Source organism: Schistocerca serialis, chromosome 4 (genome assembly GCF_023864345.2).
Source record: "Schistocerca serialis cubense isolate TAMUIC-IGC-003099 chromosome 4, iqSchSeri2.2, whole genome shotgun sequence".
Taxonomy (NCBI): Eukaryota; Metazoa; Arthropoda; class Insecta; order Orthoptera; family Acrididae; genus Schistocerca; species Schistocerca serialis.
Genome location: NC_064641.1, coordinates 251,062,984 through 251,207,162, shown reverse-complemented (window position 1 = coordinate 251,207,162; position 144,179 = coordinate 251,062,984). Strand labels below are relative to the sequence as shown.

At 40.8% G+C, this 144,179-nt stretch overlaps 2 protein-coding genes across 3 annotated transcripts in view; one reads left to right on the top strand and one right to left on the bottom strand.

The window, feature by feature from the left end:
* Window positions 1-49,475: 49,475 nt before the first annotated feature.
* On the top strand, window positions 49,476-107,244 carry LOC126473655 (ATP-dependent RNA helicase p62-like). Of its 2 annotated transcripts, none has more exons than XM_050100881.1 (14): window positions 49,476-49,554; window positions 49,705-49,795; window positions 68,917-69,102; window positions 69,237-69,362; window positions 81,606-81,717; window positions 82,589-82,777; window positions 82,863-83,042; window positions 91,353-91,525; window positions 91,804-91,914; window positions 92,044-92,105; window positions 102,676-102,735; window positions 106,262-106,489; window positions 106,728-106,812; window positions 106,893-107,244. In XM_050100881.1, coding segments are annotated over exons 2-13 (1,512 nt in total). In that variant the 5' UTR covers window positions 49,476-49,554; window positions 49,705-49,793; the 3' UTR covers window positions 106,811-106,812; window positions 106,893-107,244. The 2 variants fall into 2 exon arrangements, with proteins under 2 accessions (XP_049956838.1, XP_049956837.1); XM_050100880.1 differs by having other exon boundaries at window positions 49,540-49,586.
* A 25,970-nt stretch (window positions 107,245-133,214) lies between these two features.
* LOC126473839 (uncharacterized) overlaps window positions 133,215-144,179 on the bottom strand; it is a 189,643-nt gene continuing 178,678 nt past the window's right edge. The window contains exon 5 of the mRNA XM_050101166.1: window positions 133,215-135,570. Coding sequence (XP_049957123.1) covers window positions 135,027-135,570 — 544 coding nt within the window. The 3' untranslated portion in view covers window positions 133,215-135,026. The remainder of the gene's footprint in view (window positions 135,571-144,179) is intronic.

The window sequence follows — 144,179 nt, the reverse complement described above, 5'->3', positions numbered from 1 at the left end:
GTCACGTGAATTTTGCAAACCGGTTGTGTTAAGCTGGGCACCGCTCATTGCAACAGAACGCCCCGCGTCATCAATTGTCATCAAATTAACACAGGACACAATTGAATTCGTCTGTTCATCACTAAGATCAAAATCATTATTAGTGGTCGGTACGTATTGATTGTCAGTAAACGGAGGATTGTCATCATTACACTGCGCATCGCAAGTACTATCGGTCAAGTTGTTTAAGTCGACCATTTCACTCATTATACCTCGCGATGCACTCTTAACAGTCTTTCGCGGCATTTTTACACTAGTCACAATTATTCACAAATGAGACAAAGACAATGCAAAATCCAACAAATACAAATACAACAAAGAGCAACGAATTGCCGATGATCTGTTAGAGAAAGTCACAAAATTAGTAAAAGCGTTGCGCCAAATGCTAATTATATTTAGTAAATAAGAGCAGATATCTGACTACTTATCAGAAGATTCTCGAAGAAATATGATCCTTGTCCGGATGTCCCCAAGTGTAACCTCCCCGTGAAAAATTAGAAATAAATGTCAATGAGAATGAAAATGTGCCAAGTGTTGTCTTCTTACAAAATTTAATAATAAAAATGAGTCAAGCGTAACCTCCTTGCAAAATTACAGAATAATAATTGCCCAAAAATGTAAACTCCACACAAAAGTTAAAGAATGAAGATTTCTCATTAAACCCACAATAATATTAATTAAATAATGAAGCATCAACTGAATGTAACATGTGAACAGCAATAATTTAACCTGATAAATCTTATAAGGGCAGCAACGCTGACCTTCGGCCTTGTGAAATAATTAAACCTGAATAGAGAAACCAAAATTCTTACCTCAGTAAAACTGCCTCTATATCTGCTCTTATTTTTTGGCACAGCTCCGTGCAATGCTGGCCCATGTTTAATTTTGATTCTAGGAGGGAATGCGTAGGAAATATGATTTAACTTGAAATGAATCTTTTGTTTAAAACAGTTACTTTATAAGAAAATTATTATTGGGGCAATTCTTGAACAAATTAATTACAATTAACATATGTTATTAGCTGAGTGCAATGCTGCTTCATTACCTTCTAAAACAATGTACCTTGTCCCGAACCATGACCAGAGATACAAAAGGAGCATGCCGCCGACCCATGCCGACGCCCGCTCAGTACAACCATCCACTCGCTATAACTACTGCCGACAGAGTGCAACTCGCAATTGAACCACTCTCTCTGCCCACTCGCCTCACACTACTGAACTCTCGCGCAGTCAAGCGCAGACTAGCAACGATAAATAACTCTCTGGTCAGAGATTCTGTCATGCCTCACCATCGCTGGTACTGAATACATATGAAACGTACGCGTTTCACTGGGTCTCAGTTGCCTATCACCTCCATATGAAATTCTCTTTTCCTCATGCTCGAAATCTGAATACCCCTTTTTATCCATGAACCCTTCTTAGGTGTGTCAGTTTTTATAGTTATAAAAGGAAGGCAATCACTGAACACCATCAAGAAGGTCTCCAGAAAGTTACAGAAATTTTCATTTACTTAGGACTTAGCAGTGAGGCTGATTTTATTGATGAACATTTCTATATTTTCTTTTCTAAAATTTCTAATTTTCTTATATGTGTGCTTTGTGCTAACACAGGGTGCTTTGTGCTAACACAGGGTAATGGCACTAATAGAGCACTGTGGTCTGAGATTCCTAAGCTTACTATACATTTTTCTGTTACTTAAGTGGGGTGAAAAAGAGGTGGAAACAATGGCAGAATTGATTAGAGTGTTGAAAAAAAGAAACTGTGTAAATGACAACCTGGAAAATGTTCTTTAGCAAAGTTTTAGTGGCTTTGCTTCAAACTTTAGAGTTACCCCATTGAACTCCTCCAACATTGGTGCAAAGAAGCAGTCCTGGCGATACAACAGCTAACCAAACAATTTTCCCCCACTCTACATTTCTATGCTCCTAGGGCATTTAGATTTGTACATTCCTTGTTTCTTTTGCCTCATCCCAGTATTCATCATGGCTGGGTGTCATCACTAAATTCTGAACCTGAACAAGAGGTTTCTGTGTATCTAAGACATAATACCAGTGACAAACGGTATCTTAAAAATTCTGCACCTATTTTTGATAGTATGTTAATTAGGAAGCAGTTTATGTGCAACAACAACAAAAATGTGTATGCAGGTGTTGTTGATATGGACAACAATGCGAATATAGATGCAGAAGAACTGGCTACTGAAGCTTTAATTTTTCAGATAGTGTCATATATCGAAAAGTTTAAGTGCCCAATTGTATATTTGTTTGTGAATAAACTGTCATCAGACGTAATGACTGAAATTGTCAGAGTTATTATACCGAAACTGTTTTCTGTTGGTGTTCTTGTGAGGTCAGTAACATGTGATGGTGCTGCTTTCAACATTTGCACACTGAAAAATCTTGGGTGCACACTGTAATATGGAAAATTTTGCATGTTACTTCAAGCATCCTGCAAATGACAGTAATGTCATGCAATTCTTGATCCATGCCATATGCTGAAATTACTTTGTAATACTTTAGCTGTAAAGAAAATTATTAACTGTGAAGCTGGAGATGTGAATTGGAACTTTATTTAGAATTTACAATCTCTGTAAGAGTGTGAATCTTTTAAATTTACCAATTCATCCCTTGGTTCACATGTGAATTTCTATAATAGGAAGATGAACGTCTCTTTAGCAGCCCAGACAATGAGCTCCAGTATTGCTGATGCTATTGAATTTCTAGGCATTTCCCAGCACCCAGATTTTCAGGACACCTCTGCCACTGTAGAATTAATCAGAAATATTGATAAACTGTTTGATCTGTGCAACTCTAGGACTGTTCATTCTAAGGGCTTTATACAATCATTGAGAGCTGAAAATGTAAATTATTGGACTGTATTTCTTTGTTCTGCAGAAAACTTCCTTCAAACGTTAAGGATTGATGGTGTATGCGCATTAGTACATGCACGAAAATAATTTGTGCTGGGATCTTTGATGTGCATACATTATGTTAGAAAACTCTCTCAGGAGTTTCAGTTTCAGATACTGAACCTCAAAGTATTTTTTAACATACGAACTCTCACAAGATCGTACACAATTCTTTTTTCCTTGAATCAGACGTGGGTTTGGTTGGAACAATAATCCCACCACATTACAGTTCCACTCTGCTCTGAGAACAATGTTGCTCAAGAACAATGTTAGTGCAAGCGACGAGAGTAAAGTAGACGACATTGAGAAAGTGTGCTCTTTCACTGTTCATGAATTCATGTGACATAAGAAGCAAAGTGATAAGTTCACTGATGATAGTGCAGCTACTGCTTACTTCGAGGCTCTTGATACAGTACTACTGAATGAATACCAGGGTAATATCATTTATTCGACATCGGGATATGTTGTGAAAAAGATTATGCAAATGTTAAGATGTACTCAGTGCAACGAACTTATTACTGTTCCTTACATGTGCCCAAATGATCACACTTAATGTAAGACTCGTTTGGCAAATCCAGCTGCCTTTACTATAAAGATTGAGAGAGGTGGTTTACTTCACCCATCTGTAGCAGTGTTTAAAGTAGTGCAGCATACAGAAAAATGCTTTCGTTTTGCTCTAGTGAGATTTACCTTAAACTCAAACCACTTTTATTACGGGCTTATTGATTCTGTTTGTTTTTCTTTGGCGAACAAGCCAATGTATTCGGCAGAGTGCATTTGCTAATCCCTGCCATTGACTGTGAAGCCATGCAGGAGTCGCAGGTAATACAACGTACTGCTACTGTGTACATTCAGATTACATTAAACATTCACACAAAAATGCAGCAGCTACTACACAGGGTAACTATTCCGGCATGAGGCAGAGGCTGGGGAATCTAATTACATTTGCCATGTATGATGTGTGAATATACGTGTTGGTTATAATTAAACTTTCTGTATTTGACATGTCATAACATGGAAACTAATTACCAATTATTACCAACCTTGGTAGTACTAGTGTCCAGAGTATGGGGTGCATGATTTCCAAGCATCACAGTGGCACTGTCCAGTTCCAACTATGGCCACCAGGTTCTGTGATCAGTCTTCATGATTCATAGTCTCTCAAACCTGACCAGTCATAGTGTGTGTTGATGTGTCAACATGGGCTTGGGCAAAAGGAAGCTTTATCATCAAAACATCAGTCATGCTACAACTGCACTTCAAGAATATTGCTGGCTGAAAGGATTACAGAAGGGTCCTCTTTCTGCACCTGCTGTGCGGACCATGATGAAATTCAAATGAACTGGAGAACTGGGCGTTGTTCCAGACAGAGGACGACGACCAGCTGCACCATAGGTGGATGATGGAATCGCTGTTGCTATGGCAGACAATGCTGCGTGCAATTCCTGACTGTCAGGCATAGCGCATGCTGTGTTATGACAGCTGAATGTGGTCCACCATATGGAAGGTGCTTCAAACCATTCTCAAATGGTATCCGTACAAGATCCATATCGTACAGCAGCACACATCACAGGCTTCACAACAATGTGTTGACTTCACTCTCCACTTTCTCGCAAGGGTTGAAGTTGATGAAGGCTGGTCCCAGACAATCCTATAGGCAGATTAATCCCATTTTTCACTGACTGGTGAGGTGAACACACAGAATTGTGGAGTATGGGGGACCTTCACCTCCAGTCACAGTGCATGAAGTTCTTCTGTATGGTGAACATGTCATTGAATGGTGTGGCTTCCTGGATAAATTCATCATTAGCCCATTCTTTTTTGAAAAGGTTGGCGCTCAAGGCCCAAAAATGTGCAGTGTGACTGGTCAGCATTACTGTGATATGCTTCGCCAGTATGTCATATGTGTCCTATGGAAGAGAGATGCATTGAACTCTAAATTTTTCATCCAAGATGGGCCCCACAGCACGTTGCTGGTGAAGTTCACCTCCTTCTCCGGAACATATTTGGAAACGATCGAATCATCATCAACTGATTATTTCCAAATGCTTGGATGGCACAATCACCTGATCTCACTCCCTGTGATTTCTGGGTCTACCTGAAGGACAGGGTTTACCAGGAGAACATTCACACATGAGCTGATCTGAAGCGCAGCACATCAAGAGAGATAGCCAGCATACCCATGGACATACTTCATTCCATTATGCAGAATGCAATCCTGTGCTTTCAGGCTCTTATGGACTCTGATGGGCACCATACTGAACCCCCTTTGTAGCAGTAATGGTTCCAGTATGAAATAGTATGATGTACAGAAGTAACACATTAAAAGCATTTAAGTTGAATTGATTCTACATTATTTCTCTTCCCCATGTCCTTGACATTAATGCTACCAAGATTTGGTACTCGTACAGTAATTAGTTTCTGTGTTATAATGTGTTAACTAGGAAAAGTTTAGTTATTACCACCCAGTGTACTAAGTGCAGCAAAACAATAAATAAAAAGTAAAATCTGGTGCTTACATTTTACTAATTTAACCACTTGCTTCCTTTCCCAAAATTCATAGTTGTTAGAGTAACAAGCAGTTAAGTGATTTGTGTTAACATTAAAGATGTTAGCAGCTGAAGATGACAGCCCGTGTAAAAGTCTATCGTGTATCTCGTCAAAAAAGTGTCAATTTTGCTGGTAAAAAGTAAGTGTCTGCACAATATAAAGCTGAAATATGGAAACTAAATCGTGTTTCTAAATTACAACTCATGATCAGTGAACTGAAAGTGGATATTAGTAAACTTACATTAGAAAAACGTGAGCTACTGTTAAAGCAGGAAACAACAAAATAAAACTCGACTTATTCGCATAAGTTGACAAAAGATATGTGCATAAACAGTTCACAGAGTGTCGGAAATCAAGAAAAGTGTGGAAACAGCGTAAATTTAGTTCACAACAACAGCCGTGATATCTTATCTACGATAAATTACGAAAATTCCAAAAGTAAACAAACTGCTCTTGCATTGTCCAGAAGTAGTGTGTTTAGTAACTCCTGTAAAATAAATAACGACAGCTACAAGAAAGTTTTAAATACTGGAAAGATTTTGTTTTCTATCTTATAGTCATGGACGACACTGCCCTGGTATATTAAATCAGACACTTCCACCAAGATATTTTGCGACGTCCTTTATCAAACCAAACGCACAATTGAAATATTATGTTAATAACATTGAAGAAAAGGTAAAGGACATCAGTAAATTTGACTGTGTTATTGTTCTGGTTGGAACAAATGATGTAGAATCAGATCTCTACTCACAAAATCTACGAACACTAAAGTTATTCTGTGTACAGTACCCTATAGACAGGGCAGACTAGAACGACAAAATATACAAAATGAACACGTTCTTGATGGAATATGTTGCCCAGTACAGTCATGCTAATGTACTGGATGTAAATCTGTTTTTAAGGAGGACTAATTATACAAAGCATGGGCTAAATTTGGTGCTGAAAGCGAAGGAAAAACTATGCAGAAACCTTCATTATTTAGTCATGATTGAGACCACCACACCGTCACTCATCTGTGTTAACTACTTGCAACAGGCACATCAGTCACTCAACGAAACTGTATGCTTACAATATGGGAAAATAACAGAAGTCGAATTCAAAAAATTAACAATAAATATGTATGCTATGGAACGAACAAGCGACAAGGAAGCAGTACAGAAGACAGTATCACTACAGTATACGAAAATAACAGAAGAAGAAACCAAAAAGTTAACAGTAAATATGCCTTCAGTGGAACGAACAAATGGCAGGGAACCAGCACAGAAATCAATATCACCATGTAAAGAGACACGAGGAGGAAACTGTACCAGAATGCACAGAAGTTAAAAACAGATCACGTTGAAGCACGAGGCAAAAGTTAGCATAAAAAAAACACTGCAAAAGAAAACAACCAAGAAGAAATCCATGATCCCCAGGAGGTGAAAATCAGGTCAGAATCGAAAAGAACTCTTCAAAGAACTAACCAGGCAAGAAACATACCTCTCATAGAACTGAATAATTCTTTAACTCTCGTATATCATAATGTACAGGGCTTAACCAATAAGCTATATGGGCTAGAGGTTATTTGAATGGTTCATTGAAGGATATTTCTATCCTGTGTATGACTGAACTCTGGCTGCAAGAAATACAAAAATGAGCAGTTAGGATTTCAGTCTTCCAGTTGATCAGCAGCTTTTGCAGGGAAACATACAGAGAGGGAGGAACATGTATATATGTAAGAACAGGTATTAAATCAAAGGAAATTAGGTTTGAAAATGTCTGCTGCATTGAAAAAGATTTTGAATATTGTTCACATGAACTAACAGATAGTAAAATTGTAATTCCATGTATATATAGATCCCCATCTGGCAATTTTGAAATGTTCTCTGAAAATTTGGAAAATCTTCTAAATTATCTAAATAGTCAGTCAAAATACATAACTGTGCTTGGGGATTTCAATATTAATTTCAAAGACGACTGTAAAAAAGGCAAAAACTTGTTAATCTACTAAAAAAACACAATATGGACATTTGTGTAGGAGATACTACCAGACACAGCAGATAAAGTGAAAGTACTATAAACCTTACATTCATTGAAAAATCAAAATGTGGCTTTAAATCTGAGGTATTGGATACAGGTTTCTCTGATCATCAAGCAGTTAAATTCACTTTAGATAAATCTCATAAGAAAAGTGACAACAGGAGATATATTGAGAGAAGATTAATAATTGATGACAGCATTAGGATCTTTAATCTAATGTTAAAAAATGTAAACTGGTACATGGAAAGCAATAGTTCTGTAGATATGAAATTCAACAAGTTCCTGTCAAATTATAAATACTGCTAGGTATTTCATTCCCTCTGAACAGAATGAAAATAAACAAAAATCAAATTCATGGATAACAAGTGAAATCAAAGAGTCATCAGAAAGTCTGAGAATGATATATAAGTCTGCAAAGCAAAATACTATCTTGAAACTATATGTCAAGTGTTATAGGAAAAAGCACAGGGAAGCTATAGTTGCTGCCAAAAGGAAATATAATGATTCATATATCAGAACAACAAATGAAATCTATGTGGAAAGTTATTCATAATCATACAGCAGAACATGAAAATGCAGTTATAAAATCACCATAAAACACAGAAATGAAATTGTTGATGATCCACTTCTAATAGTTAATATGTTTAATGACCTTTATATTAATGTAGCCAAAAAGCTGATCACCACTAAATATAAACCAAAGACAAAGATAACAAGTCCAATAAATGAAAGGACAATATACCTATATCCTGTAACATCCAAAGAATTACAAACGCCTATCAGCAAATTTAAAAGTAAAATGACCTGCGGATTTGATGGTACCCTGACAAAATTATTAAATATAATATTGATAATGTTGTCTCTCAACTTGTGGACATAATCAATGACTCCTTTGAAACTGGTGTGTTTCCAAGTAAACTTAAGCAGTCAACAGTAACATCAGTTTATAAAAGTGGTGACAAGTTTGACATTAAAAATTTCAGACCACTATCATTATTATATGCATTTTCGAAAATAATTGAGAGAATAATGTATAACAGATTGCTAGACATCCTAAACAAAAATAAATTTTTTGTAAATGCACAGAATGGTTTCAGAATAAACAAATCCACACAAACAGCTCTCTTCAGTTTCTAAACTTATTTACAAAGCTATTGAGGACAAGTAACTGATCTGTGGGTTGTTTTTGGACTTTTCCAAAGCGTTTGATCTTATAAATCATAATCTACAGCTATTAAAACTGTATAATTATGGTGTCCATAGTATTTCCTACGAGTGAATCAAGTCATATTTAACTGATAGGAAACAAAGGGTACAAATTTCTCAAGATAGAAATGTGTACCATTCTGAATATAAAAAAGTTAATTATGGGGTGACCCAGGGCTTGGTAATGGGACTACTGTTATTCTTGATTTTTATTAATGACCTACCTCAACAGTTTTCAACAGATGATACCATATTATCTGTTGATGATACCAGCTTCATTATAAAAGGGAAGAATGATTATGAGATGCAGCCAAAAAATCGTCAAAACAGCAGAAGTGGCAGAAAAATGGTTTAGTTTTCAATGACAAGAAAACTGTATGGATGAACTTCAACCATATAGGGTATAAAAATAGGACCACTGTAATATTGACGCTATTGAATAGCCGAATTCAGCAAAAGAATCACATAAAATGTTTAGGATTATGAGTAGATGAGCATCTAAGATGGGGAAAACATGTAGAAATGCTTAACAAAAAATTAAACAAGTACTGTTACATATTAAGGGTGCTTAAAAATTGCTGCAATACAGAAACAGTTAAGTGCTTATCACACATACATGCATAGTCTACTGAAGTATGGAATTGTGTTATGGGGAAATACCTCTTTTGCAAAGCAGTCTTTTAAGCTCCAAAAGAGAGCTGTAACATTAATAAAGTGATGTTGCTTACAGAGCACCATGTAGAGGTGTCTTTAAGGAATTAAAAATGATGAATTTACCAGCTATATTTATATTTGAAAGCATATGCTTCATTAAAAAGCCATCAAGTTTCAGCTTTGAATAGTGAGACAACAATTATCAAGCAAGGAACAGGGACAACTATCACAGAAATGTGCACAGAAAATCAATATATCAGGAAAGTGCTGTTTACAAACCAAAATTTCTATACAGTGAATTGCCAGATGGCATAAAAAAATACCAAACAGTAATACATTCAAAAAAGAACTAAAAAGCCTAGTAATAAACAACAGCTTCTGCAGCATTAACGAAAACCTGGAATTTTGCTCAAATCTGTAGGTCTGCTTCATAACTCTCTAAACAAAAATTCATAATTATCAACCATTCCTAGATGAAACCAAACTTCTTTCATCCATTTATATATGTAATTATGCACCTAACTTTTGTGCTGTTATGTTACTATGCCTAGTTAACTAATGTACTGGTCTTTAACAGTTTTAGTAAAATCCACCTATGGGTTTTGCAAGCTTTTATTCTGTCTGCATCTATCCAAGCAGAATAATGTTTCGTACTGTTCTGTACTTGACAACTCCAATATCATGAACGTCATAATATAGGCACTAAATAACTAAATAAATAAATCAGTAACAAAGCAATCGTTTAGCAGTTTTTTACCTAAAGATGGGTGCAGAACTTTTCTCGTTCCACGCAGAGAGAAATTCACTTTGCTGCACGTGTTATTGTGTGAAATTTCGCTTCATATCTGATGAAGTAGCTACAACACGAAATTTTTCGTATCAATATTTTGGTCATTTTATATCACTATGTAGTCTCGTCGCTCAGGAAATAGAATGCAAAGAGCGAAAGTAAAATATCTTTTGCATAGAGGGAAGATTTTTGAGAGGTATAATTTGTCAGCAGCTTTAACGGCGCTACGGAAATTACGTATGTAAACACAGCACAATAATTTCGACTTTGATCTTCCACGGAAGGGATAGAATGTAGAAAGCAACAGCAACAGGGAACTACAAAATAAACACATACAGCGTCATATAGTGTACATAAATGGTAATAGTATTTTTTCTATGTAGCAGAACAATGTGCAACCTTGCCTCGTCTTAACATGGCAACTGTGGCATCATGCGTCACTGCTTTGCTTCGTGTGGTAGTCTCTCCAGTTTAGTACTGAGCTCACAGTGTACTCCTTACAAACACATGTGCTCGCTGTATTTGATACGTCAAAGAAATAAATACTGTGCTTGTTAGACATGCCTGTGGCAAAGTAATCTTTTCTCTCTGTTACCTCTGTTAGAGTGAAGTGAAGATCAAAGTAAACATAATTCACCTACACATACATGATGTAACATTAAAACGATTCAAATGTCGAAGATATTCATTTATACATTGGGTACACACCCACCCACCCACCCATCCACACACACAATCTCTGTATTTCATACATCAAATTCTGTACATCCTATGTACAGTCTTAGACATAAAAACTGCCCGCCGGCCGGCCGCCACAGAGACTAAGTCCGAGTCGTTCGCTTAAGGTGGCCAATAAAACCGACCGCCCCTGAGAATACTAAGACCGTCCATCTGCACGATCTGGCAACACTGCTAGATGCGGAAGTGTCAGGAGGAAGTGTTGTCTACTTCCGAGATGTAATTAAGTTGGGTGAGCCTGTGGTCCAGTGGTGCCGGCACGGTAGCTCAGCATGCTCGGTCAGAGGGTTAGCTACCCTCTGTAATAAAAACCTGAGTGAATGGATCAACAAAGAACGTGAACGGGTGTCATCGGACGCCTGCGCTGAACAAATTCACCGAACAATGTAGAACAAAATAAGATAAAAAAACTGGTAGTCGTCGCGACTTTTAAACTTATAGTTGCGTTCGCGTCCAACTGTAATTTTTTTTTTTTTTTTGTTACCACATTTCGGCCCTTGTCTAATGTTATGAGTCTGATTGAACATCAAAGACAATTCGCTTCACATTCTATCCACCAACAATAAGAAGTACATCCAGAAGCAATTCCACAGGACAACACGTGGCTGCGTCGCGATCAGAAAAGCTAACGCTGGAGCGTTTCCTCACGCTGCAGCGGCTACCGGGCACCGGCCAGACGCCACCCGCCGCTTTAAATCCGGCACCGCCCAGGTGAACGTGGCGCGACGCTGCCAGTGTATGTATCAACTGTCATTTTCGAATTCGAAGTTCTAGTTAGCACCTTGCAGTTAAGCACTGGATTTTGCATACTTGAAAATCATGATTTACAGTTAAACGTTGCAAAATTGAGTCGCATGTGGAAAAAGGTGTAACATCTGCAACACAAAATTTACTTTTGCTATAAGAGAGGGGTTAATGAAGAGGAGGCAGCTAGAAAGATTTGAGCTGTGTGTGTTGTGAGTGCTTTTGGGAAAAATACGCCAAAAAAAGATATTCTTGTTTCAACAAAGATCGTTCTGGCATGAATGATTTTCCACATTAAGGAAGTCTCGACTACTGATATATGTGATGGATTACCGTTTAACCACCATGCGACATTGCATTCAACAGGGAAAGTTCAGAAGTCTGGTGTAGGAGTACTGCATGCTCTTTCGAACAGAGTGACTATTATTTAACGTCATCACGTCGATGATTGAGCATTCCTGTGCAGTACTGTTACTGGTGATGAGTTATGATGCCCTTATCGTTAACTTCCTAAGAAGAAATGAAAGGCTGAGCCCACCAAAGGACGTAAACTTGAGCAAAGAGTATTGTGAACATAATATTTTACATCTGATAGCTCCAAAAGTGTGTTTTGCGCTACGAATTCTGCCCCAAGGTGTGTGCATCACTGCTGGAATTTGTTGCCAACAACTGAGACACCTTTCGGTCGCAGTGTAAGAAAATAGGCCGACGAAACTACATCATGTGTGGTAAGGCACTCTTGATTTGATAAACAAAACTGTCCAGGAGATTGATAGGAAAGTCATCTCTCAGGCACTTGTATTGATAGGGAAGTCCTCTCTCAATCAATTGTCCCTCTCATCATATACTCGTAAAATTTTACCTTTCCCACTCTTGATCGATCAACTGTCAAGGCAGTTCATTTCTAGACGAAAATACTCTTGAAACTATACTGGTTTAATGACATCGTCAGGATCAGTAGATTTCTACAGGCATAGAATTTGTAAACTACTTTAGCATTGTCAGATTGTTTTAGATATTGTGAAAGAAAATCCTGCTGCTGATTAATTTCTCTTTGATTATCACTGTTCCGTTCAGTAAACTAATGGAAAACGCAGTAAAAATATTCACTGTAATAATACAAATTAAATTCATCTTACTACAGAAACATCACGGCAGCAGTCTATCTTAATAAAGCATTAAGTATCTGTAAGACAACTAACCCTGTTTTAAGACGAATTAGTAGGATATTACCGTCCTTTGACTTCGAAAATTTCTGTATTTACTTCATATCCTGTATCATTCACAAGTATTATGAATATGTGGCAGTTCAAAGATAAAATTATGTATTCACAACAACAACAAATATGTCGGAAGGATACAAAAGTGACATTCTGAATTTTGCAGTACTGTAAGGTTTTCGTTCTGACACTAAGGGGTACTAAAATTAGCAAGACGAATTTTGCTCGAGCGTTGTCTTACGACTCCCTTATTGAGTTTGTATCTACCTGGGTGTAGCTCTGCTACTAAAGAATTATAAATCTGCGTTTCTGCGATTCTCGAAAGGCGAACGAAAGCAGCTTGCACCTGGTAGCCAAGCATGTTACCTGGGAACTGGTTTTTTCCTGAAGTGGGTAGACATAATTTTGAGGTTGAATTGTTGGCAAATGTCAGTCAGACATGTGCTGTTGGTGTAAGTGTTTTGGTGTGATGAATTTGTGCCAGTGATTTATCTATAGGTCTTTTCTGTCCCAAATAGAGAGTTGACGTCTCCCATTAGTATTTTCACGTCATCTTGATGAATTTGGCTCATGGTTTTTTCGAGTGTGTTCCAGAATTTTTCAACATTTTCGGTGTTTTTCATATTATTGATGTTGGTGGGGGAATGTGCATTGATGAATGTATATTTTTTAATAGGGCTCCGAATAAGCATACTCATAAGTCGATTGTTGTTGGGTGTGATTTCTTTGACAGAGTTGATGATAGATTTGTGTTCGAGAAATGCCATGCCGAAGATTGGTGCGCCTTTACCTATCTTTGGTTGTGTTTTGCTCTTGAAGCTGCGATACTTTCCGTAATGCAAGGTTTCACTGTCACTTAGTCTTGGTTCTTGAAGAACAAGGATGAGAATTTTTTGTCAGTCGATTTCTTATGTGAGATTATTTAGTTTTCGTTATGGAAAATGTATCGATGTTTGGTTTTCAAATGCATGTTTTCTGTTTGTAGGGAAATTTACCAGAGATCTCCGATATTCTCTGCTGTGCTAGCCTGGACTCCCCAGAATCCGAAAATCTAGCTGCCACCTGTCGACGGGCAGGTTGTGTACCACCTGTGGTAAAGTCGACTTGCTTGCACAGGTCATATTTCCTTGTGTTTCATTGGTTTGGCCTCTGTGATACCAGGACCGGACAGGACCAGAAGCCAGCCGAAGTGGCCGTGCGGTTAAAGGCGCTGCAGTCTGGAACCGCAAGACCGCTACGGTCGCAGGTTCGAATCCTACCTCGGGCATGGATGTTTGCGATGTCCTTAGGTTAGTTAGGTTTAACTAGTTCTAAGTTCTAGGGGACTAATGACCTCAGCAGTTGAGTCCCATAGTGCTCAGAGTCATTTGAACCATTTGAACAGGACCAGAGGGTGTTGAATCCTTTGGAAGCAAATATTTTCAGCCGAGCTCTTTGAGCTAACAGACGGTGACCAGGGTACCAGTGATTTTCACTCAGACTTGTCTGGATTTTGGGTTCAACAGGTTGAGTAGCGGTTCAGGATTGTGTTAGTATTTGGCTTACCCCAAGTATTTGATTTCATCAATAGCACCCATATGTGGGAGGCTTTCCCTATTCGCCACATTGGATTATTATTATTATCATTTCTCTTTCCTGTCTCAGACGTTACGCCTGGTTAAAAATGGAAAGTGACGTGGACCTTGATCAAGCGTGACTTCCTTTTAACTGTACGGTATATGTAATTGAACATGTATAAATAATTACAGATTTCTGTAGTTATATATATACGTTTGGATGTAGCTGTATTGCTTTGATGTACTGGTGGATATTGTGTGGTATGACTCCTGTAGTTGATAGTATAATTGGTATAATGTCAACTTTATCCTGATGCCACATGTCCTTGACTTCCTCAGCCAGTTGGATGTATTTTTCAATTTTTTCTCCTATTTTCTTCGTTATATTTGTTGTATTGGGTATGGATATTTCGATTAGTTGTGTTAATTTCTTCTTTTTATTGGTGAGCATAATGTCAGGTTTGTTATGTGGTGTTGTTTTATCTGTTATAATGGTTCTGTTCCAGTATAATTTGTATTCATCATTCTCCAGTATATTTTGTGGTGCATACTTGTATGTGGGAACATGTTGTTTTATTAGTTTATGTTGTATGGCAAGTTGTTGATGTATTATTTTTGCTCCATTGTCATGTCTTCTGGGGTATTCTGTGTTTGCTAGTATTGTACATCCGCTTGTGATATGATCTACTGTTTCTATTTGTTGTTTGCAAAGTCTGCATTTATCTGTTGTGGTATTGGGATCTTTAATAATACGCTTGCTGTAATATCTGGTGTTTATTGTTTGATCCTGTATTGCAATCATGAATCCTTCTGTCTCAATGTATATATTGCCTTTTCTTAGTCATGTGTTGGATGTGTCTTGATCGATGTGTGCCTGTGTTAGATAATACAGGTGCTTGCCATGTAGTGTTTTCTTTTTCCAATTTACTTTCTTCGTATCTGTTGATGTTATTTGATCTAAAGGGTTGTAGAAGTGGTTATGAAATTGCAATGGTGTAGCCGATGTATTTATATGAGTGATTTCTTTGTGTATTTTGCTAGTTTCTGCTCGTTCTATAAAGAATTTTCTTAAATTGTCTACCGTCCATAATGTAGGTTTTTCATGTCGATAAATCCCCTTCCTCCTTCCTTTCTGCTTAATTTGAATCTTTCTGTTGCTGAATGTATGTGATGTATTCTATATTTGTGGCATTGTGATCGTGTAAGTGTATTGAGTGCTTCTAGGTCTGTGTTACTCCATTTCACTACTCCAAATGAGTAAGTCAATATTGGTATAGCATAAGTATTTATACCTTTTGTCTTGTTTCTTGCTGTCAATTCTGTTTTCAGTATTTCTGTTAGTCTTTGTCTGTATTTTTCTTTTAGTTCTTCTTTAATATTTGTATTATCTATTCCTATTTTTTGTCTGTATCCTAGATATTTATAGGCATCTGTTTTTTCCATCGATTATTATTATTATTATTATTATTATTATTGTATTATTATTATGTCATCAACAAACCGATATGGTGAATTTTCCCTCCACTGAAATAGATGTGTATTGTTCGATTCAATATTTCCATCACATAAATATTGGTTATAATTACGTTACATAGCTGCTAGCAGATATAGTCCTCACTTTTTCTTAGACAGTTGCTACCTGTTACTCCATCAAAGGTATTTATTGCGGAGCATTGTTGCAATACAAACGTGCAAATTATCCGATTTCTGTAATTTCATTTAGATACCAGATAGTCTAATCGGATTCACCCAGTCAGTCTTAATGTGGGTAATTGACTTCGGCTCTCATCATATGAATATTTATCACGTATCTATGACAGGGCCTTTTCTATGGAAAACACACTCCTGGAAATGGAAAAAAGAACACATTGACACCGGTGTGTCAGACCCACCATACTTGCTCCGGACACTGCGAGAGGGCTGTACAAGCAATGATCACACGCACGGCACAGCGGACACACCAGGAACCGCGGTGTTGGCCGTCGAATGGCGCTAGCTGCGCAGCATTTGTGCACCGCCGCCGTCAGTGTCAGCCAGTTTGCCGTGGCATACGGAGCTCCATCGCAGTCTTTAACACTGGTAGCATGCCGCGACAGCGTGGATGTGAACCGTATGTGCAGTTGACTGACTTTGAGCGAGGGCGTGTAGTGGGCATGCGGGAGGCCGGGTGGAAGAACCGCCGAATTACTCAACACGTGGGGCGTGAGGTCTTCACAGTACATCGATGTTGTCGCAGTGGTCGGCGGAAGGTGCACGTGCCCGTCGACCTGGGACCAGACCGCAGCGACGCACGGATGCACGCCAAGACCGTAGGATCCTACGCAGTGCCGTAGAGGACCGCACCGCCACTTCCCAGCAAATTAGGGACACTGTTGCTCCTGGGGTATCGGCGAGGACCATTCGCAACCGTCTCCATGAAGCTGGGCTACGGTCCCGCACACCGTTAGGCCGTCTTCCGCTCACGCCCCAACATCGTGCAGCCCGCCTCCAGTGGTGTCGCCACAGGCGTGAATGGAGGGACGAATGGAGACGTGTCGTCTTCAGCGATGAGAGTCGCTTCTGCCTTGGTGCCAATGATGGTCGTATGTGTGTTTGGCGCCGTGCAGGTGAGTGCCACAATCAGGACTGCATACGACCGAGGCACACAGGGCCAACACCCGGCATCATGGTGTGGGGAGCGATCTCCTACACTGGCCATACACCACTGGTGATCGTCGAGGGGACACTGAATAGTGCACGGTACATCCAAACCGTCATCGAACCCATCGTTCTACCATTCCTAGACCGGCAAGGGAACTTGCTGTTCCAACAGGACAATGCACGTCCGCATGTATCCCGTGCCACCCAACGTGCTCTAGAAGGTGTAAGTCAACTACCCTGGCCAGCAAGATCTCCGGATCTGTCCCCCATTGAGCATGTTTGGGACTGGATGAAGCGTCGTCTCACGCGGTCTGCACGTCCAGCACGAACGCTGGTCCAACTGAGGCGCCAGGTGGAAATGGCATGGCAAGCCGTTCCACAGGACTACATCCAGCATCTCTACGATCGTCTCCATGGGAGAATAGCAGCCTGCATTGCTGCGAAAGGTGGATATACACTGTACTAGTGCCGACATTGTGCATGCTCTGTTGCCTGTGTCTATGTGCCTGTGGTTCTGTCAGTGTGATCATGTGATGTATCTGACCCCAGGAATGTGTCAATAAAGTTTCCCCTTCCTGGGACAATGAATTCACGGTGTTCTTATTTCAATTTCCAGGAGTGTACTAATACAATGTGCTTATTACAAATATGTTATTTAAATATAAATATATGAAGTAACGAGATAACAGTTTATTTACAGGAGCAGAACCCCATCCATCAGAGCAGAGCAGTGCAAGATTGGTTTCAGGGCCATGAGAGGATAAAGCTGATGCCATTTCTTCGACAATCACCGAACATCAACCAGATAGAGAATATGTGGGGAGAGGTAACAAGGTCATTGCCATGTGGACCTACAAATGCAAGCGACATTTGGACGAATATAGAAAACTTATAGTGGGAAGTAAACCATCACGCTACACTATCTACGACTTAATGAAATCAGTGCCCCTATGCCTTCGAGAAATCTTACGTAATGATGATGGGTGGGTTGGTTACTAAAAGTATAATCGTCCACAAAACCCATGTGGACAATTATCTGATAATCGATCAAGCTTTGTGTTGTCGCAGCTCTTTGGCATACAAGTTCATTTACTTTCAGTCTCCTCCTTACAATTCTTGCATTGCAAGGTAATTGAAAAATCTCATCCACTCGACGCCAACTGAGGAATTGATTGATGCATGTGTTGTTCAATCGTCACCCCCACTGGAATCAATCACTGTTTATGTGTGTGTGTGTGTGTGTGTGTGTGTGTGTGTGTTTTCGTGTTCACGCACAATCTGAATCAACACTATTAACATTAGAGAGACAACCAACAATAAAGATTGCGTCAAATATGAGTTACAAACAGAATTTTTACACAATCCACGTCGTGCATATTACGTTAACTGTGTAAGATGTATTAACTCCATAGTATCGTTAGCAGAGCCATTGCGCTCTTGATGTCGAGGCTCGCGACCAAGTGCAGCGATTAGCAGTGCCCAATGCCGCCGCGATTTGTTTATATTGGCTGAGCGTGGACACTGCAGCAGACGCTTCGCCATAAACACAAAGAAATCACCTTGGCTCTGACTGCAGTGTGCGGACACCACTGCCTGCATGTTCTTGTAGGAACAAACGTGAGACGCTGCTCACAAGTGCCATGGAGAAATTGGAACGAATACCGTGTCATTAGTCATCAGAATATTAACCGGTGATGAAATGTCTGATCTGTTTGAATCCCAAGAAAATAGGAACCTTCTCACAAAGGAATGTGAGGTGATATCAAAATTTATCCAACATACAAAAATTAACTGCAGAGCTTTCATGCACGCATTAGTAGCACACAAGGAAATGTTATATCTTGGGAGCGTATATTTCATTTCTTCTTCTCATATAAACGCCCATGTTTTGATATGAAGTGAGAAAATAAACACGAAAAACTAAAGTTCCTGAGAAGCATATAAGTCATTTGCTGTTCTCATATCATTGCTTTTGTTTTAGTATGAAGTAAAAAAAATAAACAGTCTAGGGTTCTGAAGCTAATATGACACCAGATTCTTATCGTAGGCGCTATCGAAAACACAAAAAGCTGGGAGCTGTCCATTCTTTTGTCCAACAATCTGTTTCCTTTCATGCATTACTACCACTCGAAGATTCGTATTTAAGGACTTGCGGGCATCAATTTCTTCAGAAGAATAAGCGTTATGTTATTGTGCTAATTACGGTATGGAAAAATGCAACAAAGACGAGTTCCCCTAAAGCAGTGAGGATATTTGCACATGTCAGTATTCAGCAGTGACTGCCAGCTGCCACAACACTTCACAGAATCCATGCGGCAGGCAACACAACTGAGAGTGCACTTCAGATTTCATTCAGTAAGACGTCAGGAGATGGACAGAAACGTCAAATTAACGTCGCTTTCCGAGTCGTCCAGAAAGTAGGTGAGCGTTCTAGCAATTACACTTTGATAATTCCCACATGAGTATTCCGACAGCCAAAAGAACCTGTTAATGTGAAACCATCGGGAACTGCATTAATACGAGGGTTGTTTTTTAAGTAAGGGCCATCTTTTTTTTAAAAAAAAGATAAATACTTTTGTAAAAAAACTTTTATTTTCTGATTCTACACACTTTTACCTATTTTTCTACATAGTTGCCTTGTTTATTTAAGCACTTGTCATACTGTACAACTAAGTTTTTAATTCCCTCTTCAAAGTATTCGGCCGCCTGCTCCGACAGCCAAGAGTTCACGGCCGCTTTCACTTCATCATCGTCATTGAAGTGCTGCCCACCAAGATGGTGTTTCAGGTACCAGAAAAGGTGAAAATCGCTAGGAGCAAGGTCGGGGCTGTATGGTGCATGGTCCAAAACTTCCCAGCCAAAAGAATCAATCAAATCCCGAGTCTTTTGCGAGGTGTGAGGCCTTGCGTTATCGTGCAGGAGCAAAACTCCTTTTGTCAGCATGCCGCGCCTTTTGTTTTGAATTGCTCTGTGGAGCTTCTTTAGAGTTGCACAGTAGGCATCTGAGTTGATTGTCGTTCCTCGTGGCATAAAGTCCACTAGCAAAACACCGCTCTTGTCCCAGAACACAGTTGCCATAATCTTGCGCTTTGACAGCGTCTGTTTGGCTTTGACCTTGACGGGTGAGGTTGTGTGTCGCCATTCCATTGATTGTCGCTTGCTTTCGGGAGTGATATGGGATACCCATGTTTCATCTCCAGTAACAATTTGACTCAACATGTCATCCCCTTCTTCCTCGTAACGAGTCAAAAAGTCCAATGAAGTGGCAAATCTCTTCTCTTTGTGGTTCCTCTGTGAGGAGTCTGGGTACCCACCGAGAACACAGTTTCTTAAAGTTTAGGTTTTCAGACACAATTTTGTACAAAACCGATCTTGAAACTTGTGGAAATTCCAAAGAAAGAGTGGAAATTGTGAATCTCCTGTCCTCACAAATCTTTGTTTCAACTGCAGCCACCAAATCATCAGTGATCACAGAGGGCCGGCCTGAGCGTTCTTCGTCATGGACGTTTTGACGGCCATTTTTAAACTCTCTAACCCATTGACGCACTTTACCTTCACTCATTGCATTCAAGCCATAAACTTCTGTTAACTGACGATGAATTTCTGCAGCTGATAGGCTTCTCGCGGTCAAAAAACGTATCACTGACCGTGTCTCACGCGCGGCGGGCGATTCAATAATCGTAAACATTATAAAGTAGCACAGCGATGCGTACACGTCAGCTACAGAGCTGCAACTTGCATTTAGTGTGAACGGGAAGGATGCCGGCAAGTGGCGCGGTGGCTTGTTGCGGAGTCCGCGCGAACTACGGGACTATACGCGCGAACGGCCCTTACTTAAAAAACAACCCTCGTATCAAACAATAAGAACCTGAGACAATACGTGGACTCATCTCTACGCTGGTTAACCTATTACTGTTATTTAGGATTCTCTCCGTCCTAGGCGTAATGCAAATGGAACTTCACATTCATGAGGGGCTTTCCGCTATTATTGACAAACATCAGCAACTTGTAATCACTGCGAGATACAACTGTGTGATGATAATGGTACAAGTTTTCAGTGGGTGTGGTGGTGTTGTGCTGTCAAGCTGCTTACAGTAACGTTGATGGTGGCGTACATAATTTAGAGCTGACTACCTACTTAAATAAAGATAGTGTGGTGGCGTTATCGCTTCTCTTTGTTTGGCATCAGCTTGAGTAATCCGATCCAACGAACATAGTACTCCATTCGCGAGCTGCTAATGGTACAGTTTGACTACAGAGATCATCTTGCGGGTTTTACATTAATTCTGCAGTGAATTGCTTAACAAATATTACCCTCAGCTTTGCAGTTAGAATGATTCATTACATGAGTACTCTATGTAGCACTTGGTTAAGTGATCAGTTCGCTGCAATCCTGCTTCTACTGTTCGCAAATACTTCTATACTGACCTTTCGTTATTTGACTAAATATGCGCTACAATATGATTCGCATGTATATTACATGGGTTAGCGCCGGCACAAAGCAATGACTAAGGATTGGATGCTGTTGAATCCCCGTTACATTGATGGCAAGACAAATGTTCGCAAATCACCTCTATTGCCTCAAAAAATAATTGCATCTTAAATATCGAAGGACCGACGTCGACAGTGTCACAGCGTGTTGAAATACAGCAACGACAGCAGATGAAAATTTGTGATCGACTGGGCTTCGAACCTGGACTTCCTGCTTACTAGGCAGACGTGCTGACCAGTGCACTATTTTTTCCTTTTTTTAAGTTTGAGAAGATTTTCAGCACCAGGTAGGCGGAGGCAAAGAGGGCAGGGGTCGAAGATCCAAGGCCTGGCCACAATGCATCGCCCATACCTGTCACTGAGTAGCTGCGTTATTCCCATGTATTCCATGCTTGGTGACATATATGCCTTAAATTGTAGAACAAAATTGAAGTAGTAATTAAGGTAAAACAAATTACAGATTGCCACTTCCAATGGCGTGCGTTCCTTGTAGAACATATCTCATAACAGGCAGTAGAGTGACGGAAAAATACATAACAAACATTCATTCAGAAACATATTCACAATTCAAATTGTTATGCACTGGATGCATATGAGGTCTCTAATGAAGCCATATACTTTTCAACAAATAAAAGAAATTTCGGAGCCGGTGGGGTTTTTCTAAATTAGAATAGTTCTGATTTTAGAACCAATATAAAAGAAGATTCCAGGAATAAAAACTGAAAGAATAGTATTCTGCTTCTAATCAATAAAACTGTCCACCTCCTTGTAGCCCACATAAAGCAATAGATACAAAATTTTGGAACCATTCCTTATATTTGTTATTCTTCTTCAACTTAAAATGTTCTTCTGCAATATAAAACATGTACCCTTCTAAGTTCGAAGTTTTGTTTGTTAACATGTAAAACACAAACTGTCCCAGAAGCCACGAATAACTGTTATTCTTTGCGGATGGGTAACATTTCCAGTCGGGTTGTAAAGCTTCAGTTATCGGTATATGACTTTCTGCGGTTCTGTTGATAAGTTCTAATTTCTTCCTAGTCCAGTTCCAAATACTGATTCTATTTTCACATAAGAACATGTGAACATGTGAACAGTTTCTACAAGCCGACATTTGTTGCAGTATGAAGATGGTCTCAATTTGATTTTCCATAATCGTTCCGCTGTGGGTATGGTTTCATTTACAGCGTCGTACCAGATGGCACTGACTCTAGTTGGTAGAATTTTATTGTTGAAATGTTTTCAGACGTTCATCCAGTTTTTACTGGTTAATTTACCTGTATTGGGTTATGAAGACTATGTCTGGTAATATAATCATAGACGGTTCTAGTGTTGGTTTGTGCTGGTGGAATTCTTATATAGCTCCAATCGACATAGTACTTTCTGACGTAATCTAGAATGGCATCTATATGTGCTACATTAACAGGAGCGTTCCTATCTCCAGGATCTAACGAGAGGAACAGAAGTTTCGTAATGCCTGTCTTAGTGGCGTGTATTAGTTTAAAAGCACGAGTTAGAAACAGTGCGTCACATATAGATTTAAGGTATTTAATTCCAAGTTCTCCGTTTTGCCGCTGCAAAGTGGCCATATGGAAGGATACTTTGAAGATATTTTGTTTCCACACATACCAACACGCTGCAGCTAGTATTTCATGTGAGGTGACCTGCGGTATCAGTAAGATTGCTGTGACATGATGTATTTTGCTAAGTATATATGTATTTATAAAATGAACTTTCTGCAGTCGGTCTAACGATCGTATGTCATGGCCCTTCAACAAGGCTCTGATGACATTAAGTTTCCGCTCCCAGTTGTTCGTATCCATGCGCTTGGGATTCGCCCATACCCACTATCCGAGTTGGAGTCTCTCTTCAGCTACATCTAACCAGTGTGCACCTATTGCACTATTGTAAGAAACGAGATGGAGTATTTTGGATTTAAAATTTTGTAAATTTGTGGTAAGATCTTATGGGACCATGCTGCTGAGTTCATCGGTCCCTAAGCTTACACACTACTTAATATAACATAAACAAACTTACGCTACGGACAACACACACACACCCATGCCGGAGTGAGGACTCGAACCTCCGACGGTGGGCACTATCGGGACACAGCAGTCAACCTCTCTGCAGCACCTATCTACACACGCTCCTCGTCAGACGCGGATTCCCATGCTAGCCGCATACCACATGCACGGTACCCCCCCCCCCCCCCCCCCCCCGCCCTAGCTATTATTCCACTCTCTCGCGGCCACACTGTATTCCTTCGAGGGTTAGGACGATGACGTGCGTCTAGCACTGACAACTTTCGATGACCCATCGAGATCTGAGTAATTATACAGGATGTTTCAGGAGGACTAGTAAATATTGTAGGAGATGGTAGTATAGACAAATTGCAAAAAAAAAAATGCCATATAACATGTGTCCAAATTTTATTGAGTACATATAACTGGGTTCAATGCATTTTCGTTTCGTATGTTGGTCCTTACAGGACCCAGTTGTCTACACTTCCTTGAAAATGAGCTTCCAGCGTTATTGGAAGAAGTTCCTTTGGCTACGAGAATGCGTATGTTCCTCCAACATGACGGGGCTCCTGCACATTCTAGTAGTCAGGTGACACATTATCCAAACCTGACATTTCCCGGAAGATGGATCAGTAGATGTGGGCATTTTTCTTGGCCACCAAGGTCCCCGGTCCTTATCTGTTTGGATTTTTGCCTGCAGAGATGGTTAAAGGCTAAGTCTACAAAGAAAAAGTAAACCCAAGAGCCGATTTGATCGCTCGGATTATGAATTCTGCAGCCCTCATAAAAGAAAGCAAAGACGACCTCAGAAGAGCTACACGTGGTGTTCTCAAGAGAAGTCAAATGTGCATTGAAGTTGGTGGGGGAATTTTTGAAAATCAACTTTGAACATCCTCATTTGCCTTTGCTTTGAGTTTGTTAGGGTTAAGTACTAACAGCTGTATATCTGTACTCAATATAAAGTAGACGCATTTACATAGAATTTTTTTATGCAATTCGTCTGTACTACCAACTGCTAAAATATCTACTATTCCTCCTGAAACACCCTGTGTATGGATATATGTGTGGTGTCTGTTATTTCAGACATGTCCGAAGATATTTAATTAACAAGGCAGTCTATTTCGATTCATAGTGTCTGTTCTTTCGGAAATGTCCGAAAGAAGACAGACAGACACACACATACACACACACACACACATTTTTATCTTAATTGCTTTTCGGAAAATGTTTGGCAACTCGGTGATAGTGCTGGACTGGAGGTGCATCAACCTACTCATTTCACCAGATATAGTTGTAATTTTCTAAAAAATTCCTGTTTAATAAGTGACAGCGACAGTGTCTCATCGTTTACTTTGGTGGAGACCTGCTTCTTTCTACCGTAGCCTATACTACAGCAATGAGTGATTGTTCACATTCTTGATACCTTACTGGATGTGCTACTGCAACTGTAGCCAAAGATTCAAATCCGGGGGAAAAATATGTTTCAAGTCAGATGGTTTTGCTCCTCCCCTACTGTCAGTGAAAACGATCACAACGAACTTAAGTATAGGAATCCTACGGAACCCTTGCGTTTATACTGCGGTGGTGCACAGATGAAAAAAGATGTTTTTCACAATTATGAGATGACAGATGGAATTTGTCAGGTTCCACTAATTATGACTGCATTATTAATTGTTGGTTCACAGGCGCTTTCCTGCCGCATATTGTAACTGTTTTTTGAATGTCAGAGCTGGAAGAATACAGACATCAGATTTTCGCCATATGGAATATTCGATTTCATCTTAAGTCTTCACGTTTCGAGCAAAGGCAGAATATCCGTCAGAAAAGATGACAACAAGAAGCAAGCCCATGCCTGTCTTCTGATGGATGTGCCAGTGACAGTGATCTCAGTAACAATATTGCACAGCAGAGATACATTGCCAACTCAACCACTAGAGAAGCTCCAAAATTGTGAATCACGTCTGGTGAATACGCTTGCAAGGTTTCGGTCCGATTAAGACAGTAAAGAACAAATAATTGTCACAGTTATTAATTTATGGCATTTAGTTTGCACTCAGTGCATCGATGTATTACAAGTAGTTACACTCTAGCCCCTAAAACTATTTACAGAAATGCGAATAAGACTCATTGACATATAATGAGGATATTGCCGCCCTTGCCACATGCAACTTTGGGACGAAGCTATAGTCACTTACGAGGTCACTCACAGAACACATCAGCTGGTACCTTTCCTGGCAGTATAACTGAAACTTGGCAACAGTGCAGAATATGTTTCGCAACTCTATGACCGACGAGTTACTTCCTTGATGGCACGGAACTATCCTGTTAAATTCACTTAATATTATTGTGTCATTTCAATTGAATAATGTGAGTCATTTTCTCTTGAGATGTGACATAAGGATATCAGTTAATCCTTTTGAGTCAACGAAAGTCGTTCCACACGGGAAATACACCTACTCTCGTCTCTTATGTTGCGATTTATCTGCCATCGCGGCTACTGGGTCAGTAAGTAAGTCAAAGACACCGCACCTATTCGCTAGCTCCTAGGTAACATGCTTTCCTGTCAGGTGCACGTTGCCTTTGTTCGCCTTTCGAGACTCGCTGAGAGCCAGATTTTTAATTATTTTGTAGCAGAGCTACAAGCAGGCAGATACAAACTGAATAAGGGAATCTTAAGAAAACGCTCGTGCAAAATTCGTCTTGCTACTTTTAGTACCCCTTAGTGTCAGAGCAAAAACTTTACGGTACTGCAAAACTCGTAATGCCACTTTTATTTTCTTCCAACATATTTGTTGTGGTTGTGAATACATAATTTTATACATGAACTGCCACATTTCCATAATACTTGCGAATGATACAGGACATGAAGTAAACCCAGACATTTTCGAAGTCAAAAATCGGTAATATCCCACCCATTCGTGTTAAAATAGGCTCAATCGTGTTACAGATACTTAATGGAAATGAGCGTATGTCATCGTTGGCCGGGAAGCGCCTACAGATACGTAATGCTTTATTAAGATAGACAGCTGTCATGATGTTTTTGTAGTAAACTGAATTTGATTTGTATTAGTACAGTGAATATTTTAAATGGGTTTTCCATTAGTTTGCTGAACGCAATAGTAATCATCAAAGAGAAATTAATCAGCAGCAGAATTTTCTTTCACGATATCTAAAACAATCTGACAATGCTAAAGTATGATGTTTAAAGCTTTGCCGGCGTACTGATTGTTCCATAAAAACACGAGAGAACTGCCGGCTATCAGTAACGTCCTACCACAATATTTCGGCGCAGAGTCTTCTGGCCATCTTCAGGTGAGTGCCACTGTAATAGCACTGGCGAGTACGCTTTTTTTTTTCTTTATTGTATTTCAATTCCCCATCACGGCGGGCTAGCGGCAGCATATGCGCTGCTCTTCAGCCGAAAGACATAGAACAAACAATAGAAGACATTTAAAAACAACAAAGGAGAGAATATGGTGGACATAGATATAAAAAAGGGGAACATCATGGAAGGCAATAGACAAAAAAACGGGGTGACTGTAAAATGGAGATAAAAACTGTTTAAAAGTAGCACACACAAAAAGCCACACACTGCGACAATTAAAAGAACACAAGGCACAGTATGACTGGAGCATAGAAGGTATCGACGGATGGCGTAGCACATAACAGACACTGCCGGCGAACCTCAAGGCAGTACACAATTAAAATCACACCGCTTGACACACAGGAGAAACAGCACTAAACACAACACTGACGTGGCACACTGGCGATGAACAAAACGGAGGATCTGCCAGGTGCAAGGAGATGAGGGAGACCGGAAGAAGGGAGGGAGGGAGGGAGGGAGGGGAAGTGAGGGGGGAGATGGGCGGGGGGCGTGCTCAAGAGGACCAGGTAGGGAGGAATGTGGGAAGGAAAGAGGCAAGGATGGGATGCATGGTCTCAGGGGGGAGGGGGGGGGGGGGAAGGAGGAAAATCCGCTCTGGGAGAAGGAGGGGAGAGGAAAAAGGGGGCCCTGGGGAGGGGGGGGGACAAGGCCAGGTTATAGTTGGAAGGAAGGGTAGATGTCACGGCGAAGTTCGTCATCCGGGAGGGGGAGGCGCTGGAAGTTGCCCTGATGAAGGAGATGAAGGGTGTGGAGGTGGAGAGAGGGAGGGATACAGCGATAGAGGCGCGGCAACGGGCGGGGGGGTGGAGAGGAAGGATGAAACCAGAGGGTGGGAGGGATCAAGCCTGCGGACAATGTAAAGGATTGAGGATGTTGGAGGAAAAGGAGGAGGTGGGGGGAAGGGGATCAGTTCATACAGGAGCCGTGTGGGGGAAGGAAGGCGGATACGGAAGGCCAGGCAGAGCGCATGGCGTTCAAGGATTTGGAGGGCCTTGTAAAAGCGGGTGGGGGTGGAGATCCAGGCAACGCTGGCATAACAGAGGATAGGTGGATGAGGGATTTGTAGGTGTGGAGGATGGTAGAAGGAGGCAATGCCCATGTCCGGCCAGACAGGAGTTTCAGAAGGCGGAGGCGGGAATGGACTTTCTGCTGGATGGTCTGGAGATGAAGAGTCCAGGTGAGGTGTCGGTCGAGGGTGAGGCCAAGGTATCTCAGGGTGGGGGTGAGCTGGATGGGACAACCATAAAGGGTGAGATAGAAATCATGGAGGCGAAAGGAGCGAGTGGTGCGGCCTATGATGATTGCCTGGGTTTTGGAGGGGTTGAGACGGAGGAACCACTGGGTACACCAAGTGGTGAACTGGTTAAGGTGGGTTTGGAGGGTACGTTGGGAGGCGAGTACCTGCTGAACTCCGCTATTTAAAGCCGTACTATGGTGACATTGCACATGCGCTGCTCAGCGTACGCGTTCATAACAGCTCCGTGCGCTGCGCCTTGCGCCCTCCAAAGAGTAAGCTTGGCATATCGATATCAGGTCGATTTTCATCTTTATGCAGAGAACTACGTGGACTGCGAAGTTTCTCTATAACAGGATTCCAAGCAGAGTTTAGCTGATAACCGCCATCTCGATTGATGAGTGTCTCAATGTCACACAATCTTATTTCCACAGATTCATTGATAATCGAGCTCCAAAAGTTTGATGTATGGGGCAAAATGTTTGTGTCGTTGTAATTCATGGAATGGTCTGTGGAAATACAATGTTTGGCGATTGCGGACTTGGTGGGTTGGAGAAGGGGAGTATGCCGTTGGTGTTCCACAATGCGTTACTGCACAGTTCGTGTTGTTTGCCCTATATATGATTTGCCGCATTCACACGGAATTTTGTGAACACCTGATTTACGCAGGCCCAGGTCTTCTTTAACGGCTCCCACCAGTGATGAAATTTTGGAAGGAGGGCGAAAGATGACTCTCACTTGATACTTTCTCAATATTCTGCCTATCTGTGAAGAAATATTCCCAATAAATGGTAGATAAGCAGTCGACCTGAAGGCCTCTTCCTCTTCCTTGTTCCATCGTTTATAGGTCTGCATCACTCTGTTCACTTGCCTAGGTGAAAATCCATTTTTCAGAAATACTTTTTGCAGGTGTTCCAGTTTCGCTTCAAGACTGTCGGCGTCAGAGTTAGTATGGGCATGGTGGATCAAGGTTTTGAGAACGCCCATTGTTTGTGCTGAATGGTGGCAACTAGTAGCTTGTAGATACAGATCTGTATGAGTGGGCTTTCTGTACACCGAGTGACCAAGTGTGCAATCACTCTTCCGTCGCAGCAAGACGTCTAAAAATGACAGACAACCATGTTTCTCTATCTCCATGGTAAACTTTATGTTTTCATGTATGGAGTTCATGTGACGTAAAAATTCTTGAAGATGGTCCAGACCATGAGGCCACACTATAAAAGTGTCGTCAACGTATCGCCAAAATATATAGCGGCGTTGCCAGATCGTGCAGATGGCTGGACTTAGCGTTGTCAGGGCCGGTCGGTTTTATTGGCCACCTTAAGTGAATGACTCGGACGACTTAGACTCTGTGGCAGCCGGCCAGCCGTCAGTTTTTATGTCTAAGACTGTACATGTGTTCTCTCTGTATTTCATACATCAAATGATATACTCCTTCCAGATACGTGATCTGTCTCATGCAATGCAGTGATTTCTCTCTGTAATGACCTCTCATACAAAAGTAATCGTTTCTTCTCTATCACAAACATATTTCTGTCTTTCATTCAACAAACACTGTAGCCCTTCAATGCAAATAGAATCGTATGTGATTCTATCTCTTATGTATGAAAAACCTTAACATTGTTTTTCATCATGCTCAGAGAAAAACTATGAATACTCTGATCTCTCCAACTTGTTTCATCAGAGACATGCATAGAATACACATATCGATACAGAATATGCTTGCTGTTAAGAGGCAGAGGAAGACTCAGTACAAAGGGAGTTATCTATGAATGGCTCTGCAATCCTGATGAGATGTAGTGCAGGTGACAGACATATACACACTGTCTCTCAGCTCCACTGGGTTTTATCAGGATAAGTGAGTCATTCAGAAGAAACTCCTTCCACACAGAGGCTTCCTCTGTCTCATAACAGCAAGAGTTCACTGCACTGCACTCGGTGATATTGAATGGAAACATACTATGAGTTAGTAGGAAGGAAAACTCAAATACCAAAAAAATATGCTACATATGAAATTTATTATATTTTTTCGTTCATTGTTGGAACACACAAATGTTTTTGCACTATGTGAGCAATTAAAATGGATGACTGAATTTTGATCAATAAAGATACAGTTTACATTATTTACATCTTTACATTAAACTTTTTCTACACAAGATACAATTACAATGGATCATTAAATTTCCATCAATAATATAAGACAATACATTTAATAGATAAACAAAAACTGCCTTTTGTGATTTACACTCATACAGAATGCATATTGGTTGGCTGGTTGCAGTCATAACACTGAGTCTCGTTTGTATTCCTATCAGGTACATCTGCATAAACCATATAGTATACATTTGTGTGAACACTGCAGTTATAGTGTAGAATATTCAGAGTTTTGGCTATACAAAGGTGCATATTATATTCTGTGGTTTAATAAACATCTATATTAGTTTGCTGGATGAATAAAGAATTCCCTGTTGAAGAACAAGCTGATAATTATTAGCACTGAAGAGGAATAGGTATTTCAAACAGCAGAAATCTGTCACATTTGCAAATAACACTGCACAAAAAAGATGTGAAACACAGGGATTGGATTTTGTGGTGCTGCACATGATAGCTGTTATCTAAATTATAAAGCCATTTTTATTGTAGCTGTTGTGTTTGACAATCTGACATATTGTGACACATATTTAATGATCATCTACAACTGTAAACAAATGGAAGAAATAGCTGAAATAAATCCAGGCCATGTTGCTGTGATTGTGCACAATATGGAAAATAAACATTTACGAAATTTATGAGCATGGATAATTACAGCAGCATAAAATTTAGGTTTATAGATTCCTTCAACTTTCTCACTGGAAAAATGCAACCATATTTGGAGCCTAAAGGGTTAAAAATAACAAATGTACATATCCTCTGTAGTGAGCAGTTTAATTTGTTCAACAGGAGAGGCATATTTACCTGTGAGCATGTAACTGATGTTTCCTTTTTGTTGGAGGAATAATTAACGGTGAGTGGTGCCTCCAAAATCTTGCCCAGCAGTGAAATAGCAATCAAAGAACAGGATTATCAAAGAGCTTGCAAAATACACAGCTCATCTGAATGCAAGACGTTGGAAGACTACTCTAATTTATATTTAAAAACTATCGTCTTGTTTCTGGCAAATGTGTTTGTAAACTTTCGCACACTCTACTTTACCACACATGAAAAGATCCAGCCAACTGTGTAACCTTATAACACCACAACTCTGTGGATGATCATACATTTTTTTACAAAGTTTGTTTTATTAGTTGTGCCACAAGGCATAGCGGTGCAGTCTGAGGCGCCTTGTTATGGTCCATGCGGCTCCCCCCGTCAGAGGTTTGAGTCCTCCCTCGGACATCGGTGTGTGTGTTGTCCATAGCGTAACTTAGTTTCAGTTAGAGTAAGTAGTGTGTAGGCTTAGGGACCGATGACCTCAGCAGTTTGGTCCCATAAGAACTTACCACAAATTTCCAAATTTATTACGTGGGCAGTTCAATAAGTAATGCAACACATTTTTTTCTCGGCGAATTTTGGTTGAAAAAACCGGAAATTTCTTGTGGAATATTTTCAAACATTCCCGCTTCATCTCGTATAGTTTCATTGACTTCCGACAGGTGGCAGCGCTGTACGGAGCTGTTAAAATGGCGTCTGTAACGGATGTGCGTTGCAAGCAACGGGCAGTGATCGAGTTTCTTTTGGCGGAAAACCAGGGCATCTCAGATATTCATAGGCGCTTGCAGAATGTCTATGGTGATCTGGCAGTGGACAAAAGCACGGTGAGTCGTTGGGCAAAGCGTGTGTCATCATCGCCGCAAGGTCAAGCAAGACTGTCTGATCTCCCGTGTGCGGGCCGGCCGTGCACAGCTGTGACTCCTGCAATGACGGAGCGTGCGAACACACTCGTTCGAGATGATCGACGGATCACCATCAAACAACTCAGTGCTCAACTTGACATCTCTGTTGGTAGTGCTGTCATAATTGTTCACCAGTTGGGATATTCAAAGGTTTGTTCCCGCTGGGTCCCTCGTCTAACCGAACACCATAAAGAGCAAAGGAGAACCATCCGTGCGGAATTGCTTGCTCGTCATGTGGCTGATGGTGACAATTTCTTGTCAAAGATTGTTACAGGCGATGAAACATGGGTTCATCACTTCGAACCTGAAACAAAACGGCAATCAATGGAGTGGCGCCACACCCACTCCCCTACCAAGAAAAAGTTTAAAGCCATACCCTCAGCCGGTAAAGTCATGGTTACAGTCTTCTGGGACGCTGAAGGGGTTATTCTGTTCGATGTCCTTCCCCATGGTCAAACGATCAACTCTGAAGTGTATTGTGCTACTCTTCAGAAATTGAAGAAACGACTTCAGCGTGTTCGTAGGCACAAAAATCTGAACGAACTTCTCCTTCTTCATGACAACGCAAGACCTCACCCAAGTCTTCGCACCCGAGAGGAGCTCACAAAACTTCAGTAGACTGTGTAGCTAAAAGATTGGGGAATAACCTGGTGTATTTCAATGCTGAATAAAACAACCCCTGTTTCAGAAAAAAAATGTGTTGCATTACTTATTGAACTGCCCTCGTAGTTCTGCTGAAAATTATTCTTGTAAATTTGTTGTCAAGTTATAAATGCTATTTGCTATTTAAGAAAGAGAATACACATGGAATGTTAACATTTTGTAAGTAGACATGCTGGCCTAGTCAGGGGAAAGCTATTGTCAACGAGTATAAAAAATTGTAAATACATTATCGCTGGACGTGTGAGTGTGCCAAAAAAGTAGGAGTTCAGAGTCGTGACAAGACGATTGGTGTCCTTAGTTCTCTGCATTCCTCGATGTGGCTATGCAAAAATGCGGAGATAAAAAGTCTGTTTCTGAAGTGCAGAGCAGTGAAAACTGAAATGATTGTTTTGGCAGATGTTTAATATGACAAGCTATGTGTATGGCATTTATTGAGCACAGTACAAATGCAGCAAGAGTAATTCACATAACATCATGAGTACTGTGGGCCCTTCTTATTGGCTATGGTATGGGAAGAAGATCAACCTGTGACCTATTTTACAGCTAAATGAAGCTACTCGACAATAGGAATCGACTGTATCTATTCTCGTGGAATCATGACTGTTTTCATTAGTGTCGTCATGATTCCATGTTTAAAAATAGGTGTTACCTCACAAGTCCTGTGTTATATCATACTTCATAACCTCTGATTATGAAGTAGACAGCACTAGAATTTTAGCTCATTGTGGAACCTAGATATGATAGTGTTGTTATTGACATGTTAGTGATTGTGTGAAACAGGCTGTTCTGTGATGATTAAAATGCCTAGAAAACTAGAAAGTAAGAATCTGCTGCTATTATGAATGTTAGTCTATTGGATTTACTTCATCAAGTAAGTGTGGCAGAAACTTTGCATGCAGCTAGGTAGAGAGGTGTTATGGAGCAAAAATGTCAAATGTCAGCGTGCAGACGGTTTTTGCTATCGATTTATTGGAGGAATCTTAGAAGATTCTCTACTAGGTGATGTTAGGAGGTTGTATTACAGGACAAGCTCTCTCGATTTGCTTTTTCTTTTATGGGACCTACCATAGTGTACAAAATAAAAATGTGCTTTTGAATTATAGCTCGCTTTTGTTGAAAATAAAATGATTGTGTTTTTTCCAAGATGTGAGCGAATGGTGTGAATTGTTGTATTCTGAAATGTTATTTTACATGTCTGGAATGTATGTAATACATATGTGCATGACAATTTACTCATAGACACTGATTTAAAAGCGAGGGTCACTCTCAAACCATATAATTTTGTCCACCAAAAAGAAAGGAATCATTTAACATAGAGTGTTTCTTTAGAGCTTAAATTCTGTCTTGTTCTTTACTCCAAAGAAAGTTTCGAAATAATGACGACACATTCTGCAGTGATCGGTAGTGGTTTCAGCTACCTAGTGGACCTTTTTTTCGTTTTTCGGCGTGGTGGATACATACAGGAGTCGTGTGATAAGTTAGTACATCTGTCAGATGTATAGGACCAACCTCTCTGGTTTGGTCATCTGTAATCGGAGGCAGCACTGTAGTTTTCTTTTCTTTTTTCGCTCGTTGAATGTGGCAAAATAACGGGAGGCATGGAGGGAGGGGGGGGGGGGGAGAGAGATGCAAATTGCACCCTGCAGTCGAACTTAAAATCTATACCGATCTGGCCCATAAAAATAAAAGAAAATGGACTGCCGCTATTTTCGTGGAAAGCGGACATTTATTATCGTCGTGATTGTGCTTTCTTTTTTTAATAGATGTTGGCTTATAAGAGGTGTGTTCATGTTAAATACAAGTGTTCTTCGTGACACAACGGCGTGCGCTTGTGAGTGGAGCTCCTCGAGATGAGAGGACAGTGTGGAGGATGGTGCGGTGCAGCAGCAAGCTGCATTTTAGGCAAACAAGTCGCGCTTGGGGTTGCCATCATTTATCTCGCTTTGTCCTGTGGGTCGCCAGCGTTGTGACCTATTGTGCATGCCGTTGGCACAAACCAATCTCCTGGCCCACCCAGTCATGTGCTCTGCTGTGAACGCACTGGACTGAGGACTCTGCTCCGAGACACAGCGGGGACTGCTGTCAGCATTTTGACCCACCGATTACAAGAGCGAGTTTCTTTTTTTTTTCATGACAATTTCGATGTGAAATTAGCACAGTGAAGCATTTACCATCAACAGTGGTAGCATGTATTGGCTTTCTTGAATTTCTATTATGTGTATTGTAGGGTGATTGTTGAGCAATAAATACAGTGGGAGGCGTCTGTAGCGAACTCTGACTTCAAAGACTGATAGACACAGTCCTCAGCTTACAGGTAATACAATTATTAAACTCCTCTCTGTCCAGCACGAGCATCTCACCAGTTGAACATATTTCCTGCCAAAAATTAAGCTAGTACCTTCCACTCCAGCCTTTTTTCCCACCAGCTTGTAGGTGAAGGGATCATCCTGTGTAGAGTTTGAGTACAACTGCCACTAGTTTCGAGAGGTATTGTGAATTTTTTTCCCCACAGGATAACACTAGTTGTATGGTATCGTCAATTTTTGAGCTATATTGCGATTTTAGGCGCTCCATGTGTAGAATTATCCTTATGGTTGTGTAATTAGGACCACCCTTTGTGATTAATTACGTAATTAGGATGGATTTTTACTTTTGTTTCCCAACCAAAATAAATAAAGTACAATAATCTAACATTCCTCTCCTGCATCTGCATGGTTTCCATATGTTGGGGGGGGGGGGGGTGGGCGGAGGGGGGGGTTGGACTTGGGCATTCCGCCCAAGAGGACTGGGCTTCGAATCCCAGAAAGAGCATCCAAAATTTTCAATTTTCAGGCAATTCCCAGGTGGGGGTGGGGTGGGACGTCAGCAAAGCCTTGGGACAAAGAAACTCCCACTATTTTTGAATTTTGCTCTACATTTCGTCATTCCCAACGATAAGGTAAATGGGTGAGGGAGAGGGGGTGGGGAAGGGAAGGGTCACAGCTGAGAACCCCCCATGTGCTGGCTGGGGTAAAAACATGACACCATGTGGGGGTTGGGATTGGGATGGGGATGGGGGTCGGGGTGGGGATAAACAATTGATCAATTTTATTAATTTGTGTATCAATTTGATATAAAAATTGGGTTGATGCTGCCCTTATCCTACTACAGCTGTCACTTCAACAAAACGTCTCACCCCATCGATCTTGTGATGGTACCAGCTAATGACATTGCTGCGTGTTCTCAATTCCTGTATCATTACTAAAACACCTCCCTCCACTACTTTGTGAGAGTCATATACATGTGAACATATCGTGATCCCTGTTACACAATCTACATCACGACACAAATACTGTTTCTTAGTGCAGGAAATAGCTGTCAGCAGGGAGGAGGGGCAAAAACTACGTTCCTTAGCTGAAACACATTAAAAATTCAACAAGATTTTATTACGATTTGCCATCTCCCTTTCTGTGGATGGAGTCAGAAAGTATTCTCACTTTCATGGGATAAAGTCAGAGATTCAGTTGATACAAAGCCCTCTATTTCGAATCGAGCTTCCATTTCTTTGAACCTATAGGCTGAGGATCCTGAGCAAAATTCTGTATTGTCTCTCTTTATGCATCTTATAACTCTTCCTCTGTCTTTAAACAACCTTCTGTGCAACACTGTCGCCGATTTCATTTGAAACTGACCAATAGTAAAAGGGTACTATACCCACTACATTTGGTGTCTTGTGACGGTACAGAACAAGCTGTGTTACATGTAATCAATACACTTCAATATCTTGCTTTCAGAGTATAACACCTGTTCGAAACTTGTGCTGACTGGCACTGGTGATGCGGACTGCTTTTCGCATTCCAGTAATGTAACTGCCACTCTGCGAAGACTGCGCTGTACCAGTCTTACTCAAGTCAACCTGTAACATCGAAAATGCAGATAAAATACTTTCTGCACCATCCAAAATTTTTGCTGTTTAATATCCGTTGATAACTTGTACTGTACTTCTAATTCTGAATCAGTAAGCTGTACCGCAGAAACTATATTTAATACATAATCGATGTAATAGTGTATTTATCACCTGGCTGATAAGTGATTGTAATTACAATGAAAATATTGTAAATAGCTAAGTGATAGCCAAGGGAACTTTATTTCAATATATCGGTAGCAACGACGAAATGGTAGTAGCTGTGCTGGTGTTTATCTTTGCATATGGAGAGTCTCTCTCACGTTGCGAGCAGAGAAGAAGCGAGCAGCTTGAGTCATGAAAGAGTGCGGAAGTGTTTGTTGGGCGCTCCCGCAGATACGGGGTGTATCTACGACCGCGCCAGTGCAGGTACGACTAATTTGTTAATCCGAGAGTACTGTTGAGGACTGTAGGAGTGGACAGGTGGAAGAAGCTGCAGTTCTAGCTGTTCCCTGCCACATAATTATCCGTGGCTCCAGAGACGACTCGGGGTTCTCATCCAGCAGCAGCACCAGCGGCACCCCAGCATTGTCATTGGCAACATTCTTCATCACCCGCCCAGCTACAACATTGCAAGGCTCTTAATTGACGGATATAGTACTGTAGAGGCTTTATCCAGTAACATTTCTTTCACAAAGTGTGATTAACTTGAAGAATAACATGCATTAGTTAAAACTTGTAGGGCACCTGTGTTGTCATTGTCATCAGACATTATTACCAGGCAGGGTTCATTTCCTTTCATTGGAGTCACTGAGTGTCTAAGAATATGAAAATTGATTAACTATTTACTGCCAGTTATTTTGTGTTTGCCAATGATCAGTTTCAGCCTAAATTTTCTGCTTCAGTAACTGTTCATTCTTGTACTGCATAAGAGAGACTTAAAAATTTGCAGTTTGGACTGTTAACTTCATTCATTTAAATTAATGTAAAATTTCACTGGCATACTGATAACTAAATATACAGCACAAATTAATAATTCATTTATTCTGTATTTATCTTATTGAGTGATTTCTTGGCTTGGTATGTATTTTATTGATGTTATTTTAAAAGTAAAATCAGTTGCTCATTTGCTTAAAGTAAATTCAATTCAGTCTTTCAATAATCAAAAGTAAATTGCTTGCTTTTTCTAAGTTTTTCGTTATGTTACACTGAGGTTACTGAAAGTCATTCTTTTACATAACAAAGTTTAAGTAAAGCCAGTCATTTATTTAAACAGTAAGTCTATTTAACTTTACATTCAAAATTTAGTATTTCAGAATTAGACACTGCAAACTCAGTGCTTTCTGATTCATTTATTTTCTCTTGAACTTTTGTGCTGAGGAAAAGTATGGCAACCTTCTGTTGCATGCCAGTAATTGTACATATTTCGTTGACAATACCTTTCTTAAGAATCTGCAGATTCAGTGCCCTGGCAGGTTGGCGACCCTTTAATTACCACCTTTCTGGATAATCAGTATTTTCTTTGTATTATCAGTAATTTTTGTAGCAAATATTATGTGGTACTCCTTTTCCCCAGTGTGCTTTTCATGAGCGATTGCATTATACTCCATCCATTTCAAAATTATCACCAGTATTTACCTAAGTTTAGAATAGATTCTTCCTTTGGAAGGGTCTGTTGTACACTTTCCTCCAACTAACTGGTGTTGTTTTCCTTCAGTAACGATAGCCTTACTCACTAGCCTTACTCATTGTAAAATTTCATTAGCCATATCCGATCATGGTTAGTTATATCACAATCCAGTAGGCTGATTAGGTGGGGGGGGGGGGGGGGTTACAGTCCATCCAATTACACACAATCTTTTAGATGGTTGCATGCTGAGGTGTTTGGCACTCCTTATTTGAGTATAGTAGTTATGAGCCTGATACATTTGGCAGTGTTGTGCTGATATAGCAGGCGATTAAGATGAAAAAGAAGGAAAAGAAAAAAATATTTGAATTATGCAAGATGGAGCCCCAGACAAAAGGATTTTGAAACATTTTACATAAATCACTTGTGCTGTCAATTCTGTAGAATTTTTGTTGTGTGTATTCCATACAAAGTAGGTGCTGGGAAGAGAGAAGCGATAGTAGAACATCAACACAAACACATAGCAGTGGTGATTGATGTGAGAAATAATGTGCAATACTGGTATAATTCTGTGAACAGAACACACTCTCTTTCAGACACAATATTTCTGAAGCAGATGCATACACAGGGATTGCAGTACCTCACAAACCCCAGTCTCTAACTTAGATCCAGTGCTGTTAGGAAAATGAAGACTCATTTTATGTCTAAGATGTGGCAGAGAAATAGAGTACTTTGCATACATCAGCGTTCATCTACAGGAGGGTACTGAAACAGGTTTTCTGTCGATGGACATGATTCATCACACATGTGTTGTAAGTCCTCTGCTGACTGCAGTATGGAGAGATTTACTATTAACGATTGCAGATAGATGACACTCTAAGTCATACACAGAACACACAGTTGTATACTTCTTGTACGCATTATACCACACAACTGATGCACCCTAAGAGTACAATGGGAAAAAATGGATAAATGAGTGATAAAGCACCTGCAGCAACAACTCCCATGTGCAAAAAGGACTGATTTTCCTTGTTGTATACCAGAAGATTGTTTACTCACATGAGGAACACTAGTGGGCCTAAGGCTGAGCCTTGGGGAACCCCATACATGATTTCTTCCCAATCAAAATTACATCTTTGGACTACATTGGTTGAATTCCTGAATACAAATTCTTTTAGTTAGATATCAAATTATCTATTGATTTGCTATACTATCAGTCCCAAAAACTCCAATTTATCTAGGAGATTACTGTGACTCACAAAGTCAGTTGCCTTATATAGGTCACAGAAAATAACAACAAGACAGATGCCCGCAGCATCAGTGTCTGCTACAGCAACGAGATGAGCAGCAAGAGTGTCCATCCTCTCAAAAGTGGATGACAGTCATTGTCCATGTCATGCAGGTCAAGCCTCCTGCAGGCCTTTAGAGTGATGGTGACCTCCATGCCCCGTCAGCATCGCGTCAGAAGTTGGCAGTGCACCTAGTAGCAGCAGCAACCTTCCAGTCAGACTCAAAGTTCCACAGACGTTCGAAGACAGCTAGGCCTGCTGAGGGTCGATCTCCATAGCCTCCACTCTCACTGGATAGTTGCAGCTGATACATGGTCAGAGACTACACAATGGGCAGTCGGCAGCGAAGCACTCAGCAATTAGTCGTTTGTTAGGAAGGTAGGGTATTCATGTTGGTGCTTCCTGTGCACTCTATGGTGATGGGGATGGCTCTGACATCGTGTGTCCTGGTCTTCCTTCACTGCCAGTTCTCCTAGTGATCTCAGACTTCCGCAACTTCATCTTTCAGAAGCTCTTTTCTGCTGGCTTGACACCTGAATAGTTAATGTTGTCTTGTGTGCAGCGTTCCTTACAACGCTCTGCTTTGTCACTAGTATGACGGTATCTCTTGGCTTCCATGATGTCATTATTTTTGCTAGTAGATTTGGGGACTCGGTCATTCCCCAATGTTGTGATAACTTCCGTGTTTACCACAACTCGCTCAGCATTTCCCTATTCTGATAGCTGCCAAGGTAGAACTTGGACGAAGTTTTCGTGTCTGCTGGAGATATTATCCTGGGGTGTAATAAGTCTCTCTGGAAAAATGTCTTGAGTTAGTGATGCATAACATATTTACATATTTCAGGTAAGACCAGGCTTATCATACGCAGAAAAATCTTAAGTGTACCATTGGAAACACCACCGAAACCAGATGAGCTATTATTTTTACGAGAATGTACAATTTTCTTAATTTCAGAAGGAGATGTTGGTGATACGTTCATTTGACTGAATTTTATGAGAGTTACTTTTTCAACATACAGTTGTAATTTTTCTCTTGAACTGCCCCTGTACTTTTTACTAAATTTAAGACGTGGTTAAATATATTTGCTATCTGTGACTCATCATTTATAACCCCTCAACTCAGTTTAACAATGATATTATCCTGTTCTGTGGCTGGTTTCTCTATATTCCATATAGCCTTCAGTCTGTTGTCAGAATTAGTAATTTCTGACATTATGTGCATGTTCCTTGGTTTATAATAACTTTCTTAGTAATTTTGACTGATATTCATAGTGCGCAACTACTGCTGGACCTCTATTTGCTCTTGCCAACAGATACTTTCATGAGATACTTTAATCCCTCTATTGATTCATGTTTTTTTTTTACATGTCTGTTTAATGTCGTTTCTGATTAGCTTATGAGGGAAGCTAATTTGAAATATTGATATGAATTTATTATAGAATAGCTCAAATTTCTTTTTTTTCTTAAAAACGTTTATCCTAGCGTCATTAATAATTCTGACTTATTTACTCTAAGGAGTATCCACACCATAAGCACTATGTTATTTATCCTAACTGTGTATCATGTCCAAGAGAGCATTTGTTACTGGATAAACATTTACTTCCTTGCTTTGAGCTTCACCCAAGGAAACATTATCAATTAGGTCCCTACTTTCTTTATCCACCAATTTTGGAAAGTCGATTACTGAGATCAAATTATAGGATCCAAATAAGGTTTCTGCTTCATTTTTCCTACCAGATTCCTTTAGGAAATCTACAGAAAAGTCACCATAGGCTATTAAGTGCTTGCTACTGTCTCTGAGATAGCACAGCATGAAGTCCAGATTCCTCATAAACAGTTCAAAATTTGTCAGTGGGGATCTACATACAGTCACAATTAAAAGTGAACTGTATTTCAGTATTAATTCACAAGCACACACTTCTATGGGCTGATCACTACAAAATCTACTTGTCTCAGTGTTTTTGAACTTGTATTCTGTCTTAATATATGTAACCACTCCTCCTTTTCCCACATTAGTTCCGAATGAGCAAGTTGCTAGAGTGTAATCTTTTATATGTAACTTACACTGAAGTGACAAAAGTTACGAAATATCTCCAATATCGTGTCAGAGCTCCTTTTGCCCGGTGTAGCGCAGCAACTAGACATGGCATGGAAGTCCCCTGAAGAAATACTGAGCCATGCTGCCTCTGTAGTCATCTGTAATTGCGAAAGTGTTGCTGGTGCGGGAGTTAGTGCATGAATTGACATCTATATTGCGTCCCATAAATGTTTGATGGGATTTATGTCAGGTGATCTGGATGACCATACCATTCGCTCGAATTGTACAGAATGTTCTTCAAATAAATCGCAAACAAATATGGCCTGAGATACTGGCTAAAAATGGTTCAAATGGCTCTGAGCACTATGGGACTTAACATCTTAGGTCATCAGTCCCCTTGAACTTAGAACTACTTAAACCTAACTAACCTAAGGACATCACACACATCCATGCCTGAGGCAGGATTCGAACCTGCGACCATAGCAGTCGCGCGGTTCCGGACTGCAGCACCTAGAACCGCACGGCCACTGCAGCCGGCTGAGATACTGGACAGGGTCTATGATGTCAGAATCTAAGTTCCAGGATAGTGGCACTACTTTGTCTTAGGCAAAGGACGTTTGACTGCAGATCTACGTTGCTAAGTTCGCCATCCAGAAAAAAATCACAGGACAGTTACAGTAGCATGCTGCCATAGAAAGCAAGCAGGGCCAGGCACATTGCCGCCGCAACCGTTTCACCAATGCTGTAGTATTCTCCTTACTGTGACTGAGTTCGCTACCACAAACCTTGGAAATAATATTAAATGTGTCGTATTCGCAACTGGTCGCTAGATGCTCCAGCAGACCATTTGGTTCCGCGTTCCTGGAGGCTTTCACCTATACTAGCCAGCGTCATACCGTACTGTCCAGAACGTGAGCAGGTATGCAGGTATTTGTGCCTCCTATTCCTCCAATGTCTCTTTCTTCTCCACTGCCACTCCCACAAGTTTGGGCAGTGCTGTCAACCCGTGTGTTGCATAAGACATACAGCATCACCCACCCTGGAGTCGTGTCACACTCAACTGCTGGCAGTTCCATGCAGAGAGACATCTAATGCGAAATGGAATAGGCGGCCGCGGTGGCTGTGCGGTTCTAGGCGCTTCAGTCTGGAACCGCGCGACTGCTGCGGTCGCAGGTTCGAATCCTGCCTCGGGTATGGATGTGTGTGATGTCCTTAGGTTAGTTAGGTTTAAGTAGTTCTAAGTTCTTGGGGACTGATGACCTCTGATCTTGAGTCCCATAGTGCTCAGACCCATTTCAACCATTTTTGAACGAAATGGAATATAGTGGCAATGGAAAAACAGTCTGATGATCTGAGTTAGGCTCTGAAGCCGAAAAAAGAGGTTGATGTACTAGGCTTGTGAAATCCGCCGCAAATTTGTTCATAATCTATTGCAAATTTGTTCATGGAATGTGTTACAGTCACATTGCCAACATGACAGAGCCATACACACCTCCATGTCGCCATCCCCTAAATTAAATTCTAAACTGTACACTCAAACGATGGGAGGTTGAGAGGCTTATGGACACACTCCTGTGTTGCTGCCCCGACTTATTGCCCTTCCCATGGTAACTGGTTGGCTCTGGGCAGTAGTGCCTACCACAGTGCTTGGGCAATCAGTCTCTGGGGCCAGAAATTTCTGCATTGTCTATGAGCACAGGCCAGATAATGGCTTTATCACGCAAACAGGGCAGGAGAGAGAAAGTTACATGCATTCTTAAGTACATCGTCTCTGTACAATTCATGCAGCACGATGCTCTTCTGTCATCCTCTCCTTACACACATACACAGGCCATTGGAGGTGCGGTCCCCACAAATGGTCGAGTTCGGGGCATCAATGCAGGTGTGGCCAGTAGGGTCTTCTCTGTATAAATGCCTTGTTGTGATGGAAATTTGGTATCTATTTGTATCTACAACACTCAATTTTTACATATGTTGTACAGGCAACACAATTTTCACGCCAATTGTAAGGTGCAATCAACAAAGAAGGAGCTGTCTTATGTTTTTAACATGAATACGTTATCGAAAATACTGAACATTACGTTGAAAACAGGGAATTATCATGTTAAAATGTATCTGTGGGCTAGGACAAAGAATTGAGGTATAGGCATGTTCCATGCCTGTTTGAAATCATGCTGCATTTACTGGAGGGGAAGTTTGCCAAGGCTTTGTTTATGGTGATGCGTCTGGGCGTTTATTTCACGAAACGATAATGCTAAACTTGACAGAACCTATTTAGAAAAAGTCAGCAAGTTCCACATAATATGTAGCCCTAGGCAGTGAAACTTTCAAAATCAGGGTGTAGAATATTATTGGTACTAGCGTCATCTAAGCTATTCCCTTTATAACATAACAGCGCCCCACTTCACATCAACCAGGATGAGTTCAAAACAATTTTTGGGCTGTGTTTGCTGGCGTTCTTTTAGCGAGATGTTACTGAGATGGATTAAATTTTAAATTGACACAATCGACAGCTGCAAACAAGTAATGCTACCTCACATTTACCACGATTACAAACTAACCACTAACATTGATGCAGGAAGCAAGAACACAGCGTAACACAAAACCTCGTTTACTCATCCAATAGACATCCAAGCCTAATCACTCAACTTTGTGTATCTCTAACTGTTGGATATTTGAACATTCATGAAGCATTTGACAGTGCACAAAGAAATATATTGTCTCAAAAGTTAAGCAAGCTAACAAAGTGTGTTCGAGAAACCTGCTTTGCATATTATAACAAGGACGTTAGTTTCAGAGACAAAATCATTGGTGCTAGATTAATAAATAATGTTTTTGTATGTCCATCTTTTTTGCAGGAGGTGTTTTATTTTAACACAATAATAAATAATGATTTACCACAGAGAGCAATGTGTAGTCTCATACTCTACATAATTTGTACACTATATCTCTACCACACTGAAGAGCCAAAGAAACTGGTACACCTGCCTAATATCGTGTAGGACTCCCGCGAGCACGCAGAAGTGGCCGTGCGGTTCTAGGCGCTCGAGTCTGGAACCGCGTGACCGCTACGGTCGCAGCTTCGAATCCTGCCTTGGGCATGGATGTATGTGATGTCCTTAGGTTAGTTAGGTTTAAGTAGTTCTAAGTTCTAGGGGACTGATGACCACAGATGTTAAGTCCCATAATGCTCAGAGCCATTTGAACCATTTGAACGCAGAAGTGACGCTAGACGATGTGGCATGGACTCAACTAATGTTTGAAGTAGTGCTGGAGAGAATTGACACCATGAATCCTGCAGGGTTGTCCTTAAATCCGTAAGAGTACGAGAGTGTGGAGATCTCTTCTGAACAGTACGTTGCAAGGCCCATATATGCTCAATAATGTTCTTGTCTGGGGAGTTTGGTGGCCAGCGAAAGTATGTAAACTCAGAAGAGTGTTCCTGGTGCCACTCTGTAGTAATTCTGGACGTGTGGGGTGTCTCATTGACCTGCCAGAATTGCCTAAGTCCGTCGGAATGTAGAATAGAAATAAATGGATGCGTCAGCCGCTTGCCACACCAGAACTGTTGTGTTCTAGCTTGACCAGCTCCAAAGGTTACCTTTCCCTTTCGAAATTATAAGAGGAAGGATGAAATTCCCTGATTGATTTATGAAGATAGGCGCTATTATTTAAAATTGATATTAATTGATGGAAATCTGGTAATACCCAGCATAGACTCAATTTCTACTATTCTAAAAGATGTCAGTAGAATAGCTATGAATCCACCCTATACCAATGTCACACATTATGTCATTATTTGAAAAGGAAATTCTGATCACAAAAATATCTCCATTTTATGAATACAATTACTTGGCGAAAATGTAGCATTTATGTACAAGTCTGCTGGTTAACCTGGAGAAAAATCCTGTCTATAGTCACCCAAAAATGTATGGACAGATACACAAAAAATGGCCACATTGTTACTTTATTTACAGCAATGAATCGAATCATCCCTTAAACAGCTACCTAGGATCTGCACCTTTCTGATCACAGTCAGTGGAGTGTAGAAAATAACAATTACTAGAAGAGGCCTAAATTATTATTGCAGAATCAATTGCTGTTCTTGAAGCACTGAAGTGAACTATGGACATTGCTCGAAATAAAATTCTGAGAGTGGCGCATTTTACAACTGTATTATAGTTAATGACAACGAAAACTGTAGAGTATTTTCCAATAATGATACTATCTAGTCCATCAACTAGTATATTCAGTTAACAGAAATGGGAACCTCAACGAAATTATTTGTACAAATGCTGACTGTGGAATCGATACTATGAAGAAGTGTATGTATTTGCAAAAGTCGCTATATTAACAAGGATATATTTAAATAAAAAACTGTTTCACACAATTTTTATAACTGCATCAAATCTAGAAAGATGTACCGAGGCATTTACTATCCAACAGTGCAAGACAAGATCCCATAGAATTCATGGTCCCAAAAACAATGACAACAGAAGAAACATAACTATATCAATGAGAATGAGTCTAGGGATAGAAAATTTCCCATTCATTTGTAATGTCTTGGGCTACATAGAACAGTTTACTGTCAGCAAAAATGAAACAATTGTCGAGGTAGACAGGGTATGTTCTCGTGATTTATTGAGGATTCAGAAGGAAGAGCTAATGGTGAATCTAATAAACGAAAATGTACTGCTGCCTCAGTCCAGCAAAACTCTCTTGTAGTAGCAATAGTTGTCATGTATCTCCTAGAATTAAATATATCAACACAAGTTATTCATGTATTTAGTGTGTGTTATCAGGAAGTACCTCTTGCACATAGACAACAGTGCAAAAGCAATGAAAGAACACATCTTGATTACAGTGTTTATGGTGTGAAATTAAATGTTCGCAGTAGTTATCGTTTTCCTATTGTATAACTTCAGAGTACTAATTCACTGCATTTTGTTAACATTCAGCACCTTAATTAAACATGCTATTCTCAGAGTGAATTTTCTGTAAATGTCTACACAGATGATGGTTTTAAAGTATGCCAATAAAGAACTAATGGCATTATTGACATATCTGAACACAGTGACTCTACACACCCTAAAAGGAAAAAATCGATGCATCGTGAAGGAAGCATCTGAACGGGATAGGAATTCCCATATGTGATGTAGATGCACAGACAAACAAATGATTACAGTTTCAGAGAAACTTTGATGCTTTATTCAAGAGAAAGTGGTTCACAAACTGAGCAGGTCAATAATGCGTTGGTCCACCTCTGGTCCTTATGCAAACAGTTATTCTGCTTAGCATTGATTGATAGAGTTGATGGATCTCCTTCTGAAGGATTTGTGCCAAATTCTAACCAATTGGCCTATTAGATGATCAAAATCCCAAGATGGTTGGAGGGCCCTGTCCTTAATGCTCCAAATGTTCTCAGTTGGGGAACATCCAGCAACCTTGATGGCCAAGGTAGGGTTTGGCAAACACAAAGACATGCAAAGGAAAGTCTCGCCATGTGCCGATGGGAATTAATCGTGGCTTGCCGTGAAGGGCATAGAATATCACTGACATACCGCTGTATTGTGAGGGTGCCACAGAAGACAAGCAAAGGGGTACTGCTGTGAGAATTAATGCCGCCACAGACCATCACTGCTGGCTGTTGGGCTGTATGGTAGGCGACAATTAGCTTGATATCCCACAGCTATCCGGGGCATTTGTAGACACAGCTTCACCTGTCATTGGGGCTCAGTTCCAAGAGAGATTGGTTCACTGATTTGGGGGAAGGGACCAAACAGCGAGGTCATCAGTTCCATCGGATGAGAGGAGGAGGTAAGGATGAAGAAGGAAGTTAGCGATGCCATTTCAAAGGAAGTGACTTAGGGAAATCACAGAAAACCTATATCAGGATGGCCAGACACAGGTTTGAAGTGTCATCCTTCCAAAGGAGAGTTTAGCGTGTAATCATTGCGCCACCACGCTCTGTCCAAGAGAGATTCATCACTGCAGAAATTCCTACTCCAGTCAATGATATTCCAGACCAAAGACGTGTCTGGAGATGCCCCGTACAGAGGAGGGACACCAACCTGACTGTCACCCACCATACGGCCTGACAACCAGAGTGATAGTCTGGAGTGCCATTTCTTTTCATATCAGGACCCCTTTGGATGTCCTCTGCAGCACCCTTAGAGCACAGCAGTACATCAGTGATATTCTACACCCTTTAAGGCAACCCATCTTGGGCTTACATTTCAGCAAGAATGCACATAGTGAAAGCTTCTGCTGTTTGTCTTCATGCTTAAGAAATTATACCTTGTCGAGCAAGATTGCTGGATATCAACTCATTTGAGAATGGGAGCATTATTGGCAGGGCCCTCCAACCATCTCGGGATTTTGATGATCTAACGCGCCAATTGAACAGAATTTGGTACAATATCCCTCAGGAGGAAATCCATCACCTTCAGTGGTCAATGCCAAGCAGAATAACTGTTTGCTTAAGGACCAGAGGTGTACTAATGCATTATTGATTTGCTAAGTTTGTGAAGCTTTTTCTCTTGAGCAAATTATCCAATTTTTCCTGAACTTATAATCATTTGTTTGACTGTAGCGTACATCAGAGCTATCAATTTCGATACCATTCTGATAATTCCTTCATGATGCATCGTTTTTTTGTCTTTCCCCTATTTCCAAGAGTCACTTAATGGAATATTAGAATATTTTCATCAGCCATTTTAGACACATCTTTCGATCAGGTGTAAAAACTGTTCACATAATTAATTTCAAATCCTCATGGTGAGCAACCCATAGTGCAGAGGATGGCGATTCAAAAATGCGCGATCATGTTTGCTTTCTGCATGCCTCATCTGAAATGGCTTGAAAACTGGCCTCTAAGAAATTTAATATTTGTTTGAGTGACTTGCTGCACCTGTAAATGATAAAGGACTATTGTTTTATTACGTTTTTATGCCGTTTCAAACTGTTTACTAAGCTGTTAGAAACTTAAGAAACTAAAACAAAATAAATCAGTGACGGCAGCCAAAACATAATGAAGCTATTTATTCCTTTATCAGCACTCTGCTTCATGCCTTACAAAATTGCCACTACCTAATACTTTGGACACGATGCATGATATACAGACCATGCAGTTAAATGCTGAACTCGCAGTTATCCGTTCGTAAAGTGGAGTACTACTGTGACTCGTTATTTTAACAGTGCTCTCTAAAGTCCCCAAACAGTCAGTTGGTTTGATAGCCATAGACAGTGAGATTCGAAGGTATGTGGGACATCTTAAAGTGATTACTGTAATTTGTTGAAGTTTGTTCACAATATTGGAAATATGAAATTCTATGGAACTCCTATTCGTTGAGCTAACTGTTGGTGCTTTTGTCTTTCATTATAGTATTGGCCATGTTCTGGATTCATTGTTTCTAGATAATTGGTACATACTTAGCTGTTGTTATCACTTACGAAAGTCCTGGACACTAATGAATAAGATCAGTATCCGACGCAGCACTTTCAAGTGCGAATATTAGTACTGCAGTTTTAATGTAAACACAGTTTTTAGTAACGTAAGTATGATAAATATGGATTACGAATTATTAACAGTTATGGTTTGTAGAAGAACAGATAGAAGCAACGTGGGGAAGTTAAGAACTGTAAATTTGCTGTCGAAATAAGTTATTTGTATTAGTAAATTGATATATTAGTTTTGATGTCGATTTCAGTGTCTGAATAAACTGTACATAGAGCATCGTGTGGTGATGGCCTGTATGTTTGCTGCTTCGAAGGAAAATTTATGGTGTTCTGTATGTTTGCTGCTTCGAAGGAAAATATTTTCATAAGTAAAGTACTGTAAAAGTATTCGACGGTGAGAAGTAGGTTATTTTTCCATTGTTAAATTTATTTATTCGTCGCGTTCTGACCTAAGCGATGTGTTATATCTTTATGTGAGGTTAGTGCTTTGGACCGCTTCTGCTTCCTCTGGCCTTTCTACCCCCCTCGAGGTAAGAACGTGGAATGAGTTTCGTATTTAAAGGTAAACTTACCGGGGATAACAGTTGATGGTATTAATAGTAATTGATTCACGCATTGACTATATTATAGTTTGTATGTTGTTTGCCTTGCTGTTTTCTGACTGTAATTTTTGTTTACAGGTCACCGGCTTACCCCAATTACACCACATGTTGTAAGCATTGGAACCAACGTTTACAAGTTTCACCAAAGAAAAGTAATTGCCGCGAATATGTAAGTAGAAAACCACCGGTTAACTTCTTTTGGACAGTGTAGTGTAACGAACCTAAAGTGTGCGTTTTTTCATTTGTAAAAACTCGTGTCACTATATCATAGAATTGGCACCACACTTAAACGCTTTTCGGTGTAACAGAACCCAAATTCAGGAACCTGTATAATATAATTGTCTGTCATGTAACTTTTATCCATTTTTGTGAAACGCTGGGTGCGCTACATTTCCTCATCTTGTGATATTGCAGTTACGTATTTTAGGTTCCTTGCGTTTACTTTGCAGTTTTAGCATTTTATGACGAAAATGCATTAATAAGGTGCAAACATAATCGGGCTTTGTTTGAAGTTTTCCATGCAGTTTTGCTGTGGAAGTATAAAGTTCTACCAAAACATATTCATCTAGAAAGATTCATTCATTGGGTATGAAATAGTCACTGACGGAGCGAATTACAAGGAACTGTTGGGAAATGCTATAGTTACTTAATAATACAATGAAATAGCAGTTGAAATTAAACCATGACCAATTTTTTAAAAAGGGAACAAAAAAATCACATAACAAAGGAAGAATGTTAATTTCCTGCATGGCACACTGCACGTAACAAAATTCGTTAACATGGCTTTGTTAGCTCTGTTATGTTGTCATTGCCATCAATACGTTCCCGTATGATTTACAGTAGGTGTGAGGATGTGGCAACCCCTATTGCTCAGTTGAAACCACTACAATTGGCCACTGGAGAATTGTTGGGAAAACCATATCAAAATGGGTAAGGACAGGGAAGATGACGCAACACACCACTCTACATTAGACTAATCATCCATGTGGAAATAAATGATTGCCATAAAAGGCTACACTGATGCTTGATAGAATAATGGAATTAAGATTATTTCATCATTGCATAATCTCAGTTAATGAGTATACAATTGTTGGACTTCATTGTAGATTGTGTTCTTTTCTCTCCACTTAAAGCACTAGCATTATCAGTGTAAATTTTTTACATTGTTCTGGCCTTGTGGCTAATTCAGTAGGTAATAAAAGCAGAATCATTCTTTGGCCTATTCAGTTTTAGCTGTAGCTTTAATTTAGGCAGTTGACGTGCCCAAGGTATTGGCCCCACCACCCTACTTTGCCCCAGTAGTGGTTGTTGAATGAACTGTTTTGTCACCATGAAAATCAGCATCACCTTAAATTCTTAAATTGCCATCTCTAAAATGTGACTTTCAAACATATGTATATTCCAGTCGTCAATAGCTGGTTTTTCCATAGTACAATTAGATTTTGTTTGTCACAAGAGTAATGGCCAGTAGAGTTGCTACTGGAGATTACAGAAAACATGAGATTGCCTCACTGTAGAGGACACAAGACTTCATCTTCATTGTTTCGTTGGTGTCCAATGGAAACTGAAATCCTAGTGGATCTGCCATTCAAAGTGATATTAACTTACCATACTCCATCTCCATTTTGCTTTATTTTTATGCTAAGGAAACTTCAGTGGTACCTGTTCTAAGAAAATCATGCTGTAAAATGATCAGAAAGCAGTAATTTTGTCCCGTCACTACCAAATTAACTATACATAGTTGTCCGTAGTTGTCACAACATATGCAGGGATTTGAAGCATTGTACTGAAAACCAGCTTTCATCATTATTTCCATAAAAATTTGTTTCACAAAGTGCCTAGCATCCAGCGCATGTGGTTTATCGATTATTTATGATTCTGAAATGCATTGCTGTTGGTTTCTGAACATATTTAATCACATTCTAAGTTGATTTTCAAATGTGTGCATCGTGTACGTGATGTCTCTGCGAGAGGAATATCCGTCACATCTAGAAATAAGCTTTTCTACAGCCAAAAGGAATGGGGTCATACGAGCTGAGCGGAATAAAGCCGAATTGGTGAATGCCAATTGCTGTTTATATAGTTCACTGGGTTTGCGAAAGATAAGCGTTTTTATAATTATTAGCCAAATCCATAGATTCAGACTACATGTGGAAATAAGTGACTAACAGTAATAACAGTTAAGAAATATTACATATTATCTTCTCGGTGTATCCAAGAGAATGAAATTTTGACCAAAAAAAATAAAATTGGCCAGACCGCCAGTTATACAGTCCCCGGCTAGCAACCGCTTAAGTTCTATTCTGGGAGCAGCGTGGAAAATGCATTGTATGAATACGTAATAACACTTTACCGGAAAATAAACATGGAATAACTAAACCGGTAGTTCTGTCAGGGTTAACGAAGTTAACCAGAGAATAAGTTCTGGCAGGGGCAGGAAAAGTTACAGAATAAGTGATGACTTGATTGTTTGTTAGAACAGGGAAGAAGAAGAAATGGGGACATTGCACAAATTATGGAAGAATATGAACATTCCAAATTTACATTAAAATTTTGCGCTACTACTTCTTGATGTCGTGGAATGTGAAACTATTTCCTTACAAAGCTTTTTGCTAGTAGTAGGCCTAATAGGCACTTGATGTTGGTACTTAATGAATTAATGAATGATGTGTTAATAGAAATGATCATATGTGCCAAAACAGTTTCATTTATTTGATATGTGTTACAGTTGCTGCAATATTAGGCAAGCCTATTTCGTTTTATCTAGCAGACACATAATCAGATCAAGAAACTTGATCAGTTTAGGGTATTATTTATATTAACAGCTTTTTCAGTATTATAAGACGACAGTGTCCCCCTGCGGGTCCGGGGTAAGAATATGCCCGAGGTATTCCTGCCTGTAGTAAGAGGCAACTAAAAGGAGTTTCTCCCCCCTCAAGGGGGTAGCTAGCACCTGCGTCCGGAGGACGACGGTTCAACGTCTTACACACTTGTGGTCATTTTGGTTTTTCGCTTATTCTGGTTTCTTCCTTTTTGTTTCCTCTCTTTGTCCTTCTCCCTCTCTTACTGTCTTCTTCTCCTTGCTTTCTTCTCCTTGTCCACCCTATGGTCTCCGCCTTGGCGTTTGAGACAATCTGTCTTTTCTCTCCCTCTCCCCCTTTTTTTCCTATTCTTCTTTCCTCCCTTAAGGCAAGTAGGGCCCGTGCATACCCCCTGGTAAAGGCCCGGCCCGGGGAGGGGCGATTGCCCGAGCTGACACCTTCCGACCATGCCGATTGGTCCCTCAGTCTGTTTCTCGGGAGGTGTGACCTGAGGTGTGAACAATCACCTAAGCCGGGAGTGCCCTCAGAGAGGGCCCCCTCAAGGGAGGAGCGCGCCATCAGAGACGCTGGTAATCATGGGGGATTCTTCCGCAATGGTTTCCTCACCCTCCACTATGTCTGCTCACAAGCGTAAGTTCACTGAGTCTCAGCCACAGACAGTTCTTCCATCGTTGCCACAGTTCCTTGTTGTTTCTTGGTCTGACGAAGGTCACGACTTCTCCACGGTCAACCCTTTCATTATTCAGAAAGGTGTCGACGCAATTGCAGGTCCCGTAAAGTCTTGTTCCAGATTATGAAATGGCACCCTGTTGTTAGAAACAGTCAGTGCACTCCAGGCACAAAAATTGCTGCGTACCTCACTACTACACACCTTCCCTGTCCGAGTGGAACCGCACTGTACTTTAAATTCCTCGCGTGGAGTCGTTTATACATGCTCCCTCGATGGATTGTCTGACGAAGAAATTCAGCACTACCTGTCTGACCAGGGCGTAACGGCTGTTCATAGGGTTATGAAAAGGGTTGACACGAACATCATTCCAACCCGCAATGTCTTCTTGACATTTGACAAAGTTCAACTCCCATCGAAAATCAAAGCAGGCTATGAGATAGTTTCCGTTTGCCCTTACGTCCCAAACACTACGCGTTGCTATCGGTGTCAGCGGTTCAATCACACCAGCCAGTCCTGTTTCAATCCGGCCAAATGTGTTACGTGTGGCAAGGATGCCCATGAGGGTGCTTGTCCACCTCCATCCCCTCGCTGCATCAACTGTATGGGTGTCCACGCTGCTTCCTCTCGAGATTGTCCCGTTTTTAAGGACGAAAACCTCATCCAGGAAATTAGAGTAAAGGATAAGGTGTCGACCTTTGCTGCTCGAAAATTATTCGCCAGTCGGCAGCCCACCGTGCCTCGGACAGGAAAATACAGCACTGTCCTTGCTTCTCCTCGGCCAACAAAGGAGGCGGCCACGCAGACTTGCGACCTCACCTTTAGTGCCACGGTCGTCAGATCGGCCAGCGCAAAGATCGCCCGTTCAATCTCACCACTTTCGCCTGCCCACTCTCCGGCTCACCCTTCGTCGAGTTCTGCTAAATCTCAACCCCAAAAGTCAGACACCAAGACTTCGAAAAAAGAGCATACTCGTGAAGAGTTTTTACGTACTGCAACTTCCCAACCATCGGTTCCTCCTTCCTCTAAACATCATACTTCAAAGAAAGCTACAAAGAAACCTAGTTCCTCTCCTACTCCGCCAAGGCGTGTCCCATCTACAGCACCACCTGGCGGAAATCGCCCTCGGCCGTCTTCTGTGTCGCCGAGGCGCACTGCTGGCGGCCGATCGCTGGTGGCAGGAGCTGCTCCTGACCAAACTATGGATCAGGATCTTCTGCCTTCGGCTGAATGCCGTTCCATGTTGTCGGTCGCAAGCTCTGAGCAGTCGTTGAGTTGACAGCGACCTTGGTCACATTCCTCCATTTTCTGTTCACCCTATGTCCATTATCCACTGCGGGCATCTTCTGTCTTCAGAAAACAAAGCTGCGTCCCCATGACCGCTTTGTTCTCCCTCATTTTCAGTCCGTCCGATATGATCTCCCCTCTGTTGAAGGCACTCCAGCGCATGGAGGACTCATGATTCTTCTCCATGAAACTCTCCATTATCACCCAATCCATTTAAACACTTCCTTCCAAGCTGTCGCCGTCCATCTTTCCCTTTCCGGATACACGTTCTCTCTTTGTACTGTATACATTCCATCGTCCACACCAATGGCACGAGCTGATCTCCTTCATCTTCTTGGTCAGCTTCCACCCCCATATTTACTGGTTGGGGACTTCAATGCCCACCACCCGCTTTGGGGATCTCCACTTCCTTGTCCACGTGGCTCACTATTGCTAGACGTCTTCCACCAAGCAGATCTAGTTTGCCTCAACACTGGGGTCCCTACATTTTTGTCTGCCTCCACGACAAATTTATCTCATTTGGACCTTGCGGTCGGTACTGTTCCGCTAGCTCGGCGCTTCGAATGGTTTGCCCTTGATGATACACACTCGAGTGACCGCTTTCCATGTGTTGTCCTTAGACTGCAGCCTCAACTGCCCTACATGTGCCCGCGACGCTGGAAGTTTGCCCAAGCCGTTTGGACACTTTTTTCGTCTCTAGCGACATTCGATGACCGTCACTTTCCCAGCGTCGACGATGAGGTCACACATATTACCGATGTTATTCTTACAGCTGCAGGACATTCAATACCACGCACCTCCGAATTGCCCCGGCGCCCCCCCAGTTCCTTGGTGGAACGAGGCATGCAGTGATGCAATACGTGAGCGGCGACGTGCTCTCCGCGTTTTCCGCCACCATCCTACTTTGGCCAACTGTATCCGCTATAAGCAGTTCCGAGCGCGATGCCGTCGTGTCATCCGTGATAGCAAGAAGGCAAGCTGGAAATTCTTTATTAGCTCATTTAACACCTTCACTCCCTCCTCGGAAGTTTGGAGTCGGCTTCGACGGTTCTCAGGCGCGCCTAGTTTCTCCCCGGTCTCTGGGCTCACTGTCGCACATGACACATTAGTGGAACCCGTCGCAATTTCTAACTCGTTGGGTCAGCACTTTGCTGAGATTTCGAGCTCTTCAAATTACCTGCCAGCGTTTCTCCCGAAGAAATGTGCAGCGGAAGTGCTACCTCTTGCTTTCTCCTCTCAAAATCGCGAAAGCTACAATACTGTTTTCTCCATGCGGGAACTCCAACATGCACTCTCTTCTTCTCGCTCCTCCGCCCCAGGACCGGATGGTATCCACGTCCAAATTTTGCTGCATTTATCAACCCATAGTCTGCGTTACCTCCTTCGCCTTTATAATCGAATTTGGACCGACAGTACTTTTCCCAGACGATGGCGGGAAGCTATCGTCGTTCCTGTTCCGAAACCTGGAAAGGACAAACATCTCCCCTCTAGCTATCGCCCCATTTCTCTCACAAGTAGTGTCTGTAAGGTTTTGGAGCGTATGGTGAATTACCGTTTGCTGTGGTGGCTGCAATCCTGCAGTCTTTTAACATCTGCCCAATGCGGATTCTGAAAGCATCGTTCTGCAGTTCACCATCTTGTTGCTCTCTCCACTTACATCATGAACAATTTTCTCCGGAAACGCCAAACAGTAGCAATATTTTTTGATCTGGGAGAGAGCATACGATACCTGTTGAAGGACAGGCATCCTCCGCACACTGTTCTCTTGGGGCTTTCGAGGTCGGCTGCCCCTTTTTCTTCGCGAATTTATGGCAGAGCGCACATTTAGGGTGCAGGTGAACACTACTCTCTCCCGTACTTTCTCCCAAGGAAACGGGGTACCCCGGGCTCCGTGCTGAGTGTTGTACTGTTTGCCATTGCCATCAATCCAATTATGGATTGTCTCCTTCCTGATGTCTTGGGCTCCCTCTTTGTGGAGGATTTTGCGATCTACTATAGCTCTCAACGGACCAGCCTTCTTGAACGACGTCTTCAAGGATGTCTCGATCGCCTCCACTCTTGGAGCATCGAAACCGGCTTCCGTTTTTCTCCCAGTAAGACCGTTTGTGTTAATTTTTGGCGACGTAAGGATTTTCTTCCACCCTCCTTACATCTAGGTCCTGTCAACCTTCCGTTTTCAGATGTCGCTAAATTCTTGGGTCTTATGTTTGACAGAAAACTGTGCTGGTCCTCCCAAGTTTCCTATCTTTCGGCTTGCTGTCTGTGATCCCTCAACACCCTCCGTGTCCTGAATGGTACCTCCTGGGGGGGTGGACCGAGTGGTCCTTCTCCGCCTCTATCGCGCCTTAGTGCGCTCGAAATTGGACTATGGAAGCATAGTCTACTCCTCTGCTCGGCCGTCTATTCTTCGGTGTCTCGACTATCCACCACCGTGGATTACGTTTAGTGTCTGGAGCTTTTTACACCAGCCCTGTGGAAAGCCTTTATGCTGAGACTGCTGAACCTCCGCTGTCCAATTGACGAGCAGTCCTTCTGAGTCGTTATGCTAGCCATCTGTCTTCCATGCCTGCTAATCCAGCCCATGACCTTTTTTTCGACGCCTCCTTTGATGTAGGGTATGCAGGCCGCCCCTCCTCCCTACTACCACCGGGAGTCCGCTTCCGTCAACTGCTCCATTCTCTTTCCTTCCGCTTTCCAAAAACCTTCTTGACAACCGCCTTGGCTCCATCCCCGGATCTGCCTGCTTCGTGACGTTTGTCGATTTCCCAAGGATGGTACCCCTTCACTTGTTTATCGTCGGGCATTTGCTGCTCTATGTGCACAAATGACGGATGCCACATTTATTTACACAGACGGCTCGAAAACATCGTTAGGTGTAGGGAGTGCCTATATTGTTGGCGACACCCCAAATCACTTTCGGCTTCCCGACCAGTGTTCGGTTTATACTGCGGAGCTTTACGCTGTTCTACAGGCTGTCCGTTACATCCGCCGCCATCAGCGGATACAGTACGTCATCTGCTCAGATTCTCTCAGCTCTCTCCTCAGTCTCCAAGCTCTTTATCCTGTGCACGCTCTGGTCCACCGGATTCAGGACTGTCTGCGCTTGCTCCACCTGGGGGGGCGTCTCGGTGGCGTTCCTCTGGCTCCCGGGACACGTTGGTATCTGTGGAAATGAGGCGGCCGATATTGCAGCCAAGGCTGCAGTCTCTCTTCCTCGGCCAGCTATTCAATCGATTCCCTTCGCCGATCTACGGAGCGTTTTATGTCGACGTGTTGTTCATTTATGGCACACGCATTGGTCGACACTTACCCATAATAAATTGCGGACATGAAAGCTCTTCCTTGTGCTAGGACCTCTTCCTCCCGAACGCGTCATTGGGAGGAGGTAATTTTAACTAGACTCCGGATAGGGCACTGTCTTTTTAGCCATCGACATCTTTTAAGTGGCGATCCTCCCCCACTCTGTCCCCACTGCTCTCAGCTGTGGACGGTAAGACACCTTTTAATTGAGTGCCCCTATTTTAATCCGCTACGCTCCCGTCTACAGCTATCACCTGATATATCGTCGATTTTAGCAGATGACACGCGCTCAGCCGACCGCGTTCTCAAGTTTATTAGTGCCAGTGAAATGACTTCTGTCATTTGAAGCCTTTTTTTGGGACAACCAACCCCTTTCTGTAGTGGATTTTTAAGCCTTCCTTCTGCTTTTAGTTTCTCCAATTTTATGACTTTCGTTCTCATTGCTGCTGGTTTTCAATTTCGTTTTTTTACTGTTTCCTAAGTCACGGACTGGGCGCTAATGACCATAGCAGTTTTGCGCCCCCCCCCCCCCCCCAAAAACAAAAAAACAAAAAAAAAAAGCTTCTGCCAAGACTAAGACTCAGAAGTCAGATGCACGGGCCTTCAAGAAGGAACCGTCCCGTGAAGACTTCATACGTACCCCGAACTCCCAGCCATTGACCAGTACGTACTTCGACTAAATGACCTTCCAAGATGGCTCATAGGAAGAAAAGTTCTCCGTCTCTGCCACGGCGCGTTTCTTCTCCTGCGCCACCCAGCGGTTGCCGCCCAAGGCCATCGTCTGTTTCGCCTGGCCGCACTGCAGGTAGCCAAACATCTGGCCGTTCACTGGCTGAGGAAGCTCCCCCTCTCGACCATCTTAACATGGTGGCCGACGAAACTATTGAAAAAATGGACGAGGCTCTCCACCTATTGATAGCGGCAGCAGTGCTTGCTCGAAGCCAGGCCCTCAGCGGCCTTCGAGGTGACCCCTTCTTGCTTCTCCTTTTTCTTTTTCTTCTCATGATGGCACTTCTTCATTAGAATATTTGTGGCATTCACTCCAACCGAGAGGACTTAAAGTTGGTGCTACGCTTGCACTGTCAGCTCGTAGTAGCTCCAGAAAACGAAGCTACGCCCATGCCATCGTATTGACTTGGCACACTTATACCTCTGTGCATTTTTGACCTACCCCCTGTGGCAGGTATTCCGGCTCATGGAGGGGTTATGTTGCTGGTCCGGGATGATATCTACTACGATCACATCACATTGCACACTGATCTGCAGGCAGTTGCCATCCGAATTACTCTCCCCACTTCCACATTTTCCATTTGTACTGTTTACACTCCATCGTCGTCTGTCGCTTCTAGGGCAGACATGATGCAAATTATTGCTGAGCTACCTGCACCATTTTTGTTAAATGGAGACTTCAATGCCCACCATCCCCTCTGGGACTCTCCAGCATCCTGCCTGAGAGGCTCCCTGTTAGCAGACCTTTTCAACCACCTCAATCTTGTCTGCCTCAATACTGGTGCCCCTACTTTTCTTTCGGATACAACTCACACTTATTCCCATTTAGACCTCTCTATATGTACTACCCAACTTGCAGGTCGGTTTGAGTGGTACACTCTTTCTGATACATATTCGAGCTACAACTTCCCTTGTGTTGTCCATCTCCTGCATCATACCCCATCTCCATGCTCAACTAGTTGGAACATCTCCAAAGCAGACTGGGGCTCTTCCCTTTCAGGGCGACATTTCAGGATCAAAACTTCGCAAGCTGCGATAGTCAGGTCGCACACCTCACGGAAGTCATTCTCACTGCTGCTGAATATTCCATCACTCATACTACCTCTTCTCCACGTCGCGTACTGGTGCCCTGGTGGACAGCAGCATGTAGAGACGCTACACGTGCTCGTCGACGTGCTTTGCGCACCTTTAAACACCACCCTACGATGGTGAATTGTAGTAATTATAAACGATTACGTGCGCAGTGTAGTCGTGTTATTGAATAAAGCAAGAAAGTCAGCTGGGCTGCTTTCACAAGCTCCTTCAACAGTTTTACTCCTGTTGTCTGGGGTAGCCTGTGCCAGCTAAGGTCCACTCACCAGTTTCTGGCTTGACGGTTGCGAATGACATCCTTGTGGCCCCTGAGGAAGTCTCCAATGCCTTCGGCCGATTTTTCGCAGAGGTTTCGAGCTCCGCTCATTGCCACCCTGCCTTCCTCCCCCGAAAACAGGCAGAGGCGGCAAGGCCACCTAACTTCCACTCCTCGAATCATGAAAGTTATAATGCGTCATTCACCATGCGGGAACTCGAAAGTGCACTTGCCCGGTCATGGTCCTCTGCTCTGGGGCCTGATTCTATTCATATTCAAATGCTGAAAAACCTTTCTCCTGTGGGTAAAGATTTCCTTCTTCGTACTTATAGTCCCATCTGGATTGAGGGTCATGTTCCCACATGCTGGTGCGAATCTATTGTTGTCCTGATTCCTAATCCAGGGGACAAGCACATGCCTTCCAGTTATCGACCCATTTCCCTTACCAACTGTGTCTGTGAGGTGATGGAACGAATGGTTAACTCTCGTTTGGTTTGGCTGCTCGAATCTCAATGCCTACAATGTGGCTTTTGTAGGTGCCGCTCTGCTGTTGACCATCTGGTTACCTTGTCGACCTTCATTATGAATAACTTCTTGCGGAAGCGCCAGACAGTGCCTGTGCTCTTTGATTTGGAGAAGGCTTAAGACACCTGTTGGAGGGCGGGCATTCTCCGCACCATGCATACATGGGGCCTTCGTGGTCGCCTCCCTCTTTTTATTTGTGCGTTTTTAATGGATCGAAAGTTCAGGGTACGTGTGGGTTCTGTCCTGTCAGACGCCTTTCGCCAGGAGAATGGGGTGCCACAGTGCTCAGTTTTGAGCGTCTTTTTCTACGCCATACAATCAATCCAATAATGGATTGCCTCCCAGCTGATGTATCAGGCTCCCTTTTCGTGGACAATTTTACCATCTACTGCAGCGTGCAGTGTACATGTTTCCTGGAGCGCTGCCTTCAGCTTGTATTGACAGTCTTTACTCCTGGAGTGTCGCCAATGGCTTCCATTTTTCTGCCGAGAAAACGGTCTGTATTAACTTCTGGCGCTACAAAGTTTCTCCCACTGTCCTTACATCGCGGTCCAGTTACTCTCCCATTCGTGGAAACATTTGACAGGAAACTTAGTTGGTCTCCACATGTCATATTTGGCTGCCTGTTGTATCCGTTCCCTAAATGTCCTCTGTGTTCTCAGCGGTATGCCGTGGGGAGTGGATCGAACCGTCCTACTTCGCCTATATCGGTCGATCGTCCACTCAAAGCTGGATTATGGGAGCTTTGTATACTCCTCTGCACGCCCGTCCATCCTACCCCACCTCAACTCTATACAACATCAGGGGTTACGTCTTGCGATCAGAGTGTTCTATACTAGTCCTGTCGAGTCTTCGTGCTGAAGCCGGTGAATTGCCACTAACCTACCGGTGCGATATACTGCTTTGTCGGTATGCCTGTCGGCTATTATCAATGCCCAAGCACCCGTCTTATCGTTCCTTTTCTGACGATTCTCTCGACCGTCAATACAGGTTGTATGTATCTGCCCTGCTACCCCCTGGAGTTCGCTTTCGTCGCCTCCTTCAGCAACTTGATCTTCCACTCCCTGCAACCTTTAGAGTGGGCGAGAGCCAAACGCCAACTTGGCTCCAGGCTCAGGTTCACGTTCACCTTGACCTCAGCTCGCTGCCAAAGGAGGTTACCCAAGCTTCGGTATACTGCTCGCGGTTTGTTGAACTTCGTTCGAAGTTCATTAATATGATCTTCATTTATACAGATGGCTCTAAGACCAATGACGGTGTCGGGTGTTCTTTTATTGTCGGGCACACGGTTTCAAATACTGGTTCCATGGCCATTGTTCGGTCTTCACAGCTGAGCTATTTGCCCTCTATCAGGCTGTTCTTTACATCCATCGCCACTGACATTCTGCTTATGTCATCTGCTCTGATTGCCTGAGCGCCATCCAGAGCCTCAGTGATCCGTATCCGGTTCACGCTTTCGTGCACCGGATCCAACGCTCCCTTCAGCAGCTGGCGGACGGTGGTGCTCCGGTTACTTTTATGTGGGTTCCTGGCCATGTCGGTATCGGTCCTCCAGCCTCGGACAGCTTCTTGTTGTGTGGCTTCATCTGATTTTAGCAGGGTCATTTGTCAACGCATTTTATCGCTGCGGCATGCCGATTGATTTACACTTACTGAAAACAAGCTTCAGGCCTTGAAACCTTTCCCCACGGCTTGGACGACATCTTCACGCTCTTCTCGGCGGGAGGAGGTAGTTTTGGCCCGGTTACGGATTGGACACTGCCGGTTCAGCCACCGCCATCTGCTGACGGCTGCACCGGCGCCGTTTTGCCCATGTGGGCAATTGCTGATGCTACGCCACATTTTAATGTCCTGTCCGAATTTTAATACACCGCATTGATCTTGGCCTGCCATGTACTCTGGATGAAATTTTAGCGGATGACTCAGGAGCGGCTGCTCGCGTTCTTCATTTTATCCACTTGATAAACCTGTCTAAGGACATTTGATTATGCTGTTTTCTTTTAATCCCTTGCCTGTTAATGTGCCTTTTATAGTGTTGTCCTTTTTAGTTGCTGTTTTAACATTGTGCCTCGCGGTGCATTCATAATTTAGTCTGGGTGCTAATGACCACTGTAGTTGTGCGCCCTAAAACAACAAAAGACATTGTCTTTTCGTGTAGTTGATAAGTTTCCGAGAAAGGAAGGCACACCATGTAAAACTATAGCAAGATTAGAAAGACAAAAATGCCAGGACTTCAGTATAGAAGAAATGTGTACTGTCTTGCTGCTTGTCTCTTGTCTTTACTGATTTTATGTAACCTGTATTTAATGTTGTCACACACAACAGCAAGTTATTAGCTAAGAAGCAATAAAGAGTGCCCATTTTCTGAAGAGTTCTTGTTCTCTCGTGTACAAATAATCCCATCCAGTATTAGCTGAGGGTTTTTTTAAAAAAAAAAAAAAAAAAAAAAAAAAAAAAAAAAAAAAAAAAAAAAAAAAAAAAAAGGTGCAGGATGTAAACCGGCAGACTGGGAGCAGGAGAGGAACCATGGGACATTTTAATTTCCACTGTTTTGAATGTAGTTTCATGGCATCCATTACAAAGTTGGCATTACACAGAGCGAAATACAGTGACATGCGATAGAAGAATGCTGTGTGAAGAGACGTGATAATGCTCTTTGGCAAACTTAAGACCAAATAATGTCCAGTAGAAATAACACCACTGGTCAGAATGATGTCGAATTGCAATGGAATATTTCTGGAGAAGGGGAAAACTTAACAGCAGAAGAAAGATAGTTACAAAAGGCAGCAATAGAAGGTGCTGTAATCATAATTTAATAGTGGTTGACTACAAATGACAATGAATCGCACAACTATGCCTAAGGTGTATGTTTGACATTAAACTGACTGACTACTCAGTGTGCATGGGTGTACAGGTGTGATACTGTTAGTTATATACGCCCATCCCCCATGGCAAGGTCACAATCACATCGAATGGGAAAAATCGGTTTTTAATTGTCCTGAGGCCAAAAACCACGTAAAAAGCATCATTCAAATTGGAATATTAATTTCCGTGTGACTGGCACAAAAATTTTCAGTATGCTGTCCACCGTTTCGCACAAGAAGTTGAAATCGAGAAACAGCATGTTCCACAACTGATCAAGCGTGTCTGGGGTCATGTTTGGAATGTGTTATGCAATGTTTGCCTTCAATGTAGCGAAGTTTGCAGTTGGATCACTGAGCACATCTTTCAGATAGCCCCACAGCCAGAAGTCACACAGATTAAGATCAGGTGATGGGACAGCCAAGCTGTAGGGAAATGGTGGCTGACAATTCTAGCATTTCTGAAACCACACTTCAGCAGCTGCTTAACTGGATTTGCAATGTGCGGAAGTGCACCATCTCACATAAAAATGATCCCATCAACACATTCACACTGTTGAAGAGCTGGAATGACATGGTTGTGCAGAAGAGCGTCACAGCGCTTGCCAGTGACAGTACAGGTAACAGGACCGGAAGCATCTGTTCCTCAAAAAAATATGGCCCTATGATAAATGATGCTGTAAACCAGCACCACACAGACATTTTCAGGATGAAGTGGTACTGGTTGATTTGCGTGTGGATTTTCCTTTGCCCATATTTGACAATTCTGTGTCTTGACATATCCTGTCAGATGGAAGTGGGCTTTGTTTGTCAACAAAATCTTCCACGGCCAGTCAGTGTCCACTTCCATGCAAGCAAGAAATTCTAAAGCAAAGGTCTCTCTTTCTGGCAGGTCAACAGGAGGCAATTTGTGCACATGGGTAATTTTGAATGGATACAAAGAAGGCTGTTTAATAGGATTTTATGCACCGTGCTGACGTGTATGTCCAATGTTTGGGCAATTATCCGTGTACTACACGCTTGGACTCCACCACTTGTTTTCTCCTGCATTGCTGTGGTGACTGCTTCCCTATATTAGGTTGTACAACAAAATAACCCCTCTTTTTGAATTTCCGAATCAGTTTCACCAGACCCATGGCAGTCATCAGACCAACACCTTTTTTTTAAACCCTTAAGTGTCCGGAACTTCAGCAGAGTGCCATGTGCACAGTAATCATTCGTGTAATACAGTTTTACAAACAGAGCCCGATCCTGCATCGAGATAGTCGTGGCGAACATCAGACACGAGAGGAGGAAAAGCCATGTACCAGGCATGTTAGACAAACTTCAATGGGTCATGCACTTGACAGGTGTTTTCATTTATGTGTTCAAACACGTAAAATGCTATTTTCATACTATCCCCCCCCCTCCCTCCCCCCGCCTCTGTCATAAGTTTTCCCCCTTCTCCGATAATACTTTGTTGCCACTTGACGTCATTCTGACCAGTGGTGTTATTTCTACAGTGTTTTGAAAGCTTAACTTTAATTATAATCACCCTGTATATCAGACTCTTCAGAAAGATGTGCGCTACAAAATGAACATATTTTTGAAAAGTCAATTTTTTAAATTTTTGGTGACCTATCACAAACGCTTGCGGGAGGGGGGGATGCCACCATCTAGTATTGCCCCGGTTTAGAAATATCGGGGACTTACGATGTACAGAGCAGTCTGAGTTGTAAAGGGGAGGTGGGTAGTCTCCACGTGACCCTTGTTAACATTTAGTGATATTTGTTTATCTCATGTCAAATGAACACAAAATGGATTTCTGTGGCCAGGAGCTATCAAGTGAATTAAAGTATATCCACATATTTACGGAAGGCTAAAATATGTTGTTAGTTTCAGATTTAATTTTATTTTCACCTCTCTGCAGTCGAGCATTAGTTGTCATGCAGAACAGTGAAGTTACTGTTGTCTGTATGCTAAAGAAATTTGGCTTTTATTAGTCTTTTCTGCTGAGGCAGTCAATGTATTTGAAACAAAGTGTTCATAATTCCACACTATTGGCATAGTTGTAACTATGCAGCATTTTAAGTGCACATTTTCATCTTCTTGCATGTATGGCATTATGCTGTAATAAAGAACCGAACAAGAGATAATACGGTACTGGTACTTGAAGAAAATTTACATCCGAATCTGCACATATGAATATGCACTTAGCCGAATTGTGCATTGTAATATGGTTCACAAAATTTCTATGCTCTTGGAGTATCCTCTAATGCCTTGTTTCTTTTATGACACAATGTAAGATCCTTTAATGTTTTACACGGAAGAACAAATGGGCTTTCTGCATCATCATGGCTGTGCAAGCACGGTGACGCCTGTTACCTGGCGCATTGTGGCAACTGCTAAAATGAACCTATTTTGAACAGGTCACAGAAAAATATTGTGAATGTTTGTTTGAAAAGTGCTACTTCCAAAGTAAATTTCCTTATATGAAAGATGAACTTTGTGTGAGAATGTACAATGAATTTCTTAAATCAGTGTTTGACTCTTATTTAATAATAGTCTTTGAGGACAACCATTTAGAAGTATATGCGATTGCAGTCTTTCTTGGCATATTCCACTGATGAATTCTTCTCGGGTTATCAGCTGAGTGGTGGCGTCTTGTTGCAACGTTTCAGTGAGTTCGTTCCCCTCATCTTCTGGCAAAGATGATTGGTATGAAACTCATTGAAATCTTGTGACAAGACGACGCCACCACTCAGCTGATAACCCGAGAAGAATTCATCAACCATTAAGAAGAATTTCGAGCCCAGAAGGGCAGAAATGTCATCAAAAATGTTACTGGCACATTTATGTGATGTATCTTAAAGTGTAACATGCGCAAAAAAGATCATTATATGTGAAAGCTTAGCTTCTCATGCAGCTTATTTATCCCAGAGACCAATACTATATGTGAAAGCTTTTCTTTTCTTGTACCAGCACTATGTATTTTAATTTAAACCACTAACTTTTCTTGTTGGTGTGTTCGTGCTACTTAAGTGATGTTTCTATTGGCTGACTTCATCACGTGTCCTATGCTCTGAATATCTGCTGTCATCGGCTTGTGAGATCATGTGATGTGAGCTGTGACTGGCTTACAAAAGCACATTGCAATCTCGATTTCAATGCTTTGGAAAGTAACTTGTTGCGTTTGGTGGAATTCGGATTTCTACTTTCTTGGTACAAAAATATGCAGTTTACATGTTGGTGCACATCAAAGATCTTTCCAAAATGTCCCCCCACCCCCTCCAGTTTAGTTTTCTGAGGTGCCGGGAAATTCTATACCGGTGTATAAAACCATAACCATTCAAAGGATTGATAAAGTTTTGCAGTTCCGAGGAAACATATACTGTCACTTAAAACAGAAAAACTGTGTTTTTCGCCGGGGACTTTTTCCCCCTTGTCTACTTATACACCCTGTCAGTGTATTAATTGTATGTATATTAGTCCACATAAATTGTCGATTATTAAAAACAGTGCTTAAACAACCAGTTATGGCTGGCATACAGCTCAGCTGAGAGGAAAGAAATCATGATTGTGGTATTCCCCGCTCCTCCCACTGGTCATTAATTTACCAGGAACTTAAGGACACTGTCCTCTTCACACCTGGAATAGCAAGGGAGATTTTTCAGTTTGGTGTAGCCATATGAATCACATTCTTCTTAACTTTCTGAGCTGCTAAGTTCAATGTCAAACTTAGTATCACTGTAGCCATCCTCTTCTGTAAACATTGGCTAAACAGAATAGTGGATAGGATGAATGCTACACGTTTTGTTGCAGAGTTTTCAAAGCTGCACACTGGAAAAATAATACGTAGTTGCAACCACTTCAACCAAAACACAGCAGCTGGGCTACAAATGTAGGACCACATGCTACCTTGTGGCTGAACACTTAACTATCAGTGCTGATACTGATATAAACAGGGTTTTGTGTTTTTAGATCTGTTCTTAAGTGACTGCCTGATGGTCACGTAGGCTTTACATATGTTCATGGGGGACATATTGAACAGCACTCCTTGCCATATGGCTGCAGTGTTTTCACTGCAGAGCTGGCAGCCATATCCCGTGCTCTTTAGCACATGCGCTCATGCCCTGGTGAGTCATTTCTCCTATTTACTGACTCCTTGAGCAGCCTACAAGCTATCGACCAGTGCTACCCTCGCCGTACCTTGGTAGCATCCATTGAGGAGTCCATCTATGTCCTGGAACAGTTCTGTCGTTCGGTGGTGTTTGTGTGGATTCCAGGACATGTCTGAATCCCAGGCAACAAACTTGATGACAGGCTGGCCAAACAAGCTACATGGAAACCGCTCGTGGAGATCGGCTTTTCTGCAACTGACCTGCATTCAGTACTACACTGCAAGGTTTAGCGGCTTTGGGAGACCGAATGGCATAACCTCAGTACACACAACAAACTGTGTGTCATTAAGGAGACTACGAATGTGTGGAAGTCTTCCATGTGGTCCTATCAGAGGGAATCAGTTGTCCTCTGCTGGCTCGGCATTAGCCACATGTGGCTAACGCATGGTTACCTTCTCCGTCGTCAGGACCCACCTCGGTGTTGCTCTGGCTCACAAATGACCGTCGTCCACTTGCTGTACTGCCCACTTTTAGCTGCTCTGAGGTGGACTTGACTTAACCAACACCCTACCTTTCTTTATTGGCCAACAATGCCTCAGCAGCACCTTTAGTTTTACGTTTTTTTCATGAGGGTGGGTTTTATCATTTGATCTAAGTTTTAGCGCATGTCCTATGTCCCTCTTGTGTCCTCCACCCTTGTGCTTTTAGGGTGGAGGCTTTAATGTGTTGCAGAGTGGCTGGCTTGTCCTTCTTATTCTCATGGTTAGCCAGCCATGGTAATCTGTTTTGTCATTTTAATCTCTTCGAGTTGTTTCTTGCGTTTCAGTGGTTTTCTTCTCCCCTTTTGTCCATTTAGGTGTGTGTTCCCCTTCCGTCGTTTTTATGGTTTTTCCTTTCTCTCTGTTTTGTGTTGTCAGTTCTGCTTGTCTTATTCTCACCCTTGTGACATTGTTTTATTTGGAACAAAGGACCCATGACCTAACAGTTGGGTCCCTTCCCCCCTCTTTCAAACCAACAATCCAACACACACTACAACACCTTACAAATTGACTTATTTAAACACTTCATATCCTCATTATCATTTTCAATAGCCACATTCTGTAGCTTGAGGTTCAGTTTAAACTGCCAATACACATGTGATTATGAAGTATTATTACTGTGCACACAATGTGAAAACTATAATTATCAGCCCTAGATAACAGTCTGCGAGTGCAGAGCAACGTACTTCCGGCCCATGTGGAAATAAATATCTAAGAAATTGGTAAGACAGCTTTTCGTGAACGTTCATAACTACAGTGTGGGGGCTAGAGATATAGATGAAACAGGCTGGCAAAGGGATTAACAGATATCAGGAGCATGCATACATGCCACAATCTCAAAATTGATGACAGTGTGCTTTGGGCCCTTACGGTTCTCAGTGCCTCAGTTATTGAATAATAAAATGAGCTTGCAGACAAATCTAATTTTTCCTCTGTACAACATCAGACTTGGGTATGTTTCAGAAATGTCCCATTTCTCAGTGTCCAAGAACTCATTAATTTCCAAGGTATTTTCTGCTTTGAGATTTAGTGCTCATGACAACCAAATACACATTATCTGTAAGTTACATTGTGTGGTAGCTATTTGTATTAATACTTTGTGAATTTTGCAGGTCTTTCCAAAGAAACGGGGGTGGCTATCGAGGGGGGAACAAATTTGAAGATCGCAGGGGGGGCAAAAATTTCCGGGGGAGAGATGACCAACTTGGTGGTGGACTAAGGAAACCAGCCTGGGATATGAGTATGCTTTCCCCAATAGCAAAGGATTTTTATGTCCCACACCCTAATGTGGCAAACAGGTAAGGTCATGTTCTTAACAATAGCATTTGTCTTTATTGATAGTTGGGAGCTGTAGATTAACTTGGTTTATAATTGTGTTTCATCTTGATTTGTCACTTGTTTTGTTATGTGGTAACATTTATGTAATTTTCAGGAATAAGTTTGAAGTGGATGATTATAGACGATCAAAGGAAATAACAGTGAAGGGTATTGATGTCCCAAATCCCATTCAATATTTCGAGGAGTCAAATTTTCCTGATTATGTGATGGAAAGTATTAGGTATGTATTGGAAGAGCTCTCTCCGTGTGCGTGCGTGCGCGAGCGCGCGCGCCACCCTTTCACCTTTCTTCAAGAGGGGTGTACATTTAACAGATCAGTCATGTACAAATTGCAAAAATCATTGAAAGAATATGGTTATAAAGTCATTCTAGTTTGCACAATAATTTCATTGCTCCTTGCTTGTCAAGACATTAGTATTTTATTTCTCCATTTAAGGATAACATGATCTACTGTGAAATATTAACAAACCAGAAAATTATATTTTTATTGGTTTATTTTCTCTGACAAGATTAGGAACTTGGGCCCTCTCTTAAATCTAACCATCTATTCTACATAGTTGACGTTAGATTCATGTCATAAATTACATGTAATATTTGATATTAAATTTTGTAATTACTATAATGGAGGAGAAAGGAAAACATTCCCATTTTTTTCCATTTGTTCATGAGTACAACAAAGACAACTTAGGAAGGCAGTTTCCAACTAAGGATTGGCAGCAGTGGGCATGATATGAGTGAAAGAGGGAGTGAGAGGAGGAAGATGGTAAACAGTTACACATGGATAAGAATAACAAAGTGATTAACTTCTAGCTAGCTGTTCACAGGGCTGCTAGTGCAGCAACAACTGCTAAGGTAATGTGTTTAGATGCACCTTCTGTGCCATTCAGTATTGCCAAGTTGCACTTCCTATTCCATTCAATATCGCCAAATCACTCTACTATGGCTACTAGACAGTTGCAGACACTGCTTGCACCAAGTAATTTAACAAATCTGATCAGTTTTCATTGTGTGCTATTTATCTATGAATGGCAAGTTTATTTTATGTCCCAGATGTTTGAAAGTTGTTGTGGAAGTGAGCAGAAGAGTGTGGTTGCTAAATAGAACATTCAGCCTTCTGCTTGCATTTTGTGTGGTCAGGCATGTAGGTTTTCACGCTCGGTGTGGGGGATATTTCAAGAAATTGAAACAATGGTATGACTCTTGCTGCCTCTTAATGAAGTGGAAAGAATTGTAGGTGCTTTGAAGATTCATATAAGCACTGTCTTGAAATTTTGTAAGAAGAGACCCTCTGTGTAACAGTAATGGGCTGGTTCATTTCATCTACAGGCAACTGGAAAAGGGGAGACAAAATGAGTAACAAACTTAGTCATTCCAACAAGATATGCTGTTAGATGCCACATACACAAATATTAAGAAAACACCCAAACATTAAAAAAAAACTGTGCATTGCTCACAATGAGGGAGAATTATTCAGTGGCAGTAAAACTGTTCTTTATGATTATCAGAGCTCTCGGTTTCAGGTACAAAAAATTAGTGCAAATATTGTCTTGAATGCTCGAACTTCTGTTTTTGTACTGATTTGTATCTGGTTTACAAATAGAGCAAAACAAGAAACTACCACAAGGATATGAATCGCTATAATTATCTGAAGTGTTTCAAGGGGCAACTATTGGAAAACATAAAATTGGCCATCTATCATTGTAATGGATAATGCCACAGACCAGTATTTAAAAACAAAACTCCAAATATAGCAATTGAAAAAGTTGACATTGAATGGTTAAAATGTTAGTGTGAAAGTTCAGGGTAGTTGTGTAAGCTTGTGAAACAAAATAAGCCACAGTTTCAACGATGTGTTAAGGAGGTGGCAAAAGAACACACTGCCAGCATTCTTTGGCTTCCACAATACCTCTGCCACTTCAACCCCATTGAAATGGTTTGGTCATAGATTTAGCATTCTGTGGCAACAAATAATAAAAGCTTCAGTGTGACAAAAATTTTGGAACTGTTTAAGAAATCAGTGGCCCAAGTAACACCAAAGAAGTTGCATAATATTGTATGCTACACAGAAACAATTTTTGAAGAAGGGTAATAAGTGAGTGTAGAAAGTGTTATGGTAAATATGATTATATTCTTGGGCAATTCCATTGACTTTTCCACTAAACACAAATGACCTTGTCAAGGAAGGAGGTGACTTTGAACTAAGCACTATTTAGCTTTTGCTAGTGTTTGTAGACATGATATTGGCATACAGCATGCACTATGTAGTGATTATTAAGCACTTGAGCAGTTTATTTTAATGTTTATTGTTGTATTTAAATGGATTCAGATCCAGTTAGCACCCCTTCTTGTCTCAAATACACAAACTAAATGTGAATTCTATTGATTTTTGTTAAAGAAGGTGCATGTTGTGTCTTTGTTAAAATATAAAAGTAGGACACCACCAGCACTTTGTACATGCAAGTGACCAAGCCATCACAATATTGCAAAGCACCTGGATTATTGCATGTTAACAGAGAACTAGAGAAGTCAGTACATAAGAGCAGTCTCACTGTTTCTCGTTCCCTTTACCTTTCTTTGTTTCCCTTATTTTCAATGATCTGCTTCGGCATTTGAGATTCCTCTTTTTCTCCTTCCACTCTGTGCCCTCCTGAAGCCCGTCCCATGCGTCTGACTTGTAACATAAGACTTCACACCTAATTCCCAGCCACGGGTTGACAGGTATTGTTTGCACCCCCCTGGTACAGGCCAGACCCAAGGAGGGGGTATTGCCTGAGCTCCAACCTTCCCAAATTGGAGACTGGTCCCTCAGTCCAGGTGGTGTGACCTGAGGTGTGAACAATCGCCTAAGGCGGGTGCACCCCCTTGTGACGGGGCCGCCAGTTGGAGGGAGCACGCCATTGGAGATGCTGCAATAGTGGAGATTTTCTCACAACGAGCGAACATCTATGAAACTTAAACGGAATGAGGCTAATGATTCAAAGACCCTTCCAGCTGCACCACAGTTCCTCATGGTCTCACATAGTGAAGATGGTCAGTCTTTCACCACGGTAAATCTGTTAGTTATCGAGAAAGGTGTTGATGCAGTTGCCAGCCCTGTGAAATACTGCTCTTGTGTACGGAATGTCACTTTGCTTTTGGAGACTTCTGATTCTCAAGCACAACACCTGCCTGCCACCCCACTTCTCGACGTCTACCCTGTTCGTGTTGAGGCCCATAGAACTTTTAAATTCTTCCCATGGTGTTATTTACACTAGGCTGCTCATTGGTCTGACAGAGGCCAAAATCCAGTCTTTCTTCTTTGATGAGCTGTCATGGCCGTACACCGGGTTATAAAAAGGTAGATTCCTCCTTAGTGCCCACCTGCACTCTTTTTTTCACCTTTGATAGAGTGGTTCTTCTGTCAAAGATCAAAGCAGGCTATGAAAGTATCACAGTCCGACCATACACTCTGAACGTGACGCACTGCTACCTGTTTCATTGTTTCAACCCCTAGAATGTTTTCTCGATACCCCACCGAATGTGTAACCTGTGGTAGGGATGCACATGAGGTTGATTGTCTGATGCCTCCTCCCCACTATATCAACTGCTATGGTGGCCATGCTGCCTTCTCTCGGGATTGTCCTGTGTATTTTGATGAGCAGGCTGTCCAAAAGATCCGGGTAAAGGAGCAAGTTACTTACCCAGTCTCTCGCAAGTTACTGGCTAGTAGCAAACCCTGCATTCTCCTGTCTAGCACCTATAGTTCCATCCGTTCCACAAAGATCATGGCCACGCAGACATGCGACCTCCAATTCAGCTCTGAGGTTGTGAAATCGCAGAGTGTCAAGGTAGTATTGCCATCCCCCTGCCCAGCTGTGCAACAAGTCATCAAACTCTCGCCTCAAGAGGCAAAACCAACAGCTACCCTACCGGCAGGAAAGGACAGAAGGGGTACTCCTGCAAAGACTTCCTACATCCCTCCAGCCAAACACCCATGTCTTCCGCTGTTAACTGGAAAGGCTCAAAGAAGTCTACCAAAGGCAAATGATCTTCTGCTTCGCTGGAGACGCTCTTCGACGATGTTGCCATGTGATACCTTAGCCCGGCCAGCCTCAGTGTCGCCAGTGCGCACCACCAACCGTTTCTTGGCATTAGACTCCACAGACCGACAGCGCTGCTTAGATGTTCCTAGTCAACCCATCTCCCTATCCTCAATTTCAAGCTGTTGCAGTTAGCTTTTTCCTTCCCCACCTGACTTTCCCCTCTTCCATTTATGTCACCAGGGCAGACTTCCTTCAGCTTATTGGGCAGCTCCCCATTACAGCTACTTGGTGACTTTTTAATGTCCATCATCCCCTTTGGGGGTTCTCCAAGAACCCGTTGTAGAGGTGTCCCCTAAATTGATCTTAATCAGCTCAACCTCTTCTGCCATTGACACTGGGGCACCCGTGTTCCTTTCTGTCTCCTTGCACACCTATTCCCATTTGGACCTATCCTTCTGCACTGCCCAGCTTGCCAATCTTCTTGAGTGGTCCGTTTTTTTTCTGACACCTACTCAGGTGACCATTTCCCTTGAGCTATCTGTTTGCTGACTCCTACCCCACCTGCGTGCACAACCAAATGGCAGCTTACAAAGACTGGCTGGCAGCTTTACTCCTCCCTGGCGACCTTCGATGAACAGGATTTCCCCAGTTGTGATGACAAGGTTACCCTTACTGCTGCAGAATGTTCCATTCCCTGCACTTTCTCTTTACCATGCTGTGTCCTGGTATCTTTGTGGATGGAGGTGTGCCGTGATGCAATTCGCGCACTGAGACATGCTCTCCTCATTTTTAACTGTCATCCTAAGATGGCAAACTGCATTCATTATAAACAGATGTGTGCGAAGTGCCATAGTGTTCTTTGGGATAGCAAAACAGCTAGCTGGATTTCATTCACTATTTCTTTCTACAGTTCCACCCCTTCCTCTGTCACATGGATCAGCCTCTGACAGCTCTCTAGGATTAAAGATCCATTTGCCAATTTCCAGCCTGACACTAGCAGATGATGTTATTGTGGACGATATTGCTATCTTAAACACTTGGGCTGCCATTTTGCGGAAATTTCGTGCTCTTCCCTCTATCACCATGCCTTCATCGGAAACGAGTGGAGGAGGCTTGAACTGTACCCTTCTCTTCTGTTTGAATCGTGAATGCTACAATGCCGCCTTTACTAGAGCATTCTCTCAGTTCATCCTGATCCTTCGCCGCTGGGACAGACTGTGTTGACATTCAGGTGTTGCAGCACCTTTTTCTTGTGGGCAAGCACTTTGTGATTAACACGTACAACCATATCTGGGCAGAGGGCCCATTTCCCGATCATCATACCCGTACCTACGCTGGTGAGGACAAAAACCTTCCTTCTAGCTACTGCCTGATCTCACCAGCTGTGTTTGCAAGGTGATGGAACGTATGATTTATGCCCGGCTGGTGTGGTGGTTAGTCTCACAATTTACTAATGTCTGCCCAGTGTGGATTTGGTGTGGCATTTTGCAGTTGACCTGTACTTAATTTGTCTCCATCTCATAAATGGTTTTCTATGGAAATCTGACTGTGGTCATGTTTTTCTATTTGGAAAAGGCCTAAGACACCTGCTGGAGAAGTGGTATCCTCCATACTCTTTACATGTGGGGCTTCCGTGGCCGCCTGACCTGTTTTTCCCTTCAGGAATTTTTTTTCCCCTTCAGGAATTTTTAAAAGACAGAGTTTTCAAGGTGCATGTTGGTTCTGCCTTGTCGGGTATCTTTTCCAGGAAAACTGTGTGCCTCAAGGTTCTGTCCTGAGTGTTGTCCTCTTTGCTATCTTCATTAACCCTATAATGGCCTGTCTCCTGTCGAGCATCTCTGGATCCCTTCTTGTTGACAATTTTGCCATCCATTGCACTTCTCCATGGACCTGTCTCACTGGGCGGCTTCTTCAGTTATGTCTTGATCATCTTTACTCCTGGAGCATCGACATCGGCTGTTGTTTTTCCACTGACAAAACAGTCTGTATGAATTCCTGGCGGCACAAATGGTTTCTCCGACCACCTTTACATCTTGGGCCCATTGCCGTTCTGTTCGTTTAAACTACGCTATTCCTGGTGCACATGCTTGATAAGAAACTCTGGGTCCTCCCATGTGTCTTACCTGGCAGCCCGCGTACACAGTCCCTCAGTGTCCCGCCTGTCCTCAATAGCACTTTATGGGGTGCCAATTGAACCACCTACCTCCAGTTTTACCGGTCCCTTGTCTGTTAGAAACTCTAGACTATGGGTGCTTTGTTTATGCGTTTGCACGTCCATCTCTTACGCAGTCTCAACACTATCCACCATCATGGCATCTGTTTGGCCACTGGCGCCTTTTGCACTAGTCTGGTTGAGAGTCTGTATGCTGAAGCTGCTGAACTACCAATGTCCTACTGCTGTGATTTTCTTCTCAGCAGGTATGTATGCTGTTTGTCTGCCATAACATGGGCACCCATCTTATGCTGCCTCCTTCGATGATTCCCTTGATCACCAGTGTTGGGCACGTCTCTCTCCTCTGTTACCTCCTAGAGTCCGCTTTCGGCGTTTGCTTTGGCTGCTTAACTTCACACTGCCCTCAACTTTTCGGGTGGTTGTGAACCCTTCGCCATCTTGGCTTTGTGAAGTGGCCTGTGTTCACCGTGGCCATCATTTTCTTCTAAAGACACTACTCCTGCTTCGCTCTATCGCCTTCAGTTTCACGACCTTCGCATGGAATTTTGTGATAGTACCTTTGTGTACACTGATGGCTCTCTGACTGACTGTGGTGTCGGGTGTGCCTTTGTCATTGGCGCCCACGTCTTCAGATATCAGTTTCCGGCACACTGCTCAGTATTTACAGCCGAGCTCTTTGTCCTGTATCAGGCCACGGAGTACATCTAGCAACACAGTCTTTTCAATTGTGTCCTCTGCTCACTTTCTCAGTGCCCTTCAAAGCCTCTGTGTGTTGTACACCGCCCATCCGTTGGTGCAATGGGTCCAGGAAAACTGTCACTTGCTCACTCTTGGTGGATCTGCTGTGAAGTTTATAAGGGTTCCTGGTCGTGTCGGTCTGCCATAAATTTCTGACGCTGCTGTCAAGGCTGCAGTCCTCATACCTCAGCCCACTCGTTCCTGTATTCCCTCCAGTGATCTCTGTGTTGCTGTCTCTTTGGCATCGGCATTGGTTCTCCCTTCATGGGAATAAGCTCATTATTAAGCCTCTACCAATGGCTTGAATGACCTCTTGGTCCTCCCACCCAAGTTTTAAGTGTCCGCCACTTCTTGATGGAATGTCCATTTTTCAACGGTTTACATTCCCGCTTGGATTTGCTGTCTCAGTTATTGACCATTTTAGCTAATGACGCGCGGCCTGTCGACCACCTTTCACTTTTTGTCCACCAAAGCAATATGGCGAAGGCCATTTAATTTCTAGTTTTGGACCTCCATTTCTGTATGGTGTCCATTGTAGCCCTTTCTCCATGTCCCTGTTTCTAGCTGTCTTGTTTTGTCATTTTGGGATTGACATTTAGCTGTATTTTAACTCCTCCCTGTTTTCGTGTTCTACAGTTGTGACATGGGTACGTATGACCTCCGTTATTTTTGTGCTCTAAAACAAAACAAACAAAAACACACTGGAGAACAGAAATCACCCCCTTCAATGTTCAGGTGTGCTTTTTATCACTTCCTTATTCTGTTCCAGATATAATAAAACATTAGGGAAAGTTACATGGTTGATGTAGAAATGAAAAAGAGCAAAAAGTGTAAATGAGGGATGATGGTGGCCTGTTTGATAGAAGAAAATTGGCCACATACATTAATCTTTAGGAAAGTATTATAAAGGGGACAGAAATTGCAGCTTCTCCTTAAGTGTTTAAAGTGTGGGTCATGTGCAAGGTCATTCAAAATTTTTATGTTTACTGTAGAGTATAGTGAATGTTTTACCTGCAACACATTCTCTTTCTATAATACTTTTTTTTCCAGCTCTTTCCTGGATGATAACCCTGACTAAACCAAACATGTACAGTAGGTACATCATTTTTGTCTATTGTCTGCAACTTGACAGTTGTCTTTTGAAAGTTTGCAGTATTATTCAAAAGTTCTGACACATTGTGGAAGAGTTTTTACATTTCAGAGTTCGACAAGTGATAGCCATTAGCCATATTAACTGATTTTTGATTACCTCGTAACCTCCACCTTCCTAATGGGTCTACTGGATTGCGATGTAATTGACTGTGATCACGTGTGCGTGATTAAATTTTGCAATGCTTTAGGCTGTTACTGAAGGAAAATAATACTGTTTAGTAGTAGGAAGGATGTTTTGAAATTTACTTTAGCAGATGTGCAAACAAGTCTCTAAAAACAGTTGTTGTATATATTAATATGCAGAAAAGAAATTCTGTGTTGTTAAAAGTAAACTGATAGTGTTCAGAGTGCTGCAGTGTGGGCTGGAGTAAGTCATAGGACACTGAAACATCATAGGTAATGTTCATTGATGGGTTTGTGGAGTATCTTGAAGAAATAATAAGTTTCACTTTCTGCCACCAAATGAAATATGGTACTGCAAAGTCAGAATGTCTAATGTTTCTATACCCTGTGCTCTTCGCCAATGAGGGATGTCTCCCTCCTAACACCCACCCGCGCGTGGGATTGCTGGTTGGCATGCGTCTAGCTACCCTCTGCTGGGATCTCCATCTGCACTCACTGGACTGCACCCCGTGTCTCTCCTCCTGTAACCCCCCTTGGATGGTCCCTAGACCACGGATTAGGACCGCTCTCTTGCAGGGTCCTAAGGTCTCTGTTGCTCCTATGGTTTACTGGCGTCTTGTATGTGCCATCCTTGCAGAGTTCTAGCGTGCCACCGTCTTTTACACTGATGGTTCTAAGACTACTGATACGGTGGGATACGCTTTCACGTCTTCTACCAGATTCGAGCACCATTTGTTGCCAGGATCGTGTAGTGTATTTACAGCAGAGCTTCTAGCCATTTACAGGGCCCTCCTTTTTGTTCCTCACGCGTCCCTCCATAGTGTTTTAATTTGTTCTGACTCCATGAGCAGCCTTCAGGCTATCAATCGATGCTACTCTCGTCACCCCTTGGTCCTGCCATCCATGACCTTCTCTCTGCCCTTGAGCATGCCGCCTGTTCTGTCATATTTCTCTGGGTCCCGAGTCATGTGGGAATCCCAGGGAATGAATTGGCTCACTGTTTGGCTAGAGAAGCAGATACTGACCCTCCTTTTCCTTCCATGTTTCCAGCTGCAGATATGTGGATCTACGTCAAATCTCTTTGCCTAACTGTAATGTAGTCTGGAGCTCTACTGCTCATAGTAACAAACTCCACACAATCAAGGAGTCTACTGCAGTCTGGGGCACTTCTTTTCGCCCCTCTCAGGAGTAGTCCACTGTTCTATGTCATTTACACTTTGGCCATACCTGGCTCGCCCATTGTTTCCTCCTATGTAATGTCCTGCCCCCACAATGTTGTTGTGGTGCCAGACTGACGATATATCACACATTGGTGGCATGTCCCCTTCTTTCGACCCTTTGTGCTAGGTATAGTCTTCCTGCTTCCTTAAATTTAATATTAGTGGACGATCCACAGATGGTTGCCCTGGTCCTCGGTTTCCTCCATGAACGTAGTTTTTATTTCCAGATATAAGGTTCTCCTTTAGGCTTGGAGCAGGGGCAGGTTGGTTGTGACTGGGACTCCTTCTGCAGTCTTCATGGTCTGTGATCCCCACGACCACCCCCCCCTTTTTCCAGTTTATAGATTTGGTGTCAATTTTTATGATTATACTGTGTGTGTTTAATGATCATTCTTTTATAATTTGACTCCTCTGACTGAATCCATTCATTTTTAGCACACCCTCTTATGCAACCCTTTTTGGAATCGTCGGACTGATGACCTTGGTCCCATACACTCTCAATCAATCAATCGATGTCGAATGTTTCCTGTTTTGGCGGTAGTCCATTGTCACTTGGCTGTGTGTGTGTGTGTGTGTGTGTGTGTGTGTGTGTGTGTGTGTGTGTGTGTGTGTGAGAAATGACTCTTGGTTTGTAAACACTTGAGAAGATTGAAGTTGTCTGTGCAAAATGCAGTGAGTATTGAGAAGAAAGACCTTGCATACTGGTAAATTTGTTTTATCAGAATGGTGTCAATAGTAGAGCTCTTTCGTGGGGAATATTGCCAACGGATGCAGCTGCAAAAAAAAAAAAAAAAAAAAAAAAAAAAAAGAGAATTAGATGGGGCAGCAGTGAGAGGGCAGTTAAAATTGCTGTAGTTTCAGCAGACGATGCAGTACATGCCTCAATTTGTGCAGACGGTGGTAGAGTTGTCACAAGAATTCTCTCTCCTGTGGTCAACAGATCCAAAGGTTTTGCAGTGCAGAAGATTCAAAATATGCACCAAATGAAGCCCCGAGATAGGCTCCACAAATGCCTTCATTGTCAGTCCATCTTTCTTAGAGAAGATGACAGTTTGGAGGCCTGTTACTTGTACCGTGGCATCTGTGTGTTATAAGGACCTCTTTGATCAACATGTGATCATAGCTTTGCAAGGACATGACTGTGTCCACATTTTCACGCAAGATGAGGTGACAACACGTGTTTGTTGCAAGATGAAATACTTGCTTTGAGAAACCTTTGGTAATTTTATCGTCTCGTAGGCAATTTTGAGATGAAACCTTCCAGATCGCCCAACCTAAACTCACTTCTGGTTGTGAGGATATCTAAAGGATCATGCCTATCAGTGATGATCCAGACTGTTCTTGATCTGAAGGATGACATATTATGACATTGCTCCAATTACACAGGCTATGCTCCAAACAACTGGCTACTGTGCCCTGACAGATGCAGCATGTCGCTGAGTGAGATCATATTGAACAGGTGTTGTGACAATACACTAATAAAAGTGCCAGAACCACCAATTATCATGTTTGAACATTTATCCCATTTTCCTGCACCTGTACCACACTGGCTGCTGACAACACCACATTTTAATCTCCTCCTCCCCACTCCACTCACACTCTGCGAGCTTCATTAATGAAGATATCAGTGATGTTTGAGCTTCCCTCAATGTATACAGCCTGCATTGCAGCACTTGGAACATAGTTTAATTATAACCACCCAATAGTTCATCTGGATATAATTTGCTAAGAAATAGCACTTACATGTTAATTTGAGTCTGAATAAACTTTTGAATGCAAATGTGAAATTTTTAAGTCATAACAAATGACCATCTAGAAAGAACATTCACACAGGAACTTTCATAGTTATGAACATTTGTCTTTATTAATTGATGCTTAATGTGGCTAAAAGGATGCCAGAGAACTGGCTTGTCAAGTTCAGAGGTCAGAGGAAGGCAGGTTGTACCGTGCACAGTAGGAAAGAGTTACATAAAACACTTCCAATGTTCAAACTAAGATGGTGCTTTGTCAATTATAAAATGTTACTGTTGTCATTGCTCCCCATCAGATATTTCTCATAATGTATGGTGCTATGGTTTTCATCTAAACGGAGGAAGAATGAATGTACATTCCTTTACAAACACCCACAGAGCTGGAAATGTGTTGAAGTACACATCTTGTCATGTGGACTATGTGCCCTAAAAAGTGCTACAGTCCAGAATCTATTATGGTGAAAAATAAACATGAGATCTAATGCTACCACATCATGAGATCTAATGCTATCACATCAGATGAAAACGAGTCATTCTGAATTGACTTAGTATAAGGAATAAAACGTTTACATATCAGATATTTGAAAACGAAAAGGGAAGCAAAAAATTTACTAGTGATGGGAAACTTAAATTTAATAGATGGAAAAGGAGACAATACGAAAACATACCAGTTGAAGCAGATAAAAAAAAATACAGATGTCTAAAAATGCAATTGAAAATGGACAGCTGCAAGCACAAAACTAATGTGTACATGCATGACTTAAGTGCTGTGTAGTGATGTGTAAATTCTGTCAGGCGAGAAAGGACTTTGTCTGCTGTCAGATACATGGAATGGCTAGTGCCTTGAAAAGTTTGTATGATGTTCATCAGTGAAACTCAAAGGATGACTGGATGTAATGGAACTAAATTAGGTAGTGTAGAGAGCATTGAATTAGGAAATGACCCTGAAAGTAGTAGGTGTTTAACTGTAAAAAAGATTGAAATTAGCAAGCAAGAAAAGTTTATGAAAAGAGGAATATTTTATGTTTTAAGTCGTAGAAAGCATTTTCTGACAGTATTTGTCTGGAGCATAGCCTTTTGTGGGGGATGAAATGTGGACAATAAACAATACAGACAAGAGGGAAAATGTTGATGTAGTGTCACAGAATACCAAAGACAAGTTAGACTTAATAATGTGGATATGCTTGGTTGAATAGGGAAGAAAATCATCCTTGTGAAAGTATGTTATTTATAATCATTTAAAAATTTAAGCATTTCTCTGTTGATTCATATACTTTGTTTTAGGATGCAGAATTTCTCTGAACCTACAGCTATTCAAGCTCAAGGATGGCCAATCGCAATGAGTGGGAAGAACATGGTAGGAATTGCAAGAACTGGTTCAGGAAAGACGTTGGCAGTAAGTACAGATTCTCAAAATTTGGTATAAATATTAGTTGAAGGTAGCTTGTGAGGTGTTGGATGATTTTTTTTTTTTTTTAAGTTAAAATTGAACAGAATAAATCTTGTTGATTGTACAAACATACTCCTTGCAAGTCACTGTACTGTAACTGTGAAGTGTAAAATGTGCTAATATTAGTGACTTAACGCCCATTTACATTCTCGTATTGAGCATAGAGTGGAAGGTGACTCTGCATGTGCCCATCTGTTTTATTATCTTGATCACAGAACTTAATGTCTCAGATTTAGATTCTTAAGTCAGTTCAGAGAGCCGTGATGAGTCCTCGGAACAATGCAGCTGACAAATGCTGTCTGTTCTTGAATATACAGGTGGGGGTGCATATATCATTTGTCCTGTTATATTTCAATGAGGGACTATCACATTCCAAATAATAGAATTGCATACAATCAATGGCTCTCTTTTTCCCTTTGAGACTGTTAAAGCATTTCCATATTATGAAACAAATAGCCATAATGATACCAGCTCATTAGGCCACCTCTGCTCTTTGTGTTTTTCTCTGTCCAGATTTAAAATACTAACGCATTATTTCTCAAGAGCAGTCAGAATGCACAAATGCAGATTTTCCCTCTCTGCCACACAACTTATATGTGGGGCTGATTAGTTGTTGACATTTTGCTTACCTTCATTTGCAACACATTTTACAACTTAAATATTCCTTAGATATTTAGTTTCAGTTCTGTTCTTTCCCTTGCATGTTCTGCATAATGTTACCTCAGTATAATTTTTACATGTGTAATTACAGGTTGTTGTTGTTAAAACTAGAACTAGTTCTATTACAATCTGTCAACTATAATATATTTCTTCACAGTACATCCTTCCAGCTGTTATACACATAAGTAATCAAGAACAACTAGCACGTGGAGATGGTCCCATTGCTCTTATTTTAGCACCAACCAGAGAACTTGCCCAACAGATTCAAACTGTTGCATCAAATTTTGGTGGCAGTGCTTTCATAAGGAATGCTTGCATTTTTGGCGGTGCTCCGAAACATCCACAGGTAAGACCTGTTATCCCTAAAGGATTTTCACATATCCTGTAAAGTTTAGTTGTAAAATGTTTTGATGTATTTTTCCCCCAATCAGGAACGTGCTCTTCAACGTGGTGTTGAAATTGCAATTGCGACCCCTGGTCGTTTGATTGACTTCCTTGAACGTGGGACTACAAACCTCAGACGTTGCACATACCTTGTTCTTGATGAGGCAGATAGAATGCTGGATATGGGATTTGAGCCGCAGATTCGCAAGATTGTTCAGCAAATCAGGGTAATGCACTAAATAATAAATTTTATATTTTCTCTCAGGATTTAAAACTAGAAAAAATTAGTTGACTTTTTAATAGATTGTATACACATAATCACCACCAAAGGAGTAACCACAGGAAATTTCACTGGAGATATATACATTTTGTTGTGTTGGTTGTATATGTTTGAACTGTCAAATTTCTTTCAGCTGTTACTGTTAATTTGGGGTAACTTCCTTTCGTGATCCTTAACGATTATTATTTCCTACACTACTTACTTGTACAAAATTGAGGAGAGAATGATTTTCCACGGAATTAGTTGTGCAATATTGTTTGCATGACCCATTTTGATAGTGTGGTTTCTTTCTGTTACATCTAACTTTGTTGGCTAGCAAATCGCAGATACTGTGGTCAGCCTGCGGGTTCAGGGGTTACAATAAGCCCGAGGTATTCCTGCCTGTCGTAAGATGCGACTAAAAAGAGTCTCTCACATTTCGGCCTTCGTGATTGTCCCCTGTAGGGTTTGACCTCCGTTTTTCAAAATTTTCCCCAAGAGTGAGCCAATTGGGGAAGGGCACCTTACATGGTGCATAGTGTCCATCCTGCACTGAGACCTCTCACATCCGTAATCGATGTGAATTTGCACTTCCGCTCATTCTCCAGCTGTTGGGCGAGGTCACCCTCCTGGGTGTGTTTTCCTGCATCCTCTGTGCAGTATTACTTTCTACGCTGTCGACAATAATGGACTACTTAGCTCGTTTGCGCCTGATATCCAGCATGGTAGCCAATCCTTGTGGGGCTGCCATGTACCCTGTTGGTTGTAGCCCCCTGACCACACAGCGATCGCTCTGCTGATGCCTGCGCTGTTAATTCCCCACATTTGCCAAGGAGTAGATGCCGGTCAGCCTGGGGCATCGGGACTCACGGCAATGGCCATCCTGCCAGGTGGCCTTTGCTGTGGCTGGGTGGCACCCATGTGGAGGGGCCCCTGGTTGGAGTGGGTGGCATCAGAGCGGATGACATGCAATGAAGCTTAGTACGTCATCTCTTGCTGGTGCTCAAAACACCAGCACTCTCTAAGGAGTCAAGGTCTAACTTGAATGCGAAGAAATGCAACCCCAGATCGCCCCCCCCCCCCCCCCCCCAGGCCACACTGTGGGAGGAACGCCAGGCTAAGGATGGCAACGAAGTTTTCGCCCCACTACCATGTATGTACGAGAGTTGATAGGGAATCTTTCTTGTCAATGAAACCTCAGTTTTTTGTGGAGCATTTAGAGGACGAGTGTCTAGGTAGAGGGCTTGTCCTAGATGCGGTCAGGGTCAGTCTAGATCAAAATGGCATTCTATGCCCAATTACGGGCACTACTCACGTGTGACATGTTGAGGAATGTTTGTTTTTCCATCATGCCCCATAAGAGCTTAATTATGGTCCAGGGTATTATATTTCACAGGGACTTCCTTTTGCAGTCTGACGAGTTGCGCACCAGTTTAGAGCGGCGAGGTGCCCCTTCCGTCCGGTGCATCCACTGTGGTCTGAGGGATAATCAGGTCGCTGCAGGTGCCTTCATCTTGGCCTTCGAGGGTGACACATTATCTGAGAAGGTGAAGGTGGTGGTGTACTGCTGTGACATAAAGCCATATATCCCTCCCCGATATGGTGCTTCAATTGCTGGAAGTTCGGCCATGTCTTTCCGCTGTACTTCCAGCGTCATCTGTCAGGATCCTGGACGCCCTTCACATCCCAATACTCCCTGTACGTTGCTTCTCATGTGTGTCAACTGCGGAGATCACAATCACCTCGCTCGCCAGACTGCAGGATTCTCCAGAAAGAAAGAAAAGTAATGAAATAAAAGACCCTGGGCTGACTGATCTACACTGAGGCAAGAGAAAATAGGAGAGGCTAAATCCTGTGTACATGACATCAACCTATGCTGCTGCTATGACAATGGTTCTGCCATTTTCCGTTCAACTGCGTACAGTTGGCTCTGATCTGTCAGACTACACCTGCCCCCTTGATGGAGGGGGGGGGGGGGGGGGAGGGCACGTCCCACCACCCTGCTGCTCCTGCACAACCTACTTCAGGAGCAATGCCCCTCCCCCAAACCATGGGGATGTCAGTCTCCACTTCACAGCTGGAGGAGCACAAGTCTTCTTCGGCTCCTCTTGCCAGGAAGGGATCCCTTGGGGTCACTCCTTTCAGTGGTGTGACTAAAGCAACCACAGGTAGCTGGTCGTAGAAATTCAGTCGTCCTCAGTCCCTGAGACTGAATGAGTGAAGCCCTCCCAGCCTGACAAACATAAGGAGCAGCGAGAGAAAACTTATAAAGAAAAAGACCCCCATTGCACCCACACCACCGCCACCTACAAGCTCTTGTCTGAGGATGTGGTGGAGATTATGGCGTCCACTGAGGACGTAGATCTTGCTGGGCCTTCAGACACAACGGATGTTGAACGGACAGGTACTCATCTGCTGGTAGCAGGTGATCGAGGTGTAGACTGCCTCATTGAGTGTTTCATGGCTTCCCAGTATCACGATCGCGTAATTCTCCAGTGGAATTGCGGCGGTTTTTTTCCCCCCACTTGGCTGAGCTATGGCAACTGTTAAGCTTCACACCTGATTTCTGCATTGTTCTCCAGGAAACATGGTTCCCGACAATGTGGATCCTTGCCCTCTGTGGCTATAAGCGATATTACAGAAACCGTAGTGTATATAATAGTGTGTCAGGTGGAGTTTGTATCTATGTCCTGAGCTATGTAGTGAACCTGTGACCCTTGAAACCTATCTTGAAGCTGTGGCTGTCAGGATAAGGACGATGCAGGAAATAACTGTCTGCAGTGTATATTCTTCCTCCAGATGGTGCAGTACCCCCCGAATGTATTGACTGCGCAGATTGATCAACTCCCATAAACCTTTCTTTCTTTTGGGAGATTTTAATGCGCATGACCCCTTGTGTGGTGGCGCCATGCTTACTAGCCAAGGTAGGGAGGTCGGAAATTGATGATCCACTCACTCTAGTGGAGACATATCGATTTGTAGGGAGACATATCGGTTTGTAAGACTGGTTTTTGATGCCCGATTGATGTGGCTTCCTCACCTTCGTCAGCTTAAGCAGAAGTGCTGGCAGCACGTCAGTGCCCTCCGCTGCACAGAGCATCACAAACTGGGGAACATCACTCTACGCCGCTTCAGCCTTACAGAGCCCTTGTTCAATCCCAGCTTGACTGTGGGAGTCTGGTTTACAGTTCAGTGGTGCCCTCAGTATGATTTCTACTTGACCCAGTGCACCACTGTGGCATTCGCCTTGCGACAGGAACTTTCAGGACAAATCCTGTGATTAGTGTCCTGATGGAGGCAGGAGTCCCTCCATTGAAGGTTAGTCGTGCACAATTACTTGCTAGTTACGTTGCACACGTTCGTAGTTCTCCTGCGCATCCGAATCACCGTCTCCTTTTCCCAACCACAGCGGTTAATCTCCCTCATTGGCGGCCCCTTACCACCTCTCCTTGAGGTCCATTCATGTACACCTCCATGGTGAACACCTAGGCCACAGATTCTTCTGGGCCTTTCACATGGCCCTAAGGACTTCGTTAATCCTGCGGCTCTCTATCATTTCCTCTCGATTCTCGACATGTATCGGGGCTATGAGGTGGTTTACACGGACGGCTCGGTGCCTGATGGTAACATAGGCTTTGCATAAGTTCATGGAGGACATATTGAACAGCACTCCTTGCCATATGGCTGCAGTGTTTCCACTGCAGAGCTGGCGGCCATATCTCGTGCTCTTTAGCACATGCGCTCATGGCCTGGTGAGTCATTTCTCCTGTTCACTGACTCCTTGAGCAGCCTACAAGCTATCGACCAGTGCTACCCTCGCCGTACTTTGGTAGCGTCCATTGAGGAGTCCATCTATGCCCTGGAACAGTTCTGTCGTTTGGTGGTGTTTGTGTGGATTCCAGGACATGTTGGAATCCCAGGCAACGAACACTACGTTCAAACTCGCTAAAATCTTGATAACCTGCCATTGTAGCAGCAGTAACCAATGTAACAACTGTGCCACACACTTATTGTCTTATATATGCGTTGCCAACTGCAGTGCCATATTCTGCCTGTTTACATCTCTCTGTATTTGAATGTGCATTCCTATAATGATGCTTCAGTGTGAATAGCAGCAATATGTAGATCTGTGTCAGGTAATAGGTTCCTATATAATTCTAATAATTTAATGCCTTAAATTTTGGCAAATAAAGAATTAATGATTTCGTGAGCTCATTTGGTTGGTGCTATTAAGTTTTCTATGCAAGCTTGATAGTAAAGTCCTGTCATACAACCTACATGCTGGGTGCTGTGGTTACCATTAAAATATTATTTAATATGTTCACACTGGAATACAGCTCTGAAGTTTGATACCCTCGCACCCACACTCATACGCACACCGTCTAATAAAAAATTTATTTGGAAAATATTCGTTTTATGAATATAATTACTACATTTTTAAAGCTTAGAAAAAACTGAACGGGGTCTGTCCTGAAAGTTCCTAGAATGAATTTTGTAAAAATCTTACTCAATATCAGTTTACAATCTTTCCTAAACTTTTCAAAGTATTCTCCCTTTGCTCCGGTGCACCAATTCCAATGCTTCACCCAAACATTGAAGGCACCCTGGAAGTTGGTTCTCCTTTAGTGCAGTTGTCACAGCTGCTTTTACTGCCTCCAGAATCCCATGCAGAGTTCCTTTCGGGGTTCTTTTGATCCTTGGGAACAAAAAGGAGCTTGTTCGTACCAGATCAGGGCTGTATGGTGGCTGGGGTATTGTTGCCACACCCGTCTTGACCAGCAGCTCGGAGACAGTGTGGTGCGGCTTGACGCATTGTCATGGTGTGTGATCGAATTGTCATGAATTTCTTTCTAGATATGTCGAACCCTGTTGAGCAACCGTTTGAGCACCCCTCTATAAAATTTGCTGTTGACTGTTTGTCATTGTTGCATGAATTCACTGTGAACCATCATTTCTGACAAAAAACACAATGAGCATTGCATTGATTAACAATTTGTTACCGAGCGAGGTGGTGCAGTGCTTTAGACACTGGACTCGTATTTGGGAGGACGATGGTTCAATCCTGTGTCCGGCCATCCTGATTTAGGTTTTCCGCGATTTCCCTAAATCGCTCCAGGCAAATGCTGGGATGGTTCCTTTGAAAGGACATGGCCAACTTCCTTCCCCGTCCTTCCCTAATCTGCTGAGACTGATGACCTCACTGTCTGGTCTCCTTCCCAAAAGAACCCAACCCCACAATTTGTTCGTCTGTGCATTTTTTGGGTGAGGGCACTCCTTGGTGCACCACTTGTTGCTCTGTCGCTTTGTTTAGAGATCGTGCATGGGAATCCATGTCTTGTACCATGTGGTCATTCTGTCTAAAAATTCTGGATCTGTTTCATAGTTGTGCAATTCCTGGTACTTCAACAAAAGCTGCTCCTTCACCTCACTCATCAGGACTTTTGGCACCATTTTCATGCCAACTTCACTCATCTGAAAATCTTCGGTTAAAATGCAGTGAAAGATGCTTTTGGGTATCCAACAGTCCACTGCAATTACCTGAACACTTAATCACCAGTCCTTGTCCACAATTGATGCACTTCTTGCACCAAGTCCTCTGTGATGTTGATGGGTATACTGAGTGGAATGTCTTGTGCCACGTGAAAGTTGGGCTTTGTTTCATAGCCCTGTTACAGTAGGCCTTTCGAAGCATTTCAGGCGTCTCCACCCCGTTCCCCCCCAGTTGCACACACAACTAGACTGCATAATGTTGCTCCAAAAACTGGTCCAATTTTTGTTCAGTTAGGATGTAGTGATGGTACCAAACTGCTGAGGTCATCGGTCCCTATGAGGCTGTAGTAGATACCTCTGCAAAGAACATGACTCTGCCTCGACAACTGCCCACAGCTGACTAACATTTGCCTCTTTTTGAAGCTTAGATTCTCCACCAACTTTCCCTGCCTTCCAGTGTTGCCAACTACCAAAAATAATTCCGGGAACTTCAGGACCCTTGTACAACTATTCAAATTCAAGGTCTACAAGCCAGCCAGATAAATTGGAACCTTGCTTAATGTGAAAAACAAATTGTAAAAAAAGTAACTTGATTAATGAGCGATGTTTCACATAAAAAGTGACGATGATTTAGTGTTATGTCACCAGCCATTCGTGCACAGCAGGGGAAATGTTTAACAATATGGACACCTTTATTGTCAGCAACAGTATATGAACAATGTCTTTAGTATGTACTGCAGTGTGGGGTTAGCACTCTTTCAGCAATGATCTTAGTGCAGCTTGTCGTGAAACATTTTTCTAATCTTGTTCATGTAGTTTTTTTGTGTGCAAATTTTAATAACTTTCCTAGAAATGTCCCAAAAATAAAGCCGCAAGATGAGGACTATACGAGAAAGAAAATGACCTTAGAAATGAAACACAAAAATCATTGAAAACCGGTAACATGGTGTGAGCGTTGATGACTTAACACACACATACAGTCGGTCTACGTCAGCTATTTGCATTATCCTCAAGAACGACAAGGTTAAGGAAACAGATGCTTGAAAAGGAAGAGACAAGTGTATCTAAACAACAGTTCAATATTCTAAAGAAATTGCAAGGCAACACTATTAACAAGAACATCATTTGTGAGAGGGCGAGAATGATTTTCTCCAACCTCATTAAGAAGATGCCAGGATCATCAGTGGTTGAAGTGTTTAAGGGAAGCTGTGGGTGGTTTGGGAAGAACCGGCATCCACAGTGTTGACATGTTCTGAAGCAGCCACCTTTTTACAAAAAGGCAGCAGAGATCATCATTAGCAACTTCAAGTTGCTTGTAGGTTCTCTAGATTATCTTCCACAGCAGGTTTTTGATTGTAGCGAGACAGGTCTTACCTGGAAAAAGATGCCAAAGTTTGCCTTAATAACATTAAAGTGCATTGCCCAGTCACAACCCAATGAAAGTATGTCTGACAATGCTATTCTGTGCCAATGTGGCAATTTGAAAATCTAAACTGCTGCTTGTTTACCATTCAGAAATTCATGAGCCTTCAAGAAGTGTAAAATCCAGAAGAGCAGGTTAAATGTGATGTGAAGGTCCATCAGGGCTTGGGTGACATATGATCTTTTTCGTGATTGGATCAGTGAAGTGTTTGTTCCCTATGTGAAAAAATACTTGGTTGAGATGAATCTGCCACTCCTTGTTTTGCTTGTTATGGATGACACTCCTCAGACTCCAAGCTTACAAAACCACTTTGTTGAAGAATTCCCTGCCTCCCTGCACATTGCGTTATTCCAGCCTATGGGCTAGCAGATCATTTCTATATGCCCTATATTGAAGCAGTCTTAGAGCTTTGCTTCGAGTTTGCTGAAGCTACGAATCTCACTCTGAGAGTTTTGGAAATATCACTTCAGCATTGTTTCCTGTGTCAAGATGATGGAAAAAGCATGGGAAGGGGATAGCAACAGACCTCTCACTTCTGCTTGGAAGAACCTTGGCCGCAGTGTGTTGTCAAATTTGACTGTGAAGCCTGTTGTTAATGAGATTGTCGTTGGCCAAGAGCATGGGACTAGAAGTGGATAATAATGGTATTGATGAGCTTGTGGAAGATCACAGCCAAGAAATGACCACTGAAGAGCATATGGAGTTGGCATGTTTCACAGCAGGAAGTTGTAGAGAGTTCTTCAGATGATGATGATGATGATGATGTAATAGCAAAGCAGCAATCTTCTGGTGCTGTAAGAGAAATGCTGAAATCATGAACCCCCATAGCTTCTTAAAGAAACTTGAGTATTATGAATAATAAGTTACATAATATGGTGTCTATAATTTTCTTTGAATAAATGGCATGAATAACAAAAGACTTTGTACTTTTTCTGCATGGAACGCATTATCGTATCACATTAACTTATACGGGATAAATTTTCACTTAATGAGTGAGTGTTTTGTGCTAAGAGTAAGATTCTGGAATGGATTATGCTCATTATGCGAGGTTCCATTTTACTACCACCACCACCACCACCACCACCACTACTACTACAGCTGCAGTCACCATCAAAACCACCAGTTCACAAAACATCAGAACAAGAACCAGACCATAAGTTGATTTCACGTGAATTGATCCCTATGGGATCACAATATAAAGTTTTTGATAGTAGCCCGAAAATACTGGAAAAGCATTTAGTATTTCTGAATTCCTTAATTGCAGCCGTGTGATTTGGGGCCTTATGTGTAGTTTCATGTGTGTGAAGTCATTGTACAATAGTTCCGTGAAACTAATCGGATTTTTTTCCTCTCTTTTTAATTCAGCCTGATCGCCAGACCCTCATGTGGTCAGCAACGTGGCCTAAAGAGGTGCGGAAAATGGCAGAAGATTTCCTGAAAGACTACATTCAGATCAATGTAGGATCTCTTGAACTTTGTGCAAATCATAATATTGAACAGATTGTGGATGTTTGTCAAGAACATGAGAAAGAAAATAAGTAAGTGTGTGTTATCTTAACTGTTGGTAGTTGGAGAAATGTTGCATTGTTACGAAAACTAAAATATCTTGAGTCATAGGTTTTCTTGTACATTGTCAGTTACATGAAATAACTGTTTTAGTGTTTGGTGTTATTTTTGTGTACTTCCTACATAGACATGTGATGTAACACTACAGTCTAGTTAATGGAAAAACTATCTAGTGTTGCTGTAATGACACAGTCTGAAGTAAATGGATGTGCACATTAATGAACAGGACTAAATGGTTTCCTCTTCACAGGTTGTGCCGTATCTTACAAGAAATTTCTAATGAAAGTGAGAACAAAACCATAATATTCGTGTCAACAAAAAAGAAAGCAGAAAATATAGCATACAATATAAGAAAATATGGGTATGTGTTTTGGGTTGTTTTGTTAATTAGAATAGTAGTTCAGTCTCCGCTGTTATATTTGCAGCTGCTTTTACGATTCTTAAGTAAGACATGGAAAAAAATATAATTCCAGCATGCTGTTTTTTCCAGGTTTGAAGCTGTTTGCATGCATGGGGATAAGTCTCAACAAGAAAGAGACTACATTTTAAAAGGTAATTTCACCAGTGCATTGTTTTGACTTTGAAAACATAAGTGAATGGATGAGGGTGTACAAGTTGATACAAAAGTTTCGGAACTGTGTTTGGTGTTAGTGTGACACTTGTGCTAATACAATCTTGAGTTCACATACAGGGTGAATGAAAAAAGACACACAACTTTGGAATGGTATAGAAATTGAGAACTTACGGAATCTTTAGCATACAACATAGTTTGATTCATGCAGGGCATCAGTACACAATTCCACCACCAAGTGTATCAGAGTAGTGCACAGTTAAAATGGCTACTTTCACTCTTGTGCAGTGTGCTTCCAGTATCTTGTATCTCTTGAAAACAGATTGATGAAGATACCATGGATGGGGCGATTTGCTATCAGCAAATTATTCACGGAAGTTCGAAATTTCTTCAATAATGGCTTCATAGGTCAGAGAATTGGCCTTGGAGGGCCAATCACTGGATTTCTCTTACTGCCCAGACTTGACAACTGCATTTCTTTCTTTGGTGTCACATCAAAGACCATGTGCGTGTTCCTCCTCATCAGTTTAGCTGACCTGAAAAATCAAATGTATGCTCCTGTTGCACAAATTATGCACAATTTGCTGCAGCGAGTGTGGGAAGAAATTGATTACCAGTGGGATGTTTACTGCATCACTAATTGTCATATCAAGCCACAATTACACTTTCACGTGAAACTTAAGGTTCTTTGCTACAAAATGACACACAAACTGATTTGGTAAGTTCTTGGCAAATTTCTATAAGATTTCAAAGTTCTAAGTCCTTTTAACTCACTCTGTACTTTCAATTGGTTATTCTTGACGAATTGTGGAACTTCAAAAATTCCAGTGTACAGTATTATGGTGGGTGCTAAATTGATGACTAGGAATACAAATTTTATAAGCATTGTTACATTAGGTGAAATAGTTCTGTTCTTTCATCTTTGATGCAAATTTTGGAGGAAGTTAGTGAAACCAAACATTTTGAGGATAAATTGTTTTAAGAGAATTCAGAGAATGGTACAGTGAGAGATACAATGCATTGTCATAGGAAAATAAAATGTTAAAAACTATATTAAAATAAGAAACATTCAAATAATGCCATTAGATGCAGTGTAAATACTCGGGTGCACATGAGTTACGTGGACAGTACAGATTGGTGTGGTTGAAACTTTCCAAGCAGGCAAATTTCTAGTGTTACTGCACAAAAGTGAAGATAGTGTGTTACAAATTTTGTCATCTGTCTAGCATCTTGTAAATGCAAGTTTTGTTGGTATCCTGGATGTTGACTGAATATTGTAAGTGGTGGTCCATATGGTGTTAGCATCAAAAAGCAAGTTAACAATAAATGCAAATAAGCAATTTTATGCCAGGTGGTAAAATTGTGAATTTTGATGCAATTTTGTCTGCACATGTTCCCAGTAAACATTGGTAAAGATTTATTTTTGTCGCCCCTGAGTTTTTTTGGCAATCCATGAGAGATCTGTCGGCCAGTATTTGATTAAAAGAAACAAGCTAGGCTGTATCGTACATCTTTTGCGGTCTCTTTAAACAGATTAATGAGATGTCATGAGCAGTTTTCATGTAGATAATTTGAAGTAGCCAGTCAAACAACTAACCTGAAACATTGCATGTAATAACTCATCAAAGCAAGATCTTGGAATATAAAGTTCCATTCTTCTGCTCCTTTCTAGTACTTTTGCATCTAGGGTACAAAGTTGATTTTGTAAATACACCAAAAAATAGGTATTTTAGTTCATTCACAAAAACATTTTCTGCTAACTTCTAACCAATTTGACCATATTCTAAACTACTTAAAAACTAGATTGTCTTTCGCATGAGGTGTAAAGAATGACAGTGCAAGTGCAGTGAAACATAGGCCTTTATTCTGCTAGTACTCAAATCTTAAGATATCTTATGGTGTACCATTGTTTAGTAGTGACTGGAGAAAGTTAAATCAGAAGTAATTTTGAATAGTAAGTGAACTTGAAAACTGGGAAGGTTTCCAGCAGTTTCACCCCCCTCCCCTCCACACACACACACACACACACACACACACACACACACACACACGTGTGCACAAGGTGTCCACCTCACATGTCTACCATGTATAATCCACTTCGCTTTCTTCTTTTAACTTGCACAGTGTGTCATTAGTAATTTGTCTTTCTTATTACTCTCCACTTTTACACTCCTAACTTTTCACCTCTCATCCATTGCAGTCCCCCAACAGTCAGGCTTTCTTCTCATCCTGTCCACTGTCTCGGACGACATGGGGTTCTGGGTGACTTTCATAACATCCCAATTTCCTAAACCTTGTCAGTCTCTTTCCTTCATTCTTATTACTTCCTCTTCAACCTTTCTGCCAGGAGCAGCTCTGTTTCCGAGTCACTAGGAGAATTTATAAAAATGCTTCACACTCGTCATAATGTGAGGATAGGGATTTGAACAGTTGACACTGAAACAGCTTGTGGTTTGAAGCACTTCCCCATAACAGAAAAAAGTCAAAATTTGTCCAGCTGGCATCGGTCCCATCAAATTTCCTATGCCCAAAATGTTAATTTGCACCTGATTTTGCGTCAACATATTTATAATTTTCCCGTGATTTATGCATTACGAAAAAATGTTAGTGGAGAAGATGTGATGCTGGCATAATTTTGGCCGTCCTGTAGTGTTTACAAATATTAAGTGGTTAAGTTTCTTGACACCAGGCCACTCTATTCAGTGGATTTGAACGAGTAAAAGTTTTAACAGTTTGTGCCGCATATCCCGCTGCTGCCAAGCTCTACGTGGTGTGGTGGCTGATGGGAGTAACTAGGTTCGTTCGAATGAAGATATCATGACCACTCAACTATTTCCAAACGCTCTTTTGCTCAAATGCAATTTTGTGATTTTTGTGATCATCGTGACATCTTTGTCAAACCATATTTAGCTTGTTTTGGCGAATGGCCACATCGAACACTAGTTGACACTTTTGTCTTGCTTAAATGTTTCTAGTGTAAACACAGTGCTGGCTATGTATTTTATTCATGCTGAGCTAAATGTGTTTCGAGAATTTTTTCTCGTTGTCAAGTGCATTATTTATGTATCTGTTTTTTGTGACTCAAGCTCACCTTTAATTCATCAGGACTTTTGGTATTACCTTCCCCAGAGAGCAATAACAATTAAAAAGTCAGATTTGAGTACCAGCAGAATAATGGGCACATGTTCACTACACCCCACTTTGTACTGCTCTTCAGTGTGTTATATGCTCGCATTGCAAAACCAAACTTACTTTCAGGTGTTGTGTTTCTAATGAAGATGATGTATAAGAGTTTGCAGAAAATACATTTTTTGTAAAAATGGGCTAAGATTAGCAATTTGTGGCATTTATACAAATATCAATTGTGCTTTAGAAAGAGATAGGATGAAATTTTATATTCTAATGCCATTGGTTAAGTTGTTATATGCAAAGGTTAAAGTTAGTTTCACACTTCTGGAGATACAGAAAGCTAAACTTTTCATTTTTCAAGTGGCTATTTTTGTGACCCACTTCGCTTCAAATTTCCCTTACGGAAATCACTAGGGAAATTAAGTTTCAAAAGATCGCCTAGTTATGTTTCCTTCTAGAAAAAAAATTGCAGGAGACTTTATATTTCAAAGTTGCTTACAGCTAAAAGGATACACTGTTGGAAGATGTGCTGTGGGGTCAGACAAATGACTATATCTCTGCTGATATTGAATTGGTGATCGTAAGACTTTGTGTGCCTGTTTTCAATTATCATTGGTAAACACAAAAATTCATGTGGAAATGTCTGGACCACTTGACATGGAAGGACCCCTGAGTAGAAGGCGGGGATCGACTTTACTGTCCCAGACTTACATCTGCTGCCCTCCAGGACTGGAGTCAGGCTGCTGCTGAAGTGAGCCTGGAGGCAGCCCAGCAGTAGGAAGGTGCAGAGTCTTGGGAGGATGGCTTGATGCTATAAGATGGACAGGCATCGACAGAGGCCCATTACAGATGGTGGCTGCTTGTTGAGCCATATTGCTCTGGTACCTTGTGTAGACATCTTGTCGTCTTAGGGACTATAGAACTGTGAAGACTTCTGCTGAAATGACTGTTATTTATACGAGTTAGCTTATTTTTCGTGGTGAAGCACTGCTTCCAGCCACACATGGAATAACAAATCCATAGTTAAACAGTATTGAAGCTGCTTGGTCTGTCCTGCAGGAACTCTTCATGCTGTGTTGAAAGACTTGGTGCTCGGCCTGCCAGCTTCTTAAACTGCTGTGACAGAGCTGCTATTTTACACTGCAGTGGTGGAAAATGGTGCTACAATACCTCCATTGTTGAGAAGACGTGGTCCCGTGTGTCTAACTTGGACTGGTCTGCATCAAACCTGTGCACATATTTACGGCTTCAGCCACAAGGTTGAGGCTGTGCACTTACCCACCCTACAGCATTAGACCTCTGGATTGTCATTCATCTCTGTTATACAACTTATCTGAAATTGTACCTTAAAACTAAAACATCGAACCTTACATTCGTTCTCACTAATAACCAATTGGTTCCTTGTAAAACTGTACAACACGATATACAACTACTAATTTTGCCCATATAGACCTGCCACCAAGGAAACTCCATGTCATTTAACTCTGCAGAAAAATGACTTGAAGGCCCCATGCACAGCACGATAGCATTAGAAGACTAGGAAACTATGAGAAACATATTTCTTGACAGTACCTACATTGCAATGCATGCACACACCCGCGCCTATATAGTTAATTCAGATTTCAAATTTTCACTTGATATCGGAGCTGGTACAGTGTGTGCAAAATGCCTGGCAACTAGGTGCAGAGTTGGCTGGGGAAACGGGGAGAGTGGCAGTGATGGGGGTCGGTCAGAATGCTGTAGGGGAAATGCCAAGTGCTACAGGGAAGTGCTGTTCCCAACTGAACCTTATGCTCACGTTCTTTGTAAATATTAAGTGGGGTACTTTCACGCCCACACTTGCATGGTGACCATTCAAAAGGGTCTACTGTCACCGCTGCTTTCGTTATCTGAAACGAATTCCACTGAAAATGCAATGATTTATTTGTGCCTGTCTTGTTAAGTATTCATAACTTTCAAAGAAGCATCATGAGTGGTGAATTTTGCCAAAACACTGCAGATTTTACTGTCCCACCTTACTAACATATTGTGCAGACACAATTGCAAGAGGATTCTGAAACAGTGGTTTATTGAGTTAAGTGAGGTACTGAGGAAAAATAAAGTCAGTATCTTATGAAAAAGCACATCCCCTGCACAAAAAGTGTGATATCTTCACATATGTTGTTTCAAAACCCATAGCATTTCTCATTTCACCAGCTGTCAGTGGCCTTTAAAAATTTCTTTCTTGAAAAAGTCTGTAGTTATCGTGATAATGCTGTAGATAATGAAGTTTTATATAACAAAATGGTAAAATACTCTTCTGTGTGTGCTATGATTTGCCAAATCTCATTTCGATATCAGAAACCATTTATGAAATATGAGGAATGGTGTGGATATTTCGCTCTGGCTTTATCGCGGGCACAGCGCAATCACAAATCAGCGTGCTGTATAAGACCAATTTTCTTGAGATTGGCTCTCCAAGTCCTAAAGAAAATTCAATGTCTTAGCTAAAATTCACATGCAACAACATATAATAGGCCACCAAACGCAATTTTTCATTACACACTTTTCCGAATTTCACACAGTGTCTTAATTTCACATAAATATCACAATAACTAGGACAATGAATGAAATAATGGGCGGCACATCATCATGAACCTAACATAAAGCCATAAGTAAAGCAAAATGAATTTTTTTTACCAGGTAGTTTCATAAAATTGTTTGAGAAAGATTGCAGAGTATGAGTCTTCAATTCTGTCATCGCTGGCTTGCAAAAACATGGAAAAACGGCTTATCAGCCTAACCTTCTGAACAAACGAACTCATCCAGCACTTTGGACGAAAACTGGACACTGCGCATCAGCCTCTGTATCGTGCCTGAGCTATGATTCTTTACAACCTAAAAGTAAATGATGTTGCTACTCAAAAGTTGTCTTAATTTTGCCACTCTTGAGATTGTCCCACCCAGTCATTGAATTTCCAGATTTGACATCATTTAACTACGGAAAATGAGTAAACTAGACATGGGTCTGTTCTCCTGTTTTTCATCTTTTTTTACTTATCCCTCATCTCTCCCCCCCCCCCCCCCCCCCTCCCCACCTTTTCATCCATAATTCTCTGTCATATTCTGCAGTTGGGAAAAGCTATTCCCCTTCTCCCTAACCTGAAGTGCGTACAGTCTCTAAGACAACTTAAAATTGTCCGTCCATATACGTCATCTTCTAAAATTTTCAGTACTTGCCCCATGACAGCCATCTGTGGTACTGAACACGACATGATTACCCTTTAACACACAAGGACAGTTAAATGTGCTACTACACTAACACTTCTCACTCAACAAAACAGCAAAGCAAAATCAGACTGTAAGGATACTTAACCTTAACACTGTCATAATACCTCTTGTGTAACTTACAACAATTGGGGGGGGGGGGGGGAGAGAGAGAGAGAGAGAGAGAGAGAGAGAGAGAGAGAGAGAGAGAGCGCCACTAACTGTAAAGGTGACACACTAATTTGGTGACCGGCACAATTAAAGCAACTTGCACATAAGCTTTCAGCTACTCCTCTCCACATTAAACCCACCAGTACATTGCAACAACACAGTACTTACATTTGGCACCAACAGCACTTGCATTTGGTATCTGTCATCCCTGTTCTACCAGAAAATACTCCCACACAGCCTAGCTACCCAGGGGCCCACATATCTGCAGTGACAAGAAAGAAATCCGTTGTTCAGTATGCTGTGGGTCACACAGACATTTATTCCCTAGATGTAGTCCACAAACAGATCTCTTCTGCCGTTCTCCCCTCTCACCCCAATCCTCCCACCCACCCACATGAACCAGCATGAAGGAATGCCCCCCCCCCTCCCCCCATCACCCAGTACCACCCGGAACTGGAGCAACTGAACCACAGCCTTCACCAGGACTTTGATTACCCATCATCGTGATCTGAAACGAGGAAAATACTACCCAAGATCCTTCCCACCCCTCCTAAAGTGGTGTTCATTGCCCAGTCATCATCATCATCATCATCATCATTGTCATCGTCATCATCTTAGTCAATCGCTATGCCACGCCCTATCCCAACCATTTGCCACAAGGATCATATCCTTTTGGAAGACCCAGGTGCAAGACGTACCCATCCATCAGACCATAATTTGCTATTCCAGTCCTGTCACAGGTTTATACTGCCCCATTGAGGACAAGGCTGCCTGTGACAGGAGCCATGTCATAGACAAGCTCTGCAGCAATCATTGCACAGCTTCTTATATTGGCATGATTACCAACTAACTGTTCACCAGGATGAACAGCCACTGCCAAACTGTGGTCAAAGCAAAGTAGACCATCCTGTCAATATGCAACTGAACATAACACTTCATTTCAATGGCTGGTTCACTACCTGAGCCATCTGGATCCTCCCCTCCACCACCAGTTTTTCTGAACTACACAAATAGGAGTTACCCTTATATTCTCCATTCCTATAATTATCCTGGCCTCAACTTACACCACATACTGTCCACACACCCTCCACCCAACAGTTTCCACTCCCCCCCCCCCCCCCCCCCCCCCCAACCCCGTGTCCTATCACCTCCTCCCCATTCCCATCTCCTACACTCTTTGTATGTCACCCTCCACCAAAGCATCTGCCCATCTTTACCCAATTCTCTCCTTTTTTGACTCAGTTTTTCCCCACATCCTGTCCGACAACTTGATGCTGCACATGTTGACATTCTAGTCCCTGCACACTCTGCCAGACAGTATCCTCCCTCACCCCACCCATACACTGTTACCACTTCCTCTTCACAATCTCTCCAGATTGGTGCTATCATCCCATGTGATAGTTTCATTTTAGCTCGAGCTGCTGGAGTTGGCAGTCGTGTGTGTGAGGTGTGCTTGTTTTTCTCTTGAAGGCTGTGGCTGAAATCTTTATATAAGTGTCTTTTAATTGTGCCAGTCTGCAACTAGGCACGTTGTCTTTATGGTAAGTAACCGTCTGTCTCTTCCTGCTATGTCATTATTTTTATGTGGAGTTTTCATTGCCTTACGTAACTTAACTACTCCACCTGATTATTGTCTGGTCATACTGCTTTATGCCCTGAAAAGTGTTGGTACTCCCGGACAGCATTAGACTTCGCCTTCTGATAGCTACACATAGCTAATACCTTATATACTCCTTGACAATGAGCCACACCACTTGCTCTTGATAATCCATAGTGCAAAACTAATTGTTATTTACATATACACAGACTTGTGACTAGTTGACACATACTGAATGTAACAATTCATTTACATATTTGGGAGAAGACCCATTGACTCTCCACGGTACTCTGTGATACAAAACACACACAAAAAACTGCACTCAGCCCATAGCATTTTGACAAAACTGCAACCCTGCAGTAATTATCATCTTCATCCACAGATGACAGTTGTAGGTTTTGTATGTCCCACTTGTCACCAACTGAAGTAGACCTGGGGTAAAGGACTGTTTCTGTGTAGGGCTTTATTGCAGTGGTGGGTTGGGGAGAGGGTACAGGCCAGTGCCAGCTCAGATAAACAGCAAAAGTTAAATATTTTAATAAAACCCGTGCAACTACTTGCAGCATCATGGTGCAGAAGCAAAGTACCATCTCAGTATGTGATGAGGATGGAACATTTTGCAAGATGGTGGCTGGCTGTTGACCAGAAGGCTATGACGTTAGTGTGAAGGAATGCTGGCACTGCAAGGTTGCTCAGTGTTGTGTGGCCCAGTTGTAAACCACACGCTTGTGTGTGGCGCCAGTTGTGTGGAAGACTTCCAGAGTACTTGCAAGGGATGACAGCATCTGGTAATCGATCTCTCTGCGAGTGACAGTGTGATGCAGAAGGATGAGGTGGTGTTCCACCCTGACCTCTATGCTGCCCTCAAGGGCAGGAGCCTTTCTGCTGCTGGAGTTAGCCTGGAGGCAGCCCACCTTTGGAGAGGCACCAAGTCCAAGGATGACGATTCGGTACTAGATGCTGCGGCAATGGAGGTTTAAACTTCTGGCAGCTGCTTGCTGACCCATACTGCACTGGGGCCTGATCCAGCCCTTACCTCATGGTAGGCAGTGGTGGATTGCTGATACCTCTTTTAAAATTGATATTCATTTATATGGGCTAGCAGCCCATTTGTTGTGTTGATGCACTGCTTCCAGCTTCGTTCAGGACAAATTCGTTGTGTGGCAATGTAGAAACTACTTTGCTTGTCATGCAAGAACCCTATCTTACTGCTGTGATGGCAAGATTGCACTGCTTGGCATAGTCATCTTGCAATGTGTAAACAAGCATGTTGCTGCAACTGGCATGCCAACACATAGGCTACAACTGGCTGCCTACAAATGTGCACACATACACACAGACGGAGTTGTTGTTGGGAGACATGTTGTTGCCTGTTGTTGTATATCATCTTATGATTAATGTGCTTTGGAGTCGGCAGCGTTGAAACCTGTCCTCTTTTCCAAATATGAATAAGATTCTCTTAATTTGGCTTCGTGGTGGTGAGAATTTGCACAGCTTCTTAGAACCACCATATCCTCTCCAATGTAGAAATCAATTTGCATAGGCTGTCATTTTTGTCCAGTTTAAAACTGTGTGTTTTGGTTGCTATGCTAGGTGATTTTTCATTTGATTTATGGTACGAAAATGATGCTGCATTCACCTGTCAAAATATCAGCGGTTGTTGAGGATGATACCTGGTTCTTTACTTAAGTTACTTGAATCTTTTCTTTAGTTACAGATACTTCCCATGTTAAAAATAACATAGGCTTTGCCTCGCTGTTTTAGTGACTAGGTCACTGATGATATAAAAGTATATCTTTCTTTCATGTGTTTCTGTTGCTGCTTGGCGAATTATTTATCATCAAATTTAATTATTTTGACAAAAAAAATGTTTTGGAATAATATACATGTTTACAGTCCAAGAAGAAACAATTTGAGGAAATAAGATTCATTTTGCGTTCTGTAATGAACATAGGCATTTTTTTAGTCTGCGCCACAGCATGTCAACTAGTGAGGAATATAATGAGGTAAGGAACACTGGTGTGGCTGTTTGGAGCTCTGAAAAGTAAGGCGTACTTGCAGAATGGTTTTGCTATTCTTTGGCTCAGTTCCATCATAAAGATGTTCGTTGTCACATTAACTTCTAGTTTTTCCCATGTGGCAAGGGCCTTACTGAACACATGCCAACTACAAGGGCCTTTCCATTTTCCTTCTGTCAAGAGTGTAGTGTTTGTCCATTTAGTGTTCATTCTAGCTGTATCCTTCCAGATTTTCTTGCTACGTAATTTTGGGTCATCTTGTTCATTCTATTGATTTTCTAGTTACATGGACATCACAATTCAACCTTCTCTTAAGTATGTGAACCATTCTATAAGTGTTTTGTAGATTTCCTTTTGCATTATTTACTACTAATTAGTTTTATGTTTCAGATTTCCGCAATGGAAGAGCATGTATCCTTGTTGCTACTGATGTTGCTGCACGTGGTCTAGGTAAGATATTGGCAGGCTACAACAATTTTTCGTAGTATTGGACTTTTTTACTTGCTTGATTTTAGTTTTATTGTTCTGACAGAGCCTTGGCTCTTACCCTTACGGCACAGTTTAGACAGGCAACGCAATATACTGTGTGACTTAGGATAAGATGCAGAATCAATTTGCATTGGGAGTTGCGCATAGAAACATAGTTGTAGGGGCTTCGTTAATCACACAGGGATGTCAACGATGAGACACAGACATATATCTGTCATATTGCTTGGTGCAATACAGAATGCTAGCCTCTCCATGCAACTTGTAAGACACACAGCGAGGGAAAAACCAGGTCAAACAATGTGGCTAAAAAAATTGTTTTAGGTAGGTAAAGCAAAGCCGCATCAGTCTGTAGTTAGTGTTTCGGTACAACTTTTGCTTTCCATGTAAAAAAAAAGTGAAAAACTACTGTTTTGGGGCTTCCCTGCTATGCAGTCTTTCTTATTCAATTTTTGAGGGACCTATTTGGTGGGAAAAGATGGTTTTCCTGTATCTTGTTACACGATAATGAACTGGTTTTTTCATTATTGCCCACAGTTATTGTTTAACTTTGCAGGTAAGTAAACCACCAGGTGTGTTTTAGAAACATATAGTAACTGGCCAGTTTGTTTGGTGGGTTTTAAGACATAAGTTGGAGCATACGAACTATAGCATATATATTGAAATTGTCACTAGTGAGTTCACCACCCGCTGCAACGTCATTGATGGTGAATGGTTTTGCTTCAGTCCAGCATTGTTTCTTCTGAATACTACTCAAGCTACATCATGTACTACTTAGCAAAACTGAACAGTTGTAGAAATACTACCCTAACTTTAATTTTGAAGTTTCTCATGCTGAGACCTCATAAGAAAGCTGAACTGTTTGAATTTATAGCACCGTATGGGAGCACCCAGTTCTTAACTTCAAGTTTTTTGAGCTTTAAATAATCCACAATAACATCCTTTGCAGATGAGCTTGTGATTTGTGCTGTCTTGTTGCTTGTCATGTGGTGAGTGGCATTGCATATCGTATCATCCCAGTGGAAATAGGAGTGTTGTGCCACACTACCTTTATTGCAGTCCGTTGAATAGCATATTGTATTGACACCACACCTAATAGTAATTTGGTATCAGACACTTGTAAATACTGACAGGTATTTGGTGCTTATTTTGTCTTGTGCTTGTAAGTCTGGAACTCTGTATTCATAGAAATAAATTTTAATTTTTGATGTTGTAGAGGTTACAGTATAGGATTATGAGCAGTTTGACTTGATCATTAAATTACCATTGGTTCTTTACCTTTTGATGCTTTATGGAACAAATCCTTCCTAATATCATGTCGGGTCTCCTTTTGCCCGGCGTAGTGCAGAAACTTCACATGGTCTAGACTCAATTAAGTCGTTGGAGGTTCCCTGTGGAAATACTGAGACATGCTGCCTCTACAGCTGCCCCTAATTGCGAAAGTGTTGATAGTGCAGGATTTTGTGCACAAACTGACATCTTGTTTAGGTCCCATAAATGTTTGATGAGATTCATGTTGGGCGATGTGGGTTGCCAAATCATTCTCTCGAATTGTCCAGAATGATCTTCAGACCAATAGTGAACAATTGTGGTATGGCACAGTCATCCATAAAAATTCCATTGTTGAATGGTTGCAAATGATTCAAAGTTGTGGAACGTAACGATTTCCAGTCAGCGATTGTTTCAGTTGGACAAGAGGACCCAGTCCATTCCATGTAAACACAGCCTGCAGTGATGCAGCCAACACCAGCTTGCATAGGGTCTTATTGACAACTTGGGTCTACTGCTTTGTGGGGTCTGCGCCACACTCGAGCCCTACCATCAACTCTTCCCAATTGAAAACAGGACTCTTCTGACCAGGCTAGTTTTCCAGTAGTCTAGGGTCCAACAATATGGTCACAAGCCCAGGAGAAGTGCTGTAGGTGATTTCATGCTGTTAGCAAAGGTATTCATGTTGGGCATCTGCTACAATAGCCCATAAACATCAAATTTCGCCACACTGTTGTAACGGATAAGTTTGTCGTACGTCCCACTTTGGTTTTTGCAGTTAATTCATGCAGTGTTGCTTGTTAGCACTGATAACTCTATGCAAACATTGCTGCTCTCAGGTGTTAAGTGAAGACGGTCAGCCAATGTGTTGTATTTGGTGAGAGGTAATGCTTGAAAGTTGGTATTCTTGGCACTCTTGACACTGTGGATCTCTAAATATTGAATTCCATAATGGTTTCCAAAATGGAATGGCCCAGTGCTTTTACCTACAATAACCGTTCCATGTTCAAAGTCTGTTAATTCTGTCATGCAATCATAATCATAATCGAAAACCTTAGCACATGGATCACAAGAATACAGGCTCTGCCAATGCACTGCCCTATTATATATCATGTGTAAGCTATACTCTGCCAGCTGTATATGTGCATATTGCTATCACATGACTTTTTTTCACATCAGTGGAAATGAATTGCATTGCAAGCAGTATGTGCAGCATCATGGTGTTTAACTTGTATATTTTCTTAAGGTAGGGAGAGCTAATCTTTGGATAATGTGGAAAGTAAAGTCTTTACTTTAGAGAATTAGTGCTGTTGCAATAGTTGAGGCAATTCACACTCGGCTAATGTAGCAACAACGGGTAAACTTTGCATTTTGTAACAGCTGCCACTCGAAAGTTTTGGTTAACATTGATGCTTTCATATGACTAAACAACCGTGATAGTTCAGCTCTTGAATCTTTCTTTTCTCTTCTGTTCTCAAAGTTGAAAAGAGTCTCTCAATGGTTAGCAGTGCTAAAGAACTATCTGCAAGTTCTGTTGGGCCAGGGAAAGACTTACCTGCGGCAAAAGTGATGTATGAAAAGGTAGGTTTAAGAGTGAACCTTCCTGACTTCATAATCTTATCTGAACCCAAAGGGGAAATTCATACTAGGGAGTATGATACCAGGGGTAGTGTCAGATGATACATACATAAATATATATAGATCAGCTAGGTGGAAGTAAAGCTCTGGGGATGGCTAGCCAGTCGGTCTTGGTAGCTCAGTTGGTAGAGCATTTGCCTCTGAAAGGCAAAGGTCCCGAGTTACTGTTGTTCTGGCTCAGTTTTAATCAGCCAGGAAGTACCATGGAGTAAATTCCTTACAGATAGGTGCTAATTCAGGTTGCAGTCTATGAAAAAAAATTGTTTAAATATTGAGTTTATAGTATGTTATGATGAAAGGAGTCTTTCAAAAGAGAGAGAGAACATGACTAGAAGTGAGTCTTAAGGCTGCTGGCAAATTAATATCAGCTCAACGTGTATATTTTTAAGGCTAGGTAGTTCACCGTACAAATCCACAGTTCTTATGGGTGCAACTTGCAACAAGTACATATTACATTTGTCTTTCAGTAAGAATGTGTTAATCACTGATTTATGTGTTAATCACTGATTTTTCATTCCTTATGTGTTACAGTGAAGGAACTTCAGTCTTTATTTAAAATATGTACTACTTGAATTTTTTGCAGATGTTGATGGGATAAAATTTGTAATCAACTATGACTTTCCTAACTCATCAGAAGACTATATACACAGAATTGGACGAACTGGTCGCAGTCAGTCAACGGGAACGTCGTATGCGTTTTTCACAGCTAAAGATAGTCGTCAAGCTCGTGACTTGATATCGGTTCTTAAAGAAGCGAATCAAGAAATCAACCCTAAATTAGCTGAGATGGCACAGTTTGGAGGGTGGAAAGGTTTGTTTTGAGACATTTGTGATGTAATTTTGTGTGGAATGTACTCCCTGTAATTGCATGATTTACACACAGAATTTTTTGTCTATTCTGAAGTATTAGTAGCAGTATATCCATTATATGCATTGAAAAGTAAAACTAATATTTAGCCTTTTGAAGATACTAATAAGTCATTAAAAATCCGTATCTGAAGTTTGAAAAAAAAAATTTGATGACAGTGGAGTATTAATTACTTTTATAGGAGGCAACAACAAGTGGGGCTACAGCCGGGGACGTGAGAATAGTTTTGGTTCAGCAAAGAATTCTCACAGACGATGGAATTAATGGTAACACAAATTATTTTTAAAAACTTAAAAGGGTTCATATTAAATTATATTGCTACTAACTATAATCTTACATGTTGCAGGTGTTGTAGTGCAGAATCTACACCCATTTTACACTTATCAGTATTGAACGATCTGTGAATTTCTCCCTGTGCAGTCATAGACATGACAGTTAGATATATATGCATGACTTGCTTTCACTATTTATTTTGTAATAGTTCTTCAGTCTTGTATATCTGTGAATTTTTGGCTGTGTAGGAAGACACAATATCTGAGTTCCTTAATTCAGAAGCATTTGTTGTTTCATTCCATTTGCTACTGAAATAATGTAGCTATAATTCAGAGAAGTTTATTTTGTTGTGCACATTTTATGTGTTGGACATCTTCTTTATTATTCAAGGAAATGTGAAAATAATAAACGTAAGTGAAACAGAAGCTGCTCTTCATTTTTTCATTCTAAGGATTACCTAGTGTCCTAAAAGATTATTCAGTTAAAAGATATTAAATTTAACATTTAGGCCAGCTGAAGAATGAAGAGGACCTCGAGTGGAAAGAAATACTGTAAAACTTTGAGAAATGAGGAGATCGGTAAAGACTTTGTGATAAAGTTGCATAAGCAGAAATATTTCAGGGAACACACACACACACACACACACACACACACACACACACACACTCTCACTCTCTCTCTCTCTCTCTCTCTCTCTCTCTCTCTCTCTCTCTCTCTCTCTCTCTCTCTAGCCTCATGAAGGCTGAGTAGAGATCATATTGCAAACTTTGCCTCTGTGCAAACAGATTTACAAAAAGTTATGCTATTAACCAATTACAGGTGAGAAACGATGTTAATCATGAAAATGGGACCAAGAAAGCTGGAGTTAAAAGATTCATCAGTATAATCCCAGTGGGATAATGTTGTCTGGTAGGGCAAAACACCTTTTTAAACGTATTGTAATCTAGTCAGATATTTTCAAAATTTGGAAATACATTTATTTTTGATAAAATATTCTACCAGATTCCATAAATATAACTAGTCTTTGTAGCAGATATGACATTTTACAATGAATGTCATATTCAGTGTTTTCAGGTTTAGAACCTAATTTCCCTTCTGTATCTCTTAAGGGGACACAGTCGCGAGGGAACTCCCATAAGGAATCAATGCTAGCAAACGTCAGGTACACTTGCTGGAAGTAACTAATGGAGATAAAGACCTGAAACTTTTACAGTGTACAGCTGAAACATCATTCTCAAATCACATAAAAATGGTTAATGTATTTTCATTTTTTTGTTCTATAAGACAAAAAATCAAAACTTTTCTAAACATCTTGGAGCTTGTAAATCTGTTCTTTCTATCACTACTGGTCTATTTTTTATCTAATTAATCATTGTATTAACAAGAGATACTGTAAGTCTGATGTCTGTAGCAGTTATAGTTTTTGAGAAAAGTGTACCAGAAGGTCAAAAAAATGTAGTTTTGAGAAAAGTGGTATTAAAGTTTTACATGCAAGAAAGTAATGTACAATGTCATACAGACACACTTTTAAAACATTCCAGGGCTATACTGTGGCTCAGCTTCTTGATCTTTATCTTCTTTTCATCCTTTCTTTGATCTTCTGGCTATCCTGGCCTCCTTGGTAGCATTTCCTGCAGAATTATCAGCATAACGGATACGGTCTATGTCAATCTTTTCAGTCCCCTTTCAGTATTGATACCATCCTTTGTTCCCAAGAGTCTTAATACATCAGTCTTCTTTGACACACCACCATTGAAGCACATCACTGCATCATGAACACCAAATTTGTGTTTCTTTTCTAACGAAAACAGTTTTTGGTAGCCTTGTCCAAATGACAGAATTCAAACTTATATTTGGGTTTTGAGTTTTTCCATGGAGACACTTTTTCAAGAGCTCTTGTTGGCGAAGGTCTCTGAAAATGGGTTTCACAGCTAGCAGGATTTTTTCTGGAATTGAATGTTTGTACTTATAGCTGGAAGATGTAGCTGGGTTGTTGAATTTGCACCAGCTGTCAGGTCCCCGTGGGCAAAGGTTATGTTGTGGTTCCTCATCTGTTGAAATTTTATGAAAGAATATAGCCGAGATGGCTCTCCTCATTGCTTCTAAATTGTTGCAGTTATTTCTAATGGCCATACCATAATAAGTCTGGATCCTGTCTATTTCAGCCTTTGTCAGGCCCTCTTCATCACGTAACTTTTTTCCTTACATAGCTTTAGACGTCGTGATCCCATTCTTTTCTGTACATGTCCTATACATTCCAGTTTATTAATTATGACTCTAGGTCCATAAGGTTTACCTTACTAGCACTTTCTGATAAGCCTTACTGTCCCCGTCCCAGAGATAGTCTGTATAGAGGATACCTCTTGACTGCACAGACCTTTTGAAAATGTTAGCAACACCAGCCACTTCCATGCCTCCACTAGAACCATCATAGTCCTTTTTGCACATGTTGTATAGTGGGACTTTTGCTGCAGATGTCACAGAACTTAATAATAATTTCAATATCCAGAACCTTCCCAGTACCAAAAGAAGTTGCTGACAAGGCCATTTAGGGATGTATGCCCATGTTTCTGCCAACTGCCATCAAAACCAGCAGAAATTTGCCTTGGGTCAGATTTCGTATCATTCAACTGAACTGCTTCTTTGGCTGCTTTCAACATTGTAGATTCACTTACCTCAGCTACAACTGCACCAATAGTCTTGTTGTAAACATCAAACTTTTTTGGAGATGGAGGAATGTTCATCACTGCACAAAGAACAGCACCTGCCCTTCACCCTTTTCCAATAGACCTAAGTGCATACACTAATCTTAGATTGTTTTCATACAATCTTGTTACGTGGGATGACATTGTATTGGCAGTACAGCTACATTCCAAACATGTCAAAACTAAATTACAAACAATTCCCTTGGTTTTCACCACATCTTCGTGCAAAGTAACGTTTCCACCACATTTTTTACAATTTGTGTGTTTTTCGATAAGTTCACATAATAACCTCATGGAGATCAGAATGTTTGTGTCAGTAACAACAGAAACACTGTTCACACCACATATTGCATTGTCACGCATTTGGGAGGCACTTGGAAAACCGGCAGCACTTAGAAGCTTCTTGCTTGAAGCACTGACACTCGCACTGACTTCACTTTCAATATTATTTTCTGCCCTCTGTTCAAAACTAGCAGTTTCACAGTTGATTTTTACATATTTATTTCCACGAAACTTAGGCTTATATCCAAACTTCCTTATTCTACCCATTGTGTTACAATGTTTCACAAAATAAATACATTTGTATCACCAAAACGTAAACAACTAGGATGAAGAAACTGACAAACAATAGTCGACAATGCAGACAGGCTGCAAACATCTGAATGACAATTCTCTCTTGCAACCCAAATAAAGAATATTTATATCCGTGGAACATAAATGATTGTTGTACTATAGTCAATGCTGACTACTGCACAAGACACTGCAAAAATGGACGTGGCGCTAGTTACCATGCTTCACTAACAAATTAATAATTACGAATCTAATAATCAGATTTGTATGAAACAAACGGCATTTTGTAGCCAAATAATTGGAGCATAGATTAAGACTAAAAAAAAAACAAAAAAGTTTGATTTTTTAGCCTGTTCGTGACTGTCCCCCCTTAAAGCAAATGTTGAGTGAAAGTCAACAAGTTAACAAAATCTGTATTAAAAAAAAATTGTGGTGGGCATAAAGCTGGTATTGTTAGGGTTAAGGTTCACTATAAGTGACAACGTGTGTTCCATGCACCAGGCTGGCTCTTACAGAACTACAGCACAGGGACACAAGGTTGAATTTCACTCTGTGGATACATCTGCAGTGAACTTTGCATTACATATCAATATGGGTGAGAAATACATTGCATATGTCGGTGAACACTCCTGAAAACTACACAAGTTTGAGTTGGGAAGGGACTTGGACAAGTAATAGTGAACTGATTGAAGGAAAATATAATGTAAGGGTACTGGTGTAAAAAAAAAAAAGCTACTCAGTTTTCCAGTTGAATAGAGAGCAAGGAAATTTAAAATAGCAAAACCTCTGGTCTTAACAGTACCATCACTTGAATTTGTGTGTCCTAAATCTCACAAACAGGTTGGGAACTATTACATATGATATTATCCAATTTGCTAAAGACATCATTCACATTAAGAAATAGCAGTGTTACAGTGACCTTATTAACTACAGAGACACAGCTATCAAATAACTTTTTTCAAATGAACCTGGAGACTTATTGTCCCACAATACTATTTTTAGTAGTGTTCTGGCACTTTGTGGATTGTGCATTAATTTGTAAATTATCAGCAAATACTTGAGTATTATAAATGATTGTTGACTTTTAAAACATTTACAAATTAATAATGCTGTGAAATATTTTTGAGCAGCATTAGTTAATGAACTCTGGCATACGTTTTAATATGCGTGATCTATACAGATTTTGATTCCACTCTTCAGATCTTCGGAAGGGCAACACACTTTCGGTGAAGCATTTTGCTGTTGAGAGAAACTTGGCTTTCTCAATAGTTAAGAAAAGAAAACATGGTGCATAGTTAGCTATAATGTAGATGATCTTTGTTTAGATTGTGCAGTTGTATAACCAACATGGAAGAGAGACCTCCTTACCTCACCATGTGTAAGTAACACTCTACATATTTCACATTAACATACCACCATACCTTACAAAATTGCTATTTAAATGTGTAATATTATGTATTATGTCGTTAGTTGGTGTGTTGTATATCAAACAGACCAAATACTACTCTAGGGCATAGAAACGGACATAAAACATTTTATCAGTATATTAATAATATTACAGGAAATGAGTTCAAATTTCACAAAGTATTTGAAACTGAACAAGGCATTAATTGCTGGTGAGCCAGACATAACAAATGTCTGATATCATAGATCATCAGTTTCTGAATGCTGTGTGTGGACACACAGAAGCCAAACTACTGACATTTCTCACAGAACAGTAATTCATAGATGCAAAATTTAATTTTTATTTTTCAATACTATTACTGATGTACTAGCGGAATCATCTATTTGTACACTCAAACATACCTGTATGTTTGCTTTTTAGTCTGCTGAAATGGGCAAGTAGTGACAGTAGCTAACAAAAATACAAAAGATTGGGAGCTGTAAATGACTCATTTCTGGGTAAACCTTGTTGGACCCTTGAGGGTGCCAAAACAACCCTCTCAAAAACGCGTATACCCTCTTACCTGAAGCAAATACATATTAACCCATCACATCATTTGAGGTAACAGGGTGGCAATTCATCAGGAAAATCTTGGGGAATTTCATAAATTGAAGATTTAAACAAAATTAGTATTTCAAAGTATGTTAATTGTATGAATGTTATTCCATGTAAATTATCGATGTTTAAAAACTGCGGTCAAACTCTCCCATGTAGAAATGATTCTGCGATGTACATCATGTAAAAAAAATACCAGCTGTTAGATTCCTTAATGATAAAAGCTAGGTGTTAGTGACATTGGCTAATATGGTTTGGAAAATATGCAGAGGGTACCAAAAGATAAAGCTTTGTAATGTCAGCCAATACACAATGCGAGGCAGGATGGCAACAAAATAGCACTTAGATAAAAGTGGAGAAACCAGTATTTGGTACATCATGTAATTCTTGACTTACAGTATATTATACTGTCATATAGAACAGTACCTTAGGAGTCAGTTCAATGTAAAACACAAAATAATATGCGAAGATAATGTTGAAAAATGAAACTGAAAGGGTCTGCACAGAGTATGAGGCCACATATGTTAAGCATTTTGAGGCTGTGGGTCCCCACAAAAACAAAATTCTGAGTATGAAACTTCATTCTAAAATTCTGAGTAGTTGGCATTCAGCCCTCCACAAGACCAGGAAAACTTTAATTAAGCAAGACTCTCATATATGCATGATCAGTATGTGTCCTCCCTATAAAAAGCGTGTCATTTGAAACAAGAGACCAGTGATGCGTGCCCCGACTATGAAACACTTTGACAATCACAAATAGCACTCGGTAAACAGACCCCATCACTTCTTGCTACATGCTTGGCATGACTGACTTACATGGAGGATTTTTGTTTTGTTGAGAATTTCATAACCTGTGTGATGTGTGCAGTGGATCCAATAGAAACGTCTGTAATTGTTTGCAATACTGAAACTAGAGCTTACGTCGGAGTAGAAATTGTTGGACTAGTTTCATTTTCAAAGTATGTGATGTGGTCCTATTTTGAGCCCTGCTCCATAATAAGCTTTACAAAACAAAATTTGTAAGCTGTTCAGTGTTATTAGAATTACAAATGCAAGCAAAAGAATTTGTGTGTGTGTGTGTGTGTGTGTGTGTGTGTGTGTGTGTGTGTGTGTGACACCCACACTACTGCAATGTTGTTGGTTTGATTCAGTAGTGGTTTGCCAGTCGGTGATTAGAGCAGATCAAAATGGCAGACAAAATTGTGGATCATGCCAGTTGTGAAGTGCATGGTGTGGTTAGATTTTTGCTGGCAAGTGGAACTTCGTCTGCTGAAATCCCTCCTGAGTTATGCCTGGTGTATGACCCTGAACCAATGAGTGACAAACAAGTTCGAGAATTTCAAAATGGCCATGTAAAAGTTGATGAACAGTGGAGTGTGAGGCCCAGTATTCAGACCAATGACATTGTTGATCAAGTGAAACAAAAACTTTGAAGTGGTCTCACTAATGAATTCTAAAATGTTGCTCAAACCTCAATTTCCAGGGTTATCCCTGAACAACTTGGATGTCAAATTGTGTGCGAGGTGGGTTCCAAAAATGCTCACTGATCAGTGCACAGGGCAAAGGATGCGTAGTGCATAACAGTCATTGGAGGACTATAGAAAAGGTGGAGATGATTTGTTTTCCCATGTTGTTACAGGTGACGAGATGTGAATATTGTACAACACAGAATTGAAACTGAATGCTAACCAAACTGAGATGTGCAATCCAAAATAAACACTGTGGGAAATTGTAGTCTTCCATATAATCCTCCTCCATAACAAGGCATGCCCTCACACCAGTGCTGAAGCGAAGGAGAAGATTTAAGATTTTTGTTGGGAACATTTTGAGCATGCTTTGTACAGTCCCAACTTTGCACCAAGGACTGTTCCGCTTCTTGCATTTGGAAAAGTGGCTGGGTTTCAAAATAACAATGAACTCAAGACTGGCGTTAACAACTGGTTAACTTCCCAGGGCAGCCTTCTATGCAGTGAGGTTATAGAAGGTGGTGCAGTGCTACAGAAAGAGTTGGATGTGAATGGCAATTATGTGGAAAAGTAAAGTAGGTATGTAGTAAGATATTGCTGTGACTGAAAACCTTTACTCATGCGCTTATTGTTTTTAATGACTAAACTGACCATAGTTTTGGAATACACCTCGTAAAAGGTTGGGAAATTTGTAATTTAGAAAATTTGATTGCATAGAGTCTTGTATTGTGCATCTGTTCATTGAGTCAGAGGCTCTACTTCTGTGCATAAAGAAGCCCATTCAGATGAACAGTTCCATACCAAGAGAGGCCATAGCATGCAGCTCACAAAAGGTGACATTATTTCTACCCCGATTTTAAAGAAACACTCATGCCGAATTACATGTACCGATTTAATTGTAATGTTGAAACTTATTTTGAAGATACATTCCTCCACCTGTAGCATAGGACTTGCATACAAGCTACATGTTTGGTATCCAGTATTCATTTTGAAGTATACAAGAAATATTTTCTGATTGCAGATTTAATAGTCAAATATAAGCTGTTTTTCCATGGATAATTTACAAATCTATACTTAATATATCTGCTTATATATATGACATGCTAAGTGTGTTACAACTTGGTGTTGATGTCCATCCACTCTTTCATCAAATGACTACATAATGGTAGTGCTGTAGGTAACGGGAGGGAGTTCTCTACTTTGCAGGCCACCTTATGGCGTGTACTTTAGTTCAACATCTTTCGTCCCCTGCCCGTTCAGTTATGGAGGTGTGTGGAAGGAGCGACTGTCAGTAAAGTTCTGTATGTGCTCATAATTTCTCTCACTTTATCACTGCTGTCGTTTTATTAGGTGTATGTTGCAGGTACTAATACAAGGTCTCTTCAGAAAATTCCAGAACTTTGTCCACAAAATTTTTCTGCTTTGGAAATAAAAAGTGTCTCCAGGGGTCAGGTCTGGAGAGGACAGAGGATGAGGCAGCACAGATAATTGATATTTTGTGCAATAGTCACACACCACCGAGGATGAATGTGCATATGTGTTATCATGATGCAAGAGCCATGAATTGTCTCACCACATTTCAGGCCATTTCCTTCTCACACTTGCCACAGGATGTCACGTACTGATAGTACTATCGATTAACAGTTTGTCCATGCAGCATGAATTCATGATGAACTAATCTTTCAAAGTAAAAGAAAACTATCAGCATGACTTTGACCTGACCTGACATGCATTTTTTAATTCCTGCAGAACCTTTATTGTCCCATTGTGAAGGTTGAACCTTGGTCTCAACATCGTAACCGCAGACCCACATCTCATCGCCAGTTGTTTTCTTAAGGAATATATCATTCTCGTTTGCGCGATCCAAAAGCTCTTCACAGATTGTCAGGTGAGGGTCTTTCTGGTCTTGACTCGTGCTGTGGGATGAACTTGACACAACACGGTGCATCCCAAGATGCTATGTCAGGATTTCATGACATGATCCAATCAAAATGTTGTATTCTTCTGCAATCTCTCGGACAGTCAGTCTTCAAGTGGCATGCACAGTTTTGTTGACGTTCCTGACATGAGAGTAGTTGTAGACATTGAAGGGATCCTGAATGAGGGTCCGACCATTTTTAAATCGTATGAACCATTTGTAACTTCGAGTATGGCAGGCCTCCTGCACCATTTTGGTGTGTGTGTGTGTGTGTGTGTGTGTGTGTGTGTGTGTGTGTGTGTGTGTGTGTGAGAGAGAGAGAGAGAGAGAGAGAGAGAGAGAGAGAGAGAGGTAGGTAGGTAGATAGGTAGGTTGGTTGGTTTTCTTGAGTTTCATACAAAATTTAAGGCAGATGATGCACTCCTCTAACACTGTCATCTTGAAATTCACAATCTGCGTCTCACAGTGTTCTTCTCAGGATGGCACTCATCAATAACTAACAGACATATGACAATGAAACTTCTAGTAGTTACACATTAAATACAGGCATGTCAACTGAATTTCGCTCCAACACACCATTATGCAAAATTACAAACATTACGGAATTTTTTGAATGGACCTTATATGTTGCTTGACTCTGAAATATACCCTGGGCTTGCATTCAGGAGGACAGCAATTCACATCCATGCCCGGCCATCCTAATTTAGGTTTTCCTTGATTTCCCTAAATCACTAAAAGCAGATGCTGGGATGGTTCCTTTGAAAGGGCATCGCCGATTTCCTTCCTCATCTTTCCCTAATCCCGAGCTTGTACTCCATATCTAATGACACAAGTGTTGATTGGACGTTAATCACTAATCTCCCTACTTGAAATGTACTCACTCAGAATTTCAACTGTAAACCTTTTAGTAATGCACAATGCTTATCTCATAGTGTCTGCCTGCCAAATGACAATAGAGGGATTCTTTATACTCAATGGATGAAAAAAAAAAAACAAAAAAAATCAATAATGGTAGATATTACGTGGACAGGACCTGGAATAGTTTGGGTACTTCTGTTACAATTGAGCTAAATAACATACAGGGGGAGGAGCCTCATTCAGCTGTGAAAGAGAGTAGTGCAAGACCATTAATAAGAATTTAAGACACATGTTGGAAACAGTTTGGGCAAAAAAGAGTTGTCTACTGCTAGTAGTCATGGGAGGGTTGTAGACCAACAGCTGCAGAAAAACTGGGGCCAGGGCACCATATAAAAAGTATTGTAAAATCAGGTAAGAACATATGAAGAGACATACCAGGGATCTGAATGAAGATGATAGGGGAAGCAGACAATAACTTCTTCAAGAAAAGAGAACACTATCAGGAGTGTCATGGAGAAGGTTGGTGCAACAACGTTATACACAAGTGTGGGCTTTGTTGAGGTTCTGCAGTGGAATGTTAAAATCTGTATGAATAAAGTCATGATTAAAGTTAACCAGGAACTCCACTGGGATGCTGTTACCTTCAGGTGCTGCTGTTGGTAGATAAGACTACACAAGATGTTGCCTATTCCTTAACAAGAGCGGGAACGATAGTTTAGCTGAACTGGTAGCAAATATGTGGGGCAGGGGCGAGGGGCAGCAGGAGTGCCACCAATGGTAGAATTCCTATGATTTGAGCTGTGAGAGGTAACACTACTTTAAATCTGCCATTCAGATAGCCTGCTTCAAAAGAGGTACACCTCAACGAACTCGCACACCTTAAAGAAACTAGTTTGAATAATCATACTGTTGTGCGTCAGAATGTTACAAGACTAAAAAACAAAGTTAATGAATTTTTGTGTTAACACAGTCTAGAATGTCAAAAGGAAGTTGATGCATTGTATGTCCAAACACCATGTAAATGCCAAACTACAAATTAGCAGCCCATTTCTGTAGAGAAAATATGGAGAAAGGAGTTAAGTATATATATATATATATATATATATATATATATATATATATATATAAAAAATTAGAGATCCTATTGGAATCTGGTTTTTGCTTTGATCGACAACTAGAAGCCTGTGCCTGTGAATTGCTGCTACCAAAAACATCATAATTATTACAGTATAAAGACCCTCATAGGGAACCATTCAAATACTTTTAGAAAAATTGGCATTATTATGCCACATAGCAGATGATAGTTGCTAAACATTTTGATAAGAATTTTCCGAAAGGTTCAGAAGAAAGAAATGATTTAGAAATGTTATTTGACACTTACAATACTAGTTGTTGCGTTAATTTTCCCTACCACAGTTACAGAGGAAATCAGTCTACCAATAGACAACATTTTTGATGGTGAATACTTAATCGGTGATATATCAAACAATGGAAAATCCAGGATGGAATGTAACAATATGAGAGAAGGAAAATTGCTACTCACCATATAGCGGAGATGCTGAGCCGTGATAGGCAGTGTAGTTTCAGCTCTCTGAGACTGCGGAGGTGTGTGTTTGACCATGATGCACAAGTAGCCATAAAAAATAACTATTCTGATCAGGGTGAGGTAGTATTATGGAAAATGGACAATGGGAAGTTTCAAGGCAGCCTTGCAGGAAGCTGATTGGTGAGTGTCTTATTTTGTGACAGGTGTTAGTTCCAAGTTAAGCATATTTATAGATGAGCTTCTATAAATCTTTAGTAATTTCTTTTTTAACAAAATGAAGTGTGACATTAATAAGACATAAAAAATCCCCTAATTATAAAAGGAATCAAAATAACATATGCAAGCAAATGGAAATTGTTAGGATAAACAGATAAGTAGGACTGATAACATATTACAGAGAATACTGTGTTACTTTAAGGAATGTGAAATTAACTATTCAAGCAATAACATTAAATTTATATGGATAATGTTTAATCCTGCCAGTGCATTCTTTTGTAGTGACTCAGTGAAAATAATAAAATTATGATCAGTTGACTATTTTTGACAAATTTATTTCTGTGATTTAGGACCAGAAAACCAAGGACCACTGAGAAAGTAAAAAACATCCTACCATACCAAGATATTCTTTACTAATAAGGTAAATTCTAAATATACACATTTTGGCACATAATTTGTCTACGTTTCCACTTAGTTGTCTTAATGCCAAAGGCACTTGTCTATATCTACATCATCTTCATAATCCATGAGCCACCTAACTGTATGTGTTAGTAGAGGATACTTGTGATACCACTAACAGATCCCCACCTACCCTATTCCATTCGCGAATGTGGTGTGGCAAGAAAGATTGTTGGTAAGCCTTTGTATTAGCCCTGATTTGTTGAATTTTGTCACAGTGCTCATTTCAAAAGATGTATGTGGGAGGAAGTATTATGTTGTCCGATCCCTTCCAGAAATTGTTCTCTTGAAATTTCAATAGTAAACCTCCCTGTGATGCACTATGTCTGTCTTGTAACTTCTGCTACTGGCATCTCTGTAATGCTCCTGTGCTGACTAAACCATCTTGTTACAAAACATGTCTTTCTTCGTTGGATCTTCTCTATGCCTTCTATCAGTCCTATCTGGTAAGGATGCTGTATTGATGAACAATACTCAGTTCTTTTTATAGAGGAGATTTAATTCTCCAAAAATGTCATAAATCTTGGGCATAAAACATATTCCATAATTCTACAATAGATTGACATCAACAATACAGGCATATAATTATGTGCATCTGTCCCACAACTCTTCTTGAAAACAGGAATTATCTGCACTTTTCTCCAGTCTTTAGGTATCTTTCACTGTTCCAGCTATCTACAGCTACCAGAAGGGGAGCAAGTTCTTTCATGTAATCCTTGTAGAATCATACAGGTATCTCATTTGGTCCTAATGCCTTTCCACTACTAAGAGATTGTAATTGCTTTTCCATTCTGCGATCAGTTATCTCAAAGGTGATATTGACGTTGATGTGATGATTGAAAGGAGGGATCGTGTTACGATCCTCTGTGGTGAAACAATTTTGGAAGACTGAATTCAATATTTTGGCCTTCTCTCTGTTATCTTTAGTTAATGAAAAGAGGATTTTGAACTGCTTACTGAATTACACAAAACCAAAACCTCTTAGGATTTTTAGTCAGATCAGTTAATTTTACTTTAAAAGTTGCTGAACACCTCTTTCATTGCTCTCCTTACACTCATTTTCATTGTCGTACCTTGGCACCAGTTTCTGTATACCCTCTTCATACCATGTGGCTGCGTGGTTATTCAACCAGGACATGACGGCATACTTCAGATCTTCATCATTTGCAATGCATTCTCAAGATCCTTCAGTTTTTGGAAACAGGAACAAGTCTGATGGCACCAAGTCTGGGCTGTAGGGCGTGCAGCAAGGCTTGTGTATGCCGGGCAGTATGCTAATGCATGTTGTTTACAACAGGATAATTTCACACGAGATGTGGTGGTTTCAGATAGTACGACAGAGACGTTCAAGGGTAGCACAGTATGCATCACTATTGATTGTTGTGTTGGGAGGCATGAAATCAGTGAGTAGGACCCCTTTGTAGTCCCAGAATACAGAAGTAACCAGTTTTTGAGTTGATGCAGTTTGTTTGAACTGAAGCAGTATTGTTCTAGATTAGCTAAAATATTGTGGTGTCTGAGATCTTGATGGTAATTGGTTTTCTTCCCCTATAACTAAAAGTATGCAGAGCATTGTGTTAAGAAACTCGGGGAACGTACACAATGAAATAGTATCTTCAGAATGAGGAACAATCATAGATATACCATAGGAATCAATATTGGGTTCACCCTTGTTCTTGTTATGTATAGATTATCTTCCATCAAACAACAAAGAAATGAAAATAGTTCTCTTTTGTTGACAGTGCAAGTATTGTAATCAAACTTAACTTCGAAATTTAAATAATATTTTCTTGAAAATAAATTACAGGTTCTCTGCAAACAGACTTTCACTGAGTTTATTTAAAACATAATACATGTAAGTCAGTATTACACAAGACCTGACCACACTGTTAGAAATAATGCATAGGGATATGTCAATAAACTCAACAAAATATTCAAGACTGCCACAAAATAAGCTTTTGACCAACAAGGTCTTTGTCAAAAATAGACAACAGGTCCACGTGCACGCGCACACACACACACACACTGGCAGCTGAAGCCAGACTGGCCGAATGTTTATTTTGTGAGAGAGTTTTCGTTGTGCCTATTTGCGACTCAACATCTCCACTATATGGTGAGTAGCAACTATCCTTTTCATAATATTGCTACACTCCAGTGATTCTTCCATTGAATGAAACAAAGTATTAATAATTCTTAAGCATTTATGTGAATAAGAACCTGAACTGGAAGTCTCATATTACAGATCATCTTAAAACATCTAAGCCCCAGATTACAGATAATATCAGATTTTGAAGATGAAAATGTAAGAAATTGAATTTCTTTTACTATTTTGTTTCTGTAATGTCTTATGGCATCATATACTGGTGTAACTTGTCAATGAGGAAAAAAGTGTTTGTTGCACAGATACCATGTAAATGGTTCCATTTTTTTCTTTTTGCACTGAGAAAGTGTACTATAATTGTAAACCTAACTTACTCCACATACAGCGAGACGCGACAATGATGATGCACAGTAAGTGCAAATAACGAAATAACTGAGTCACAGTGCCTACAAGTATCAGATAAACTATACGCTAAATTCTAGGCAAACCAATGCGGATACAATTTCGTGATCACTAATGGGACTGGAAAATAATTTTGATAAGCTGGGCATAATCTGTCTTCCACTTGCATAAGTTCTAAATATAGTCAAAGTTTGGTTTCAACTGTTGCAGGTACAAATAGTGTGACCCTTTTAGATTTAAAATGATCCCACATATGTGCTTTCTTCTTTTATTAGTTTACACTGTCAATGTTAAGGATTTTTATCATAAACACACAGACAGTGTACTGTTATGATGCTTCTAGTCATTACAACCCCATTTCTGTCACTTTTGCACTAAGAAAACTGGTAGTCAACTTGGGCAAAAAGACTAGCTCACAACCCTGTAGATTGATCAGGGTTGTTCAGTGACACCGTAGAATATACTCCTTTCAGGCTACTCACTGAGAATCATTTTGGCTACACAAATATTTTTCACACCCTTACCAATCCCCAAACAACTGTAAAAATCCCACCATGTCAACTATGTTCGCCTGTTCCTAAGTCAGTCCTAGCTTATGCATTGTCTATCAAATATCCCCCCAGTATTCTCAATAGTGTCACAGCTTTTTTTCCCAGTTTGACTTGTAGGATTGTCATGGGTGTGTGGATTTTCTGCTGTAAGGTCCATTTTTAATTCACTTTAAAGATGGGGCATGATTTTTTCTAACCCTTTGGTTCCCAGTCCTCCCCTACGGAGTCATCACCACCTTGGTTCACCAAGGACTTCGTATTTCTCTCTCTTGATTGTCTGTCTTCTGCCAGATTTGCTTGTCTTCTTTTGACTATCTTGCTACCTTCTTGTTTATGCTTGTCCTTCTACCTTCAATTAATAATCTAGGTGCCTTTTACTTATGCCATGCTCATGGATGGGTGACCCCTACTTCATCACCAAAGATCTCACCATTTAAATGAAGAGGACACACTATAAAACTACAGTCTTATCTGTGATGGCTTACGGTTACACATCCTGGGGTACCACAAGTAACGTACATATAAAGGCTCTCCAAATAGTGCAAAATAAAGTCCTGCAGTGATTTTAGATGTCCCACCATGGACAAGGATCATAGACTTACATGCTCTTGAAATGGACATTATTTATAAACAACTGATCGATTCCTGAAAGAACGCTGTAATAATTTGTTTATCCCTTCCGAATAATAGGAGTTGTCCAAGTCTGCAAAATAGCTATTAGTTGCTGCAATCTTTCCTTTAGGATTGGTATTTTCCTAGTGAAGTATACTGCTATTGTTTTTGTGGCACATAAGTGTCATTTTGTTGTCCTTGCACCACATTTCAGTATGTCTGGCTGCCTCTGAAGATGCCTGATGATGGTTTGATGCCTTCTTCTGCTACTGAAGACAGAGGTGCCATCAGTGAAACGGACTATGTTTACATGTGCTGCAAGGGGGAGATCATTGGCGTTAAGGTTTAATAAAGTCTAGAAGATAACTGACTCCTGGGATATGCCTGCTCTCATTAATCTCCTTGATTTTCCACTCACTACTACCATCAAGGGACACTGTGTTACATAATTGTCGATAATCATGACCTACCTGTCCAAAATTGTTGGCTTCTCACTTATTTGTGGAGAAGCTTATGTGCCACATCTTGTCATAGACCTTCTCCCAGTTGAGGAACACCACTGTAGCTGAGTTCGATAGGTTCACATTTTGCACTATGTGTTCAGTCAGTTGCAATATTTGTAGCTCCACTGGGACTTTCTTTTGACAACTGAACTGTTCTGCCCTGATAGTATGACCTTCCAGGAGGAATCGCTCCATCCTCTATAAAAATACTCACTCAAAGTACTTTCCCACTGTTTTGAGCTGGCTATTTGGACAGTAGCTGTTTGGCATTTTTAAATGCTTTCCTCCATTGACATATACAAGGGGCATTTGAAAAGACCCTGCAAAAATAAAAATTACTTATGTGTTTGGGGTAAACCTTTTTTATTTTTCAATATAGTCTCCTTTTAGACTTATACACTTCGTCCAACGCTGTTCTAATTTGTTGATCCCTTCCGAATAATAGGAGTTGTCCAAGTCTGCAAAATAGCTATTAGTTGCTGCAATCAACTCCTCGTTTGAATAAAATCTTTGTCCTGCCAGCCATTTCTTCAAATTGGGGAACAAATAGTATTCCAAAAGACAGTTGCCATAACTTTTCCGGCCGAAGGAATGGTCTTCACCTTTTTGGTGCAGATTCTCCTTTGGTAACCCATTGTTCAGATTGTTCTTTGGTCTCAGGAGTATAGTAATGTATCCATGTTTCATCCACAGTGATGAAACGACACTTAAAGTCCTGCGGCTTCTTCCTGAACAGCTGCAAACCATCCTTGCAACACTTCACACAATTCCGTTTTTGGTCAAGCAAGAGCAATCGTGGGACCCATCTTGCGTATAGCTTTCTCATGTCCAAATGTTTATGTAAAATATTATGTACCCATTCATTTGAGATGCCCACAGTACTAGCAATCTCATGCACCTTAACTCTTCTGTCATCCATCACCATATCATGGATTTTATCAATGATTTCTGGAGTCTTAACTTCCACAGGGTGTCCAGAACGTTCAGCATCACTTGTGCCCATATGGCCACTCCAAAAATTTTTAAACCACTTATAAACTGTTCTAATCGAAGGTGCAGAGTCACCATAATGTTTATCAAGCTTCTCTTTAGTCTACTGAGGCATTTTGCCTTTCATAAAGTAATATTTAATCACCACACGAAATTCTTCTTCGTCCATTTTTTGACAATCACTCGACTTCCTTGATTGACACGAATGCCAAACACAAAGAAATAGATCAATATGGTTGAAACTTGGTGTGCGTTCTTTCCAAAGATGCTACTAACTAAACATGACCTTGATATGCACCGGCAGTGCCATCTCTCAGACTTTGCACGGACTTTTCAAACGCCCCTTGTATACTCCGCTAGCCACCAAGTGGTGTGTGGTGGAGGGTGATTAATTTTGCATCTTTCCAGTTGTTGGGGAAGTGGCAATGCATTACACAGCAGTTAATGATTCATGGGAGTAGTACCAGTGGCTTTTCAGGGAGGTGATTTGAGTGGGCATGGGAAATTTTATCTAACTCAGATGCTGACTTCTCTTTCTTTCTCCTGATGATATTTCTAATCTCTGTTGGGGTTATTTCTGGTTTATCTTTTGTCATCCGGTCGTGAAAGCTTTCATACTATTTCTGGTTTGTAAGTCTCTCTTTCATTTGTTTTTCAGGGCTTTAATGATGCGCCATTCATCTGGCTTCTGGAGGGTTATTTCAGTCATCATGGCCTCCCATTGTTCTTAACGTAATTCCATAAGGCAGTTTTGGGTTCCGCGAGTTAGTAGTTTTGTTTCTTGTCTGTCCTTGGAGTCTCTGTACTTTGTCCTGGCTCTGTTCTTCTGGTGCCTTAGTTCCCTTAGCATGGATGGAAGTTCTTCCTTATGATCTTCTATGGTTGTTTTGGTGGCGATGTTTCGTCAGGCAGTTTTTATGGTGACGGGGCAGTTAATTTCGCCATCTGTTTAGTCTATTGTGGACAGATCTGTGTCTTTTCAGGTGAATTCAGTTAAGACGTCTTCTGTACTGGTTCTTGTGAGTAATGAATTTGGTTTTGGGGCGATTTGATGGAATCCGAGGTATAGTCAGAAAAAATATTGGCTGAGAGCTGTATATTTAAGTATTGATTTCCTATTAGATATTCTGTTCATCAACAAGTTAGCAGCCTGCTTATCCCCCTCAGAGCAAGAATTGAAAGGAGAACAATGCTTGTTCACACGTAGTGATAACCACTTTGCCAAGTGGCACAATAAAGTTGTCTGATGGGTCCGTCATTCGGTTTCGTCACATATTGGATTTGTCTGGAACACTAGATGTCAATATCACCATTTACACACTTCTGCAAACACTAGCAACCAAGCAGATGTTGCATCAAAATTGCATGGTGAACTTAACCATTGCAGTTTTTGTTGGTAGTGCTGAGAGTTGATTATGTCAACGTTTCCCCACACATGTCTCCGCCCACTGCAAAGACCAATATTGTCATTTAGATTTTTGTTCATCAGTTTCAGCAAGTATTTTTGAAGAACACTGATGTGAAGAAATAGCATACTACGTGTGTTAAAAATTTGTTTTTTAACGCAACTAGTGTGCTATTTCTTCACTTCGGATGTCTTATTCCATACACACCACCAGGCCTCCCTCCCCAGTGGAATCGTACTACTTCTTCGTGCCATCTATACTCGGTTCAGATAGTCAAAGAGAAAGACTGGATGTGATGAAAGCTCAAAAAGTAGTAAGACTCATTCGCACAGTGAAAGTAAAATTATGTTCACCATAATTTCAAAAGAACAACTGGAAATATTTATTGAAAACTGTGAAAATAATATAATATAAAATAAGAATATTGGCACTCGATATTGCCATTTCAATATAGATTATTGGTGAAAAAACATCGCTAATGTATATTGATATTTTCTGGAAAAAATGTTGATACAGTGTTATTTTATCAACAGCCCTAGCAGACAGCTCCCACAATCATGACTCTGTCATCTGTTTATTTCAAAGCATTATGTAAAGCTTTTGCTGTAGAAGGATTACCAGAAACAATTACCTTAGAAAATAGACTCTAATTTACCTCTCAGTTTCAAACATTTTGTAAAGGAAGTCTCATGTCTATTCCATTCCACCCTCCAAGCAATGGCAAACAGAGCATTAAGTTTCAATATTCAAAAACTAAAGTGCATAATCTTCATCAGACATGATTTTCACAATATTCTTGAGAATCTCTGGAATCATGCCAATAAACAGAAATCCAGTGTAGCTCATACCTGGGCTGCCTCTGTCATTCCTGGTTTCAATGACAGCACAGTGATGTTAGGTACTTGAGCAGTTACGTCTTGGCACTACAATCTGATCTAGGTACACAGTCTGGAAAGATCATGGACTGCAATGACAGGGGAGAGGCTGAGTACAAATTGATAATGGTAAATATTTATGTTTTTTAATTTATTTATAGCAGATTTTCATTTATGATTATTGTAGCTGAAGAAAGCAGTAATAAAAATCACTGTTTTAAATGTCTTTGGAATGTTACATTCCCTCCCTCCAGTGATATGTTGGCAGCATATTTTTGTAAAGTATTTGTGAAACAAAAAGTAGCAAATTGTAAACTAACATAATGTGAATAGATAAAAAATCTACCCACCCAGCAGCAGCAGCAGCAGGGGACAACACTTATGAAGGATATGGAAATGTACAAGGTTGTGGAGTCAGTGGCTCCATCTTCTGGGAGAAGGGCTGAAGGGCAACGAAGTGGGATGAAGGAAAATGACTGGCAAGGTTTAGGAAATGGGTCACATGGGTGTGAGATGCATTTGGGTGAGGGCGTGCATGTGTATGTTGACCATATCCAATGAAGGCCTTGTTGACCGAAATCTCAGTTTCTGACAGTCTTTTTGTAGTGCTTATCTGTGACTCAGTGTCACACCGTATGGTGAGTGGCAACTATCCTTTTCATAATATCGTGATGTATTATATTATAATATTGTGAAAGATGACACACTGAGTTGAGTTGCAGACAGGCACATCAAAAAGACTGTTATACATTGATCTTTTGGTGAAAGCCTTCTACAGAAAAGAAGAAAACACACATATTCACACAAACAAGAACACCTCATACACATGACTGCTATCTCCAACCAGAATGCAAATGTTGCATTGAACAAAAGCAGCAATCTGCAGCAGGATGGGGAAGGGGGAATGATAAAAGGGTACTGGGGATGGGCGAGGGCAGAGGGTTCGCTGTCTGGCGGAGCATGCAGGGACTAGATGGTGACAGGACAAGGCTGTCAGGCACAGCATTGCTAGGGTGTGGGGGAGGAAGGAGCTGGGGGGAATGAGGAATGGGAAAGGGGAGGAGAAGAGAAGAAGAAAAGACCAATGGGTACATTGGTAGAGAGCATTGTGCAATAAGGGTGAGGGGACATGAATTGGGAGGTGGTAATAGGACAGGGACGGAAACTGTTGGGTGGAGGGTGTGGGGACAATAGGTTACATTAGATTGAGGCCAGAATAATTTTGGCAGTGGAGAATGTGTTATAAGGGTAACTTCCATCTGTGCAGTTAAGAAGAGCTGGTGGTGGAGAGGAGGAAACAGATGGTCTGAGTTGTGATGCAGCCATTGAAATCAAGCATGTCATTTACAGTTGCATGTTGTGCCATGGGTGCTCAACTTTGTTCTTGGCCACAGTTTGACAGAGACCATTCATTCTGGTAGACAGCTGGTTGGTAGTCATACCAATATAAAAAGCTGTGTGATGATTGCAGCAGAGCTGGTACATGGCTGGGCTCCTTTCACAGGTGGCCTGGCCTGTGATGGGGTAGGATGTGCTGAGTTGGTGGATTGGGTAGGTCTTGCTCCTTGGTCTTCCACAGAATATGATCACTGTGGCAAGAGGTTGGGATTGGGAGGAGTATGGGATGGGCCACAATATTGCGGAGGTTTTTGGACAATGGAACACCACTTTAGGAGGGTCTTTGGTAGGATGACCCTCAATTCAATTCATGATGACAGATAGATCAGGTCTCTGATTATCTATCACCATGCCCTGAAATGAAGGACATGCTTCTCAACATCCTTCCCATCCCTCCTAAAATGGTTATCTGTCACATACCCAACCTCCACAACATCCTAGTCCATCTGCATGCCAGTTTCAATGGCAAACCCATTGCCACAAGGATCGTATTCCTGTGGAACAACCGGGTGCAGGATTTGCCCAGTCCACCCACTCAGCACTTCCTATTCCAGCCCTGTCAAAAACTTATCTTACCCCATCAGGAGAGGCCAGGCTGCCTGTGAAAGCAGCCATGTCATATAGCATCTCTGCTGCAATCATTGCACAGCTTTTTATGTTGGTGTGACTACCAGCCAGGTGTCTACCAGGATAAATGGCTACTGCCAAACTGTGGCCAAGAGCAAAGTGGACCACAGTGTTGCTCAACAGGCACCTGAACATTTCAATGGCTGCTTCACAACCCAGACCGTCTGGATTCCTCTCCTCCATCACCGGCTTTTCTGAACTGTGCAGATGAGAGTTATCCTTAAAATACATTCTCTGCACTAGAAATTAACCCAGCCTCCAGCTACAGGAACCTGCTGTCCAAAAACACTCCACCCAACGCTTTCCACCTCCTCTGTGCTATCATCTCCTCCCAATTCACATCCCTCACGCTCATTGTGTGTCTCTCTCTCTGCCAATGCACTCATCAGTCTTTTCTCCTTCTCTGCTCTGCTCCTCTTCCACTCTACATCCCCCTCCTCCCTCCCTCTCTCCCCTAAAGCCTCCTAACACTGCACCTGGCAGCCTTATCCTGCTGCCATCTAGTCCCTGCATGTTCTGCCAGACAGTGCTCTTCTCTGCCCCCGCGCATACCCTGAAATCCCACCCTCTTCCCCACCCCACTCCAGATTGCTGCTTTTGTTCAATGCAACAGTTGCATTCTGGTTGGAGCAGCCAGAGACAGCTGTTATGTATTATGAGGTGTGCTAGCTTGCGTTGATGTGTGTGTGTGTGTGTGTGTTTTCTTTTCTGAAGAAATCTTTGGCTAAAAGCTCAGTGTGTAGTAGGCTTTTTGTTGTTCCTGTCTGCAACTCAGCATGAGTAACAATTTATCCTTTTTGTAACATTGTCGATATCCTAAACAGGACTTTTCATTGTTTCATATTATAAGATGCTTTCAAACATTGATTATTTTCAGTGATACATTAGAAAATAAGATAGGCTAAGGGCAGTTAGTAGATTATATTTGTTGACATACTGTAATCACCGGTGCAGACTTAATCATCTAACAATTAATTGAAAAAATTATAGTTTTGTCAGTGGTGGGCATGATAAGGCATCCTCTGAAATGTTACTAAATCTCTTCTCTGAAAACTACCTATAGCAGATAGTTAGGAACTCCAATCATGATGGAAATATATTGGATCTAGTGGCAACAAATAGACTTGGTCCCTTTGAGGATGTCCACATCTAAACTGGTATCAGTGACCACAACGCTTTTCTGACAACAATGATTACCAAAGTACAAAGGATAACTACAACAAGCAGAAAGATACATTTGTTCAATAAACTGCATAAAAAATCAGTAGTGTCATATCTCAATGAAGAACTTGGAACTTTCAGCACAGGGTGTGAGCATCTAGAGGAACTGTGGCTCAAGTTTACAAGAATAGTTGACCATGCACTGAATTGATATGTACGTAATAGAACAATCCATAATGGGATGGAACCTCTATGGTGGACAGCCCGATAAAGAAACTTCCGAAGAAACAGAGATTACTTTATAATAAGTATAAAACAAAGCATATGGCTACAGATAGAGAAATACAGAATGAAACGTGATTGGCTGTCAAGAGAGAAATGCGTGATGGCTTCAGTGACTACCGTAGGAGATTATTGTTAGCCCCTCTTTTAACTATAATCTGTTGTAGATCCCTCAAACAAAAAAACCATGCCCAGTTCTTAGAGAAAAGTGCAGGTCACACTTGTCTATAACAATGGTAGCAGAAGTGATCCATAAAACTAACATCCAATATCTTTGACACTGATTTGTTGTAGAATCTTGGAACATATTCTGAGCTCAAACATAATGAGATATCTTCAACAGAGTGACCTCTACAATACCAACCAGCATGGATTAAAAAAAAAAAAAATGATCATGTGAAACCAAATTTTCACTTTTCTCACATGACATACTGAAAACTTTGGATCAAGGTTGATGCAGTATTTCTCGATTTCCAAAAAGCATTTGACTCTATACCACACCTATGCTTATTGCCAAAAGTGCAATCATATGGGGCATCAAGTGAAATATGTCACTGGATTGGGGACTTTTGGAAGGGAGGATGCAGCATGTTATCTTGTCTGGAGAGTCATTGTCAGATGTAAAATAACTTCAGGTATGGCTCAGGGAAGTGTGTTGGGACCCTTGGTGTTCATGTTGTATAATAATTACCTTGCAGACAATATTAACAGTGACACCAGACTTTATGAAGATGATGCAGTTATCTATAATGATGTACTATCTGAAAGAAGCTGCATAAGTATTCAGTCAGATCTTGATAAGATTTCAAAGTGCTGCAAAGATTTACAATTTGCTTTTAACATTCAGAAAAGTAAAACAGTGCACTTCATAAAATGAAAAAAACGTAGTATCCTATGACTATAATATCAATGACTCACTGTTGGAATCAGCCAATTCTTATAAACACCTTGATATAACTCTTTGTAGGGATATGAAATGAAATGATCACACAGGCCCAGATGTGGGTAAAGCAGATGGTAGACTTCAGTTTATTGGTGGAATACTGGGGAAGTGCAAGCAGTCTACAAAGGAGACTGCTTACAAATCACTAATGTGACCCATCCTAGAATATTGCTCAAGTGTGTGAGACCCGTATCAAATAGGAATAACAGATCATATTCAAACTATATTGAGGACAGCATGAATGGTCGCAGGTTTGTTTAATCTGTCGGAGAGTGTCACAGAGATACTGAAGGAACTGAGCTGGCAGACTTTTGAAGACAGATGTAAAGTATCCCAAGAAAGTATATTAACAAAGTTTCAAGAACTGGCTTTAAATAACAACTCCAGGAATATACTACAATCCCCTACATATCGTTCACATAGGGATTGTGAGGATAAGATTAGAATAATTATGGTACTGCATACACAGAGGCATTCAAACAATTAATCTTCTCACACTCCATGCGTGAATGGAATGGGCAGAAACAGTATTAACTCATACAATTAGACGTTCTTTCTGCCATGCACCTCATAGTGGTTTGCAGAGTATAGATGTAAAAGGAAATTATGAAAATTTAGGAACTTGTGCATTAACAAAGGAGAGATTCTAAAAAAAAAAAAAGTTTTCTTAAAATTAATAAAGCAAAATAATACACTGCTAGAATAACTTGTTTTTGATTTGCATTAGAATATGATACTCACACAGCTGTGATTATCTTCTGTGAACTCAGTTTGGCAGGTAACGAAATGTTAAGAACAAATGCTGGTCTGGAAACCCAGTATTCTTCTCCAATGCAAACATGACATTCACTAGCTTAACATCATGAAAAATGAAATGTAATCAGCTATGTGATATTTAAAGACAAAGGTACATTCTGTCAATAATCTCATTCAAAATTACTTGTTTATTTTACGTGCTTTAGTAAAAAAAATCATTTGATACTTAGAATTAATATCTGTTTATGGACTTCATAACTTCTGTATATTGGGTATGTCAATGACTATCAGTCTTCATTTGCTATTATGAAAAGAAAAAAAAGTCATAAAGTTTATAATTTTCAGCTGGAGTTATGCATTTTCTTAACCTGGTGGACTGTCCATGATGTAAAAACTAATTACAAGATGTGAAGAGATTCCATGCAGTGGACTAATTACGAATAATAAAGTTCATGCATTTTAATTAATTATTTCTTCCTGGTCATTATTTACTCCATCTCTGCATAGCTATGGGAAATATGCTTCAATTGTACACCACAAATACTTTAGCCTCACTGTTTGTATGCATTTTTTCTTTAAAGATTTTTTTTTTTTTTGGAAATTAACTGGTTGAAAATGTCATCTAAAATGTACTGTAGCTTCATCTGGTGATCGGAGTAATCAAACAATATGAACTTGTTGACAATGTTGTAAATATTTATTTGCTCACAATTATTGCAATAACACTGGCTATTACATGAGTGCTTCTTTGTTTATGGGAGTACTACAAAAAAGTAACCAGCTTAAGAAAGTGTTAATGCTTCTTGAAAATGCTTGGTTTTATTCTTTAGAAAATTACAGAACATATTTGTGGCCTTGAAAAAACTGCATCTGGTTTTTGCCGGGAAAATGTTACACTAAACAATCACACATGTTTAAAAATATACGTTTCAAAATGAAACTAACATTATTTTGAGGACCACTCCATCACTGGTTATTTGTAACAAAATTGTATATTAAATATTACATTAGAAAAGTCTATCTACTGCAAAACTGCAAACAGTACTCAGTACCTGCACAAAAACGTAGTCCATATAGCACAATAAAAACACACATTCTCATGGGAAAAATAGTTTTGTATATGAAGAGTCCAGAGGAAAAACCTGATAAGTTCAAAATTCCAAAATTTCTGGTTTTTTTTTCATAATTTAATAGACCAGCCAGTGTAGTTTTAGCTGGTTTTACAGAACTGGTCAAAAACCTGATGAGTCAAGAGATATTCTGATATCTTGTAAGCATGTGCAGGCGGAAAACATTATAAGTCCACGCAAAACAGGGATATCCTGAAAAGTCCAGAGAATGCACCGATAAAATTTTATGACTTAATGATCGTTGTTTTATCATTGTTTCCACAGGCATTGTTATGTATAAGTTGACCATTGTTGTTAGCTTTGTGGAATTTGTGGAGGAAGTTAGATCTAGCATTGTATTCTGTCAGTGTAAAATGAGTAAAGAAGACAGTGATTCATCTACTTGGGAAGAAAATTATAGAATGTCATCAAAGAAGCTGACAAAGAAAAGGAAGAAGTATGGTTGCATTAGAGATGCCTCCAAATGTTTAAGATTGCAGCCATATGAAACAGGAGTACCACGTAAGTGCAAATACAATTGTTTTGATATTGTCAGTGATGAAAATAAAAGGAATATTATTAATAACAAGAACCACTTTCAAAATTATGATGAAATAAACCTCTATTTAAGTGATTTAATCACAGTGCTGCCTATACAGCGCAGGCATCCTAGAAGAGAAGTGGAGGAAGCAAAGTTTCGTGATGTATCATATAAATTCAGTGTTATATTACCATTAATGGAAGTGTACAAGAAGTACATGTGTGCAAGCAAGCATTTATGTCATTACATGGAATAAAGAAGGGCAAGGTAGATCATTTACTGAAGAAACTTAAATCTGGAGACCAACCTCTATGAGACAGCCGAGGGAAACACAGATCCCACCCACAGGCTTTGAAAAATGAAACATACGCAATAAGAGGGCACATTAAATCATTTAAAGGTCACAACAGCCACTACAGTTTGACAAAGTCAGAAAAAATTTACCTACCAGAGTCTTTGAATATTAAAAAAAATGTTACATATGTTCAAGGAGGAGTTTCAGGATCAGAACATGTCATATGAAACATACCACACTATATTCAACTCAGATTTCAATATAAGTTTTGGATATCCACGATCATCTGTTGAAAATAAAGTAAGGCTCCATTCCGAACTTTGATCCAATGAAATAGCCCATGAATTGCGTCTCAGAAAACAAAAAGTGTTCTATGACAGGAAAAAAGGGCAAAGATGGAATGTCAAAAAAATTCATCAAAGGTTGCAATTACGATGGACTATAGCAAAAACTTTCCTTGTCCAAATATAAAGACAAATGAAGTTTATTATAAATGACAGCTTTTTGTATTTATATTCAATGTTCATGTTTTGGCAACAGGGGACAGCTATTTTTACATGCATCCAGAGAGCAAAGGCCGAAAAGGAGCAGACGAAGTTTCATTGTTCCTTTATCATTTTGTGTACAATTTTCTAACTCCAGAAGTCGGACATCTGGGGATCTTCTGTGACTCCTGTGGAGGGCAAAACAAGAATGCCACTGTGTTCAGATTCCTTCACCATCTGGTCCATACAGAAAAACGATTGGACTATGTAAAGATGACATTCCTCATAAGAGGTCATTTGTACCTTGAATGTGATAAAAATATTGATATGATAGACCAAACTCAGGAATGTCAAATTCCAAAGGACTGGTGTCAGGTTTTTCAGAATTCACACACACATGCTTTGCCTTTTGTCATCATTGATGTTGAGGAGCAACCAGAGATAATCAAATGCTGGACAGAGCATCTGGATAATACAATATACAAGAAGAAACTCCCTTTCCAGTCCAGGCCAATAAGAGAATTGGAAGTCACATGACACCATGCAGCACTGGTTCGGTATAGAGGAAGCTACAATGGAGCATATGAGCAAGCTTCATTACTTCTTCGTGGAAAGAAAGGGCAAGATTCCAGCCTGAAAGATGGCGAGTTCAGCCTACCCTCTGCTAAATATGAAGGTATAGTAATTCTTTTACAGCAGTATGATTTGAAAGTTTTATTTATTTATTGAAATAGTATTTTTTTTAGTATTAGGCATACAGCTATTTAAATTAAGAGATTCTGATTTTTTTGCAGGTGATCTTAAAATATCTGCTGAGAAATACAGAGATTTTCAAGACTTGAAAAGATTTTGCCATAGTGAAGTGCAAGTGTATTTTGATCATCTTTGGCATTAACCCACCATCGAAAAAGCACAGGACCTTTTATAGAAGATTATTAAATGATTATATGAGATAATTTGTTGTAACATGAATTTGAAATCTTGTAGTTACCTGCAATATGTTATGAACTTGTCATAATTTTCCTCTGTATGATTTGCCTTCATAATAAAAATGCATCATATTATTGTAAATCCTATTCAGATGTGTATAATTTCAGAACTGCTCTTTCTCTGAAAGATATATTGAGGTCTAAAACAAAAATGAAGAATATAACTTGAGAAAGTAAAATTTTATGAGTCTTGAAACTTTAAATTTCGTCTCCTGAAAAAAATAAGAATTGTGACTTATCAGGATTTTCCCCTGGACTCTTCATACGCTAAGTGAATAAATCAGTTACTGTTCTTCCATTTCCACACTTGGAGGTAGGGAATACCAAGGTATGATATACTTAGAAACATAAAAATATGATATGTGCATAACAGTTCAGTCAGTTTGGCACTATTACATTCAAGTAATTTATGCTGCTAAATGCTTCAAGATGTTCAGTTTTTTATCAAGATTTTGTGATTTTCTTTGGTGAGCAATGACCACTGGCTGACTGTAGACGTCTCCCTTTCCTGGAATGTGTAGTTTTACGTTTCTTTTTTTTCTTTTTGGCAGTATCAGCTTGGTGTGAAGGTCCAGGTTCTGTATCAGAGCCAGATTGCAAAGCTTGTTGTGTGAGCTGTATAGTGATATCTGAAGTTGGAATTTCTGTAAGTTTACGGTATCTTTTCCACTTGAGACTTGTGTGACCCCTGTTGTCTGCATCTGTTGACTGCACATTACGTTGTTGATGGGAAGCAGAAGTGACATTCCTAGATGTATCAAATGATATTCCACCAGTTCTTTGTAATGCAACCAACTTCTTTGAACAGGAACGAAGCAGCATGTCATGAGCTGAGAGATGACCACTCCAATGAGTATCGAGAGTCCCATGACAACTGCACGGTAGAGCTGTCCAGAGCTTCTGGCGCAGTGTTGTACCAAGTTTCACTTGCACCTCACTGGCAAGGTCACCTACTGTATTTTGCCAATAGCCTGGAGCAGCAGTTGCCCTGTAATTTAAGTACATAATTAATATAACTTTTTCTTATACATTAACATTCCCTATTTCACTTATTGAGTTTTTCAGATCCCATCAACAAAAAGAACTTTCAGGAATATGGAATGCACTATGGTATAATTAACAAAAGGGAAACAACTCTTAAAATATTAATCTGTGTTTGGTGTTAACAACAAAACACCACTTTATAGCTTATCACTTTACACTTATGTAAGGTAAATTTAGCCTAGTAAAGTAGAAGGATGGAATGTATTTCAAAGAAGCTGCTACTTCCTTGGCAGTGTGGCCTCAGTTGCCTGAGACTGCAGTCGGGTGTGTGAGTTGTGTTCCTGTGTGTGTGTGTGTGTGTGTGTGTGTGTGTGTGTGTGTGTGTGAGGTCCAATTTTGACGAAGGCCTTACTGGCCGAAAGCTATATTTGTGACAGTCTGTTTTTGTTGTGTGTATCTGTGACTCAGCATATCCGCTATATGGCAAATAGCAACTTTCCTTTTCACAATATTGTTACATTTCATCCTGGATTTTCCATTATTTGATTTCTGCTACTTCCTTAGTTATATTCAACAGCTGCAGCATATTGTCTACTGGTTAATGTAATACACTGCCAGACAAAAGAAGTGAATCAATCAGAAGGGGAGTAGAAAATGAAATGAAACTTGGCAGTTTGAGAAGATATGTGATGTTATTTCAATGATTGAATTATTGAGTTAAATTTGCAAAGAACTTGGCAGTGTCAGCACACTTATCAGTATGATGCTGCGCCCCCTCTAGCCTAGAGGCATGCATTAATTTAGGTGGGAAGGACATCATAAAGCTATTGTATCCACTGCTGATGCAAGCTGGCCTACGAGCTGTTGTAACTGGTTCTTGATATACTGGTTACTGGCACTTGGATGGAGTTGTTGCCCCACCTGGTCCCACACATATTCTACAGGGGAGAGATATGGGGATCTTGCTGATGACAGGCATAGCTCAACAACATGCAAAGAGATCACAGACATATGTGCCATACATGGATAAGCATTGTCCTGTTGAAAAATGACACCATGAAAAACGTCACATGAGAGGTATCGTATGAGGACACTGGATGTCTGTGATGTACCATTGTACCACCAACCATAACCTGAACTCTTATCCAATGGCTCACCTCACCATGAAGCCAACAGTAACACTGGTGTGCCTCTCCAAAAATCAGAGGAATGAGACCTCTCCTCAGCTCACCATTGTAATCACCGATGGTCATGGGGGGTAGTGCAGAAATTTGATTCCTCACTGAACACAATCCAATGGCATTCATCAAGAGTCCACACTTTCGGCTCACAGAGCCACTCCAAGTGCAGCCTTTTGCCTTGTGATATTAATAGCAGCCTACACGTGATGCTAATTCCCTAGTCAAACTGTTACTAGCTAATTTCTAACCAATGGAGCAGGATGACAGAATACTGCAGGGACTTCATGACTTGCTCTCAGATGGAAGGCACATATGCGAAGCTTTATGATATGTTTGGTGTGCAATGTGGTGCTCCTCCCTAGTGATGGTCAGATGCAGTTGACTGGAACCCTGATGACAAGTATGTCTGCCCTCATGTTCCCATGCTGTCCTACGTTGGGCCACTGTCACATCCAAATGCCCCATGAATTTGAATGACTTGACCAGCCTGTCAAATGGAGACCCACAACAATAAACCTTTCAAACTCACTCAGCTGCTGACTACACTGTCTCACATGAATATGCATAGTCTATCTCTCCTCCACAGTCATAACTCAACATTTGATGCTGTTCGTGCCCCATATATTCACTACAAGACCTAGTAACAATACGAAACATGAACAACAGCACTGTGCTCTGCTGGTCATTCTACCTGTTACAGAGAATAGCAACTCTAATCATTTACATATGCAGTGATTGTGTGTACATGCTGACATCTGACCATGTCTTCTGGATGCCTCTGTTTTTTTGATCAGGCAATTTATTTAGTTTTCTTGCATATCCATTTATCAAAGAAAATAATTACCTACATCAGTAACAAAACAATTTTTTTTACAAAACAGTAATACTCTCTGATTAGAACTGTTATTTCACATTTGTCATGTGGCATTACAGCAATACCACAGTGGTTGTTCAGCAGCTCCAGGGAGTAGCCTGCCAACATGGGTAGTATGCATCAATGCTTGCTGCACCAGTGACAGTGAAATGGACTGCCCCAGCAGTGCCTGATGAGAGATTACAAGTGTAGTTCACATTACTTGAAAAATGCAACTGAACAGACAATTAATGAAGTGACTGCTAGCTCTGACTGGAAGAAGCAAGTTCCAAGGTGTGAAGTGACAAATAACAAGTAATTTTAAACTAATTATATCTGTCATGAATAATTACAATGGATACTCCTACTTGTCATGTAGGTAACAGGAATTTTAAATCTTTGAATCTGGATAATCAGATTATTTGTAGTAATGAGATATGTTTTTAATTTTCTTTTGAATTGGTAGGAAATTCCCAACATCTTAGTTTATGTCAGATGAGAGCTTTTTGAATACCTTTTCAGCAGACTCCATAACCCCTAGACAAGGATGCAATGCCTACATAAAATTATTTTTATTTCATTTATGCTTGTTGCAGTAGAACTGATACTAATTTTTATCACATCAAACAAAAACCATTAAGGCTTAAGTTTTCAGTGAAATTCATGTAGGAATTGTTAATGAGGCCACTGCAAAGTGTGTATTTTATCATTTTACACAACATTCTTACTACAGTGCGATCCATGAACGATGGCAGTTCACGCATGTTGAGGCATGGACGGGGACTGAGTTGTTGGTGATTCCAAGTGACAGTTGTGGTACGCACATGGGTGTGATTTCTACTTGAAGAGAGCATATGTCCTGCAAATTATGTCTCTCGCTTGCTTATGCAGAATTTATCACTTACCACCACTGTCAGCGATGACAGCTTGCAACAAATGGAATAGAAATTCACTAAACAATTTGCTGCAATCATGTTTAATGCTCACATTAGCTATGGTATTCACAGCAGAGTGCTCAAAACGCTTCTGAATGTTCATTGGCTGTTGAAGAATGCATGACGCAGATGCAAAGAACAAGTCTAACTCAACAGCCATTGTTCGTGACTCCAACTATAATTGCTTCTTTTTTGGATTTATTCATTCATTTATTCACACATCATCTCTCATTAACCAATCATGGAGCAGATCATTCAAGGATGTGAAGTGAGTCATACTGTACATAAATTAGCAGAAGCAACCACTATACGATACTTCTGTAAAGTATTCTAACAACCATTTAAGACTAATTTTAATTTACTCATGTTCATAATTCTGGAAATTATTTCTAGATTACTTTTTATAAGCAGAAAAGCAGCCACTCCTCATTCTCTTACACTACTCAGACACTGCTTTCCTCTGTTACTTCATACTAAGAATTTAAGTAACTTTACTTATTTCAGAGACAGCTATAGCTGTCTTTGTAACATAAAAGTTAAAAAAATATTTAAATGGAATTTACATCTCTGAGTCCAAATATGCTGATCAATTATAGAAGAAGTGCCTATTAAGGCGCTCTTTTGCTATGTTTTTGGACATCTGGGGATTTCTACTGTCTGATGTCTACCAGAAATCTATTATGGACTTGTACACCAAATTGAACTCATCTTTTTGATTAACATATCCACATGCTGGAGCTACGTCTATTTGTTATCCATCTTGATGCCTAGAAATTTTACACTTGGGGTTTTACTTAGCTTGCAGGGTGAGAAGCCATGATGGCACTTGAAAGAGGTGAGAATGGTGACAAAAATTTGAAAAAGGTGATGAAATGGTGATATAATATTTTAAAAAGGTGGTTTGAAGGTGACAAATTATTTCAGTAATCAAATATGGTGCAAACAAATTGTCTTAATTTGTTCCCTGCCAAAAAATACAGTTAACATGATGATAAATTTCTCTATTATAATTGCGGATAGAGTGTGGCCATTTTTTTCCTTCATACAGATTTATTAATACATGCAGGTTGTGGCACACCTCCTAGCTAGGGGCTCTCACCATCCTTGGTATCAGCTATTACTGTCGCCAAACAACCCACCTGAACCTGAGATCACATTATCAACTCAGGAAGATGTCACACTTTAGGGGCATTCATATAATCCACCAAAAATTAACTACCTGTAAGTAGCTGTTAAGCCCTGAAACAATTATCAGACTTGGACTAATCAAAAGAAAGCCTAGGGAAATTGTAACCACCACAACTGCTTAAAATCACCAGTCTCAGAAGTTATATAAAATCCAAGAAAGAAGAAGCTCTACTTTCATGTAAATATTTTGTCCATTCAGCTTAAATAATTAGTCTCACCTAAGCTTCTTCAGTCATTCCCAATTAATGGAACAAACACCTCAATGGTTCTAGCTACAAGTCAGAAACACATAAATATGTCACAAATCTTCAAATATTCTGAATCATTATAAGCAGTGGTTGCACCTGTCTCTGTGAAGTTGAATTAGATTCAATGTCATTCAGTTTTACAGAAGTCTAATTGTGGTGCCATGATCCTGCCTCTATATGACACAAGCAAGAACTGAATCCACAGTTCATTTCATTGACAGCATCAACAAGTTAGGTAGACTACTAATTCTGTAACATTTTTCAAATCCATTAATACATTAAAAATATCCCCAGACAGGATGCTTGTTGTCTTCTCAGCTATCTTTCTTCTTTTCAGTATTGTCGCTGAACTGTCACATGTGGTTAGATGGTGTAATCAAACTGGGGCAGTTATCACAAGCAAACCGTCACAAGGTAAATTGGTACGCTACTGGCCATTAAAATTGCTACACCAAGAAGAAATGCAGATGATAAGCACGTATTCATGGGACAAATATATTATACTAGAATTGACATGGGATTACATTTCCACGCAATGGTGCATAGATCCTGAGAAATCAGTACCCAGAACAATCACCTCTGGCCGTAATAATGGCCTTGATACGCCTGGGCATTGAGTCAGACAGAGCTTGGATGGCGTGTACAGGTACAGCTGCCCATGCAGCTTCAACACGATACCACAGTTCATCAAGAGTAGTGACTAGCGTATTGTGATGAACCAGTTGCTCGGCCACCATCGACCAGACATTTTCAATTGGTGAGAGATCTGGAGAATGTGCTCGCCAGGGCAGCAGTCTAACATTTTCTGTATCCAGAAAGGCCCGTACAGGACCTGCAACATGTGGTCGTGCATTATCCTGCTGAAATGGTGGGTTTCGCAGGGATTGAATGAAGGGTAGAGCCACGGGTAGTAACACATCTGAACTGTAACGTCCACTGTTCAAAGTACCGTCAATGTGAACAAGAGGTGACCGAGACGTGTAACGAAAGGCACCCCATACCATCACGCCGGGTGATACGCCAGTATGACGATGACGAATACATGCTTCCAATGTGCGTTCACCGCGATGTTGCCAAACACGGATGTGACCATCATGATGATGTAAACAGAACCTGGATTCATCCGAAAAAACGATGTTTCACCATTTGTGCATCCAGGTTCATCATTGAGTACACTATCACAGGCGCTCCTGTCTGTGATGCAGCGTCAAGGGTAACCGCAGCCATGGTCTCCGAGTTGATAGTCCATGCTGCTGCAAACATCATCAAACTGTTCGTGCAGATGGTTGTTGTCTTGCAAATGTCCCCATCTGTTGACTCAGGGATCGAGATGTGGCTGCACGATCTGTTATAGCCATGCAGATAAGATGCCTGTCATCTCGACTGCTAGTGATATGAGGCTGTTGGGATCCAGCACGGCGTTCTGTATTACCCTCCTGAACCCACCAATTCCATATTCTGCTAACAGTCATTGGATCTCGACCAATGTGAGCAGCAATGTCGCGATACAATAAACCGCAATCATGATAGGCTACAATCTGACCTTTATGGAAGTCGGAAATGTGATGGTACGCATTTCTCCTCCTTACACGAGGCATCACAATGACGTTTCACCAGGCAACGCCAGCAACTGCTGTTTGTGTATGAGAAATCGGATGGAAAATTTCCTCATGTCAGCACATTGTAGGTGTCGGCACCGGCGCCAACCTTGTGTGAATGCTCTGAAAAGCTAATCATTTGCATATCACAGCATCTTCTTCCTGTCGGTTCAATTTCGCGTCTGTAGCACATCATCTTCATGGTGTAGCAATTTTAATGGCCAGTAGTGTAATTCAGTATCAGTAATTTGATACCGGTAATCATAATTCACAAGAAAAATCTAGATCACATTTTTACAACTAATGACATTCTCCCTTCAGTACTGGAAAACGATCAATGAAATGGTTTTGGATTACTGATTCTTAGGGATCTTAGCAAGAAATGAAGTTATCATACTAGATTTTCTTTTTGCAAGATTTCTCCTAATGAGTTCCACCTCCTTTCCTTTCACTCTTTCATCTACTTTCATGATATATGCACCCTCAAGAATACCTTCGGCCAAATGCTTTCTCAGTTTAGCTGAAGCTTCAAAGTGATGTTCTTCTTGTGCCTCCTTAGACAACTGGCATATTTTTTTCCAGCACAGTTGCCTCATACTCAATTGATTTTTTCAAGTTATTCATCATATTAATTTCCTACTGAAGATGCCTTTGGTTTTTTTCCGCTTTTTGCTTTTCTTCTACTTCAAGTTTTCTTTTTCCTCTCACATTCTTCCTGATAAGCAGTGTAATTGGTATGTGCTTGCTGTCCATACCTAATGAGCCATGAGTCAATGAGCACATAGTGAAAATGAGGGTGTTGTTCCAAAGCATGCAACACATTCAAAGTACTGTTTAAAAATCTTTCATTCATCGCTGCCTCGTCTTCCCCTAATGTGGGCTCAAAATGAAATATTTTCTCGCTATGTCCACATTTCTGTTGGACAAAGTGAGACAGGTCTCAAAATGTTTTGAAGCGTTTGGGTACTTTAACTCTATGAATTTCAAGTCTCTTTTTGACATGTGCTATTGCCAGTAATTGTCAATGTTTTTGATATGTGAAGCTGAGTTATACTTTTAAAACTGTAGAACTTTCCACTTGTCTAATAAGTAGTCTTGCTGGATGCCAAACAGTGTCATTTTTGCAACCTTTAACATGTCACTGTTGCTTCTACTCTTTATTCTTTCTTTGGGGCCTAAAAGACGAAATCTTTTCAGTGGGGCACTTGACAACCATGTCTTTTCCATCACATGTTTACAAACTGTGATGTAATGTTTTTGGGCATTCTTTAGAAACCATAATTCATCACATTCTTCTAGTTTACTAAGCTCTTCAGCTACTTGCCTATTAACATTAGTTGTTCAAAAGACATACATTACCCAATGTAAAGAGTTCATTATGAAGAACTTCAGAAATACTCTCAAATTTTCTCAAAGCGGAACCTTCAAAATATGAACCAAGAATATTTGGAGTATGCTTTTCCATAATTCAACTTATGAATCAAACTTGTTTGGCTTTAGAAACATTGTATGAACTTATTGAATAGTCCAGCCAATGAAATTTTGAATAGAAATTCTGCTTTCATTGCTAGTTTTTTAAAGCATTCAAAATGACATTATAGGCTTTGAACTGAACAGTAGCAGAAAACTTTATTCGAGGTGTATACTTCCAAAAGTAATATTGTATACCATCTCACTGTTCCAAAATCCTGGTGGCTTGAAAGTCGTAATGTAAGCCACCTTGTGGTTGCATCCCTTGGAAACGTGTGATGTGGAATGTCAAACTTAGACTGAATTCCTTCAAATTCTTCCCAGTGAAAAGGCCAACTGCCAAAACAACACTTAATATTGACCAGAAAATTTGGATGCTTCTTCACCAATACACTCCAAAGCTTTTACATATGCATTATACACATATGATTGTTGCCAAGTTCTGATGTTGATAAGTTGTCTACCTAGTGTCTCCTGGACATCACTAGCTGAGAACATAAACACTTGTTTATTGATGATAGGTCCAACTGATCCCAGCAACAGGCACTTATTTTAGGGACAAGTTGGCTTCATAAAGCACTTTGCATAATTTTTGATGTAATGTTTCACCACCTGCTTTGAAGATAAAGAAAGTTCTTAGACAATGTGTTGTATTGCAACACTTACTCTCTGACCAAAAGTAATGGTTTTATCTTTAACACTGGTAGTTTCATTAAAACTTAATTTTCAATAAGATCAATGTACTTCTTCTAACATGTTCCCAGAAATATGGTGTCAGTCCACTAGTTATTAGGTGTCTCATTTTATTCAACAAATGTGAAAAAGGTTCAGAAACACTATCAGGGAACTTCATTTTAAAAATGTTACAAATATCATTTGACAAATCCACAGAGTAATTGGAAATCCCTGGTTTCATTGTCCAAATCAATCCTACAGTGATGACACTATCCTTGGTCCCTAACTTCCATATTGTTGGCACATGAACCAAAATAGAAGGTTGTTTCTGATATGCAAGTTCTGTAAGTAACTGATGTGGTCCACATTTAACTTTAAATTACACTTATGTTTTGTTGAGAGTGAGTTGTTAAAAACTGTCTGAAAATTAATAGCGCAAGAACACACACTGCAGAGTAGTTCACT

Coding starts and splice junctions, on each gene's coding strand:
- LOC126473655 (XM_050100880.1), top strand. Junction 69,103..69,236: donor CACCCTAATGTGGCAAACAG/GTAAGGTCATGT, acceptor TGTAATTTTCAG/GAATAAGTTTGAAGTGGATG. Junction 91,526..91,803: donor GAACATGAGAAAGAAAATAA/GTAAGTGTGTGT, acceptor TCCTCTTCACAG/GTTGTGCCGTATCTTACAAG.